Raw genomic sequence first — 130022 nt, 5'->3', positions numbered from 1 at the left:
GGGGCGTATTTTGTATGGAGCATCTTATTGGGCCCATCATGAACTGTATGGAGCATTATATGGGGCTCTTGATTCACTATGTCTATTCAAAAACATTTATCCTACTGATGTCTCAATTAATTTTACTTTTATTGGTATCTATTTTTATTTTTGAAATTTACCAGTAGCTGCTGCATTTCCCACCCTAGGCTTATACGCGAGTCAATAAGTTTTCCCAGTTTTTTGTGGCAAAATTAAGGGGGTCGGCTTATACATGAGTATATACGGTATTTACTTGTAAAGTAAGTCAGTTTTATTAAGTGATCAGCTGTTCATATATTCACATTGTGGAGTTCTGCATCATAGAAGAAAATTATGACTGATGTTCCACAAGGAAAAACTTACAACAAAGTCTATACTGGATCAGTTAATGGACACACCCTGAGAATAATATCCAAGTATCTTTTCTGCAGCTACTCAGAAGGGCACTATGACTGCAAAGGATAGACATCTATGCAAATAGTTTAAAATGGCCTATTTTTTCTTTAAGGACTAAATCTTAATTAAATCTGTACAAACAAACTCTAAATAATTAAAGATAATTCTGAAAGTCAGGGACTGAGCAGAATTTGAGACTTTTCTGCTTTCAAAAGTTACTACTCACCTGGGTAGTCAAATGCAAGAATCTCCTCTTTACACCGCTCATCATCCCTCACATATGTGTCTGTGATATTATTATGGTTCAGCTCTTCACCCTGAACTAAATACTGCAAAAGTCACAGAGAGATGAAGACGTAAGAACATGAACATGACGACCACAATGACAACAGTAATTATCACCTAGCTGCAGGTCCCCTGAATAAATCCAACCTGTCGGCTCCTAATTCTAACAAGAAGTCTCCATAACAAGAAAATTGTGAGATCCAGACATCTAATGTCTGTCATGAGTTTCAGTTTTCATGCCACAAGATACCTAACATACACTGAATGGCCTCATTATTAGAGACACCTATCTGCTGGCACGTTGTACCTCCGTTGGTATTCAGAACCTCAGAAATTAAGTGACTGAATAGTTCTGTATACAAACTTAGAGCTGGAAATAGATAAGAAACCCGAGCTGCCGAGGATCCGAAATACAATATTAGACCAGATGCGGTTTTGTCAACGTGCTTTGAGGTGATCACACCTCTTCATCAGGACAAACCACAATGATAGGGTACAGCTTGTAATAATTCGGGAATAGGCAATACATTCCAAAAAGAGGCGCGCAAAAACGGTCCTCCATGGTCATATGACACACACACCATGTTATCTTGACATAATACATGATGATATCTTTGCACAAACTTAGAAACTGACTAGAAAACTGAATAGAAAAATACACTTGAAATAGGCAAATAATATATGTGAAAAATAAGAATATTAGTGTTTAGAGATAGAAACAAAATGGAGCAGAAATGGAAGTGGATAAGGGTGTTTGTTAAGGACAAAAAAGAGAGGGACAGGATCAAACTAGCTGTTACAATTAGTATGCTGGGACTGTATGTTAGTGGTATGAACCGCTAGATATGGAGTAATAAAGTGACTAAAAATTAAATTATCTGCAAAAAAAAATGAGGAAATAAAAAGAAGGGGTTTGAGAAGCAAAGGAGAAGACGACAAAGTAGAGGGAGAAATAATATGAAAAAAGGGGGAAAAGAAGATGGAAAAAGTAAAAAAAGGAGAAAATCAAAAAGGAAGAAATATTACAAATAAAAAAGTTTTCAAATATGTGGAGTGGAGAAAAAGAAACTGATTGCTTGAATTGAAAAAAGTGATATTGTAAAGACTGAAAGCATGATGGAGTAGTGAAGAAGAAAATGTCTGATTTTACTGAAAAAACAGTATTTATTTGTGAAAACTTACAGCATAATGGAATGGTGAAAAGGATGATGCTTGCTAAACTTGAAACAGACTGTGCACGCTCCTATGGCTGTATTACCATGGAGCCTGTGATAAAAGAAAGGAGAAACCTCCTCTGACTGTGGTTACTGTGAAGCAAGAGTCATTACGCTGCATAAAATGGGAGTTCAGTGGGTCAGATTCTCTCAGACTGACAAACACTCGCTGGAGGATAGGCAAGCACTGAGGGTGAGTGGAAATTAAAAAAAGGAAGAAAAAGAAAAAAAGAAGGGTATACAGCAGCCAAAGAGGTATACTGAGGCACTTGAATAAGTGAGAGAAGAATATTGAGGCACTTGAAGAGAGAGAGGTGTACTGAGCAGGGCTGTGAAGACAGAGTCATGGAGTCGGAGCCCATTTTGGTGGAGTCGGAATAAAATGGACCGATGCCAAATCCTAAAATATATAATAAATTGGGTACAATAGTTCAATGCAGTTTGTGGGGAATAATTTTTCATAAGAATTTGGGAAAGTTATGAAATGTCTAAATGTCTGTCCTATTTCTGATCTAAGGTCTAGACTTTTAGCTGAGATGAATCTGTGCTGCACCGTTTATGGTCATGATAAGTAGTGAAGCTCTTCCTCTACAGATAAGGGGAAAAAATAACAAACACAGAGGGAAGGAATGCCTGCATTCATCTCAGAACTTCTGGAGCAAGCAGAAAAGCAAGATTAAGGTAAGTACTTCTTAAAGCATATCTAAACTTTAATAAACTGTGTATAAATCAATAGTCCAATATATGTTGTCTCTGTATGCTTGATGTTTTAGTTTGTTTTTCCTCATGTTTGCAGAAATTACCTGCTCTGATGACTTATATACACTATACATAGAATATAAGGGGAAAAACTGTTTTCTAAGGCTAGTTTCACACTAGCGCATTTTACAGGCAGCGCACGGCGCCGCTAAGCCCCACCCCGTCCGGTCATTTCCTCCTACTATCGCACACGGCTGCATGCGATCTGAGCACCCTATATTTAGCATAGAGTGCGCAGACCGTGCACTGGCCGTGCGCTAGGATTTTTGCGTGCGCTGTGCACTTTTGAAGGTGCCCCGAGCGGTACTGAAATCCCGAGATTTCATTTGTTTATTTGTTTATTCAGGTGATCCTGGTTATAGTCTGTAGCTTTTCTCTCCATGATTAACTTGAAAAAAGTCTGGCAACGCTGCCCCCCCCCCCCCTTTTAGGTCTTTGCAGGGCGGACAACCTGAGTTTGGGCCTAGTTTTCCCCCATAAAAGGACGTAATTTGGGAGTTCAAATTTGCAAATAAGGACTAGGATACCATCACGGCACTGTGTTGAAGAGAATAGCGGAGCTTAGGGAGTAATATCCTTTTGATTAAGTTAATGCGTTAGATTATACTCACCCGGGGGGGGGGGGCAGTCCGGTCCGATGGGTGTCACGGTTCGGTGCCTCCCATCTTCATTCGATGCCATCCTCTTCTTCCCTTCCTGTCATGGCTCCGGCGCAGGTGCACTGCTCTGCCCTGTTGAGGGCAGAGCAGAGTCCTGCAGGGCGCAGGCTCCGGGAGAGGTCAGAGAGGTCCGGCACCTGTGCACTGCAGTATTGTATGCTATCTGTTTTGGTGGATCTGCAGCAGCTGTCTTTATTTAATCCGAACAAAGGGGTTGTGACTTTCACAACCCCCCCAGGTAAGAAAATCCCGTTTTACTATTTTCTTTGTAATTCATATAACCCTCTAATGCGCTGCCTTTCCAGTTTTTATACAAAGACATAGTTTGCAGGAATATTGACCCACGCAGACAGGATGGCTCTTTGCAGTTGCCACACATTCGATGAAGGCACGGACACGCTCCGAACAACCTGTTCTACCTCATCCAAGAGATATTCTATATGATCAAGCGAAGGGGACTGTGAAGGTCAGGCAGGCAAGCAAAACTGTTCCTGGAACCAATCCATGAATATACGACGTTTGTGACATGGTGTCCTTCTACCATATGGTAATCAGTGGTAATGAAATGATAAACTTTGTTGACGACAATACTTAAGGCCCCTTTACATTTCACGATGCACCAGCGATCCCGACAACGATACGACCCGGTCAGGATCGCTGGTGCATCGCTAAATGGTCGCTAGTGATCTGCCACACAGGCAGATCTCACAGCGATGTAGCGACGCAGCAGCGGTCGTTACTTTCCTTTCAGATGCGGCGATCCTGACGTCCTCCTGCTCGCATCCACGTGTCGCTCGTCGACGCCAGCAGGAAGCCCAGCAGGAAGCCCAGCAGGAAGCACCCGATGAGAAATGGAGCTGCACGATCTTGCGCGATCAGCGACAGACAGCGGGGGAGCCGGTCAGAGGTATCACATGTAGCAATATCGCTAGCGATATCGCTGCTGCGTCACAAAATCGGTGACGCTTTAGTGATATCGCTATGTGTAAAGGCCCCTTTAGGTAAGCCCTAATATCCAGATATTCATCCACAGGTATCAAAGGTCTCAGTATGAGCCCAGAAAACATTCCCCATACCATTACTCCACCAGCCTAAAATATTGATACCTGACAAGAAGGATGTTCTTCCTTAATCACAACATTTCTAGTATATCTTGACACTATTACATGTAAAAACTGATTGCCATGCTTCATTTGAAGTTGCTCAGATGACTCAATTTTTCCATTCTAAAATAGATTCACACTGAAACGTATTAATTTCTGCTGCACTCTAGGGTCATGAGTCTAATTTCATTACAAGAAAACTTCAATCTTGAATGGACTGTTGTCTCTCATAAATTGCCCATTCAGTGTATAATATTTATGGATGAAACAAGACTGAACACAAGACTTTCACAGCCTTCTACACATCATATGAGAGATTCATGACACCTCTCCATCTGATACCTGATGATTTTGAGGAACATCCTGAGTTTCTTGTTTACAGTCCTGTGGAAGAAGATGGAGACATCTCTCTGGTGTTGTCCTCTTACTGGATAGAACTGGAGGAAACGAATACAGGGACTAAATTCAATCTTTACATACAGATAATTATAGGTTGTGTGTATTTAGTACTGTCTATTACCTGGTGATGTTAGAGGATGGGGTTCCTCCATCATGACATCCTTGTACAGATCTTTGTGCCGTTCTAAATACTCCCACTCTTCCATGGAGAAATAGACGGTGACATCCTGACACCTTATAGGAACCTGACACATACAATGATACCGTCATCCCCCCGATCCCTCCATAGCGTTACTGTATAATGTCCCAGCATTCCCAGCAGTGTCACCTCTCCAGTCAGCAGCTCAATCATCTTGTAGGTCAGTTCCACGATTTTCTGGTCCTTGATGTCCTGATTTATCAGGGGTCTTCCCCATCCCTCAGACACAGGAGTCTGAAAGCGCTCACTGGAGGTCCTCACTACTGTGTAATCCTGGTTATGGAGAGACACATTAATAAACCTCACTACAGACATTTCCAGAGTCCTCACCTCTCCAGTTCTGTCCATCTGTTATTCCCATAGATAAGAATGGTGTAATGTGACGTCATCAGAATCTCTCACCTCTCCAGTAAGCCGGAAGAGGATCTCTAGGGTGAGGTGTAATATCCTCTCCGCCATCTTGTCCCTGTCCCTATCCATCCTTGTAGGGTCACTCAGGAGAATTCTCTTATATAGACGATCTCCACTAAGAGGATTTGATATTTTATGAATCTAAATGGGAAGAAGATGAGACAATGTAAAATCTTAAAGATCCCATGTAAGATGATCTAATTATTGCAGATAATAAGTGGAAAACCTATGTTGAGATATAAAGTGTTGAGGCTGTTCTTATTTCCTGTAGGCAGGAGAATATCACTTAATGAGCAAATTTATTTAAAAAAATCTATATATTTTATTTGCTTTACTTACTGCCAAAGTGAAGAATTATCTATGCTCCTCCTTCTAGACCCGTCCTCCGCCTTTGACACAGTCAGCCACTCCCTCATACTACAAATTTTCTCTTCCCTTGGTGTCAAAGACCTTGCCCTCTTCTGGATCTCCTCATAACGTTCTAAAAACACATTTAGCATCTCACACTAGCACACTACCTCCTCATCCCTCCCTCTGCTGGTGTCCCTTAAGGCTCTGTCCTGAGACCCCTAATCCTCTCAATCTATACCTTTGGCCTGGGACAACTCATAAAGTCCCATGGTTCCAATAACAACTATACGCTGATGACACTCAGATTTAAATCTCTGGCCCAAACATCATCTCTCTGCTGTCCAGAATCCGAGAGTGTCTGCCAGCCATATACTTCTCCTTCTCTTCTTTCTTCCTAAAACTCAGTGTGGACAAAACTGAACTCATCATCTTCCTCCATCTCACCTAACCCCTTACAACGATCTATCATAATTAATGACACTATGCTCTACGGCAGACCTGGACAAAATGCGACTCGCGGGCCACATCCGGCCCTCTGGCTGTCTCAGTCCGGCCCGTAGACCGAGACAGCCGTAGGGCTGGAAACCTGAGGTCCGCGGGCCGCACCGTGCCCGCCCACTGTCTCACGCAGTCAGCACTGGTGGAGGAGGGGCCTCTAACTACTACCTCCACCAATCAGAGTGTGAAGCAGCTGACGCGATGACGTCATCTCATTGCGTCAGCTGTGTATCGCCGGAGAGTCAGCGCTCCGGAGGCAGAAGCAGGGCGCCTGGGAACGGGACTGAAGTGAGTATTTTCCTTCATGTGTATGAATATGGGGGTGAACATGGGGATTCTATGGGGGTGACGTACAGCACATGGGGATTCTGTGGGGTGACTTACAACACATGAGGATTCTATAGGGGTGACGTACAGCACATGGGGATTCCATGGGGGTGACGTGCAGCACATGGGGATTCCATGGGGGTGACGTGCAGCACATGGGGATTCCATGGGGATGACATACAGCACATGGGGAGGCTAAGGGAAGGCTGTATACTGTCATGCAATATATGGGAAGGCTGTGTGGGGCTCATGCAGTATATAGGGAGGTTGTGTGGGGTTCAATCAGTATATGGGGAGGCTGTGGGGCTCATGCTGTACATGGGGAGGCTGTGTGGGGCTCATGCTGTACATGGGGAGGCTGTGTGGGGCTCATGCTGTACATGGGGAGGCTGTGTGGGGCTCATGCTGTACATGGGGAGGCTGTGTGGGGCTCGTGCTGTACATGGGGAGGCTGTGTGGGGCTCGTGCTGTACATGGGGAGGCTGTGTGGGGCTCGTGCTGTACATGGGGAGGCTGTGTGGGGCTCGTGCTGTACATGGGGAGGCTGTGTGGGGCTCGTGCTGTACATGGGGAGGCTGTGTGGGGCTCGTGCTGTACATGGGGAGGCTGTGTGGGGCTCATGCGGTACATGGGGAGGCTGTGTGGGGCTCATGCGGTACATGGGGAGGCTATGAGGGGCACATGCGGTACATGGGGAGGCTGTGTGGGGCACATGCGGTACATGGGGAGGCTGTGTGGGGCTCATGCTGTACATGGGGAGGCTGTGTGGGGCTCATGCTGTACATGGGGAGGCTGTGTGGGGCTCATGCTGTACATGGGGAGGCTGTGTGGGGCTCATGCTGTACATGGGGAGGCTGTGTGGGGCTCATGCTGTACATGGGGAGGCTGTGTGGGGCTCATGCTGTACATGGGGAGGCTGTGTGGGGCTCATGCTGTACATGGGGAGGCTGTGTGGGGCTCATGCTGTACATGGGGAGGCTGTGTGGGGCTCATGCTGTACATGGGGAGGCTGTGTGGGGCTCATGCTGTACATGGGGAGGCTGTGTGGGGCTCATGCTGTACATGGGGAGGCTGTTTGGGGCTCATGCTGTACATGGGGAGGCTGTGTGGGGCTCATGCTGTACATGGGGAGGCTGTGTGGGGCTCATGCTGTACATGGGGAGGCTGTCTGGGGATCATGCTGTACATGGGGAGGCTGTCTGGGGCTCATGTCGTCCATGTGGAAGCTGTGTGGGGCTCATGCCGTACATGGGGAGGCTGTGTGGGGCTCATGCCGTACATGGGGAGGCTGTGTGGGGCTCATGCCGTACATGGGGAGGCTGTGTGGGGCTCATGCAGTACATGGGGAGGCTGTGTGGGGCTCATGCCGTACATGGGGAGGCTGTGTGGGGCTCATGCCGTACATGGGGAGGCTGTGTGGGGCTCATGCCGTACATGGGGAGGCTGTGTGGGGCTCATGCCGTACAAGGGGAGGCTGTGTGGGGCTCATGCCGTACATGGGGAGGCTGTGTGGGGCTCATGCCGTACATGGGGAGGCTGTGTGGGGCTCATGCCGTACATGGGGAGGCTGTGTGGGGCTCATGCCGTACATGGGGAGGCTGTGTGGGGCTCATGCCGTACATGGGGAGGCTGTGTGGGGCTCATGCTGTACATGGGGAGGCTGTGTGGGGATCATTCCGTACATGGTGAGGCTGTGTGGGGCTCATGCCTTACATGGGTAGGCTGCGTGGGGCTCTTGCCATACATGGCGAGGCTGTGTGGGGCTCATGCCGTACATGGGGAGGCTGTGTGGGGCTCATGCCGTACAAGGAGAGGCTGTGTGGGGCTCATGCCGTACAAGGAGAGGCTGTGTGGGGCTCATGCCGTACAAGGAGAGGCTGTGTGGGGCTCATGCCGTACAAGGAGAGGCTGTGTGGGGCTCATGCCGTACAAGGAGAGGCTGTGTGGGGCTCATGCCGTACAAGGAGAGGCTGTGTGGGGCTCATGCCGTACAAGGAGAGGCTGTGTGGGGCTCATGCCGTACAAGGAGAGGCTGTGTGGGGCTCATGCCGTACAAGGAGAGGCTGTGTGGGGCTCATGCCGTACAAGGAGAGGCTGTGTGGGACTCATGCCGTACATGGGGAGGCTGTCAGATCACGCAGACTCCTGAAGAAGCCCACGCAAAATGTGCGTCGGGGCTGCGTGATCTGACGGCACCATTGGACTTATTTGGGTATGACCTTTGTTTTCACAACTTGGTATTGATATATACTGTATATAAGAAAATTATTTTTATGCCTCTAGTTTACTTGTTAGCAAGCAATAAAATCGCTGGATGACGACATTGATGTGCACTGGCTGCTACAAGTTGTATACTGTATATATTTATATATATCATATTATCTGTTTATAACTTTTTGTGACATTTTTGGTCTTAATCTCCCCGTCTATATGTAGAATTTTTCTGGTTGTCTCAGATTTTTTTCACTGTTTGTGTCCTTTTATCTTTGTCCATATGAAATATATTTATTACATATACATAACCCTCTCCTTTCCATATCAGTGTGTCATACATTTACCATAAGTTACATTTGTATTTTGTATGTCAGTCCTTTTTGTGGACAGCATCATGGAATCAGTGGTGCTCTTAAAACAAATAATAATTCATTTTATAAATTTGCAAGTAAGCAAAAGCAAATACTTGGCCATTCGCTATGGGTATATCGTCTAAAATGGCCACCACCACTTACGCATTGCAAACCACAGACAAATGACATGACCTTGGGTGAGGTCTGGCAGGCACACCGCCTAGCCTACCATATAGGCACACGGCCCAGACCAGCGGAATGCGGACCAGTACAGAGGCACGCAGCCAAATACAACACAAAGGCACGCAACCTAAACCTCCTATTTCTTTCCTTATCACTAGCTCTGCTGGAGAGTAGTCACAGTGCAGAAAATTAAGGAAACTCCAAGAGCTTCCCCAGTACGCTCCAATCCTACCTGGGTCCATATAATGGAAGTTTAAAAGCTCTAACTTGTCCTTCTAGAAGTATCTCTCATGCAGCTGTCATCTGTAGAAACTGGAAAAACACTGCTTGTTGTGGTAGCAGTCTTTTAACGTCTCTTTTTCCTGTCCAAGAAAATGTAAAGGAGGACAACATCCTGGTGTGCGGTCATGAGTTACATCCTGGAATACAAACCCTCATATAGCTATCGAGTGAAAAATAAGAACATTATTTGTCTCAGGAAATGGCAGCACAAACTAACTTAACATTTTTAGTATCCTAGAATTCACATCATTAGAAAATGCACCCCAGACTTAGAGAGCAAAAAAATTAAATAAAAAGCTTCTTACTAATTATACCTCTGTAACCAATAGCGGTCAAACAATTGAATGGGAATGAATATACATAAAGCAACCTACAGAGAAAACTCCCATGAGTCACAAAATAATATCCAAACATATTTATTTCAACAGAGTAGCAAAAACAATTAAAAAAGGAGATCTCTTACAGAATGAAACAAATGGCAAGCACGTCAATAATACACTAGACATGAAATGTTAGAAGTATCTATATAAATAAACGCCTTATTGTGTCTGTCTGTAACCGAAATCGCGGGCCGCTGACTGGTCACGGCCGCCAGGCCGCAACCAATCAGCGGCCAGCGCAGTCTGGGACAGCGCTCAATCAGCCGCAGGGATTATTAGTAAAAAGATTTTTTTAAAAATTAGTATCACCGGCGGCCTCCAATGTCCTTTCCACCCGCCCGGCCTCGCGGTCCCAGGAAGGCTTTGCGACTTAGACCCGCGATGACGTCACTCTCGCGAGAGCGCAACGTTATCAGTGGTATAAGCCGCAAAGCATTACTGGGAATGCGAGGCCGGGAGCGTGGAAAGGACATAGGAGGCCGTCGGAAGGTGGCCATGGGTAACAAAAACACAAACATACTCACCTTCCGACGGCCTCCGGACTCTGTCCCCCCTCTCCACGCTGCCGGCATCTTCCGTTCCCAGTAATGCTTTGCGCGAAATACCGCTGATGACGTCGCACTCTCGCGAGAGTGACGTCAGCAGCGGTCTTTGGCGCAAAGCAGTACTGGGAACGGAAGATGCCGGCAGCGTGGAGAGGAGGGACAGAGTCCGGGGGGCCGTCGGATGGCAAGTATATCACATTTTTTATTTTATTCTGCCGCTGGCCATATTCTAGAGTACCCGATGCTTTAGAATCGGGCCAGCAGCTAGTAGAAAATAAATTGATCAATGAGGAGTGCAGACCCATGCATGTAAACACATAAACAACTATAATACGCCAAAAAGTCATAGTAATATAATAGTACAATAGTATTACCTAGTTGTGTTAGGGAGTATATAGAATATAGAAGCCTAGCCATGAAACGCGCGTCGGGGTATCAGGACGGGAATCACAGCTCCACATAAAGTGAATCGCTCTCCTACTTTAACCCCTTTCTGACATCAGACGTACTATCCCGTCCATGGGACCCGGGCCCCTATTCCCATGGACGGGATAGTACGTATAGCTCGATTAGCGGCACTCACACGGTGAGCGCCGGTGAGCGCGGCCGGGTGTCAGCTGATTATCACAGCTGACACCCGGCACAATGTGTCAGGGGCGGTCACGGACCGCCCTGACACGATAACCCATTGCACACCACGATCAAACACGATTGTGGTGTACCGGGGGTTAAAGGGAAGCATCGGCAGGGAGGGGGCTCCCTCCGTGCTTCCCTGAGCCCCCCCACAGCAGCGCAATGTGCAGCGCCTCCGCTGGGGGCTCCATCCCTGCAGGTCCCCGAATCCAAGATGGTGACGGGGACCTTCGGGGGCCTGCAGGGAGCTGGCTTCCTCAGTGCCTGCAAAGCGCAGGCACGAGGAAGCCAAGTGCAGCGCCTGTGACAGATCGCTGATCTGTCACAGTGATCTGTGATGTGACAGATCAGCGATCCCCCTGTGACAATGTAATAAAGTAAAAAAAAAAAAGTGTAAAAATAATTTAAAAAAATCGCTAAATAAATTAAAAAAAAAAAATATTCCCTAATAAATTCATTTTTTGGAAATAAAAAACAAAACAAAACAATAAAAGTACACATATTTGGTATCGCCGCAACCGCCGAACAAAAAGTGCAATAACGCGTGATCAAAAAGACGCATATAAATATCCATGGTACCGCGACATGGTGTCCGATCTCAATTCCAGCCAAAAAAGTCAAATGGCGCTGCTTCCCTTCCGAGCTCTGCCATGCGCCCAAATAGTGGTTTACCCCCACATGTGGGGTACCAGCGTACTCAGGACAAATTGCACAATAACTTTTAGGGTCCTGTTACCCTTGGGAAAATAAGAATTGAGGGTGAAAAGATCATTTTTGAGGAAAAAAATATGATTTTTCAATTGTACGGCTGTACGTTATTAACTTCTGTGAAGCCCTTGGGGGTTCAAAGTGCTCACCACACATCTAGATAAGTTCCTTGGGGGGTCTAGTTTCCAAAATGGTGTCATTTCTGGGGGGTTTCCACTATTTTGGTACATCAGGGGTTTTCCAATCGCGGCATGGTGTCCGATCTCAAATCCAGCCAAAAAAGTCAAATGGCGCTGCTTCCCTTCTGAGCTTTGTCATGCGCCCAAATGCCCAAATAGTGGTTTCCCCCCACATATGGGGTATCAGCGTACTCAGGACAAATTGCACAATAACTGTTAGGGTCCTGTTACCCTTGGGAAAATAAAAATTGGGGGTGAAAAAAACTTTTTTTGGAAAAAATATGATTTTTTAATTGTACCACTGTACGTTATAAACTTCTGTGAAGCCCTTGTGGGTTCAAAGTTCTCAACACATAACTAGATAAGTTCCTTGGGGGGGTCTAGTTTCCAAAATGGGGTCACTTGTGGGGGGTTTCCACTGTTTAGGTACATCAGGGGCTCTCCAAACGTGACATGGCGTCCGATCTGAATTCCAGCCAATTTTGCATTGAAAAAGTCAAACGGCGCTCCTTCCCTTCTGAGCTCAGCCATGCGCCGAAACAGTGGTTCCCCCCACATATCAGGTATCAGTGTACTCAGAACAAATTGCACAATAACTTTTGCTGTCCAATTTCTCCTGTTACCCTTGGTAAAATAAAAAAAAATTGAACCTGAAGTATTTTTTTGTGAAAAAGTTAAATGTTCATTTTTTTTTTAAAATATTCAAAAAATTCCTGTGACGCACCTGAAGGGTTAATAAACTTCTTGAATGTGGTTTTGAGTACCTTAAAGCAGTGGTCCCCAACCTTTTTTTGCACCAGGGACCGGTTTCAAGCAAGACCATTCTTCCATGGCCTGGCAGGGTGGGGATGGAGGTGTGGCAGGGGCGGGGCTTTGGTCATAAGGGGGCGGGGCTATGGACGCAGTTGTAGTTTAGCAGTGCATACTTATAATTAAATAACATTTATAATGTGACTCAACTCACCATAGGTTTTGAATGAGTGCTCCATCACCCCCATCCTTGCCTGCTCCATCACCCCATCATTGCCTTCACCCCATCACTCCCTTCTCCCCATCATTGCCTTCACCCCATCACTGCTGTCTCTCCATCACTCCCATCATTGCCTTCACCCCATCACTGCCGTCTCTCCATCACTGCCGTCTCTCCATCACCCCATCATTGCCTTCTCCCCATCACTGCCGTCTCTTTATCACCCCATCACTGCCGTCTCTCCATCACTCCCATCATTGCCTTCACCCCATCACTGCCGTCTCTCCATCACCCCATCACTGCCGTCTCTCCATCACCCCATCACTGCCGTCTCTCCTTCACCCCATCATTGCCTTCTCCCCATCACTCCCATCAATGCCTTCTCCCATTACCCCCATCATGGCCTTCTCCCATTACCCCCATCATGGCCTTCTCCCATTACCCCCATCATGGCCTTCTCCCATTACCCCCATCATGGCCTTCTCCCATTACCCCCATCATGGCCTTCTCTCCTCATCACTGTCTTCTCCTCATGTCCCCATCTCCTCCAGGGCCAGGCTAACCTACACACACACAGACACAAACACAGACACACACACATACACATACATAAATACACACAGACATACACACACATACATACACACACACACACACACACACACACACATTATACATACACACAGACAACACCTCTCACCTGTCCGCAGCATCGCCCGCGCTTCCTCGCTCTGACACAGCAGCGGCGCGTTCCTCTCTGTGTCAGTCAGAGACAGGAAGCGTAGGCGGCGGGCAGGAGGCTGGACGGGTCCTTGCAGCTCCGCTCCTGCTATTCCCTCTTGCAGGCAGCGGAGCTGCTTGGATCGCTCTCTGGCCGCCGCTACACTTGAGAGCAGTCTAAGAACTGCTGCGCGCTGCCCCAGCCCCCGCTACGCCACTGACCGCCCCTGGCTCCCCTTGTGTCCGCGGACCGGCAAGGGCACTGCAGCGGCCCGGTGCTGGGCCGCGGACCGGCGGTTGGGGACCCCTGCCTTAAAGGGTGCAGTTTTTATAATAGTGTCACTTTTGGGTATTTTCTATCATATAGATCCCTCAAAGTGGCTTCAAATGTGATGTGGTCCGTAAAAATAAAATGGTGTTGCAAAAATGAGAAATCGCTGGTCAACTTTTAACCCTTATAACTTCCTAACAAAAAAAAATTTTGGTTCCAAAATTGTGCTGATGTAAAGTAAACATGTGGGAAATGTTACTTATTAAGTTTTTGTGTGCTGTATCTCTGTGATTTAGGGGCATAAAAATTCAAAGTTGGAAAATTGCAAAATTTTCGCCAAATTTCCGGGTTTTTTTTTTTTTTTTTTTTACAAATAAACGCAAGTTATTTGAATGAAATTTTACCACTAATATGAAGTACAATATGTCACGAGAAAACAATGTCAGAATCACCGGGATCCATGGAAGCGTTTCAGAGTTATTGCCTCATAAAGGGACAGTGGTCAGAATTGTAAAAATTGGCATGAACGTGCAAACCACCCTTGGGGGTTAAGGGATTAAGGTTTATTTCCTATTAACGCTTGCTATTATCATTTTAAGTGGCATGTATTCACCATTCTAGTCTATTGTAGCATTTGCTACATTAGGAGTTGAAGCGCCATTTTGTGTATATTGATTTTTGGACACTAGATTGATGGTAAAAAAAAAAATTTGCATTAAAAAAGCGCTGAAAAACGAACGCCTAGTGTAAACATAACATTATTCTCTCCTGTAATGTGGAAGGACACTGTTTCAGTGCTCTCCTCTATCAGAGGAAGCTGCATCCAGACTATATAATTTCTTTATAAAATTTCAGAATTTATTTAAATCCATTAAAATAGTAAAAAAATACAAGTTTTTTTTGTGATGATAATAGCATTGACTTGGAGATACATGTTACCAGGGTCACTTTTACCTCAATCAACTCTTCAAAAATGAAACTCAAAAACCAAATGGTGGAATTTTATTTTTTCACCATATTTTTAGTACATTGCATGACAAACTGAAAAGTTAAAAACTACAACCCATCCCGCAATAAACAAGCCCTTACATGGTTATGTCGACGGAAAGGAAAAAGTTATGGCTGTTGGGGAAAAACTAAAAGAAGAAGAAAAAATGAAACCACAAAATAGAAAATTGGCTGCTTTATTGGGGCTAAATATTATATACAAAACCTTGCTCTTTTCAAGCACTGGTAACCGAGAGATTAAGGTCCTTAAGGGACAACACAGGAATCTCAATTTGACTTTTGCTGTAAAGCAATCTAAATATAGTGGTAAGTGGTGGACTGGAAAGACTATGGAGGTGTATTATGCTATAGGGAGGATTATGGGCTGGATATTTAAATATATAATAAAGGATAAAAATAAAGAACCTTGAATAATACAGTATCATGCCAACAAATGAGACTTCCATACACAGTGAATTCCTCCACAGTACCCAACAGATGCAAGGTATGATGCAGGGCTGTGGAGTCGGAGTCGTGGAGTCGGTGCTCATTTTGGTGGAGTCGGAGTCGGTATAAAAAGGACCGACTCCGACTCCTAAAATATATAATAAATTGGGTACAGTAATTCAATGCAGGATGTGCTGAATATTTTTTCATAGGAGTTTGGGAAAGTTATGAAATGTCCTATAAATGGCTGTTATATTCCTGATCTAAGGCTACATTCACACACAGCGTTTTTCCTGTGTTTTTTGAGGATACGTTTTTCAGCTGCAAAAGCAGATCAGCTTTTTAAAAAACGGCATCACCTGAAAGGTTTTTGAGCTCATAGATAATGTTACTCAATAGCAAAAGCAGATTAGAAATCTGCTCTATCTATCCATTTATCCATATCTGTCTATCCATATCGTATCTGTACCAAAACGAATGAAAGCTGGGTAGTACACCAATATATATTCTGTTCTATCTAAATATCTTGATTATTGGATCATAAAAATGATTAAATGTCTGAGGTTCACATTGTACTACAATACATTTTTCACTTAAATATAAGCAATATGTGTGGGAGTCGGAGTCGTGGAGTCGGAGTTGGTGTAAGGGAAATTGAGGAGTCGGAGTCGGAGTCGCAGGTTTGGCTTACCGACTCCACAGCCCTGGTATGATGACCCTGCTGCACCCAACCCCCACCCTCAATTCGTCCAGCAAAGTACGGTGACTCCATCACAGTATGATTCCCCAACTATAATCCTCACTCAGTTCTCTATACAGTACAAAAAGTGTTCCATACAGTTTAACAGGACCCTGCATTGCCTTCCATACAGTATGATGACCCCATATAGCGCTCCATACAGTATAATAGCCCCACATAGCACTCCACAGAATAATGGGCCCCACATAATGTCCCATAGAGTATAATGGGCCCCACATAGTGCTCCATAGAGTATAGTGGGCCCCACATAGCGCTCCATAGAGTATAGTGGGCCCCACATAGTGCTCCATAGAGTATAGTGGGCCCCACATAGTGCTCCATAGAGTATAGTGGGCCCCTCATAGTGCTCCATAGAGTATAATGGGCCCCTCATAGTGCTCCATAGAGTATATTGGGCCCCTCATAGTGCTCCATAGAGTATATTGGGCCCCACAGAGTGCTGCATATAGTATAATGGTCCCCACAGACTGCTCCATACAGTATAATGGCCCCACATACCACTCTATACAGTATAATTGGCCCCACAGAGAGCTCCATACAGTATAATGGCCCCACATACCACTCTATACAGTATAATGGCCCCACATAGCGCTCCATACAGTATAATGGCCCCACATAGTGCTCCTTTCAGTATAATGTGTCCCGCATAAAAAAATAAATAAAAAAAAAAAAACACTTCCCAGTTCCCCCACTGGTCCAGTCTCTTCATGGTGTCTCCTGATCCACTGCACATCTTTGGCACAGCGGGCGCTTTGAAATGATATTACTGCACCCAATGTGCTGAGACGCCAGACGCAGAGGGGGAATGATGGGAAAGGGAGAGTAAGCTGACGCTCCATCCTCCATGATTTCTTCGTCGTCACAGACAAAATATACTCACCCTGTGTAACAGATTTGACAGATATGTGATAAAATATAATGCACTCTCCATAGTCCTCCATATAGTATAATGCACCTCCTTATTAGTATAATACACAACCCATATCAAATATAATGCACAGCCCATAGTTATCAATATAGTATAATGCACAGCCCATAGTCATCCATGTAGTAGTAAGGTCACCATGTACTCTTTGATTTGAAATAAAATACTCACCTCTCATCCACTCCCACGCTACACGGCATCCTCTTCTGAAGCCAGCACCTGACTTCAGCATGCAAGCAACGGGAGCTCATGACGTCACTCCCATGCGCCCCCAGTCACATGCACGCTGACGTCAACTGCTGGCCTCTGATTGTCCGACAGCGTGTATTGCTACGCATGGACCCGAGGAGTCTCTGCTCTTCAATTCACTTAAGCTGCATGTGCGTCCGAGGACGCACATCCAGCTGATGTATTTACTGGCATCAGCGGGCCGCTTACCCGCCAGGCCCGATCACGGAGGCGACCGCAGTAGTTACATCCCTGGATATTTCTGTACACTTAGCTTGGCTGGATGGTAACTAGGATGAGTAAACTCAAACCATAAAGTTTATACTGGACATACATTTTACTGTATGTCCGGTTTCCTGTTCAGGTTCGCCAGTGTAAGGGTAGGTTCACACTGGGCGTTTTTTGCTGCTTTTTTTCTGCTTGGCAAAAAAGAGGCTGCAGCAAAAACGCAGGTTTAGGTGCGTTTTTTGGTGCGGATTTGGTGCGTTTTTTGGTGCATTTTTTGTGTCTCTTTGTCCATGCTAATGTCCATGACTTTTCTGCAGAAAAAACGCTGCAAATAATGATACCTGCGTTTTTTCAACACCCATTCAAGTCAATTGGTGAAAAACGTTGCAAAAACGCTGAAAGAAGTGACATGCTCTATGTCCAAAAAACACAGCAAAGTACAAAATCCTGATGACACAAAAAAACAAAGTGTATGCATGAGATATCTGAAATCTCATAGGCTTTGCTGGTACTGTTAAAAGTAGCTGAAAATTAGCATAAAAAAGCAGCAAAAAAAAAAAACACTGCAAAAACGCCCAATGTGAACCTACCCTAAAAGCTTGTTGAAAGGCAGCAGCTAAGCCAATAATCAATCTTTTAGACTGTGGGCACTTCTGTGGGCACCTCATGGATGTGATTGGCCGGGGCAGCACGTTAACCGGCCTGTATAAAGGCTGGATCACAAGTGCCGCGGCCATTATGTTCTCGTTGGTGTAGGGATAGGACGCATCTGGAGTGAGGGCCAGAATCTGACTGCGCACTCTGCAAACACAACACTGTGTACTCTGCAACTACTCTATATGTGATAAAAGACGCTATGTGTACTCTGAAAACCCATCTGTGAGAGTATTGTGCTAAAAACCGCTGTGTGTCCTCTGCACCCTCAGCATGTGGGAGTACTGTCCTTAAAGCCGCTGTGTGTTTTCTATTAGTCTGAGAAATAAATAATTGGCATTAGTCATCTCATTGCTATTAGTAGACCCCAAAAATAATTTTTGAGGCCTGGTATGTTTATTCTAGTAGTTTTGCAAAACAATATATCACATCAGCCATTTTGGTGCCATTTGTACGCCCCATCTCATTAATATAAAACTGAAAATAAAGATTAAGAAACATCCACAAGACAGATTTCAACAACGCGGGTATCATTTTATTCAGCATAACGGTGTCGACCTGACACTGTGTGTAGGTTACTATGCACAATCCTGCTGACAGGTTCCCTTTAAGGCCTGGTGTGTGTTTTCTAGTACTTTTGCAACTCAATAAATTGCATCAGCCATGTCGTTGCCATTTCTAGGTCACAATACTAAGAGTACGTGCACACGCTGCGGATTCTGCTGCGGATTTGGCCCAGCAGTTTCTGCTGCGTTGTACAATACCATTATAATCTATGAAAAACAAAAAACGCTGTGCACAAGCTGCAAATTTTTCCGCGCGGATTTGCTGCGGGTTCAAATCCGCAGCATGTCAATTGTTTGTGCGGAATCCGCAGCGGTTTCACACCTGCTCCATTGTAGAGGTGTGAAACCACAGGGCTAAACCGCAGGCTAATCCGCAGGTCTCTTGACCTGCGGATTTACCTGCGGATTTTGCAAAATCAGCAAGGAAAAATCCGCAGACACATCCGCAGCGTGTGCACATAGCCTAATTTTTCAGGGCTGGTGTGTTGTTTTTATGAGTCTGGGAAATAAACAATTGCCATCAGCTGTCTACTTCCAATTTTAATGCCAAATACATAAGTTTTCAGGACCACTATTTTTTTTCTAGTACTGTTGCAAATAAATAAATCCACTCTTCCGCCATCTCTTTGAGACTAGCTATTACAAAATCAACTTCCAAAAATGAGGAGAGCATCAAATAAGGCACATGGACGTGGTGGTGCTGGTGTACCTGCTGATGGTGGGGGTGTAGATGATGCAGGGAGAGGACCTGGTTGTTCTGTACCTGCTACATGCACAATTACAACACCTTCCTCTGGTGCACGTGTTGTGGACCAAGTCAAGTATACCATCAGCGGAAAGGTCCACATAAGCTCCGACACGTGGACCAGTAAGCACGGCCAGAGACATTACATCTCCCTAACTGCCCACTGGGTAAATGTAGTGGGGCAGAGGCGGAAGTCGTTCTACCTCATATCTAGCCACCACCTAGTATTGCTGGACGTTTATTTGTCCAGATTCCCTCCTCCTACTCTTCTTCCTCCACCGGCTCATCATTCAGTCATAGGAAGACATGCACCACCAACTTGAGTACATACGGGGGAAACGACAGCAAGGTGTTTCGTAAACTCCTCTGTTTTGGGAAAAATCCCACAACGTGCATGAGTTGTGGAATGGGATCAATCAGCAGACAGACGAGTGGTTGCTGCCGGCGAACCTCTTGCCAGGACTGGTGGTGTGCGATAACAGGCTAAATTTCATAGCGGCTCTTGGCCTAGCCGTTTTGATGCACATCCCTTGCCTGGCGCATGTGCTAAACTTGGTGATGCAGAGTTTCCTAAAAAAAACTACCCACACATTGGAGCTGCTGCTGAAAGTGCGGTCAGTGAGTGTGCATTTTCGGTGTTCTTACTCTGCTGCTGCTCACTTGCCTGTCCTTTATGCCTTCCCGCTCATTGGCTGATATGTGACGTACCAACGGTGGAACTCCACCTTGCATATGCTGTGCGAACAGCAGCAGACAATAGTGGAGTTTCAGCTGCAGCACGCACGGTTGAGTTGCTCTGCAGAACAACACCACTTCACCACCAATGAGTGGGCCTCCATGCGGGACGAGTGTGCCATGTTGCACTGCTTTAAATATTCCACCAATGATTGTGGATGATGAGGAGGTGGCGGGGGAGGAAGAACAACCGTTTTCACAGCAGTATGGCACTCAGAGGAGCACACGGAGCATGGCTGGGAGGATACAGAGTACCCAGACGATATACCTCCAACCAAAGACAGCTTTTCATCATTTCTGGGCAGCCTGGCACACGAACCACTACATGCTGCAGTAACTGCAGAAATACTGCTGAGTTGCCCCTATTGTTACCAGTGCAGATTACTGGGTGGCCACCCTGATGAATCCCTGCTACAAGGATAGTGTACCATCATTACTTCCATAACTGGAGAGGGATTGCAAAATGTGCGAATACAAGCACACGCTGGTAGAAAAACTACTCATCGCTTTCTCACCTGACAGCGGGGGCTCAGTGGAACAACAAGGCGGAAAAGGAAGTCGCCAACACAGATTGGGCACCACCAGCACCTCGGAAGGCAGCGTTCGCATGGCTGAAATATGGAAAACTTTATGAGCATACCCCAACATCGGCACCACCATCTGTTACGGCCTGACGCTCGTATTAAGTGGAGGCAGCGTTACAACAACATGGTGGAGCTTGCCCTTTATGCTTTGGAGGTACAGTTGTGGCCAAAAGTATTGACACCCCTGCAATTCTGGTCGCAGTTATTTTGGCTAAAGGTTGTGCAACCAAGTATTAGGCTGAGGGTGCCAATACTTTTGTCTGGCCCATTTTTGGAGTTTTGTGTGAAATGATCAATGTTTTGCTTTTTGCTTCATTCTCTTTTGTGTTTTTTCATTTAAGACAAATTAAATGAAGATAATAATACCAAAGAATTTGTGTTTGCAATCATTTTCAGGAAGAAACTGAGTATTATCTGACAGAATTGCAGGGGTGTCAATACTTTTGGCCACAACTGTACATGCCTGCCTTGCATCAAGTGTACTATAGGAATGTGTGTTTAGCACGGCGGGGGTGGTCATTACAGACAGGCGCATCCACCTGTACACATCCAACGTGGGTGACCCAACATTCATTAAAATGAACCAGTCGTGGATCCCACACTACTTGTCCATATCTTTGGATGACTAGAGAACTAAAACAACCGCTGCCAGACAATCTTCAACTCTATTTCCATTTGTTTCATATGGGGGCTTCCTCCTCAAATACAAAATACAAAAAAACTCCTCTCTTCCACCTATATTGCCATGTCGACCTCCTCCTCCACTTAGACTTGTTTCTCCTGGTTCAAGATTCTTATTTTTTTTTTTATTTCTACTCTGCTTAGCATAGGTTTTGTGTGTTCGCAGTTTTACAAAAACACTCTCTATGTGTACTCTGCACCCGTCTCTGTGATAGTGCCTTGCATACCCAAAACATTTTAGAATTTTCAACTTAGTCGGTGGGAGGGATATGTGTGAAAAAAATTTTCTACCCTTAGGCAACCATGTCTGTCATAGCACTGTGGCAGAAATGCGCTGTGTGTATTCTTGACCCCATATCTGTAGTAGTTAGCCAAAAGCCACTGTATGTACTCTGCAGCCCTGCATGTGGGGGGTACTGTGGGTTACTGTCTGTGTGTTTGTCATGAGCTTTTGCATGGAAAATTTGGAAACATGCTCTGTGGGTGCAATTTTTAACTGTACTGCCTGTAGCAAGCCTCGCAGCATACCGCCAGCTCGAAACAAGACCATACTACAAACTTTTAATCAACGGCATTTGAAACATAAGCTACAGGAGCAGACATTTTGGAGCTGTGGGGGTTCTCTGTCCCATGCTCTTTGGGTGAAATTTGTGAGCGGCTTCTGATACTCTTCAACATGATCTATGGGTGACAATTGTAAGCTGCTGCTGAGGGGGTACTCAGCCCAGGGGCGGACATACCGCACGTGCAGCCGGTGCGACTGCACCGAGGCCCGGAGGTGGAGGGGGGCCCCTGCAGGGCGGCTAACAATGAGGGCAATCTGGCCTGTTTGCCCGACCCCGAGGTTCCGGGGGACCCTTGGTTAGATTGCCCTCATGTGCGGCGGGCAGGGAGCGATCCCTGCAGCTCTGCTGCCTACAGGAGAATATGGTAGCAGAGCTGCAGGTATCCGTTCTGCTTTCTGCCAGCGCTTCCTGTCTGACACAGCAACGCGGCTGGATGACGTCAGAATCCAAAGCATGTCTGTCAGCTAAAAAGCTGCCGGCGGTGAAGGGAACATGCGGAGAGGTGAGTGGTGAGTGTGTAGGTGGTAGAGAGGGCAATGATGGGGGTGGTGGGGGGAGAAAGCAATGATAGAGGTGGTGGAAAGGGCAATGATGGAGTGTTGGGGGAGAAGGCAGTGATGGAGGTGATGGAGAGGGCAATTATGGGGATGGTGGAGGAGAAGGTAATGATGGAGGTAGTGGAAAGGGCAATGATGTGATGGTGGTGGAAAGGTCAATGATGGGGGTGGTGGGGGAGAAAGAAAAGTTAGAGGTGGTAGAAAGGGCAATGATGGGGGTGGTGGGGGAGAAGGCAATGATGGAGGTGATGGAGAGGATAATGATGGGGGTGGATGGGGTGAAAAATGGTGGAGAAAATGTTTGGGGTGGTAGAGAGGGCAATGATTGAGATGGGGAGAAGGCAATGATGGGTGTGGTGCAGAGGGCAATGGGATGTGGGGGGGAGGAGGACAATGAGGGATGTGGGGGATTGGGATGGGAGGAAGGGGGACATATAATGGACTTACGAACAGTGGGAGGAGGACGTTAGATATGGATGTAAAATGAACTGGGTAGCGGAGGAGGGTGCTAAGCCCCTGATAGCATTACAATTCTGAGACGCTATCGGGGATTTAAAATTTATTGGGGATTGGGAGAGGAGGCGATAAGGTGCATAGGACACTTTATAATGAAATGAAAGGTGTGAGACGACGCTGTCAGAGACTTGTAATGAATTGGGAAGTGGTGGAAGATGCTCAGTAACTGATAGGGTCTTCTCCCACCCCCAAATTCATTATGATGCTATCAAGGACTTATAATGAATGATGGGGATACAGGACAGGGATTATCGTTTTTTGATCCCACCATTACAGACAATGAAAAGTTGTTAATGGCTAATAAATTGCTCAGTAGCACAGATGAACCATCAGAGCACGCTAACCTACATGAGTTGATAATTTTACATAGTTATCTAATCTATTCTAGAGCTTTTGTTAAGTAGTTTTTGAAACGTCAGAATATAATGCTCGGCATTTGCTTACAACTTGCAGGACATATTGCTTTTGTTCTTCATCTTTTGTCAGAAGGTCGTTGAAGTCGGTTACTTCCTACCTCTTTTAATTTTTCTTTCCTAACTTTTGGATTTACAACCCTAGCGTGCTCTGATGGTTCATCTGTGCTACTGAGCAATTTATTAGTCATTAACAACTTTTCATTGTCTGTAATGGTGGGATCAAAAAACGATAATCCCACCAACTCTGCATTCAAATACCACAAATGGTTTGAAAATTTGGTCAGGGCTATTTCTGCAATGTTGTTGTCACATTCTTTATAGTCTAACAGACTATGCAAAATACCTAAATCTTAAAATACCTCAATTTGGATTTTTTCAAACTTTGAGCGACGAGCGGCACGGGTTAACGTCGTTTGATCGAGCTCAAATTTTGGCTCTCTCAATATCTGGAAAGGGGAATCGTTTTGTGGGGTCCAGACGAACAAGATTCTGACATTTTTTCCCCCCCCATATGAGATCCGGTCACCCTAATGTGCACACATTCATGGATTGCAGGAGAAAATTCTGCTGCATATCATAATTTGTTGGCAGGAAGAAAGCTGGGTAAAATACATTCATTTTTTTTCCACATTTCTGCCATGCTTTTGTTACGTATTTTCCCCATTAGTACGGGTGAAATAAAATGCAAGTATTGACATTAAGCAGATTTGAATTTGCTGCAAATCTGCAAGTAAAAAATAAGCAGCGTGTGCATGAGACATCAGGGATCTCATTCACTTTGCTTGTAAAACCTTGCATATATAACATGTGCACATAGCCTTACAGTTAATTGGGGAGAGTCAGTTAATTGGGGAGAATCACAGACTGAATATTTAATATTATTGGGAGTCAGAGATTTTAGTTAATGGGGGGCACAGTGCTGTTTATCACTTTATATTTTTAATGGTACGTAGCTAATAGCATATTAATGGTGGGGTACATATCTGTATTTGGGGGGAGACACATGTATGATACAATGTATGTGACCTTGCTATTTTCAGGGCTGCAACAATTATCGTGACAAGACAAGTTGTGGCTGGGAGATGTCAACATGAAGGTTTTTTTATTGGATGGCACACAGACTCAAGTTTCATGGGTCCAATCACACATACATAAAAATCACAGATCTGAGAATGAGATCCGTGAGGGTCAGAGAATGCCTTGTTCTGATCTGATTTTGAGGATCAGAAGAGGACATGCTCAATACATCTATAAAAGCAGGCAGCACACAGACACTGCACACAGATACAGGGATGCAGCCTTATTATGTATAGCACAGTCCCTTAGTATATAGTGTACTTACTTATTGTGTATAACACCGTCCTTAGTTACATAGCTTCCTCTTTTATTAGGTATATCACCGTCCCTTATTATGTGCCATCTTGTATAAGTTTTCTATGGGATTAAGGTCTAAAGACTGGATAGGTCACTCCATGACCTTAATGTGCTTCTTTTTGAGCCACTCCTTTGTTGTCTTGGCTGCATGTTTTGGGTCATTGTCTTGCTGGAAGATCCAGCCATGACCCATTTTTAATCTCCTGACAGAGGGAAGGAGGTTGTCACTCAGGATTTTACGGTACAAGGCTCCATCCATTCTCCCATTGATGTGATGAAGTAGTCCTATGCCCTTAGCAGAGAAACATCCCCAAAACATAATGTTTCCACCCCCATGCTTGACAGTGGGGACAGTGTTGCTTGGACCATAAGCAGCATTTCTCTTCCTCCAAACACGGCGAGTTGAGTTAATGCCAAAGAGCTCAATTTTTGTCTCCTCTGACCACAGCACCTTCTCCCAATCACTCACAGAATCATCAAGGTGTTCACAGACAAACTTCAGACAGGCCTGCAAATGTGCCTTCTTCAGCAGGGGGACCTTGAGGGCATTGCAGGATTTTAAACCTTTATAGTGTATTACCAATGGTTTTCTTGGTGACTATGGTCCCAGCTGCCTTGAGAACATTAACAAGTCCCCCCCAGTGCAATTTTAGGCTGATCTCTAACCTTCCTCATGAGCAAAGGTAGCCCACGAAGTGAGATTTTGCATGGTGCCCCAGATCGATGTCGATTGACAGTCATTTTGTATTTCTTCCATTTTCTTGCTATTGCACCAACAGTTGTCTCCTTCTCACCCAGCATCTTACTTATGGTTTTGTAGTCCATTCCAGCTTTGTGCAGGTCTATGATCTTGTCCCTGACATCCTTATAAAGCTCTTTGGTCTTGCCCATGTTGTAGTGGTTAGAGCCTGACTGATTAATTTAGTCTGTGGACAGGAGTCTTTTATAAAGGTGACTATGTAAGACAGCTGTCTTTAATGCAGGTAACGAGTTGCTTAGGAGCATCTAACTGCTCTGTAGGAGCCAGAACTCTTAATGATTGGAAGGGGATCAAATAGTTATTTCTCACTTCAAAATGCAAATAAATTTATATAATCTATACAATGTGATTTGCTGGATTTTATTTTTGATATTCTATCTCTCAATGTTAAAATTAATCTACCCTTAAAGGGAATCTGTCACCCCATTTTTCGAGTATCAGCTGCTGGCACCGCCATCAGGGGCTTGTCTACAACATTCTCTAATGCTGTAGATAAGCCCCCCCTGGCATTAGGTCCGGTCTTGGTCCGATGGGTGTTGCGGTCCAGCGCCTCCCATCCTCTAACGGTGACGTCCTCTTCTTTGCGGCTTGTCGTGGCTCCTGTGCAGGCACACTGCTTTGCCCTGTTGAGGGCAGAGCAGAATACTGCAGTGCGCAGGTGCCGGACCTCTCCCGGCACCTGCGCACTGCCGGACTCTGCTCTGCCCTCAACAGGGCAGAGCAGTGCACCTGCACAGGAGCCACGACAAGCAGCAAAGAAGAGGACGTCACCGTTAGAGGATGGGAGGCGCCGGACCCGGACCGCCCCTGGGTGAGTATAATATAACTTGTTTTTCTTCTCTTTAAAGTTACATCCGGGGCTTATCTACAGCATTACAGAATGATGGCGGTGCCGACAGCTGATACTCGAAAAAATGGGTGACAGATTCCCTTTAAAATTATAGACTTTTCATGTCTTTGTCAGTGGACAAGCTTACAAAATCAGGAAGGGATCAAATACTTATTTCCCCCACCGTAGCTCTGCTGTTATGTACAATGCCGTCTCTTGCATAGAGTATTGTTGTTATTTTTGTTATTCACAGCACCTTCTTTTATTACATAGTCCCCTCTCTTGTTAGATATAAAATGACTGCTGATGGAGGAGCCAGTGACCAGACGACCATTCCATCAGCTCCTCCATTAGAAAAGAAGCTTTCCCATGCTCCATCAGCCGTCATTGCATCATACATCTAACAAGACAGGACGGTATGTAATAAAGACAGGGCTTTATAAAATTCGATATGTAAGGGACGGTGATGTACATAACAAGAGAAGGCACTGTGTAATAAGGGATGGCAATATACATAATATATAGATGTAGCTTTGTCGCCATAAAAGGAGGGGGCCCAGACACATTTCTTGCACAGGGGCCCCAAGCTGTCAGTGACCGCCCCTGACTCTGCCCCATGATCTGTGTGTGAAATTTATAAACTGCTATGGTCTGTGGGTGAAATTTGTAAGCTGCATCTTAGGGCGTACTCTGCCCCTTTTGTCTGTGGGTGGAATTTGTAAGCTGCTTCTTAGGGTTAACTGTGCCCCATGCTCTGTGGGTGAAATTTCTAACTGGACTGGAAGTAGCTAGCCCGAGACTAACTTTTTACTGTATGTTTGTCGATTCCAGAGAACCCAAACATCAATGGGTTCGCTCATCTCTAATGGCAATGTCATACTGTTGGTCCAGAATGCCATAGATAGCCATAACAGGTGCTACGTGAAACAAATATATATACTGTTTATATCTCTCATCACGTGATATACGAAGGGGGGTCTACACTCAGGGGCTGCTGTGCCTGCTGAATCTGAAGCTCTTACTGTGCCACGGATGGAATAAGCAGCTGACATAAGGCTTCAACTCAGGATATAGGCAAATATGGGTAGGATACTGTTTTCAGCCAATCTAATGAAATTAACATGAATAAATGGAAAAAAAAAAATTTCTACTTCGCATATTCTTTATTTTGCTATGATATTTATTTTTTTTTTTTTTTAGGATAATCGAATAAACCACTATATTTTTTATAAGAATTATTTTGACATTTTCCGTGGAGTATCGCATCTGGTATGAGGTCCTGAATGAATATACACGAAACGTATATTTAAAAGTTTGAACGTTCCAGAGGGATATGCGATGCCCAGATTTAGCATTCCTAACGCTCTCCAAGGGCTTACTCACCCGTCAGTATATGGTCAGTGTTTAGCATCAGCGTTTATATTCCAAAACCAGGAGTGGAATAATTTACAGATTAAAACTATAACTGAAAGACTGACACCTATTCTGAGTGTTGTAGACACTCCAGGATTTGGCATACAAATACTGATGAAATACTGATCTGTGAATAAAGCCTAAAATCAGGTTTTAGGTCAGACAGAGCTGTAGGCCACATTCCCAAGTTCAGTATTTGGTCAGTATTTTACATCAGTGTTTGTAAGCCAAAATTAGGAGTGGAACAATCAGAGGAAAAGTTTAATAGAAACGCGTCACCACCCCTGCATTTTTAACCCATTGTTTGTAAGCCAACATCAGGATTGGGTTAAAAATGCAGAAGTGATGCATGTGTTTCTACTGCATCAGTCAATCCGTTGGCGCACTGGGATATGTTCAAATGAATGGACATGGTAGCTATGGGTATAACAACAACAATCCAGAATGGTTTCATTACAAATGATGACTCCTACCAAGAAACAAGCAAGAAGATAGAGCGGCATCAACAAAAAAGTTACAAAGTTTTAGGGTGTGTGCACACGCTGTGGATTCTGCTGCGGTTCCGCAGCGTTTTTGGCCCTGCGGATCCGCAGCAGTTCTGCAGACATGGTACAGTACCATGTTATCCTATGGGTTTTCAAAACCGCTGTGCCCACGCTGCGTTTTTTTCCGGGCGGTTTTGTCAATTCTTTCTGCGGATTCCGCAGCGGTTTGGCACCTGTTCCATTGTTCAGGTGCCAAACCGCAGGGGAAACCGCAGGCAAATCCGCAGGTCACTTTACCTGTGGATCCGCGCGTAAAAACCCGCAGGTGAATCCGCAGCGTGTGCACATAGCCTTAACTTCTGGAATTTTATGTATCCAACAAGCTTCTATTACAATGTCCAGCTCACAATGAAGATAACCACCCCTTGTACGTACATACATGACCCCCTACTATGCTGGGTCCAGATTAACATCCCCAGATTTGGAAACCTGACTTGGCAGGTCTGTGGTATGTCACTATTTCATCCGCATCTCCGTCCTTCATTTGTGCGCCAGTCTCAGTAATGTAGGAACAATTATGTCACCAGGGGCATGTATAGAAATCATGGCGCCCCACAGCAGAAATTCTAATTGCCAACCCGGCTTCCAAGAAATAAATATGAAGTGCAGGTTACACCCCACAGGCGCTGTCAAAAAGGGGCTTATAGCCCAAGTTTTAAAGACAGGAAGTGGGACATGTTTTGTGGCACGAAGTAATTTTGCCCCTATTGGAGCCCCTTAGTGTTTTCAACCACAATGTTTGATGCCAACAAAAGTGTCTGTGCAGCGTAGTATGACGACACCACAGTGCTCCCAACAAATTATGTTGCTCCAGAGTGCTCCCAACATAATATAGTTCCAGTATGATGCCCCAGCAGTTCCCTTCCAAACATTAAGGTTCCTATACAGGATAATTGGACTACAGCTCCCTCACACAGTATGAGACTCACAGCTCAGACGTGAATGATGGAGCAATGAGCTGACGGACCATCATTTTCGACTGCATTTGCATCCAGGATCCTAGCAATATGGAAAGATTGACCCCAGATGGAGGGCCTGCTGCCTCCCGACTCATGGGGCCCATTGCAGGTGCATTGTTTGCTGCTATTAGCGGTCTGCCACTGTAATCACTAAACTGTGTTCCAAATTATTATGCAAAAAGAGTTTAGGAGTGATAAGGATGGAATTTTTTTGTTTGTCATTTAAACTCATTGATGGTGATGTGTGTCAGGGCTCTTTATATCACTGAAAGCAATTGCAAATACCTGTGCAAATTAGTTTGGCAGGTGTGTCCAAATAAAGGCAAAGACTACTTAAGAAGGCTGTTCCACATTATTAAGCAGCCTATTTTTTGCCAAAATGGGAAAGAAAAAGGATGTGTCGGCTGCTGAGAAGCAAAAAATTGTGGAGTATTTAGGTCAAGGCATGACTACAATCAACATTGCCAAGACACTTCATCGTGATCATCGCACAATCAAGAAGTATGTAGCTGATTCCCAGCACACACGTGTGCGTGCTGATAAGGAAAAATTGAGGACTCTTTCCAACAGGCAATTGCATCAGGTTAAAAGAGCAGCTGCAAAAATGCCTTGCCATAGCAGCAGACAAGTTTTTGAAGCTGCTGGTGCCTCCAACGTCCCCAGAACAACAAGATGCAGGGTCCTTCAGAGGTTTGCAGCTGTGTGTAAGCCATCCTGTCGACCACCTCTATCCACTGCACACAAGCCGAAACGGCTCCAGTGGGCCAAACGATACATGAAGACTGACTTCCAAACTGTTTTGTTCACCGATGAGTGCCGTGCAACGCTCGATGGTCCAGATGGATGGAGTGGAGGATGGCTGGTTGATGGACACCCCATGAAAACACGGCTAAGGCGCCAACAAGGAGGAGGTGGAGTAATGTTTTGGGCTGGAATCATGGAGAGAGAGATTGTCGGCCCCTTTAGGATCCCTGAAGGGGTAAAGATGAACTCCATAATCTATGTGGAGTTTCTGAAACAGCACTTCCTGCCATGGTTCAAGAGGAAGAACCGTGCTTTCCGCATCAAGATCATTTTCAAGCATGATAATGCACCGTCTCATGCTGCAAATAACACATCTGCATCTCTGGCTGCTATGGGCATAAACGAGGACAAACTTATGGTGTGGCCACCATCTTCCCCTGACCTCAACCCCATTGAGAACCTCTGGAACATCATCAAAAGGAGTGTCTATGATGGCGGGAGGCAGTTCACATCTAAGCAACAGCTCTGGGAGGGTATTCTGTCCACATGCAAAACAATTGAAGCACAAACCATCCAAAAACTGACAAATTCGATGGACGAGAGAGTTCAGAAGCTTCTTTCGAACAAGGGGTCCTATGTGCAAATGTAACATCACCTAGAATAAAGTTTTGACTTGAAAACTGTTTGATTTCACTTTGTAATAAGCAGATAATGCTTATAATTTCACAATTGACCATTTTTTTGTTCAAAATAAAATGGTTGAAACTCTGCTGTGCATAATAATTTGGAACATGCATTTTGAGTGTTTCTTATTTTTAAAAATATACTGTTTTCATAGGCAGTTTGTTCAAAAACATTGCAATTATACTAGAATAGTAGATGACTGGAAAATAACAATGACTGCAATTCATATAGGTAATTTAGAGAAAATATGAGGAAATATTTTTTGCATAACAATTTGGAACACAGTGTAGATCACACACAGCACAGAGCAGAATGCGTAGATCTGTAGCACTCAGTGCAGGATTCTATTTATTACTCCATGTAGTATTCTGAGTAGGATGGAGAGATCATCCTTTATGGGCTGCAGCACTGTGGGGGCATCATCCTGTGTGTGGGGTGTGGCACTGTGGGGGCATCATCTTGTGTGTGGGGTGTGGCACTGTGGGGGCATCATCTTGTGTGTGGGGTGTGGCACTGTGGGGACATCATCCTGTGTGTGGGCTGCAGCACTGTGGGGACATCATCTTGTGTGTGGGTTGCGGCACTGTGGGGGCATCATCTTGTGAGTGGGGTGTGGCACTGTGGGGGCATCATCCTGTGTGTGGGCTGCAGCACTGTGGGGACATCATCTTGTGTGTGGGTTGCGGCACTGTGGGGGCATCATCTTGAGTGTGGGCTGCGGCACTGTGGGGGCATCATCTTGTGTGTTGGCTGCGGCACTGTGGGGGCATCATCTTGTGTGTGGGGTGTGGCACTGTGGGGACATCATCTTGAGTGTGGGTTGCGGCACTGTGGGGGCATCATCTTGAGTGTGGGCTGTGGCACTGTGGGGGCATCATCTTGTGTGTTGGCTGCGGCACTGTGGGGGCATCATCTTGTGTGTTGGCTGGGGCACAGTGGGGACATCATCTTGTGTGTTGGCTGCGGCACTGTGGGGGCATCATCCTGTGTGTGGAGTGCATCACTGTGGGGACATCATCTTGTGTGTGGGTGCATCACTGTGGGGACATCATCTTGTGTGTGGGGTGTGGCACTGTGGGGGCATCATCTTGTGTGTGGGGTGTGGCACTGTGGGGATATCATCTTGTGTGTGGGCTGCGGCACTGTGGGGGCATCATCCTGTGTGTGGGGTGCATCACTGTGGGGACATCATCCTGTGTGTGGGGTGCATCACTGTGGGGGCATCATCTTGTGTGTTGGCTGCGGCACTGTGGGGGGAAACATCTTGTGTGTGGGGTGTGGCACTGTGGGGCATCATCTTGTGTGTGGGGTGTGGCACTGTGGGGACATCATCTTGAGTGTGGGTTGCGGCACTGTGGGGGCATCATCTTGAGTGTGGGCTGCGGCACTGTGGGGGCATCATCTTGTGTGTTGGCTGCGGCACTGTGGGGGCATCATCTTGTGTGTTGGCTGGGGCACAGTGGGGACATCATCTTGTGTGTTGGCTGCGGCACTGTGGGGGCATCATCCTGTGTGTGGAGTGCATCACTGTGGGGACATCATCTTGTGTGTGGGTGCATCACTGTGGGGACATCATCTTGTGTGTGGGGTGTGGCACTGTGGGGGCATCATCTTGTGTGTGGGGTGTGGCACTGTGGGGATATCATCTTGTGTGTGGGCTGCGGCACTGTGGGGGCATCATCCTGTGTGTGGGGTGCATCACTGTGGGGACATCATCCTGTGTGTGGGGTGCATCACTGTGGGGGCATCATCTTGTGTGTTGGCTGCGGCACTGTGGGGGGAAACATCTTGTGTGTGGGGTGTGGCACTGTGGGGCATCATCTTGTGTGTGGGCTGCGGCACTGTGGGGGAATCATCCTGTGTGTGGGGTTCATCACTGTGAGGACATCATCCTGTGTGTGGGCTGCGGCACTGTGGGGGCTTCATCTTGTGTGTGGGGTGAAGCACTGTGGGGGATTATGCTGTTTGTGGGCTGTGGAAATGTTGGGGGCATCATCTGGCGTGTGGGCTATGGTACTGTGGAGGCATTATACTGTGAGTACTGTGTGTCCTGTCCTTCCTAGCTGGGGTGGGGAGGGGGCAGACATATCAGAGGAAAGGAAAAAAGTTATGTATCTTAGAGCACAGCAACACAAAAAAAACACCTGTTATCAGCACTGAGGGGGTTAATGTCCCCTGTGCAGCCCAGTAATGGGGAATCTCCAGCACCTACCTCCACCTGCAGAGCCACATACCACATATAAGGCTGCTCTGCGCACAGGACCTGGGATGAGGTCACAGGAGGGGAGGAGTCAGGGGTCACATGATCAGGAGCCTCAGTGTATGCAGGACTCTCCTGTGCTGGTTGTCATGGTGCTGGATGAGGGGAAGTTTCTGTGTGGGGTCAGGAGGGATTTACAGTGTGGATGTAGCAGAGCCGTGTGTGTACGAGGTGTACGGAACGGAGCCGTGTGTGTACGAGGTGTACGGAGCAGAGCCGTGTGTGTACGGAGCAGAGCCGGGTGTGTACGAGGTGTACGGAGCAGAGCCGTGTGTGTACGAGGTGTACGGAGCAGAGCCGTGTGTGTACGAGGTGTACGGAGCAGAGCCGTGTGTGTACGAGGTGTACGGAGCAGAGCCGTGTGTGTACGAGGTGTGCGGAGCCGTGTGTGTACGAGGTGTACGGAGCAGAGCCGTGTGTGTACGAGGTGTACGGAGCAGAGCCGTGTGTGTACGAGGTGTACGGAGCAGAGCCGTGTGTGTACGAGGTGTACGGAGCAGAGCCGTGTGTGTACGAGGTGTACGGAGCAGAGCCGTGTGTGTACGAGGTGTACGGAGCAGAGCCGTGTGTGTACGAGGTGTACGGAGCAGAGCCGTGTGTGTACGAGGTGTACGGAGCAGAGCCGTGTGTGTGAAGTGTACGGAGCAGAGCCGTGTGTGTACGAGGTGTATGGAGCGGAGCCGTATGTGTACAAGGTGTACAGAGCAGAGCCGTGTGTGTACGAGGTGTATGGAGCGGAGCTGTGTACGAGGTGTACGGAGCGTAGCCGTGTGTGAGAGAGGTGTAGGGAACGTAGCTGTGTGTGTGTGTACAAGGTGTACGGAGCGTAGCAGTGTGTGTGCGAGGTGTACGGAGCAGAGCTGTGTGTGTACAAGGTGTACGGAGCGTAGCCGTGTGTGTGCGAGGTGTAGGGAACGTAGCTGTGTGTGTGTACAAGGTGTACGGAGCGTAGCCGTGTATGGGTCGCCCTCCCAGGGCTGTGGGGTACTCGGTACCGGGCCGGTATCAGCGGGATGTGTCACAGCAGCAGTGACCCGGTCCGTGGCCCTGGGCGCCCAAGTATAGGGGAGATTGAATGGTGGAAATGCAATGGATTAGATCAGGGGTGGGGAACATCCGGCCTGCGGGCCGCATGCGGCCTGCAGTGGCTTTTTATGCGGCCCGTGGGTAGGTCCCTGGAGTCCTCAATGCTCGGGCGGCTGCTGTATCCTGTCAGCTGCAAGCCCTTTAACCCCCAAGTGCCCGGGCACGCAGCGTTCATTACAAAACGCTGCCCCCAGCTATGTTTCCACATGTGATCTGTGCCCCCCACCTATATACACCCCCTGTGATCTGTGCCCTCCATCTATGTGCCCCCCAGCTGTTTCCCCGTGTGATATCTATGCCCCCTGTGATCTGTGCCCTCCAGCTATGTGCCCCCCGTGATCTCTGTGCCCCCCAGCTATGTGCACCCCTGTGATATCTGTGGCTCCCAGCTTTGTGCCCCATGTTATCTATGTGCCCATCTGCTATGTATCCCCTGTGATGTTTGTGCTCCCATGTGCCCCCTGTGATCTGTCACCCAAAGCTATGTGCACCCCTGTGATCTTCGTGTCACCCCTCAGTGATCTGTCCCCCACGGTGATCTATGAACCTCCCCAACGATCCCTGTCCCCCCCGGTGCTATATATCCCCACACAGCTGCTGCATTTACCCCGAAAATGCTGTATATCCCCCCCGAGTACTGTATATCCTACCACCTGTGATATATATAGCCCCCAGTGATGGAGAAGCAGCTCCAGCCGTCACATTAAGGGTGAGTTACCGTAATTAATTGTTTGACTAAATATACCGGGGTAATTTTCAGGCTACAGTATGTACCCACGTATGCAGAAAATTTCTGCATGAAAACCTGACTCCTTCCCAGAAAAAGCTCGTTTTTTTCCGAGCGTTCCCAGTCTCATAGAAAATAGCTAGAAATGCAGATTTTTCCGTAAAATTAATGAGCATGCTGCGTTTGTTACCGCGATGCGTTTTTTTCGTGGAAAAAACGCATCAATATGCACAAAAAGTGCGGAATTCATTCAAATGAATGGGATGCTTCTTTTAAGCTTTTTTGCTGGTAAAAAAAACGCAAAAAAAACACTTACGTGGGTACACAGCCTCAAGCCTCATTTTTGTGTGGCCCTTGAATGATGGTAGAAATTTCCAAATGGCCCCCGGATGGAAAAAGGTTCCCCACCCCTGGATTAGATGAATAGTTTGTGACGCCACCTGTGGTGTTCGGCAATTGAGATGTTAAGCCGACGCTGCATGCAGATCCACTGGGACTGGTACTGTGGTGCAGCAAAGATGTTGAAGCTCCCCACAGGTGAAGCTATAGTCCCAGGGCAGTGTAGATGTGGTTGGTACGGGGATGTTGCAGTGCCGGAAGGGTAGGAAGCAGACAAAGACACAGCGGGGTGCAATTTCTGTACCTTTACTTGATAAATGCAGTCCAGGGTCCTGTGTTATGAATGAGTCACCGTAGGAGGCAAAAACAGAAATACTAGCTAAGTCCAGAAAACCAGAGAAGTTGGCAGCTATCGGATTGCAGACCCCTGAACCTATCAACAACAACTAGCAGTAGCCGTGGGGGGTTCCTACGGTGCCCTAGACCCCTCGATCACAGCCGGAGAACTACATAGCCTAAAGACAGAAAGGGAAATCTAAACTGCCCCAGAGCAGACCCCAAAGCAATAGGCAGCCCCCAACATATAATGACGGTGAAGCAAGATGAAAAAACACTCACACAGATAGAAAGATAGGCTGAGCAAATGATGGGGCCCAAGCTAACTAGATAGGACAGGATAGAAAAGCTGCTGTCTGTAATCCGCCAAAACCCTATCAAAACAAGAGCCAACAGCTGATAGGGAAAAAAGCCCTGAAGACGCTAGGCTTCAAAAAGACTTTATCAGTACTCAGGTATTTTCTGAAGACAGAGCAAAAAGGAATTCAGCTCACCCCAGCAGGGAATGGCAGAAATCAAGGAAAACAATGCAAAACAAAACCAAAACACAAATGCAAAAAGTAGAGCAGAAAACTTAGCTTTTGAGGAGCAGGAATCAGACTGGTCTCCTAAAATCCCTCAGAGAGATCACCAACAAGGCAGAAGGGCGTCAGCTGCCTTATATCCAGTCAGTAATTCCCATCACCCAGTCATCATCATCCTGCCCAGGTGCTTGGTAATCAGCCTCACTACCTTCCTTCACCAGAAGAGGGAGTTCATCAGACCTCAATGGTGAAGGGGAAAATGAACTCACAACAGTACCTCCCCCTTGAGGAGGGGTCACCGAACCCTCATCCATGCCACCAGGGCGATCAGGGTGAGGCAGATGAAAGGCACGCACCAATCTTTTGGCATGAATATCAGAGGCAGAGACCCAGAAATTATCCTCCTGACCATAACCCTTCCACTTAACCAAATACTGGAGTCTCCGTCTAGCCAGACGGGAATCCAATATCTTCTCTACCTCATATTCCATGTTACCTTCAACCAATACAGGGTCCGGAGGTGCCACCCCAGGAACTACTAGTTCAACAAACCTCTTCAACAAGGACTTATGAAACACATTATGGATTTTAAATGTAACAGGAAGAGCCAAACGAAAAGAGACCGGATTAATAATCTCCAAAATCTTGTAAGGTCCAATAAATCTAGGCTTAAACTTAGAAGCCACCTTCATAGCGATATTTTTTGATGATAACCAAACCATATCACCAACCTTAAACTGGGGACCAATGGTCCTATGTCGGTTGGAAAACCGCTGGGCCTTTTCCTGGGAGAGGGATAACTTATCCACCACTTGGTCCCAGATCAGGTGCATTCTCTCCACCACAGTGTCAACACCTGGGCAGGCATAAGGCTCCATCTGCCCTGAAGAAAATCGAGGATGAAACCCAAAGTTACAAAAAAAAGGTGACATCAAAGTGGCAGAACTAGCTCTGTTATTTAAAGCAAATTCGGCCAAGGGCAAAAATGAAACCCAATCATCCTGATCAGCGGAAATAAAACATCTCAAATACGACTCCAAGGTCTGGTTTGTTCTCTCCATCTGCCCATTGGTCTGAGGGTGAAAAGCAGAGAAGGACAACTGAATTCCCAGCTTGGAAAAGAGAGTCCTCCAAAATCTAGACACAAACTGAACTCCTCTGTCAGATACAATGTTCTCAGGAATCCCGCGCAAGCGAACCACTTGTTGCAAAAACAGGGGCACCAACTCAGAGGAAGATGGCAACTTAGGGAGTGGTACAAGATGAACCATCTTAGAGAACCTATCACAAATCACCCAAATAACAGTCATTCTCTGAGAGACAGGCATATCAGAGATGAAATCCATTGAAATATGGGTCCATGGCCTCCTGGGAACCGGCAAAGGCATCAACAACCCACTAGAGCGAGAACAAGGTTTAGACCGGGAGCAAGTCCCACAGGACTGCACAAAATTCCTGACATCACGAGACAAGGAGGGCCACCAAAAAGACCGACTCACCAGATCTCTAGTACCAAAAATACCTGGATGACCAGCCAATGCAGAGCAATGAACTTCAGACATCACTCTCTTCTTCCACTGGTCAGGAACATACAACTTTCCACTGGGACAACGCTCAGGTTTGTCCTCCTGGAACTCCTCCAGAGCACGTCTCAAATCGGGCGAGATGGCAGAAAGAACTACCCCTTCGCCTAAGATGGTAGCAGGCTTGGTCACCACAGGAGAATCAGCAAAGAAGCTCCTAGAGAGAGCGTCAGCCTTGACATTCTTAGTGCCAGGAAGAAAAGAGACCACAAAATCAAACCGTGTAAAAAACAAGGCCCACCTAGCCTGTCTAGGGTTCAAGCGTTTGGCCGACTCCAGGTAAATCAAATTCTTGTGGTCAGTGAGGACCACGACTTGATGTTTAGCTCCCTCCAACCAATGTCTCCACTCCTCAAATGCCCATTTCATGGCTAACAGTTCCCGATTCCCCACATCATAGTTACGTTCAGATGGAGAGAACTTTCGGGAAAAGAAAGCACAGGGATTCATTTTAGATGTTACAGGATCCTTTTGGGACAAAACAGCTCCTGCACCAATCTCAGAAGCGTCCACCTCTACCTGGAACGGGAGTGAGACATCAGGTTGACGCAAAACCGGGGAAGAAGTGAATCTTCGCTTCAGCTCCTGAAAGGAAGAAACAGCCTCCGGAGACCAATTCAACACATCAGCACCCTTCTTAGTCAGATCAGTCAATGGCTTGGCAATACTAGAAAATTTTGCTATAAATTTCCGATAAAAATTAGCAAAACCCAAAAACTTCTGGAGGGCCTTCAAAGAAGTGGGCTGAACCCAATCATAAATGGCCTGTACCTTGGCCGGGTCCATTTCAATAGTTGACGGAGACAAAATAAATCCCAAAAAAGAAATCCTCTGTACCCCAAAAAGGCATTTCGATCCTTTGACATACAGGGAATTCTCCCTCAAGATCTGGAACACAGTCCGAACATGTTCCACATGAGAATCCCAATCCTTGGAGAAGATCAAAATATCATCCAGATAGATAATCAAAAATTTATCCACAAAGTCTCGGAAAATATCGTTCATGAAGCACTGGAAGACAGAAGGGGCATTAGTGAGCCCAAAAGGCATCACCAGGTACTCAAAATGTCCCTCCGGAGTATTAAACGCCGTCTTCCATTCATCCCCATGCTTAATGCGGATAAGATTATATGCCCCCCTGAGGTCAAGCTTGGTAAACCAGCAAGCACCTTTAACTCTGGAGAATAGATCCGAAATCAGGTGTAACGGATACTGATATTTAATAGTAATTTTGTTGAGGGCACGATAATCAATACAAGGCCTTAATGAACCATCCTTTTTGGCCACGAAAAAAAACCCAGCACATAAGGGTGAAGAGGATGGTCTAATATGACCCTTCTCCAACGCCTCCTTAATATAGGATCGCATAGCCTCGTGCTCGGGTACAGATAAATTGAAGAGCCGACCCTTGGGAAATTTACACCCCGGGCTCAGTACAATTGCACAGTCATAACTCCTATGAGGAGGCAAAGACGCAGACTCATTCTCACTAAATACATCATAAAAATCCGCCAAATAGTCAGGAACATCATGCGACTGAGGAGAGGTGGAAAAAACCGGAGCCTCACTAAGGGCACACCGACAACCCCATCTCACCACAGACACAGATTTCCAATCCAAAACTGGATTATGAATTTGCAACCAGGGAAACCCCAGAACAATGGTATCATGCAAATTATGCAACACCAAAAATCTGCAATTTTCTTGATGGTCTGGGGCGACCCGCATTACCACCTGGGTCCAAAACTGAAGTTTATTTTTCGCCAAAGGAGTAGCATCAATCCCCCTCAAAGGGATAGGCGTCCGCAGAGGTGTCATAGGAAATCCACAACGTTTAGCAAAATCCAAGTCCATTAGGTTCAGGGCTGCTCCCGAATCCACAAAAGCCTTGGCGGAAAATGTGGACAGGGAGCAGATCAGTGTAATTGCCAGAAGAAACTTAGGTTGAACACCACCCACAGAAAACGTGTGTGCAAAACGTTTCTCTCGTTTAGGACAGACAGAAATAATATGCGAGGCATCTCCACAAAAAAAAAAACACAGCTTATTACGCCTTCTGAACTCCTGACGCTGCTCTCTGGACAAAACTCTATCACATTGCATAGGTTCAGACATTTGTTCAACAGGTGGCAACACCTCTCGTGCAGTCCTGCGTTCACGTAAACACCGATCAACCTGAATGGCTAATGACATAGAATCGTCAAGACCAGAGGGAACAGGAAATCCCACCATAGTATCTTTTATGGCTTCTGACAAACCCTTCCGAAAGAGAGCTGCCAAGGCATTATCATTCCAGGTAGTAAGGACCGCCCACTTTCGGAATTTTTGACAGTACAATTCTGCAGAATCTCGACCCTGGCTCAATGCCAACAGGGTCTTTTCAGCCTGATCAATAGCATTAGGTTCGTCATACAACAACCCCAAGGCTTGAAAAAATGCGTTCACATTAGTCAGAATAGGATCATCTGGTTTCAAAGAAAACGCCCAATCCTGGGGATCGCCACGCAGCAAAGAGATGACAATTTTAACCTGCTGCGCGGAGCTCCCTGACGAGTTAGGCTTCAAGGCAAAAAATAATTTACAATTATTTTTGAAATTCAAAAATTTAGACCAATCCCCAAAAAACACATCAGGAGTAGGGATCTTTGGTTCAGCAGCATGTGAATGAACAAGGTAGGCGGAAATTCCCCGCACTTCCGCAGCGAGCTGCTCCACACGATCAGACAATTGCTTTATCTCCATTGAGAGAAAAAAAAATTCCCCCTACGGCCTCAGAGATATAGAGGAAAAAATATACACACTTTTTTTTTTTTTTACACAATTCTTTCCTGCTATTGAGTACCCTAGGGTCTGCGGTATGGCTGGTGATTCTGTTATGAATGAGTCACCGTAGGAGGCAAAAACAGAAATACTAGCTAAGTCCAGAAAACCAGAGAAGTTGGCAGCTATCGGATTGCAGACCCCTGAACCTATCAACAACAACTAGCAGTAGCCGTGGAGGGTTCCTACGGTGCCCTAGACTCCTCGATCACAGCCAGAGAACAGAAAGGGAAATCTAAACTGCCCCAGAGCAGACCCCAAAGCAATAGGCAGCCCCCAACATATAATGACGGTGAAGCAAGATGAAAAAACACACAGATAGAAAGATAGGCTGAGCAAATGATGGGGCCCAAGCTAACTAGATAGGACAGGATAGAAAAGCTGCTGTCTGTAATCCGCCAAATCCCTATCAAAACAAGAGCCAACAGCTGATAGGGAAAAAAAGCCCTGAAGACGCTAGGCTTCAAAAAGACTATATCAGTACTCAGGTATTTTCTGAAGACAGAGCAAAAAGGAATTCAGCTCACCCCAGCAGGGAATGGCAGAAATCAAGGAAAACAATGCAAAACAAAACCAAAACACAAATGCAAAAAGTAGAGCAGAAAACTTAGCTTTTGAGGAGCAGGAATCAGACTGGTCTCCTAAAATCCCTCAGAGAGATCACCAGCAAGGCAGAAGGGTGTCGGCTGCCTTATCAGTAATTCCCGTCACCCAGTCATCATCATCCTGCCCAGGTGCTTGGTAATCAGCCTCACTACCTTCCTTCACCAGAAGAGGGAGTTCATCAGACCTCAATGGTGAAGGGGAAAATGAACTCACAACAGTCCTGATTACAGATGGTACCGGAGCAGGCTAGCCTGGAAGCAACTCAGGGATTCTCTCTCAGCAGATGGGCTGTGCAGTCTCCTTCCTAGCGCTTACTTGAGAGGGATCTCTAGTACCGAGTTGCACTGGAGTTCCTCCTGACGTATGTTCCCAAGAACTCTTCTTGTACGGCAGACAGCTGTAGCCTGCTTCGGGGACTCCTTGCTCCTAAGTCCCGGCTCGCTATCAATGTTGCTGTTGTGCCCGCAAGTCTTAGATGGGAGTAGTGCATTTACAGCCTCCTACTCCTCTGGTGTCTGTTGCAGGACCATTAGTATCCATACAACCATGGAGACCAGGCTTCAGATCATGCGCTCTCGATGGAGATGAGCTTTCCCTCGTTGCTCGATCCCCATGCTTCTTCCTCACGTCTGCACACTTCACCCTCCTCAGACTAACTCCTTGTTTTCTCCCCCTGGCCCTCAGAGAGCACTCCTCCCCTGAATTCCGGTTCAGAGTCACCCCTGCTGGCCCAGAGTGTAACTGTGTTGCATGTATAGGTTAACTGCGAGAGAGACCCTTTACTGCTTCCAAGCCTGGCATTACCCTCCCTGGAGGAAGGCAAAGCCACTGTGGTGGCCATACTCCTGGGGGAGCCACATGTATGAGGTGTACGGAGCGGAGCTGTGTGTGTACGAGGTGTACAGAGTGGAGTCGTGTGTGTACGAGGTGTACGGAGCAGAGCCGTGTGTGTATGAGGTGTACGGAGTGGAGTCATGTGTGTACGAGATGTACGGAGCCGAGTGTGTACGGGGTGTACGGAGCGGAGCCGGGTGTGTACAAGGTGTACAGAGCAGAGCTGAGTGTGTACGGAGCGGAGCCGATTGTGTACGGGGTGTACAGAGCAGCGCCGGGAGTGTACGGGGTGTGCGGAGCGGAGCCGGGTGTATACGAGGTGTACGGAGCGAAGCCGCGTGTACGAGGTGCGCGGAGCGGAGTCACGTGTGTACGAGGTGTGCAGGGTGGAGCCGTGTGTGTATGGAGCAGAGTCGTGTGTGTACGAGGTGCTGGCCGGATGCTGAAAGCAGGTCTGTGGAGTCGGTGTCCATTTTGGTGGAGTTGGTATAACATGGACTACCTACAACTCTTAAAATATATAATACATTGAGTACAGTATTTAACCCCTTTACCCCCAAGAGTGGTTTGCACGTTAATGACCGGGCCAATTTTTACAATTCTGACCACTGTCCCTTTATGAGGTAATAACTAATTGTTTTCTTGTTGTGACATATTGTACCTTCATGTTATTGGTAAAATTTAGTTGATATAACTTGCGTTTGTGAAAAAAACAAATTTGGCGAAAATTTTGCAATTTTCCAAATTTTAATTTTCATGCCCTTAAATCACATAGATATGTCACATAAAATACTTAAGTAACATTTCCCACATGTCTACTTTACATCAGCAGAATTTTGAAACCAATTTTTTTTTGTTAGGAAGTTATAAGGGTAAAAGTTGACCAGCGATTTCTCATTTTTACAACATCATTTTTTTAAGGGACCACATCACATTTGAAGCCACTTTGAGGGGTCTATATGATAGAAAATACCCAAAAGTGACACCGTTCTAAAAACTGCACCCCTCAAGGTGCTCAAAACCACATTCAAGAAGTTTGTTCACCCTTCAGGTGCTTCACAGGAATTTTTTGAATGTTTAAAAAAAATGAACATTTAACTTTTTTTCACAAAAAAATTTACTTCAGGTCCAATTTTTTTTATTTACCCAAGGGTAACAGGAGAAATTGGACTGCAAAAGTTATTGTGCAATTTGTCCTGAGTATGCTGATACCTGATATGTGGGGGGGGGGGGGAACTACTGTTTCGGCACATGGCACAGCTCAGAAGGGAAGAAGCGCTGTTTGACTTTTTCAACACAAAATTGGCTGGAATTGAGATCAGACGCCATGTCGCGTTTGGAGAGCCCCTGATGTTCCTAAACAGTGGAAACCCCCCATTTTGGAAACTATACGAGGGGCGATCCAAAAGTAATGAGAATCAATAATAAACACAATGAATATAGTAAAAAAAATTTTTATTTTTCTACATAGTCTCCTAACAAGTCTATACATTTAGTCCATCTCTTTTCTAAACTTAGAATTCCCTTCGAAAAAAATTCTTGATCTTGACCCTCAAAAAACTCCCCAACAGCGGTTATCACGTCGCTATTGTCGTCAAATTTCTTGCCCCGGAGGTGTTCCTTGAGCCGAGGAAAGAGAAAGAAGTCACTGGTGGCTAGATCTGGCGAATGGGGGGGGTGTTCCACCAGTTCAAAGCCCGCTTCTTGAATGGCAGCCATGGCAACTGCAGCTTTGTGAGCCGGTGCGTTATCTTGGTGAAACAGCACTCCAGCCCGCAGTTTGCAGCGCCTTTTCTCCTTGATAGCCTCCTGCAATCTTCTTATTTGTTCTGCGTAGTAGGAGCCCGTAATAGTGGCTCCCTTCTCCAAATAGTCCACCATAATAATTCCTTCAGCGTCCCAAAAAACGGACGTCACAACCTTCCCTGCTGAGCTTGAGACTTTGAATTTCATCGGCGTCGGTTCGTCGGCTCGTTTCCATGTCATCGATTGTTGATTAGTTTCGGGATCAAAGTGGTGGATCCAGGTCTCATCCATGGTCAAAAAACGTGACAAAAAATTCTCCTTGTCTGCTTGGAACTTATCGAGATTTGCTATTGAAATGTCAACTCGTTGTTTCTTTTGCTCGTCGGTTAACATTTTTGGCACCCAACGCGCGGAGACCTTTCTCATATGCAATTCTTTTGCAAGTATTCTTTGAATACTGCCATATGAGATCCCTGTGACCTCAGCTACATGCCTGATAGTCACTCTTCGATCTGCCAACAAAACTTCTTCAACTTTTTTCATGTTTTCTTCATTGAGGGATGTGGATGGGCGTCCTTCGCGATGTTCATCTTCTGTCGATGTTCTTCCCAGCTTAAATTCCTTGGCCCAGCGTGCAACTGTGGAATATGGAGGAGAAGAGTCCCCCAATGTTTCCACCAAGTCGCTGTGTATGTCTTGGTAGACATTTTTTTCAAGCAGAGGTATTTGATGACAGCTGAGCTCGTTTTTTTCCATTTTGATGTTCACTCCTTGGCAGTTCATATTCAAATGAATGTAGCTCCCGGGAATCATGGCCTATTTAAGTGATTTTTTTTTTCCTGGACTAGTGGGTATCTAAGAGAGAAGAAAACATGTTATTTTAATTTCTGTGTGCAATAGAAATAACCGATTATCATTACTTTTGGATCACCCCTCGTACCTCCCAAAGATATGTGGTGAGAACTTTGAACCCCCAAGGGCTTCATAGAAGTTTATAATGTACAGCTGTAAAAAAAAACAAAAAACATTTTTTCCACAAAGATTATCTTTTCACCCTCAATTTTTATTTTCCCCAAGGGAAACAGGACCACAAAAGTTATTGTTCAATTTGTCCTGAGTAAACCACTGTTTGGGCGCATGGCAATGCTCAGAAGGGAATGAGCGCCGTTTGACTTTTTCAACGCAGAATTGGCTGGATACCATGTCGCATTTGGAGAGCCCCTGATATGCCTAAACAGTGGAAACCCCCCACAAGCAGGCTCAGACTGGCCTATAGGGGAACAGGGGAATCCCCTGGTGGGCCCCGGTGCAGATCTGGGCCTTCAACCTTACTGTATGTGTAGTACTAGACATAATTCACATGATTTACTCTGTACAGAAAAAAGCATCTAATCATTCAATAACCAAACTACTCAGTTTATTACTATATAGTGATATAGGTAAATTTGTGAACCAGGGTAGTGTAATATTTGTATGCTGGTGAAAAGTGGGCCCCCAAAGTCAATGTTACTGGTGGGCCCTTGGCAACCCAGTGCAACACTGCCCACAAGTGACCACATTTTGGAGACTAGACCCCCCAAGGAACTTATCTAGATGTGTGGTGAGAACTTTTAACCCCCCAGTGCTTCACAGAAGTTTATAACGCCCAGGCATGAAAATAAAAGTATTTTTTCCACAAAACATGATCTTTTAGTCCCCAATTTTTTTATGTTCCCAAGGGTACCAGAAGAAGTTGGACCCCAAAAGTTGTTGTCCTGGGTACGCGGATACCTCATATGTGGGAGAAAACTACTGTATGGGCACATGTTGGGGCTCGGAAGGGAAGTAGTGACGTTTTGAAATGCAGACTTTGATGGAATGGTCTACGGGTGTCATGTCGCTTTTGGAGAGCCCCTGATGGGCCTAAACAGTGGAAACCCCAACAAGTGACACCATTTTGGAAACTAGACCACCCAAGGAACTTATCCAGATGTGCAGTGAGCACTTTGAACCTCCAAGTGCTTCACAGAAGTTTATAACGTAGAGCCATAAAATAAAATCATATTTTTTTTTCCACAAAAATGATGTTTTTGCCCACAATTTTTTATTTTCCCAAGGGTAACAGGAGAAATTGGACCCCAAAAGTTGTTGTGCAATTTGTCCTGTGTAGGCTGATACCCCATATGTGGGGGTAATCCAGTGCTTGGGCACATGGCAGAGCTTGGAAGGGAATGAGCACTGTCTGACTTTTTCAAGGCAGAATTGGCTGGAATTGAGATCAGACACCATGTTGCGTTTGGAGAGTCCCCTGATGTGCCTGAACAGTGGAAACCCCCCAATTCTAACTCCAACCCTAACCCCAACACACCCCTAACCCTAATGGGAAAATGGAAATAAATACTTTTTTTTATTTTATTATTTTTCCCTAACTAAGGGGGTGATAAAGGGGGGTTTGATTACTATTTATGGCGGGTTTTTATGTTTGGCAGCTGTCGCACGCTAAAAGACGCTTTTTATTGCAAAAAATGGTTTTTGCATCACCACATTTTGAGAGCTATAATTTTTTCCATAGTTTGACACACAGAGTCATGTGAGGTCTTACTTTTTGCAGGACGAGTTCACGTTTTTATTGGTACCATTTTCGGGCACATGACATTTTTTGATTGCTACTTATTCCAATTTTTGGGACGCAGAATGAACAAAAACCAGCAATTCATGAATTTCTTTTGTGGGGGGGAGCGTTAACACCGTTCCGCCTGTGGTAAAATTGATGAAGCGGTTTTATTCTTCGGGTCAGTACGATTACAGCGATGTCTCATTTATATCATTTTTTATGTTTTGGCACTTTTATACAGTAAAAACAATTTTATATAAAAAATAATTATTTTTGCATCGCTTTATTCTACGAGCTATAACTTTTTTATTTTATCGCTGTATGGTGGCTCGTTTTTTGCTGGACAAGATGACGTTTTCAGCGGTACCATGTTTATTTATATTCGTCTTTTTGATCACGTCTTATTTTACCTTTTGTTCGGCAGTATGATGATAAAGCATTGTTTTTTGCCTTGTTTTTTTTTAAGGGGTTCACTAAAGGGGTTAACTAGTGGGACAGTTTTATAGGGCAGGTAGTTACGGACACGGCGATACCAAATATGTGTACTTTTATTGTTTGGGATTTTTTTTATTTACAAAAAAAAATTTATTAGGAAATTTTTTTTTTATTTAGGAATTTTTAAAAAAATATTTTTACACATTTTTTTTTTACTTTATTACATTGTCCCAGTGGGGACATTACTTGCGTTGTTCTGAGGGTTTCAGGGAAGCACGCAGGGATCCCCCTCCCTGCGCTATTCTTCCCTATGCCCCTGGAACACTGCGATCATGTTTGATCACAGTGTACTGGGGGTTAATGTGTCGGGAGCGGTCCACTCCTGGCACATAGTGCCGGGTGTCAACTGTGATTAACAGCTGATACCCGGCCACGATCAGCTGCGCTCCCCCCGTAAGCGCAGCTAATCGCTATGACGTACTATCCCGTCCATTGGCAATAAGGCCCAGGGCACATGGACGGGATAGTAAATTAAATGTCAGGAAGGGGTTAATTGCAGTATGTGATGAATAATTTTTCATAAGAATTGGGGAAAGTTCTGAAATGTCCTATAAGTGTCTGTCCTGTTCTTGATCTAAGGATTTCACCTGTTAGTTGAGATGAATCTGTTCTTCACTTTATGTACATGCTCAGTAGTGACCAGAGCTGTGGAGTCGGAAGTCAGAACAGACTTTTATTGTGCAGCTGGTGAATAGTCGGCCATGGTCACTATAAGCTATATGTCTGTAAAAGTTTCCAGACGTATACTGTAGGCTAGGTGCACGGAAGCAGAATTCAGTATTATGGGCAACACAGTCCTCCATACAATATTATGGGCAACACTTAGTCATCCATACAGTATTATGGGCACCACATAGTCCTCCATATATTATTATGGCCTCATATATTGCTCCATACAGTATAATAGGCCCCACATACTCCTCCATACAGTATATTGAGCCCACATAATGCTCCATACAGTATTATGGGCCCCATATATTGTTCCATACAGTATAATGGGCCCCATACATCACTTCATACAGTATAATGGGCCCATATATTACTCCATACAGTATCATGGGCCACAAATATTACTTCATACAGTATAATGGGCCACAAACATTACTTCATACAGTATAATGGGCCACATATATAACTCCATACAATATAATGGGCCCCATATATTACTGCATACAGTATAATGGGCCCCATATATTAATGCATACAGTATAATGGGCCCCATATATTACTTCATACAGTATAATAGGCCCCAAATATTACTTCTCCCCGTTTCTGGTCTCCTCAGCGTATTCTGACCCTTTGCACTACTCGGCACAGAGTATGCACTGTAGTGACGTCATCGCGCCCTCTGCGCTAAGACGTCAGAGAGCTCAGACTTTGATGGGAGAGGAAGCATCAGTGGATGGCTCCCTCACTTATCATTGTTTTCAACTATGTTTTGGCTGGCACCGGGGCCCCACCACTTACGAGCCCCATAGCATGCCATGTCTACAATGGCTTGTGGACCCCAGCACTTGCCCGCTTGTTCCGGGTGGTGATGACGGCCTTGATATACGTGTAATAACTGAGCACCATCAAATATTAAGCAGTGGGTGAAATGTTTTTAGGACATACACCCTTAAATCAAAGGGATTTATAAAAACAAAATAATCAGCACAAGTAAATAAAAGAAAAGTGGAGGACTCCTTATTAGCCCATGTGGTAACATTTCAATTCCATAGCAGAGAAATGATCTGTTGTGGATCCAAAACGTCACACAGGCTAATAAAGAGTCCGCCACTTTCCACAATTAATCGGAGTGCTTCTTATTTTCATATGTACACACACACACTTAGAGCAGATACTTATACTGTATTTACGCCATGTATACAGGACAGGAGGAGTATACACAATGTACACAGCTTCACAAAATATACTGTGGTAAGGAATTTAGAATGAAGTGGTGTATATACTGTATAGTCTAGAGATGTACCAGTGTATATAGTGTGGATTCCACACTATATACACAGCACTCTACATTATAATTAAAACAGTATTATAAAATATCATGCATATATCACATAGGAGACACACATATATATCATATAGGAGACACCGCAACTACTGAATATATCACATTGAGACCACTGTATATACATTATATAGGTGATCCTGCAACAGCTTTGTATAGTCGCAGTATCACCTATATAATCTATATACAGCAGTAGCAGCATCACCTATATATTGTATATAGAACAGTCTGTATACAATATGTAGGCGATACTGCTATTGATTTATATAATTGCAGTATCACCTACAGTTGTGGCCAAAAGTATTGACACCCCTGCAATTCTGTCAGATAATACTCAGTTTCTTCCTGAAAATGATTGCAAACCCAAATTCTTTGGTATTATTATCTTCATTTAATTTGTCTTAAATGAAAAAACACAAAAGAGAATGAAGCAAAAAGCAAAACATTGATCATTTCACACAAAACTCCAAAAATGGGCCAGACAAAAGTATTGGCACCCTCAGCCTAATACTTGGTTGCACAACCTTTAGCCAATAACTGCGACCAACCGCTTCCGGTAACCATCAATGTGTCACGGTCACGTGTGTCTGGACGCAGCAAGTACCGCAAGGCAAACCCATGACACGCGTGACCCTGGATACACCGCCTCCAGTAGGGCGAATTTAAATAAAACATGCAGCTGGATACACCGCCTCCAACTGGCGAATTTAGGTAATACACGTTATATATACAGTAGTCTGGAAACCCCGCCTCCAGTAAGGCGAATTTAAATAATAAAGGGGAAACCTGGGTAACAATAACAATGGTGGGCCCTGCGACAGGGAATAGGGACGTGGAGACCTCCTATACTCCCCTGAGCCAGTGTCCCTGCACTCCTAACGTTCCCTATGCCGGTTCCGCACCGGGCGACGCACGCGTACCTCAAACCCTGACTCGCCCTGCACCTAAACCCTCACTAGGGAATTGGTTGGTGCGGAAACTAATCCCACCACTGCACTAAACACACATAAGGGAAAATGACAATACAGGGGGACACCACTTAGCTTTGCTCTGTTGCGTACGCTCCTAGCAACAGCCCACCACCTGCATGCATCTCCAACCGGATCCATCACCATAACCGGATCCATAACCCTAGTGCAGCCTTGGAGCAGAGTCCACCACCAGTTGCAGCTGCCCATTAAACAGAGTCCCAAAGATGAGTCCAGCTTATGCCAAAAAGTCCAGCATGCTTGAGTCCAACTTTTCTGCCAATAAGTCCAGCATGCTTGAGTCCAGTTTTCAGCAACCAAGTCCAGCATGCTGAGTGCAACTCTCACCATAGTCGCCACCAAGCCATGCAAACACTTCCTGGTGACACCATAAACTGCGACTCCACCATGCCATGCCAGCCCTTCTTGCAGACCACATCGTTGGATTCCACCATTCCATGCCAGCACTCCCTGCAGACTCCATAGCTGACTCAACCCCTCTGGCTGGGGTGCCCAGGACTCTCATTCAGCTCCTTCATCACCCAGGCTTGCTTCCCAAATGACAGACTATCAATATCACCAACGATCATCAAACACACCTGAAACTCTTTTATAGAGCCTCACACCTGATCTGTAGTACGTGCACATTAAAACTAAAGTGTAATACTACTCACCACCACCGGGGCAACTTAGAACAAATGACACCACGTGTAATAATTCTAATGGCCACCGGGGGCAATCAACCCACTTTGGCACCAAGCCAAAGGAAAAAAGTTCACTTTGTCCATTTATTTGTCAGATCCACCTTGGATCATGACAGTACCCCCCTCCTTAATGAGGGGCCTCTGGACCCTCAAGACCACTCATAAGGGAAACACCTACAGCGGGGACACCCAGATCCTGGGTTCACCCCACCACCACCTGAAACTTCAGGTTTATGACAAACGCACCGCTGGTGTTGGCAATACATGTTCTGGAGGCACTGCTCATCTCCACAGCGCCGACCTGGGGAACGAGTTTATGTAAGTGTATGTTTGCTATGAGCTCATCAGACTCCACAACACACTTCCACAAGATGTTATTTGGTGGCCACCCATAAATGCTCGTTCACACACAGGTCCGAACCTGAACGTTTATTGCCACACATTCGTTTGTCATATTTTGGTGAACTCATTCTGGACTCGACAACAGAGGCGTCCCTGTTATGAATGGGTCACCGAGGAGAAAAAAGCAAAACAAGCTAAGTCACAGAAAACCAGAGGGGTTGGTAACTATGCAGATTGCAGATCTCTGATCTTACCACACAACTAGCAGTAGCCGTGGAGCGTGCCTACGATGTTCCTAGACGCCTCGTCACGGCCGGAGGACTAAATAAGCCTAAAGCAAGAAAAGGGAAAACTAACTGCCCCAGAGCAGACCCCAAAGGAATAGATTTCCAACACTTCTGATAACAAAATTAACCCTGAAGTCACTAGACTTCTCCCACTATATCAGCACAGAATAGACCAACAAAATCAAAAACAAAAAGTGTGAACATTAGCAGAAAAACTTAGCTTTAGATGACTGGAACAGAGCTGAAAACCAAGAGCTGTCAAGCCAGAAGGAATCACCAGCAATTGAATAGGGCGTCGGCTGTCTTAATTCCAATCTGAAACTACTGAGATTCAATCGTCATCCTCATTCTCAGGTGGCAGATCTCCACTGATCAAATCAGCCTCACCACCTCCCGTCATCACCAGAGGTAGTCCGGAAGGAGAACTCACAACTGGTGAACCAGAGAATGAATTCACAACAGTACACCCCCCTTGAGGAGGGGTCACCGAACCCTCATCCACGCCACCAGGCCGATCGGGATGGGCCCGGTGAAAAGCACGAACCAATCTATTGGCATGAATATCGGAGGCAGAGACCCAAGAATTATCCTCCTGACCATAACCCTTCCATTTGACCAAATACTGGAGTCTCCGTCTAACTAAACAAGAATCCAATATTTTCTCTACCTCATATTCCACATTGCCTTCAACCAACACAGGGTCAGGAGGTGCTGCCATAGGAACCACTGGCTCAACAAACCTCTTCAACAGAGATTTGTGAAATACATTATAAATCTTGAACGTAACTGGAAGAGCCAATCGAAACAGGATTAAGAATTTCCAAAATCTTATAAGGACCAATAAATCTTGGCTTAAATTTAGGAGATGCAACCTTCATACGAATATTCTTAGATGACAACCAAACCATATCACCCACTTTAAACTGGAGACCAGTGGCGGATTATAATGAGGTCAATTTGGGCAGTTGCCCCGGGCCCAGTGGGGTTAAGGGGCCCACAGCCCAGGCCAGTAAATTGCCCCATTATAATCCGCCACCGCGCAGGGCTGGATTATAGGCAGGGCAGGCGGGGCTTCAGCCCCGGGGCCCCCACCACAAGAGCTTCTAAGGGGGCCCCCACCACATTCCTGCTGGCTGCTGCAATGGCACTCCATCTTCTCCCCACATAAAAGTGAGTGACCGTGGGGGCGGCATTATGTGCTCTGCTACCAGCAGCATCTACAAGTAGCGTGAACGCTGATGCTGCTGGTAGCGTGCAAAGGCTTGTGATGAGATCACAGGAGGTAAGGTGTCAGGGCCCCCGATCATGTGACCCCTGTCTCCTCCCCTCCTGTGACCTCATCACAGGTCCTGTGCGCACAGCACTGAGCACTGAGAGCAGCCATGTATGTGGAGTGCGGCTCTGCGGGTGGAGGTCGGTGCTGGAGGCCCCATTATTCTCTATGTGGAGTGCGGCTCTGCGGGTGGAGGTCGGTGCTGGAGGCTCCATTATTCTCTATGTGGAGTGCGGCTCTGCGGGTGGAGGTCGGTGCTGGAGGCCCCATTATTCTCTATGTGGAGTGCGGCTCTGCGGGTGGAGGTCGGTGCTGGAGGCTCCATTATTCTCTATGTGGAGTGCGGCTCTGCGGGTGGAGGTCGGTGCCGGAGGCTCCATTATTCTGTATGTGGAGTGGGGCTCTGCGGGTGGAGGTCGGTGCGGAGGCCCCATTATTCTCTATGTGGAGTGTGGCTCTGCGGGTGGAGGTCGGTGCTGGAGGCCCCATTATTCTCTATGTGGAGTGCGGCTCTGCGGGTGGAGGTCGGTGCTGGAGGCTCCATTATTCTCTATGTGGAGTGCGGCTCTGCGGGTGGAGGTCGGTGCTGGAGGCTCCATTATTCTCTATGTGGAGTGCGGCTCTGCGGGTGGAGGTCGGTGCTGGAGGCTCCATTATTCTCTATGTGGAGTGCGGCTCTGCGGGTGGAGGTCGGTGCGGAGGCCCCATTATTCTCTATGTGGAGTGCGGCTCTGCGGGTGGAGGTCGGTGCTGGAGGCTCCATTATTCTCTATGTGGAGTGCGGCTCTGCGGGTGGAGGTCGGTGCTGGAGGCTCCATTATTCTCTATGTGGAGTGCGGCTCTGCGGGTGGAGGTCGGTGCGGAGGCCCCATTATTCTCTATGTGGAGTGCGGCTCTGCGGGTGGAGGTCGGTGCTGGAGGCTCCATTATTCTCTATGTGGAGTGCGGCTCTGCGGGTGGAGGTCGGTGCTGGAGGCTCCATTATTCTCTATGTGGAGTGTGGCTCTGCGGGTGGAGGTCGGTGCTGGAGGCCCCATTATTCTCTATGTGGAGTGCGGCTCTGCGGGTGGAGGTCAGTGCTGGAGGCTCCATTATTCTCTATGTGGAGTGCGGCTCTGCGGGTGGAGGTTGGTGCTGGAGGCTCCATTATTCTCTATGTGGAGTGTGGCTCTGCGGGTGGAGGTCGGTGCTGGAGGCTCCATTATTCTCTATGTGGAGTGCGGGTGGAGGTCGGTGCTGGAGGCTCCATTATTCTCTATGTGGAGTGTGGCTCTGCGGGTGGAGGTCAGTGCTGGAGGCTCCATTATTCTCTATGTGGAGTGCGGCTCTGTGGATGGAGGTCGGTGCTGGAGGCCCCATTATTCTCTATGTGGAGTGTGGCTCTGCGGGTGGAGGTCGGTGCTGGAGGCCCTATTATTCTCTATGTGGAGTGCGGCTCTGTGGATGGAGGTCGGTGCTGGAGGCCCCATTATTCTCTATGTGGAGTGCGGCTCTGTGGGTGGAGGTCGGTGCTGGAGGCCCCATTATTCTCTATGTGGAGTGCGGCTCTGCGGGTGGAGGTCGGTGCTGGAGGCTCCATTATTCTCTATGTGGAGTGCGGCTCTGCGGGTGGAGGTCAGTGCTGGAGGCTCCATTATTCTCTATGTGGAGTGCGGCTCTGCGGGTGGAGGTCGGTGCTGGAGGCTCCATTATTCTCTATGTGGAGTGCGGCTTTTCGGGTGGAGGTCGGTGCTGGAGGCTCCATTATTCTCTATGTGGAGTGCGGCTCTGCGGGTGGAGGTCAGTGCTGGAGGCTCCATTATTCTCTATGTGGAGTGTGGCTCTGCGGGTGGAGGTCAGTGCTGGAGGCTCCATTATTCTCTATGTGGAGTGCGGCTCTGCGGGTGGAGGTCGGTGCTGGAGGCTCCATTATTCTCTATGTGGAGTGCGGCTCTGCGGGTGGAGGTCAGTGCTGGAGGCTCCATTATTCTCTATGTGGAGTGCGGCTCTGCGGGTGGAGGTCAGTGCTGGAGGCTCCATTATTCTCTATGTGGAGTGCGGCTCTGCGGGTGGAGGTCAGTGCTGGAGGCTCCATTATTCTCTATGTGGAGTGCGGCTCTGCGGGTGGAGGTCGGTGCTGGAGGCTCCATTATTCTCTATGTGGAGTGGGGCTCTGCAGGTGGAGGTCGGTGCTGGAGGCTCCATTATTCTCTATGTGGAGTGGGGCTCTGCAGGTGGAGGTCGGTGCTGGAGGCTCCATTATTCTCTATGTGGAGTGCGGCTCTGCAGGTGGAGGTCGGTGCTGGAGGCTCCATTATTCTCTATGTGGAGTGCGGCTCTGCGGGTGGAGGTCGGTGCTGGAGGCCCCATTATTCTCTATGTAGAGTGTGGCTCTACGATTCGTGACCCCCGTCACGTGACGAGGGGGGCCCACAGAGTCTGAACTGCCCCGGGCCCTGGCTACCCTTAATCCACCCCTGCTGGGGACCAATGGTCCCTATGCCAGTTGGAAAATCGCTGGGCCTTTTCCTGAGAGAGTGACAACTTATCCACCACTTGGTCCCATATCTGCTGCATTCTCTTAACCACAGTGTCCACACCTGGGCAGGACGAAGATTCCACTTGCCCTGAAGAGAATCGAGGATGAAACCCAAAATTACAGAAAAAGGGTGACATCAAAGTGGCAGAACTAGCTCTATTGTTCAGTGCGAATTTGGCCAAGGGCAAAAATGAGACCCAATCATCCTGATCAGCAGATATAAAACATCTAAAATAAGACTCCAAGGTCTGGTTCGTTCTCTCAGTCTGTCCATTGTTCTGGGGATGAAACGCGGAGGAGAAGGATAACTGATTCTCAGATTAGAACAAAAGGCTTTCCAGAATCTGGAAACAAACTGGACTCCTCTGTCGGACACAATGTTCTCAGGAATCCCATGTAACCGAACCACCTGTTGTAAAAACAAGGGCACCAACTCAGCGGAAGATGGCAACTTTGGGAGTGGTACAAGATGGACCATCTTCGAAAATCTATCACAAATCACCTAGATAACATTCTCTGAGACAGGAAGATCAGAAATAAAATCCATTGAGATATGGGTCCATGGCCTCTTGGGCACCGGCAAGGGCATCAGCAACCCACTAGAACGAGAACAGGGTTTAGACCGAGAACAAGTCCCACAGGACTGCACAAAATTCCTGACGTCACGAGATAAGGCAGGCCACCAAAAGGACCGATTCACCAAATCTCGGGTACCAAAAATACCTGGATGACCAGCCAATGCGGAGCAATGAATTTCAGACATCACTCTCTTTCTCCACTGGTCAGGAACATACAATTTTCCCATAGGGCAACGCTCAGGTTTATCCTCCTGAAATTCCTCCAGAGCGCGTCTCAAATCGGGCAAAATGGCAGAAAGAACTACCCCCTCACCTAGGATGGTAGTAGGCTCGGTCACACTTAGAGAATCGGCAAAGAAACTCCTAGAAAGGGCGTTTGCCTTAACATTCTTAGTGCCCAGAAGAAAAGAGACCACAAAATTAAAACGCGTGAAAAACAAGGCCCATCTAGCCTGTCTAGGATTCAAGCGTTTGGCCGACTCCAGATAAATCAAATTTTTGTGATCGGTAAGGACCACAACTTGATGTCTAGCTCCCTCCAACCAATGTCTCCACTCCTCAAATGCCCACTTCATGGCCAACAATTCCCGATTCCCCACGTCATAGTTGCGTTCAGATGGGGAAAACTTTTGAGAAAAGAAGGCACAGGGATTCATCTTAGAAGTCACAGTGTCTTTTTGGGACAAAACAGCTCCTGCGCCAATCTCAGAAGCATCTACCTCCACCTGAAATGGAAGTGAGACATCAGGTTGCCGTAAAACTGGAGCTGAAGTAAATCTCTGCTTAAGCTCCTGAAATGCTGAGATAGCCTCAGGAGACACATCAGCGCCCTTCTTGGTCAGATCAGTCAGTGGTTTGACAATCCCAGAAAAATTACCTATAAATTTACGATAGAAATTAGCAAAACCCAAAAACTTCTGGAGGGCCTTCAAAGAAGTAGGCTGAACCCAATCATAAATGGCCTGTACCTTGGCCGGGTCCATTTCAATAGTCGATGGAGATAAGATAAATCCCAAAAATGAAATCCTCTGTACACCAAAGAGGCATTTCGATCCCTTAACAAACAGGGAATTCTCCCTCAAAATCCAGAACACAGTCCGGACGTGTTCCATATGAGAATCCCAATCACTAGAAAAGATCAAAATATCATCCAGATAGATGATCAAAAACTTATCCACAAAGTCATGGAAAATATCATTCATAAAGGACTGGAAGACAGAAGGGGCATTAGTGAGCCCAAAAGGCATCACCAGGTACTCAAAATGTCCCTCCGGAGTATTAAACGCCGTCTTCCATTCATCCCCGTGCTTGATGCGAATAAGATTATACGCCCCCCTGAGGTCAAGCTTAGCAAACCAGCAGGCACTCTTAACTCTGGAGAATAAATCAGACATCAGAGGTAATGGGTACTGATATTTAACCGTCATCTTGTTAAGGGAACGATAATACACGGTCTTAATGAACCATCTTTCTTGGCCAAAAAAAAACAAACAGCACCTAAAGGTGACGAGGATGGTCTAATATGACCCTTCTCCAATGACTCCTTAATATAGGATCGCATAGCATCATGTGTTATGATGAGTCACCGCAGGAGGAAAAAACAAAATACCAGCTAAGTCCAGAAAAACCAGAGAGGTTGGCAGTTATCGGATTGCAGACCCCTGAACCTATCCACAACTAGCAGTAGCCGTGGGGGGTTCCTACGGTGCCCTAGACCCCTCGATCACAGCTGGAGAACTATATAGCCTAAAGACAGAAAGGGGAAAAACTAAACTGCCCCAGAGCAGACCCCAAAGCAATAGGCAGCCCCCAACATATAATGACAGTGAAGCAAGATGAAAACACTAACACAGATAGAAAGATAGGTTGAGCAAATGATGGGGCCCAAGCTAACTACATAGGACAGGATAGGAAAGCTGCTGTCTGCCATCCGCAAAAACCCTATCAAAATGAGCCAACCGACTGATAGGAAAAACAGGCCCTGAAGTCGCTAGGCTTCAAAAAGACTATATCAGCACTCAGGTATTATCTGAAGACAGAGCAAAATATCAACAGATCAGAGACAAAAATGGAATTCAGCTCACCCCCGGCCGGGGATAGCAGAACTCCCAAAAAACAAGGCAAAACAAGAACAAAACTGAAGAGTACAAAGCAGAGCAGAAAAACTTAGCTTTGAGATGCAGGAATCAGACTGGTCTCCAAGAATCCAGCAGGAAAGTCACCAGCCAGGAAGACGGGCGTCGGCAGCCTTATATCCAGTCCTCAATTCCAGCCACCCAGTCATCATCTAGCTGCCCAGGTGTTTGGTAATCAGTCTCACTACCTTCCTTCACTAGAGGAGGGAGTTCATCAGACCTCAATGGTGAAGGGAAAAATGAACTCACAACAATCATGTTTGGGTACTAATAAGTTGAAAAGCCGACCCTTGGGAAATGTACACTCAGGCATCAACTCAATTGCAGTCATAACTCCTATGAGGAGGCAAAGACGCAGACTTGCTCTCACTAAATACATCAGAAAAATTGGCTAGATAATCAGGAATATCATGAGACTGAGGAGAGGTGGAGAAAACAGGAGCGTCCCTAAGAACACACTTGACAACCCCAACTCACCACAGACCCTGATTTCCAATCCAAAACTGGATTATGAGTTTGCAACCAAGGAAAACCCAGAACAATAGTATCATGCAAATTATGCAGCACCAAAAATTTACAATTTTCTTGGTGGTCTGGGGCAACTCGCATTGTCACCTGGGTCCAAAACTGAGGTTTATTCTCCGCCAAAGGAGTAGCCTCAATACCCCTCAAAGGAATAGGCGTCCGCAGAGGCATCATGGAAAAACCACAACGTTTAGCAAAGTCCAAATCCATCAGATTCAACGCAGCTCCTGAATCCACAAAAGCCTTCGTGGAAAACGTGGATAAGGAGCAGATCAGAGTAATTGCCAAAAGAAACTTAGGTTGTATAATGCCCACAGCAAATGTGTGTGCAAAACATTTCTCTAATTTTGGACAGACAGAAATAATATGAGAGGCGTCTCCACAGAAACACAGCTTATTATGCCTTCTAAACTCCTGACTTTGCGCCCTAGACAAAACCCCATCACATTGCATAGGTTCAGACGTTTGTTCAAAAGGTGGCAGCGCCTCCCGTGTAGTTTTACGTTCACGTAAACGCCGATCAACTTGAATGGCTAATGACATAGAATCATCCAGACCAGAGGGAACAGGAAATCCCACCATAACATCTTTTACGGTCTCTGATAAACCCTTCCGAAAGAGAGCTGCCAATGCACTATCATTCCATGTAGTAAGGACCGCCCACTTTTGGAATTTTTGACAGTATAACGCTGCAGAATCCTGACCCTGGTTTAATGCCAACAGGGTTCTCTCAGCTTGATCAACAGCATTAGGTTCATCATACAACCCCAAGGCTTGAAAAAATGCATCCACATTAGTCAGAATAGGATCTTCAGGTGTCAGAGAAAAAGCTCAATCCTGGGGATCGCCGCGCAGCAAGGAGATGACAATTTTAACCTGCTGCACAGAGCTCCCCAATGAGTTAGGCTTCAAGGCCAGAAATAATTTGCAATTATTCTTAAAATTCAGAAATTTAGACCGATCCCCAGAATACAAATCAGGAGTAGGGATCTTAGGTTCAGCAGCATGTGACTGAATGAGGTAGGTGGAAATTCCCTGCACTTCAGCAGCCAGCTGCTCCACACGATCAGACAATTGCTTAATCTCCATTAGGAAAAAAAATCCTCCTACGGCCCCAGAGAAAAAAGAGGAAAAAATATAAAAATAAAAAAAAATTCCGACACTTTTTCTTTTTCTCCTTTTTTAAACAACTTTTTCCTGCTTTTGAGTACCCTAGAATCTGCGGTATGGCTGGTGATTCTGTTATGAATGGGTCACGGAGGAGAAAAAAGCAAAACAAGCTAAGTCACAGAAAACCAGAGGGGTTGGTAACTGCAGATTGCAGATCCCTGATCTTACCACACAACTAGCAGTAGCCATGGAGCGTGCCTACAATGTTCCTAGACGCCTCGTCACGGCCGGAGGACTAAATAAGCCTAAAGCAAGAAAAGGGAAAACTAACTGCCCCAGAGCAGATTCCAAAGGAATAGATAGCCCCCACACATGTATTGATGGTGAAACAAGATGAAGGCACAAACACAGGCAGGAAAATAGCCTGAGCAAACGATGGGGCCCAAACTAACTAGACAGGAAAGGAAACATGGATTTTTGTGAGTACTCACCGTAAAATCCTTTTCTCCGAGACGCTCATTGGGGGACACAGAGACTGTGGGTGTATGCTACTGCCGTCTGGAGGCTGACACTAGGTATACAAAAAACAAGTTAGCTCCTCCCTCGCCACATACACCCTCGCCCCGGTACCGGGCGGAAACCAGTTTAGTGCAAAAAGCAGGAGGACATAAACATAATTTTAACCTTATGCCAAACATGTCTAAAAAAGGACCACCCTACATTAAATAAGGAATTATACTAATTAAATAAACAAGAGCCAACTGGCTATCAGGGTGGGTGCTGTGTCCCCCAATGAGCATCTCGGAGAAAAGGATTTTACGGTGAGTACTCACAAAAATCCATGTTTCTCCTTCGTCTCATTGGGGGACACAGAGACTGTGGGATGTCCTAAAGCAGTCCCTGGGTGGGAAGACAACTCACCGCTCCAAGCCGCATGCCCTCCTGTCTAAAGGTGTGCCACTGCTGCCTGGAGAATTTTCCTACCCAGGCTCGCATCAGACGAAGCCTGAGTATGTACATTGTAGTGCTTACAAAAAGTGTGCAGGCTGGACCAGGTTGCTGCCTTGCATACCTGCTCTGCCGAAGCGCCCAAGAGGCGCCCACTGCCCGAGTAGAGTGCGCCCCTATTCCTGTAGGAACCGGTGTGCCTCTAAGACGGTAAGCCTCCTGAATAGTTAGGCGAATCCATCTGGCTATGGTTGACCGTGAAGCTGTGATCCCCTTCCTGCGCCCTTCGGGGATCACAAACAGCGAGTCTGTCTGTCAAAAAGGTGCTGTCCTTGACACATACCTCCTGAGAGCTCTTACCAGGTCCAACGTGTGGAGCGCTCTCTCCACTCTGTGAACTGGTGCCGGACAAAACGAAGGCAGAACAATGTCCTCATTAATATGGAAAGAAGACACGACCTTCGGCAAAAAAGGCAGCGGCGGTCTAAGGGCTACCTTATCCTTAAAAAAGGTCAAAAATGGAGCCCTACAAGACAATGCCCCCAACTCCGAGACCCGCCTAATGGAAGTTATGGCTACCAGGAATACCACCTTCCTGGAGAGATATGCCAACGAAACCTCCTGTAACGGCTCAAACGGGGCCTCCTGCAGGAAACTCAGTACCAGATTCAGGTCCCAGGCCTCCAAGGGTGCCCTAAAGGGGGGTACCAAATGAGAGACCCCTTGAATGAACGTCCTGACCTGCATGATGGTAGCGATCTTCCGCTGAAAAAGGACCGACAAGGCCGATATCTGCCTCTTAAGGGAACTCGGAGCCAACCCTGCGTCTAGGCCGGACTGGAGAAAGGCCAGGATGTTGGGGACCAAGAAGGATAATGGCGCAACTCCGCATTCACGACACCACTGAAAGAAAACCCTCCAAGTGTTATGATAGATTCTTGCCGAGGCCGGTTTCCGGGCGCTAACCATTGTAGCCACATCACGCCCAAACCCCGCCTGGGTCAGAACCCAAGATTCAACGGCCACGCCGTCAAACACAGGGCCCCTAAGTTCGGGTGGCAGATCGGCCCCTGAGACAGCAAGTCTGGACGATCTGGTAGTCGCCAGGGTACGTCTGCGAGGAGCTGCACCAGATCCACATACCATGTCCGACGGGGCCAATCTGGGGCCAGCAGGATAGCCGGAACCCCCTCGGTCTTGATCTTTCTGATGACCCTCGGGAGAAGTGGCAGCGGGGGAAACAAGTATGGGAGCCGAAACTGGTTCCATGGCAGGACCAGCGCATCTACTGCGATCGCTCGCGGGTCCCGAGACCGGGCAAAAAACACGCCCACCTTGGCGTTTTCCCTGGAGGCCATCAGGTCCACGTCCGGAGTCCCCCACCGCTGGCAAATTTGCTTAAAGACATCGGGGTACAGAGACCATTCCCCGGCCGCGATCCCCTGCCGGCTTAGGAAATCTGCTGCCCAATTTTCCACGCCTGGTATGTGAACTGCTGAGATCATCGAGTGGTTCCTTTCGGCCCAGCGGAGTACATGCTCTATCTCGCGCATGGTTGCCCTGCTGCGCGTGCCTCCCTGGTGATTCACGTATGCTACTGCCGTGGCGTTGTCTGACTGAATCCGGACCGGGCGCCCTGCCAGCAAGTGCTGAAACTGTTGCAGTGCCAACCGCACTGCTCGAATCTCCAACAAGTTGATAGGGAGACGCGCCTCTTGAGGCGACCATTGCCCCTGGGCCGTGTGGTGGCGGAAGATTGCCCCCCAACCGAAAAGACTCGCATCGGTCGTGATCACTAACCATTGATCCGGGGGAAAGGGCCTCCCCTGACGGAGAGAGGAGTCGCGTGTCCACCATTGAAGCGCCCTTCGGACCTGAGAGAACAACCTGCACTGATGATCGAGCGAGAACGGACTTTTGTCCCATGTCGCTAAGAGAGTATGTTGCAGGGGACGGAGATGAAATTGCACAAACGGAATTGCCTCCATCGCCGCCACCATCTTCCCTAGAACCCTCATCCCAAACCGGATAGTGTGGGGCCCCGGCTGTTGAAGGGTTCGAACTCCCTGCCGAAGTGCCCGAGCCTTGTCCTGGGGGAGAATCACCAACCCTCGGGAAGTAGCGAAAATCATCCCTAGAAACAGAATCCTCTGGGCTGGAGTAAGGGATGACTTCTTCCCGTTGACCAACCATCCTAGGCGAGATAGGGTATCCAGAGTGATGCTGACATTCTCCTCGCAAGCTCGAAAGGACGGACCCTTTACCAGGAGGTCGTCCAGGTACGGCAAAACCACTATGCCCCGAGAAGAGTGGCCATAACGACCGCCATCACTTTCGTGAATATCCTGGGGGCCGTGGCCAACCCGAAAGGTAGGGCCACAAACTGGAAATGTCGCCCCTCGATTGCAAACCGCAGGAATTTTTGATGCGGGGGAAAAATAGGGATGTGTAGGTAGGCATCCTGGACATCGATGGAGGCCAAATATTCTCCCTGCTCCATGGACGATATGACCGACCGGAGAGATTCCATGCGGAAATGCCTGACCCTGATGAACCTGTTCAGGAGCTTTAAGTCCAGAACCGGCCTTACTGTTCCATTCTTCTTGGGTACCGCGAACAGGTTGGAATAAAAACCCCGGGTTTTTTTCGCCCTCTGGTACAGGGAAAATGACCTTGTTGCGCTGCAGCACCTCGATGGCCTCTAGCAAAGCCTGTGCCCGAACTTCCGTCTTGGGAAGCCGAGAAAGAAAAAATCGTTTTGGCGGATCCCTGATGAATTCTATTTTGTACCCGGAAGACACTAATTCTGCCACCCATGCGTCGCGCGCCACTGCGACCCAGACGTGGCAGAACCTGAGCAGACAACCGCCTACCCTGCTGTCCCCGGGTACTGGATGTTTCGAGTCATTTTGTTGAGGTCCTCTGAGACCTGGCCCCCCTCGATCTGGGCGGCCGGCCCCGCATCCTGCCCAAGGGGTTGGCCTTGTACGTAACCTGACGCTCTTTGTCTTGGCCATGGCGAGCTGGGACGGAGGTACCGGCCGCTGCCATCCACCCTGGGGTACGAAATGCTCGAAAGCGCGCCTGCGGTTGACGAAACGGCACTTTACTCCTCTGTTGTGGAAGAAAGCTGCTTTTTCCCCCTGTGGCGTCTGAAATAAGCTTATCCAATTTCTCCCCAAATAACCGGTCCCTCTGAAAGGGCAGAGAAGTCAACGATTTTTTAGAAATTGAATCAGCCCGCCACAGCCTTAACCATAAGGCTCTCCTAATGGCGATTGCATTTGCCGCCGCTAGTGCTGCGCCATTAGCCGCATCTAAAGATGCACTAATTAAATAGTCCCCTGCCATTGCGATCTGACTTGCTATCTCGCCTACTTCTGTCGGCAATTCTCTATCCTGCAGGATCTTGTTTAAAGAATCCGACGATGACATCATGGCCTTGGCTACCCATGTCACTGCAAAAGAAGGAAAGAGTGCTGATCCTGATGCCTCATACACCGAGCGGGCTAACCCCTCTATGAGCCGATTCGTGGGGTCCTTAATGGCGGAACCACTGGGAACTGACAACAGGGATCTTGAGGCTAGGCGAGACACTGGTGGATCCACTACCGGGGATTCCGCCCATTTTTTACAGAGTTCTGATGCGAATGGATACCTTGCTTCTAGCGTTTTTTTGTCCCGAAAAACGCTTATCTGGACGTTCCCTGTGCCACTGCACAATGTCCTCGAACTCCGGATGAGTGCTAAACACTCTATGTGGTCTCCTGGCCTTTTTAAAAGACACTTTATGACCTGCAGCTGGGGAGACTTCAATAAGACTGTCTACCGTCTCCCGACACCCCGGTATATCTAGGTTGAAGGATTCTTCTACGTCATCACCTGAACTCTGCTCGCTCCCGGAAAAAGGTGACTGTGAGCGTGATGCCACATTCGCGGATGCTGACGCACCGGAGGGGCCTGGAGACACAGTATGGGTTCTTTTCCTGTGCGTCTGCCATCACGCCCGAACCCCCTTTTCCAGACATAATGCGCTTACTCCTATCACAAGTTAAAGGGGAAAGGAGGAGGGTAACCTCTAAATGTACCTGCGCAGTTCCAGGACGGGGTCGCACTTACCCTGCTTCTGCGTGCCCCCCTTCCAGCGTGACTCCCTGCCTCTGGGTAGGTCGCCCGGGCTTGTTTCCAGATGCGGCCTACCCTGCTCTGAAGCCGAGGCCTTGATTTAAATTGATTTAAACCAGCGCCCGCCCTAGGGCTGGGGGGCGGCGCCGGATATGTCACGCCGGGGGCGGCGCCGGCTGTGATGCCGCACCGGGGGCGGCGCCGGCCGTGACGTCGCGCCGGGGGCGGCGCCAGATAGTTCGCCACGCCCGAAGGCGGTGCCGACCGTGACGCCGTGCGGCGGCCAATAGGACGCCGCGTCCGGGGGCGGGACCCTTCACCAGCGCCCAGGCCGAAACCGCGGCCTACCAACCCTGCATCTAGGCCGGCTCAACACTCACCCCCGACGGCGCACAGGCCCGCGGGGACCTACTACCCCGGCTGCAGGTACTCTGAGGCGAAGGGCGAAAGGCGGGGGGGATGGTCGAGGGGATCCCTGGCTCCTACTCGCTGCCCAGAGCCCTCCCCAGCTGCATACCTACCGGGGTATTTGCTCTCTGGACGGTGCAGGCACCCTAGCTCCGTCTGCCCTGCAGGGGCGAGAGGGACCGTCCGCCGCCATGCAGCACCGCCGTCTAGCGTTGGGGGAGCAGACTAGTCTTGTGCCACTGTGCAAGCCCATGGTTTCCATACCTAGGGGTGGACAGGGCTAAGTCTGGCATAATGTCCCACGTCGCGGGAGAGGAAACGTGGAGGGACACTCGCACGTGGTCGCCCGTTGCTGGTTTGGGGAAATCGGATCCTTTCAATAGGATGCGTTGCCCCTGTCTTATCTTCATAAAGTAACAAACACGGAAAAAATAGATGTCTGGGGAAAAGTCCCAGAGATGTCCCTCAGTGCGGGAAAGGATACGCGGAGCGATGCTCAACGCGTGCTCGCCCGTTGTTGGTTTGGGGAGATCGGACCCTTTCTACAGGATCCGTCGCCCCTGTCTCCTCTTCATAGCGAGAGAACCGAAAAGGAATAATAAAAAAAAAAAAAATAGCCTGGAGAGATCCTGACTGCGTGTGCCTCCAAAGACACTAAGCAAAAAACTGGTTTCCGCCCGGTACCGGGGCGAGGGTGTATGTGGCGGGGGAGGAGCTAACTTGTTTTTTGTATACCTAGTGTCGGCCTCCAGACGGCAGTAGCATACACCCACAGTCTCTGTGTCCCCCAATGAGACGAAGGAGAAAGACACTGTCTGCAACCTGCAAAAAACCCTACAAAAATAATGTCCACTTCTGATAACAAAATTAACCCTGAAGTCACTAGACTTCTCCCACTATATCAGCACTCTGAAATATTCTGAGACAGAGCAAAAAGAGACCGAACTAGTAAGGGACGAAAAGCCAATTGGCAAAATACTGATAAATAAGAGTGGGAATTCAGCACAGCCCCCAGCCGGGGCTGGCTGACCACACAAAAAACAGAATAGACCAACAAAATCAAGTGTGAACATTAGCAGAAAAACTTAGCTTTAGATGACTGGAACAGAGCTGAAAACCAAGAGCTGACAAGCCAGAAGGAATCACCAGCAACCGAATAGGGCGTTGGTTGTCTTAAATCCAATCTGAAACTCCTGAGATCCAATCGTCATCCTCATTCTCAGGTGGCAGATCTCCACCGATCAAATCAGCCTCACCACCTCCCGTCATCACCAGAGGGAGTCCGGAAGGAGAACTCACAACTGGTGAACCAGAGAATGAATTCACAACATGTCTCCCTGTGTCACCACACTCACACCCCCGCTATTCACCAAGGAACACCACCCTCCAACCCTTTCACCATGAGGTCTGTGCCTCCCAGGGTTGGTTAATGGCGAGGGGTGAGATTTGTCCCTACTCCCCCACAGCACACCTGCCGCTCACACCTGGAGAAGGGGACAGGAATATGGAGGAAATATACACTCGCTGGTCGCTTTCCTCCAAACGACCAAGAGGGGGCAGCCTCTTCGGTGGTAAAGAAGATTTGGCGTCAGCCCCGCGGACTATAACACCAGTCTGCTCACTACAGGGACGTACCCCTTCACCTCAGGGAACCCCAGACAGCACCATGGGGATCACCAACTCCACCCACCTGTCTGCGTCCGCCAGTATGAACAAGTCCGGCTTCCCAGCAGCGACTCTAGGAGCTTTTAGCCAAACCGCAGCCACCATTTGATTTTCTAGTGAAGCCAAAGGGAAGGCTTCAGACCCTGATAACTACTGCTGCAGCGGCTCTAACACACCATGCCGCTCCTCACTCACCTCAGTGAGGCCCGGCAGCAATTACTCAGCGGTCTCCACATGGCCAAGGCTCACCAGAAAAAGTGTGACCCTGGATACACCGCCTCCAGTAGGGCAAATTTAAATAATAAAATGTGCAGCTGGATACACCGCCTCCAACTGGCGAATTTAGGTAATACACATTATATATACAGTAGTCTGGAAACCCCGCCTCCAGTAAGGCGAATTTAAATAATAAAGGGGAAACCTGGGTAACAATAACAATGGTGGGCCCTGCGATAGGGAATAGGGACGTGGAGACCTCCTATACTCCCCTGAGCCAGTGTCCCTGCACTCCTAACGTTCCCTATGCCGGTTCCGCACCGGGCGACGCACACGTACCTCAAACCCTGACTCGCCCTGCACCTAAACCCTCTATAGGGAATTGGTCGGTGCGGAAACTAATCCCACCCCTGCACTAAACACACATAAAGGAAAATGACAATACAGGGGGACACCACTTAGCTTTGCTCTGTTGCGTACGCTCCTAGCAACAGCCCACCACCTGCGTGCATCTCCAACCGGATCCATCACCATAACCGGATCCATCACCCTAGTGCAGCCTTGGAGCAGAGTCCACCACCAGTTGCAGCTGCCCAGTAAACAGAGTCCCAAAGATGAGTCCAGCTTATGCCAAAAAGTCCAGCATGCTTGAGTCCAACTTTTCTGCCAATAAGTCCAGCATCCTTGAGTCCAGTTTTCAGCAAGTCCAGCATGCTTAGTGCAACTCTCACCATAGCCGCCACTCCACCAAGCCATGCAAGCACTTCCTGCTGACATCATAAACTGCGACTCCACCACGCCATGCCAGCCCTTCTTGCAGACCACATCGTTGGACTCCACCAATCCATGCCAGCACTCCCTGCAGACTCCATAGCTGACTCAACCCCTATGGCTGGGGTGCCCAGGACTCTCATTCAGCTCCTTCATCACCCAGGCTTGCTTCCCAAATGACAGACTATCAATATCACCAACGATCAAACACACCTGAAACTCTTTTATAGAGCCTCACACCTGATTTGTAATACGTGCACATTAAAACTAAAGTGTAATACCACTCACCACCACCGTGGCAACTTAGAACAAACGACAGCACGTGTAATATTTCTAATGGCCACCGGGGGCAATCAACCCACTTTGGCACCAAGCCAAAGGAAAACAAAGTTCACTTTGTCCATTTACTTGTCAGATCCACCTTGGATCATGACACAATGAGTTTCTTACAATGCTCTGCTGGAATTTTAGACCATTCTTCTTTGGCAAACTGCTACAGGTCCATGATATTTGAAGGGTGCCTTCTCCATACTGCCATTTTTAGATCTCTCCTCAGGTGTTCTATGGGATTCAGGTCTGGACTCATTGCTGGCCACCTTAGAAGTCTCCAGTGCTTTCTCTCAAACCATTTTCTAGTGCTTTTTGAAGTGTGTTTTGGGTCATTGTCCTGCTGGAAGACCCATGACATCTGAGGTAGACCCAGCTTTCTCACACTGGGCCCTACATTATGCTGCAAAATTTGTTGGTAGTCTTCAGACTTCATAATGCCATGCACACGGTCAAGCAGTCCAGTGCCAGAGGCAGCAAAGCAACCCCAAAACATCAGGGAACCTCCGCCATGTTTTACTGTAGGGACCGCGTTCTTTTCTTTGAATGCCTCTTTTTTCTCCTGTAAACTCTATGTTGATGCCTTTGCCCAAAAAGCTCTACTTTTGTCTCATCTGACCAGAGAACATTCTTCCAAAACGTTTTAGGCTTTTTCAGGTAAGTTTTGGCAAACTCCAGCCTGGCTTTTTCATGTCTCGGGGTAAGAAGTGGGGTCTTCCTGGGTCTCCTACCATAGTTCCTTTTCATTCAGACGCCGACAGATAGTACGGGTTGACACTGTTGTACCCTCGGACTGCAGGGCAGCTTGAACTTGTTTGGATGTTAGTTGAGGTTCTTTATCCAACATCCACACAATCTTGCGTTGAAATCTGTCAATTTTTCTTTTCCGTCCACATCTAGGGAGGTTAGCCACAGTGCCATGTGCTTTAAACTTCTTGATGACACTGCGCACGGTAGACACAGGAACATTCAGGTCTTTGGAGATGGACTTGTAGCCTTGAGATTGCTCATGCTTCCTCACAATTTGGTTTCTCAAGTCCTCAGACAGTTCTTTGGTCTTTCTTTTCTCCATGCTCAATGTGGTACACACAAGGACATAGGACAGAGGTTGTGTCAACTTTAACCCATGTCAACTGGCTGCAAGTGTGATTTAGTTATTGCCAACACCTGTTAGGTGCCACAGGTAAGTTACAGGTGCTGTTAATTACACAAATTAGAGAAGCATCATATGATCTTTCGAACAGTGCCAATACTTTTGTCCACCCTCTTTTTTATGTTTGGTGTGGAATTATATCCAATTTGGCTTTAGGACAATTCTTTTTGTGTTTTTTCATTTAAGACAAATTAAATGAAGATAATACCAAAGAATTTGTGTTTGCAATCATTTTCAGGAAGAAACTGAGCATTATCTGACAGAATTGCAGGGGTGTCAATACTTTTGGCCACAACTGTAGTTTACATAAATCCTCCTGTAATATAAAATTGTCCTCCTCTGTGTTGAATACCTTGCAGAGTTTAGTGTCATCTGCAAATATTGAAATTCTACTCTATATGCCCCCTACAAGGTCATTAATAAATGTTAAAAAGAAACGGGCCCAATACTGACCCCTGTGGTACCCCACTGCTAAACGTGACAGTCTGAGTGACCCCCTGACGAAGGCAGACGCTGAAACGCGCGTCTGGGTCGGGCGCATCCTGGGGAACTTGCTCCTCGGGTATTAGGTAATTACTGGATATTTTTCTCAACGTGCATTTTGATATTCTCTATATAACATGATGTACTGATGCTCATAACAAGTGGCCACGTGGTCTGCAGCACATCGGTGTGTATTGAGGATTAGTTCATTAGTTTATTAACCCATTCTATTGGCACTGACCTGCAGCATATGTGCATATAGAGATTTCACATACCACTTCTTTCAAATTTGCATGGTATGCCTTTTTGTGTGCTTTTGCAGCACTGGAACTTTTGAGTATATTTTAAAGCCATACAATTTTGCATTGGCACTATATGTGCTCTTTTTTGCACCGATACTGTATGATTTGGTACATTTAATTATGCGTTATTCTTTTGCACTAGCATTATATAGTTTGGCATATTTAATAATTTTTATTATCTTAAAAACCCCATGATGATATATGTAATTTAAACTTTACACAGTGATCCCAACTTTGGATACTTTGCACTTGCACTTTATTGTCTAATATTGGTTGTGATCTATTATATATTTTGCACTTGGATGTAAATTGTTTTATTTCTATTTTCACACGCTGCCACTTTATTAGTAAATTTACATTTGCAGATATTTCTTACTTTTTGTACCATATGAATATTTTGGATATTTATCCATGACTATAAAAAATCATATATTTCCATGTGCAATATATAGGTGCTATACCAATTCCCAGTATTGCCCTTGCCCTTTTGGTATTTGTGTTCCCACCATTTTTGTATATGTTTTAATTATGTGAATAAAATATTTATTTTATTGCTAATATCGGACACTAGTTTGATTCGTTTTTTTCGTAGTTTGATTTGTTCTTCTTTTCTCCGAATTGTCCTTCAAATTTGTCCATTTGTGCATAAAATTTGATTATTTGGATTCATAGCTTACATGTATACTGAGTAAGGATATGCACTTTTGTCTTGAAATTTCTGAGTGTGCCTCGTTCATAACCACCCCTTGTTTCCTATCCCTGAGCCAGCTCTTAACCCACTTACACATATTTTCCCCTATCCCCATTGTTCTCATTTTATGTATTAACCTTTTGTGTGGCACCGTATCAAAAGCTTTTGAAAAGTCCATGTATACCACGTCCACTGCATTCCCTTGGTCCAGTCCGGTACTTACCTCTTCATGAAAGCTAACGGTCCCTCGTAAACCGATGTTGATATTGGGTCATGAGGTTATTCTTCTTCAAATACTCCAGTATAGTATCTCTTAGAAAACCCTCCAGGATTTTACCCACAATTGAGGTTAAACTTACTGGCCTATAATTTCCAAGTTCAGTTTTTTCCCTTTTTGAATATTGGCACATTTGCCATACGCCAGTCCTGTGGTACAGACCCTGTTAATATGGAATCTTTAAAGATTAAAAATAATGGTCTATGACTGTACTTAATTCCTGCAGTACTCGGGGGTGTATCCCATCCGGGCCTGGCGATTTGTCAATTTTAGTGATTTTTGGACGCCGCCGTACTTCCTGCTGGGTTAAGCAGGTGATATTTAATGGAGAATTTTTTTTCTATCTCTGATCATGTTTTCCGTCACGGGATTTTCTCGTGTAAATACTGTTGAAAAAGTCATTTAGCATATTGGGTTTTTCCTCATTCTCATCCACCATTTCACACAGACTATTTTTAAGGGGGCCAACACTATCATTTTTTAGTTTCTTACTATTTATGTAGTTAAAGAATATTTTGGGACTATTTTTATTTTCTCTGGCAATGAGTATCTCTGTCTCAATCTTTGCTGTCTTGATTTGCTTTTTACAGAATTTAATTTTCTGTATTTATTTAATGCCTCATCACTACCTACTTGCTTTCATTCTCTAAATGCTTTCTTTTTGTCACTTATTGCGCCCCTTACAAGCTCTGTTTAGCCATAGTGATTTCCTCCTATTTTTAGCATGTTTATTCCCATACGGTATATATTGTGCACAGGTCCTATTCAGGATGCTAATAAATGTCTCCCATTCTCTTTGTGTATTTTTATGTCTCAGGATATCGTCCCAGTTAATTGCACCACGATCATCTCTCATCCGTTGGAAATTTGCCTTCCTGAAGTTTAGTGTTCTTGTAACCCCTCTACTACACATCTTATTAAAGGATACATGAAAACTTATTTGGTGATCACGATTACCCAAGTGACCCTCAACCCTTATATTTGATATGCGGTCTGGCCTGTTGGTTAATATTAGGTCTAGCAGTACCCCCCCTCTTGTTGGGTCCTGAACCAGGTGTGAAAGGTAATGATCTCTCATAGTTGTCAAAAACCCATTACCTTTGCTGTAACTGCAGGTTTACCAATGTATTTCAGGGTAGTTTAAGTCCCCCATAATAATGACTTCTCCTTGAGTCGCAGCTTCATCTATTTGCTTTATGAGGATATTCTCTGTTGCTTCCATTATTTTTGGATACTTAGAACAAACCTTTATCAGTAATTATTTTTTCCCCCTCCCCTTATCTCCACCCACAGGGACTCTACATTTTCATTAGATTCATATATATTATCACGCAGGATGGGTTTTAAGGATGATTTTACATATAAACACACACCTCCCCCTCGCTTATTTGCACGGTCATTTCTGAACAGACTATAGCCCTGTAACCGCCCAATCATGGCTCTAGTGCACCCATGTCTCAGATATCCCCACCATGTCATAATTATGTTCCAACAAAAATAATTCTAATTCCTCCATTTTGTTGGCGAGGTTTCTGGCATTAGTATACATGCACTTTATGCATCTCTCTGTACCTCTTTTCTTTTTTAAATTATTAACTGTTCTAACCCTTCCCCCAATGCCACCCCCAATTTCATTATTTGTGCCCAGGTCTCTATCTGCACTGTCTTCCCCTCCTATAAAATGAATACCCTCCCCCGTCCCTAGTTTAAACACTCCTCCAACCTTCTAGCTATTTTCTCCCCCAGCCCAGCTGCACCCTCCCCATTGAGGTGCAGCCTGTCCTTAGTGTAGAACCTGTAGCCAACTGAGAAGTTGGCCCTGTTCTCCAGGAACCCAAACCCCTCCTTCCTACACCAATTCCTGAGCCACTTATTAACCTCCCTAATCTCCCGTTGCCTCTCTGGTGTGGCACGTGGTACAGGAAGTATTACCGAAAATACCACCTTGGAGGTCCTTGCTTTAAGCTTGCAGCCTAATTCCCTGAAATCATCTTTAAGGACCTTCCACCTACCTCTAACTTTGTCATTTGTGCCAATGTGCACCATAACCGCTGGATCCTCACCAGCTCCTCCCAGTAATCGGTCAACCCGATCGGTGATGTGTCGGACTCGAGCACCAGGTAGGCAGCACACCGTTCGACGATCCCTATCTGTTCCCCTAATAATTGAGTCCCCCACTACAAGCACCTGTCTGGCCTGCCCTGCTCTCCTATTTCCCCCTTACTGGAGCAGACACTCCAGCTTTCAGAGGGCATACCTTGCTGCAGCAGTGCTACCCCTGTACTGACACCCCCCCTCATCTGCCAACTTAGCAAACTTATTGGGGTGTGCCAGATCAGGACTATCCTCCCTGGCGCTCTTCCCTCTACCCCGCCTTCTAATTGTCACCCAGCTAGCTGCTTCACTGTCCTGCAGCTCCAACCTAGCATCCCCCCATCTATCCCATTGAGCGTCTGCTCAGTGAGCAGAAGACTCCTTTCCATATTGTCTATGGATCTCAGTGTTGCTAGCTGCACATTTAGATCCAGTATCTGGGCTTCCAAATGCACAACATGCTCACATCTCGCACAGCAGTATGCACCCTTGACCGGCTGTTTGAGGATTTCATACATGCGGCAAGATGTACACTGGATGGCATTAGCAATAGTGGAGCACATCCTAATGGGGATTTCACCAGACAGAAAAGATAAGTAAAAATAATACAGAGTAGTAATAAAATATAACAATAATTCAGTAATACCTCCCTTGGAAACTCCCTGAATCCAAAGTCACTGAATCACAAGTCACACACCACAGTTCGCACTTACTCTCAGGTCACACTCTGCTCGTTCACACTCACTCAGGCAGAAGATTTAAGAGAGATTTTTTTCCCTTTTACCAGCAAACCACCCTGCTGATCAATGCACTTCCAAAAGGCGTTAAAAGGCGTATCGGCGGTCGTTAAGGAGTTAAATAATAGGGGCAGAAAGAGTGCAGAAATTCTGCAATATCAAAACGCACCAAAAGCTCATGATGGGAATGTAGCCTTAATGTTAATTTTGCATACATTATAAATGATACACCTATACATGAACAAACTAATTGCTTTTCCATAGCAAATAATCATTAATATTTGAATACTTTTACTAAGCATAATCTATTAGTCGAAATTGTTTTCTCTGTTAGCCATGTGACTTTTCTTCAGGATAACTTGTATTTTGTCTTGCAAATCAATACAATTATAATAAGAATTTGGCTACTTCCCTGTGTGTGTTTTTAAGATGTCGAACAAGATCTAATTTCTTATGAAAACCTTTTCCACATTCTGAACATGGGTATGGCTTCTCCCCGGTGTGAATTCTCTGATGTCTAACAAGATCTGACTTGTTCATAAAATCTTTTCCACATTCTGAACATGAAAATGGATTCCCCCCTGTGTGAATCTTCAGATGTTGCACAAGATGTGATCTCTGATAAAAACATTTCCCACATTCGGAACAAGAAAATGGTTTCTCCCCTGTGTGAATTCTCAGATGTGTATCAAGATTTGATTTTTTAACAAAACTTTTCCCACACTCTGAACATGAAAATGCTGTTTTCACCGTGTGAATTATCTGATGTGTAACAAATCTGCTTTTCACATTAAAACCTATTCCACATTCTAAACATTGATATAGCTTCTCCCCTGTGTGAATTCTCTGATGACTGACAAGTTCTGATTTCTTGTTAAAACATTTACAACATTCTGAACATGAAAATGGCTTCTCCCCTGTGTGTGTTCTCTGATGTCTAATAAGATCTGAATTCGTAATAAAACATTTTCCACATTCTGAACATGAAAATCGTTTCTCCCCTGTGTGAATCTTCAGATGTTGCACAAGATGTGATTTCTGAAAAAAACATTTCCCACATTCGTAACATGAAAATGGTCTCTCCCCTGTGTGAATTCTCAGATGTGTATCAAGATTTGATTTCTTATCAAAACTTTTCCCACACTCTGAACATGAAAATGTTGTTTTCACTCTGTGAATTCTCTGATGTGTAACAAGATCCGATTTCCTGCTAAAACATTTACAACATTCTGAACATGAAAATGGCTTCTCCTCTGTGTGAATTCTCTGATGTGTAACAAGTTCTGATGGGCTGTTAAAACATTTCCAACATTCTGAACATGAAAATGGCTTCTCCCCTCTGTGTGTTCTCCGATGTCTAATAAGATCTGAATTCTTGACAAAACTTTTTCCACATTCTGAACATGAAAATGGTTTCTCTCCTGTGTGAATCTTCAGATGATGCACAAGATGTGATTTCTGAAAAAAACATTTCCCACATTCGGAGCATGAAAATGGTTTCTCCCCTTTGTGAGTCCTCAGATGTTGCGCAAGATTTGATTTCTGAGCAAAATATTTCCCACATACTGAGCAGGTTAATGGCTCTACCACTACATGAGCGTTCATATGTTCAACAGATATTCCTTGACTTTTCTTTTGCACATTGATTGTTGATGAAGCAGAAGAAAGGATCCACTGAAAAGAATCAGATGCTAAATCGTGAAGGGCTTGAGGTGTATTTAGGATAATGGAATGTTCTTGACGATTATCTGTCTTGATACTATGACCATTTGCTGCAAAATCAAAAAACATCAGATTTCCCTCTGAGCTTTTGGAATTGTTACCTGCTAAGAGTAAAAGTGAGTGTTATTTTTAAATAACAGTGCCTTGAAATTAAATTATTTATATTATACTCTTGTCAACATTGAAATTGCAACACCAAGATGGAAAAGTCCTGGAATTCTAAAAATTGTCAAATCCATAGATATGTTAATAGTATGCAATTGAGGAAAATACGAAAACAAAATTTTCAAAACAGCTTGTTTTGTTTAAGCTCGTGTATGAGGGCTATGCCCAGAAAAACACGCAGTTACTCACCTTGACTGCTATCAATGCGGATTAACCCCTTAACGACCTATGACATATAGGTACATCATAGATTGCCTCCCCCTGATGACACGTCAGCTGATTTCATCATGCCCCTAACAGCAACGAGTGGAATCTCGATCCACCCGTGGCTGTTAATATTTTAAAGAGAATCTGTCACCCCATTTTTAGAATATGAGCTGCGGCCACATTTATGGAGGGGTCTCGTACAAAATTTTACCTTAATGTGAAGCAAATTGACAACACAAAAAGCTGAAAAATCCAAACAAAATCATAACTAAATCATACTACAGTAGATGATAAATATACATTATTGGTCCAGCTAAGGTCTAAGGTTTAGGACAGTGTAGGACACTCTGCAAATCAACTAAAACAACCACAAACAAAATTCAATGCAAAAAAGTCCGAAAATTATATTTTTATAGAAAAGTGAAAAATCTTTATTTAGGACAAACAGGTAAGCAGCATAAACAGGCTAAAAAGTGACTATCTGTAAAAATAGCGGTGGAGAAGTGGGGGATGACTCCAAAGGTTTAAAATATCACAATTGTATGCAAAAAGCCTATATGCATGGCCAGCAAATGAGTTATATAGCGTACATAAAGCAATGACCCTGATCACTTGAACTAGGGCCCATATACAACATGGCGAATGCATTAAGATAAATAAATGGTGACTAGCATGCTGTTTTGTAAATTGTGGTCAAATAGACCAGCATTAAGTAACAGATGGATGTATAACTAATAACCAGACTGTCAGTCACCACAGTATATAGGTCAAACAGACCTGTCATCATAGTAGATCAATAGACCCTGTGGAAGAAAATGGCAACACAGGACCTATTCACATATTGGAAACAAGTGTTCAATGAATGGCCATGGTCACTGCTGCAAAGGAAAGATCACATACCAAGAATGGAGACTCCACACAGCCCACCGCTAACCCCAACGCGTGTTTCAGAACAATTCCTTCCTCAGGGGGTGTCCATGAATAAAGCATTGGATCTAAACATACTTCAAGAGAAACTTCTTCCAACCATCCAGGACAAGGAAACTCCCAAGATCACAATCCCATTGAAAACCTGTGGTCAATCTACTAAAGCGGGTGGACAACCAAAAACACAGAAATTGTGGTAAACACCAAGCACTGATTACATAAGAACGGGTCGTCATCAGTCAGGATTTGGCCTACAAACTGATATCTAGCTGCAAGGGAAAAATGCAGAATACTGGAAATATAAGGGTCAACACCATGAATCCTGAGCTTTTGCATAAACTTGATGTAATTATTAAAAGATTAAATAGTTAGGAAATGCTGATCCAGTGTTCTTTAGTAACCATAACAATATAAAAAAAAACACAGAAGCAGAAAACTGTTTGAAAACCAAAATTGTGCATGTTACAGGCTGGCGGAACGCACCAAATAAATAAAGATGGAATAATATATGAGGTGCGTTCGCAGCCCGGGCCCACCATGCAGAGGTGACTAACTGCAGCTAAACAATGAGGGAATGGCTTGTAGGAGAAAGCCGGACACCGGTGAATAACCACTGACCCGGTGTTAGCAGGCACGAACCCCGTTGCTTCAAGAAGCACGTACCAGCCGGCGAACAACCGCGACCTGTTAACGTCACAGGTCACGGTAGTGTGAACCACCATTTAGTACAGGTGCAATGTTCGCCCGGACGGACACCATTAACCAGCCTATCAACTGAGCTGGAAATCGCACCTAAGGCGCACAGCGTTACTTAGGCAGACGCTGCGGTAGCAGTGGTCCAGGAGGCCTGTACTGGCCAACGCGCTAGAGGAAGACGATGAGGAACACTGCGGCGCTATGTCAGAGCTACTGTGCTGACTCTAATTCCTAACTCTCACTCATGCGTAATATCCAAGGAGGGGGAATTATAATGCGTCAGTCACCAGGCTCATTCATCCATCATCACACATACACTACTATAGCCTCAGAGTCTATCATAGCGCATGGCGGGGCGGCCAAGCGAACCTTTTATAGCCGAGTCCTTCCGGGACCTTCCTGATCCTTCTGATGGTCCAATCAGAACTGGAGAAGGACCTGAGCATGCGACTCCCGATCCCCAATGGGAGATTGTCTCATGAGCATGCTCCGTGGACCGAAGGAAGGACTTAGACTCTGGAGCCTTTTGCTGCTGACCAAGCTGCATTGCCATAACTGGACCAGAGGTGGCAGCAGCAACCGAATCCGCAATGCTGGTGTGGGCAGGATATCGGGATCGAGGAGTCTGCTGAGCAGGCTCCACTGTGGCCGGAGGGGAATGGGAGACCGTCGACAGCAAGGCTCGGGATTCCCGCTGTGCAGCGTCTGGAACCCGACGCCTAACAGTGCAGATGTCAAAACTTGGCTACGACTGTACAAAATCTATACTCTTGCTCCAAAGTCATGGTTTGTACATGACCATACTGCTCATTACATGTGTCTTGCTCTTTGGTAGACTGCATGTAGCTGTCAGAGAGTGTATGAAACAGACACCACATAATAGCACTGCCATGCACTCCCCATTATGATTTTTCACTGGTCATGTAACTGAAAACAATGGCTGACAGGCGAAATGAACTTACAGAAAAGATGGCTGCAGCAGAAGTGAAAAATTGAAGGAGCGTAACCTGGCAGCCTGAGATAATCTAATAATCCCTGCTTTGTTTCTTATTGTGTTAGTGGACTGATAATTATACTGTGTTACAATTTATGGTAGATGGTAATGTCAGAAAATGTATAACATTGAAATTTCAATACCAAGAAGGAAAACTCATGCATTTCTGGAAATCGTAGCATTAATATACATGTTAATGATCTGCAAGTGATGAAAAAATGAAAACAAATTATTCAAAACATCTCGATTTATTCAGTGTCGATTACGGGTGCTACATGCAGAAATCCTTACACTTACATACCTTGTCTGCTATCAATGAGGTTAGTAATAGTTGTCTAAGGAATGTTCTACCACTCTAAATGCATTTGGGCAAATCATCAAGGTCCAGTACGTCCAGCTTCCTGTGCAATTGCCGACCAAAGGCGTTGTAGATATTCTTGATGGGAGACAACTAGAGATGAGCGGACACCTGAATGTTTGGGTCCGGTGGGTTCGGCCGAACAGTTAAAAACAGTTCGGGTACCAGAACAGTACCCGGGCCCTATTCACTTGAATAGGGGGCCCGAACATCCAGTGTTTGCCATATTGTCATGTGTATGACAGCACAGCAAACATCGCTTCTGTTCAGCTGTAAAGTCATCACCGGTGAGTCAAAAGAAAGTGTGAAAAAGTGACATTCATCCACTCAATGCCAACTTTTATTTCCCATTGACTTGCATTGGGGTCGGGTTTCGGACGAAACTCCGACTTTTTTTGCCCTAGTTGGACCAGTTTCATCTGAAACAAATTTTGTTTCATGAAACCCGATCCGACCAAAGTCGCTCAACTCTAAATGCTGCGATTTCCAGAAATACATGACTTTTCCTTCTTGGTATTGAAATTTCAATGTTATACATTTTCTGACATTACCATCTACCATAAATTGTAACACAATATAATTATCAGTCCACTAACACAATAAGCAACAAAGCAGGGATTAGTAGATTATCTCAGGCCTCCAGGTTACGCTCCTTCAATTTTTCACTTCTGCTGCGCCATCTTCTCTGTAAGTTCATTTTGCCTGTCAGCCATTGTTTTCAGTTACATGATCAGTGAAAAATCATGGCAGTGCTATTAGGTGGTGTCGGTTTCATACACTCTCTGACAGCTACATGCAGTCTACCAAAGAGCAAGACACATGTAATGAGCAGTATGGTCATGTACAAACCATGACTTTGGAGCAAGAGTATAGATTTTGTACAGTCGTAGCCAAGTTTTGACATCGGTACAATTTTGGTTTTCAAACAGTTTTCTGCTTCTGTGTTTTTTATATTGTTATGGTTACTAAAGAACACTGGATCAGCATTTCCTAACTATTTAATCTTTTAATAATTACATCAAGTTTATGCAAAAGCTCAGGATTCATGGTGTTGATCCTTATATTTCCAGTATTCTGCATTTTTCCCTGGCAGCTGGATATCAGGTTGTAGGCCAAATCCTGACTGATGACGACCCGTTCTTATGTAATCAGTGCTTGGTGTTTACCACAATTTCCTTGTTTTTGGTTGTCCACCCGCTTTTGTGGATTGACCACAGGTTTTCAATGGGATTGTGATCTTGGGAGTTTTCTTGTCCTGGATGGTTGGAAGAAGTTGCTCTTGAAGGATGTTTAGATCTAATGCTTTATTCATGGTTACATTCTAAGGTAAAATTTTGTGCGAGACCCCTCCATGAATGAAGAGCAATAACACACAAGAATGGTCTCAGGATGCGTTACCGTTGGAATGACACAGGCCTCATGGTAGTTGCTCGCCTATTCTTCTCCGAACAATCATTTTTCCAGATGTCCCAAAAAGTCTGAAGGGGGTTTCATCAGAAAAAATAATTTCACCCCATCCTCTGCAGTCCAATTTTATCTGCATAGGCTGTCCTAGTTATAGGACCGGGATATTGCGTGTAATATAAGGCAATTCTTGAACCCAATCGTGATGCAAATCTAGAGATGCACACGGATACAAACAAGTCTGCTATTTTTAATGTAAATTTTGAAATCTAACTGAAATGAATTTTCATAACCCACACTCTTAAAACGCAATGTCTCCGACAGGGGGATGTCTGAAGACGTTTGAGGAAATTTAATATAAATGTAGATAGTAGTTTTAGGCAGAAATAGGAACACACTTAAGAGCGCAGCGTGACCTTTCCCTGAGCTATTGTGTCTGTCTGCGTTCACCTCATTGCACAGAATAGACTAGTCAGGGGCACGTGTGCACACCTTTTTCATGTAACACCCAGAGAGAGAACTCAGCACACAGCACTTAAGAATGTGAACTGTTATGACTGGGTCACCGAGGAGGAAAGCAAGACCAAGCTAAGCCACAGAAAACCAGAGAGGTTGGTAACTAAGCAGATTTCAAACCCCTGATCCTATCCACACAACTAGCAGTAGCCGTGGAGCGTACCTACGATGATCCTAGATGCCTCGACACAGCCGGAGAACTAAATAAGCCTAAAGCAAGAAAGGGGAAATCTAAACTGCCCAAGAGCAGACCCCAAAGGAATAGACAGCCCCCAAACATATATTGTCGGTGAGACAAAATGAAAACACAAACGCAGGTAGGAAAATAGACTGAGCAAATGATGGGGCCCACACTAACTAGACAGGACAGGAAAGGAAAGACTGTCTGCAATCACACAAAAAAACCTGCAAAAAATGCCCAACACGTCTGATAGAAAAATACTGAAGTTACTAGACTTCGCCCACTATATCAGCACTCTGGTATATTCTGAAAGCAGAGCAAAAAGAGGCCAATCTAATAAGGAACAAAAACAAACTGGCACAAACAGTAACATAAGGATGGAAATTCAGCACAGCCCCAGCCAGGGCTGGCTGACCACACAAAACTGAAATAGACAAAACCAAATCAAATGTGAACAATAGCAAAAGAACACTTAGCTTGAGCATGCAGGGACTGAGCTGGAAACTAAAACCTCAGGAGGCAGGAAAAAAACACCAGCAGGGATAGAGGGAGTCGGCTGTCTTAAATCCAGTCAGAAACTCCAGATCTCCAGTCATCCTCCTCATTATCAGGTGGCAGGCCTCTGTTAATTAGATCAGCTCCATTACCACCAGAGGAAGCCAGGGAAGAGAACTCACGACCCCTCTATCAATACAACCAGCTCCACTACCTTCACTAGCAACCAGAGGTAGGCCAGAAAGTGAATTCACAACAGAGAAGGTAGCCGAGGCCTCAAATCAGACAGATGGGTTTTTTTTTGTCATATGTGAAAAAACGTGGGGGAGTTTTCATTATGTTGGAACAACTTTTGATCCGTGTGTCACTTTTTATAATTCATGTATTATACAAACCTTCTCATATCTGTGGTCTTCTCTTCCAACCTCCCAGTGGATGGCCATGGAACAAGGAGGTGGAATAAGATTCTGCAGGTGAACAACTGGCTACGTCGATGGTGCCGTCAGCAGCGATTTGGATTTCTGGATCACGGAGTGAACTACTTATACGATGGACTACTTGCTAGAGATGGGGTGCACCTTACGAAGACTGGTAAGCATGTATTTGGAAGTCGCCTTGCTACACTTGTAAGGAGAGCTTTAAACTAGAACAACATGGGAAGGGTAGCAAAAGACCAGAAAAAGCCATACACCTGACAAATGCTATTGAGAACTCTGCTATTAGAAGTGGAAAGGAAGAACAAAGACGAAAGAATCTAATTAATAAAAATATTGGAGAAAGAGAAACCAATCACAAACTAAAATGTTTCTATACTAATGCACAAAGCATGGGCAACAAACAAGGAGAATTGGAACTACTAACACAGGAAAAGAAATATGATGTCATTGGAATCACTGAAACTTGGTGGGACAATACACATGATTGGAATACAAGACTAGAAGGATACAACTTATTTGCAAGAAACAGACTTGATAAAACGAGGAGGGGGTGTCGCATTGTATGTTAGAAACGCGTATATCTGCACAGAGATTGAAGCTTCAGAGACTGGGAGTTCTGTGGAAACTGTTTGGGTAAGAATACAAGGACAGAACAATGGAAAGGACACCATTGTAGGCATTTACTACAGGCCGCCTGTGCAAGCTGAAGCTATGGATGAACTCTTTATGCATCAAATGGCCAAGTTCTCCAAAAAATATGACATAGTTGTCATGGGAGATTTCAACTATCCAGACATTTGTTGGGAATCTCTCTCAGGCAAAACTAACAGGTCAAGGAAATTCTTATCCTCTCTTGCTGACAACTTTATCTTCCAAAAGGTAAGGGAGAAAACAAGGGGAACTGCTACCTTGGATCTAATCCTTATAAACAGGGAGGAAATGGTTGAGGAGGTAAAAGTGGCTGGGACCCTAGGAGGTAGCGACCATGCTATTTTAGAATTTTGGATAACTAGAGGCGGAAGACCTGTGAAGACTCAGACGTCAAGGTTAGATTTCAGAAAGGCAGATTTTAAGGGATTCAGAAAGAGAATTGGAGGGATCCAATGGCTGGATATCCTTAAAGACAAAAATGTCCAGGAAGGATGGGAAATCTTGAAAAATGAAATTCTCAAAGCACAGTTGTTAACAATTCCGAAAAGAGGGAAGAATAGGAAGCAGTTAAGGAAACCAGGACGGATGAACACAGAACTTAAGCACATGCTAAAAAGGAAGAAAAAAATGTTTATAAAATGGAAAGAGGGAGGCATATCTAAAGAAGAATATAATGCTGTCTGCAGAACCTGCAGGGCACAAATCAGATTAGCTAAAGCTGAAAATGAATTGAGGCTTGCAAGAGATGTCAAAAGCAATAATAAAGGATTTTGGGGATATGTCAAAAGTAAAAGAAAAGTCAAAGATGCTATAGGATTTTTACAGGATGAAAATGATGAAATGGTAAGACAGGATGTTGAGAAGGCTGAACTTTTAAATTCCTATTTTGCATCTGTTTTCTCTCAGAAAGGAAATGTAACATCAACTGTTCTTCACTGTCCTATTAAGGGAATAGAAGAATCCAGGATATCTATAAACAGAAAGATAGTGAGGAAACACTTAGCTAGCCTAAATGAATTCAAGTCTCCAGGTCCAGATGAATTACACCCCAGAGTACTGAAGGAGATAGCAGAAGAAATTTTTGAACCCCTCTCTATAATCTTTGAAAATTCTTGGAGAACAGGAGAAGTGCCAGAAGACTGGAGAAGAGCAAATGTTGTTCCTATCTTCAAAAAGGGGAAGAAGGTGGACCCAGGCAACTATAGGCCGGTGAGTCTGACTTCTATACCAGGAAAGATCTTTGAACAAATTATTAAACAACATGAATGTCAATACCTGGATAAGAATGAAGTGATTAAACAGAGTCAGCATGGGTTTGTAACTAATAAGTCATGTCAGACTAACTTAATTTCCTTCTATGACGGTATCACTGATTGGGTGGATCAAGGAAATGCTGTAGATATAGTATATCTTGACTTCAGCAAAGCATTTGACAAAGTCTCTCATACAATCCTTATTGAAAAAATGACTAAGTATGGAATGGACAAGGCAACTGTTAGGTGGATTCATAACTGGCTTAGTGATCGGACCCAAAGAGTGGTCGTAAATGGCTGCACATCCAGTTGGAAGAATGTCTCAAGTGGGGTACCACAGGGCTCTGTCCTGGGCCCTGTATTGTTCAACATCTTTATCAACGATTTAGATGAAGGAATTGAGGGTAAACTGATTAAATTTGCTGATGACACAAAGCTAGGAGGGATAGCTAATACTAGAGAAGAGAGAGAGGATTCAAAAAGATTTAAATAAACTGGAGAAGTGGGCAGCAACTAACAGAATGGTTTTTAACAGGGAGAAATGCAAAGTACTACATCTGGGCAATAAAAATGGAAAAAGCATATATAGAATGGGAGGAATAGGGCTAAGTGACAGCACATGTGAAAAAGACTTGGGTATACTAATAGATCACAGACTGAATATGAGTCAACAGTGTGATGCAGCAGCAAAAAAGGCAAATGCAATTCTAGGATGTATTAACAGAAGCATACAGTCTAGATCACGTGAAGTCATTATTTCCCTCTACTCCTCTTTGGTCAGACCTCATCTGGAATATTGTGTCCAGTTTTGGGCACCACATTTTAAAAAAGACATCAACAAACTGGAGCAAGTTCAGAAAAGAGCGACCAGAATGGTGACCGGTCTGCAAACCCTGTCTTATGAGGAAAGGTTGCAGGATTTGGGAATGCTTAGTTTGCAAAAGAGAAGACTGAGAGGAGACTTAATAGCTGTCTACAAATATCTAAAGGGCTGTCACATTGTAGAAGGATCAACTTTATTCTCATTTGCACAAGGAAAGACTAGAAGCAATGGGATGAAGCTGAATGGGAGGAGACACAGATTAGATATTAGAAAAAACTTTTTGACAGTTAGAGTGATCAATGAGTGGAACAGGCTGCCACGAGAAGTGGTGAGTTCTCCTTCAATGGAAGTCTTCAAACAGAGGCTGGACAGACATCTGACTGGGATGATTTAGCGAATCCTGCTTTGAGCAGGGGGTTGGACCAGATGGCCCAGGAGGTCCCTTCCAACTCTACGATTCTATGATTCTATATCAACTGCTCTGGGAAGAATAGACATTGCTCAGATGACACATGGATGGCATTTGAGTGCTTTGTTTATTCACAGACCCATACACTTTAATGAGAAAATTTCATCCACAAATCAGATAAAAAATGGACATGATGCTTCTTTTTGATGGACAGACTTAGACTGTGTTCACTCTTGTATTTGGGAGTTTTGTCCATTTCATTGTAGGAACAGACAAAAAAAGAAATTCATGATCAAAACCGATCTGCTGCAAAACTGATGCAAATGGCAGGAGAGTGGCCCCATGGATTATTATGGGGACCATCGGGGGTTCCAATATGTGTCCTTTTATAAAATAGAAAAAGAAAGTTTTGCATAATTCACTTTTTTAGAGTTCTAAAAACGGACCTGGAAAACACGGATATTACTTACCGGTAATGTGTTTTTTCGTAACCCATGATGGCACCACGAGAGAGGGGATCCACCATTCAAGGACAGGAGACCTTCCAGATAAAAAGGGCGGCTCCTCTTTCCGTATCAGTTGGTTTACAGAGCACGAGAGGGAACTCCCAGGTTAGTGTACACAACTAAATCATCTATTCTATTATCTCTAAACACTGTTTATCGGTGATTCCTTTGTATCCCTGTTCATACTGCACCCACACACACAAATGATAGACCATTTGAAAGGTAAACTTGCCCCCTTCAGCAAGAAAATAGCCAAACAAACCACACATCCACGATTTGATCACAAAATACAGTTTAAACATTAAATTTCATAAACCTGCAGTAAGGAAAAATGACCTGCAGGTGGCACCACAGACCCCAAAGCACAATACCAACACATCTGTAAACATGCACTGCTTTTTCGCTGATTACTTCACTCCACACACACACACGATACACCATTTGAAAGGTAAACTTACTCCATTCAGCAAGAAAACAGCCAAACAATCCACACATTCATGATTTTATCACTAAATACAGTTTAAACATTCATTTTCATAAACCTGCAGAAAGACACAATGACCTGCAGGTGGCACCTCAACCGGAAGACATTTTTTGGCCTCTACTTATCACAACAATTTATTGTATTACTAATCTACATATATAAATATCTGTCTGTGTTCACCAGCTCATGAAATATATTTACATTTGACCAGCTTGCTTTTTCTGAAATTGCCTGCGCCCCCGACGACCAATGTGGGAAAATTTTGTACGGGCCAAGCTAGCACATCTATATTCCTATTCATCCTTAACATCCACCAACACCAAAAAAGGGTGTATGAACAAAACCAAAGATCCACCGATCAAAAAGAGAGTGATTAAACAGGGAGTGAATATGAGTGCCTTCATGGGTTACGAAAAAACACATTACCGGTAAGTAATGTCCGTGTTTTTCAGTCACCCATGACGGCACCACGACAGAATTACAGAGAATTATTTTGATCTTAGGGAGGGACCATAGCTTGTAGAACCCTTCTCCCAATTGTGAGATCAGAGGAAGCAGAGAGATACAGTCTATAGTGTTTACAGAAGGTAGACAGACGACCATGTGGCCGCCTTACAATCTAGTCGATGGAGACATCTGCCTTCTCTGACCAGGATGCCGCCACGTCTCTTGTGGAATGGGCTTTCAGATCTTCTGAAATGGCCCTAAGTGCATTGACATAAGTTAGCTTAATAGCCTCTCTGACCCATCTTGCTAAGGTCCCTTTGGACACCTTAAGGCTGTGTTCACACGTTGCGTTTTTTTTTCACGGATTTACCAAATATCCGCTTAAAAGAAGCTTCCCATTCATTTTAATGCATTTTGCACTTTTTGTGCACATTGATGCGTTTTTTCCGCGAAAAAAACGCTTTGCGGTAAAAATGCAGCATGCTCATTAATTTCGCGGAAAATTCAGAATTTCTTGCTATTTTCTGTGTGTCTGGGGACGTGCGGAAAAAAAACACAAAACGTGCATTTTTTGCGCAAAAAACGCAAAAAAAAAAAAAAGCAGAAAATGCACGTTTTCTGGGAAGGAGTCCTGTTTTTATGCAGAAATTTTCTGCATACGTGTGCACATAGCCTTTGACCTCTTCTAGAACCCTGGAAGGATACAAAAAGGGCCCTCTGTCTCCTCCGTTGTTCCATAATCTCTAAATACTGAAACAAACATCTGCTAACATCTAGGCTATGTAATTTTCCGTCCTTAGTATTGCTAGAGTTAGAACTGAAAGATGGTAATATAATCTCATGTGACCTGTGAAATTTTGCAACGACCTTTGGTAAATATATGGGATCTAACCTCAAAACCACACTGTACTCCAGAACTTGAGTGTAAGGAGGATCTGCTGACAAAGCCTGGATGTCGCTTATTATGCGGGCTGATGTAAGGGCTACTAGCAGAGATGTTTTTAGTGAGATTATCCTATCTGAGACAGAATGTAAACGCTCAAAGGGGCCTTCTGACAATGCTGTCAAAACTAAATTTATGTCCCATAGAGGGGGTCTACAGGCAGGAATTGATCTAGCTCTATCACAGGCTTTGATTAACCTGGCAATTCATCTATTACCTGCCAGGTCACAACTGTATAGCGCTCCTAGGGCTGAGACCTGCACCTTAAGGGTGCTAACCGAAAGACCAAGCTCTAGCCCTTTCTGAAGGAAGTCCAGGACAGATGTTAAAGGAATCTCTCCCACCGGATCCACCCCCGAGGAGGATAAGAATTTTTTCCAGGTCCTCTCATAGATCCTTGTGGTTACCTGGTTTCTACTACTAATAAGGGTAGAAACTAACCTAGCCAAAAAAAAACAACAAAGTAGTCAGAGGGTCAATTTCATCTTGAATGCGTCCACCATGTGAGGGTTCTCTCCTGGGTCCAGAGAGCAGAATTTCTGGACCTTCCTGTTCTTCCTGGAGGCGAAAAGATCTACTTGAGGGAGACCCCACACGTCCACAATCTGATCGAATACTGTCTTCTCTAGAGAACATTCTCTCTGGTTTAGCGGTCTGTGGCTTAGGAAGTCTGCCCTCTAATTTTCTTTTACTTTGATATGCAGGGCCGATAATGAGAGGAGATGCTGTTCTGCTAGTATAAACACCCTTCTTGCAACTGACATTATTGGACGAGGGAGTACCTCCTTGGTTTTTTACTGTATATATTCTACTTTAGTCTGGTTGTCGAAGAGCACCCTCACATGGTGACCCCGCAAAAAAGACAGCAGCTCGTTTAATGCCCTCTCCAGTGTTAGGCCTCTTTCACACTTCCGTTTTTGACCATCAGTCAAAATCCGCCAGGTTTTGAAAAAAACGGATCAGCCATTTTTTTTTGCAGATCCGTTTTTTTCCCCATTGAGTTGCATTACTGGCGGATCTTGACAGATGGCCATCCGTTGGATCCATTTTTGTGAGGATCCGCCAAATTTTTTTCGTCCGCCGGCATGCCTGGACGGACCTTGCAACGTTTTTTTTGTTGTTGGATCCGCATTTTCCATTGTGCATGCCCGGAGAAAGGAACTCAGGGAGAAAATTAACCCTGAAATCCTTTCTGGCGGAGGAAAAAAAATTCTCTCTTCTCTCTCTCCTTCACGGCCAGCGGGTTCCTTTAAAATTCTTCATTCTGAGGATCCGTCAAAAAACGGATCCTGTAGCATCCGTTCACATCAGTTAGGAACGGATCCGCTTTTCCGCCCTTTTGGCGGATTTTAACGGACACAAAAAACTGAAGTGTGAAAAAGGCCTTAGGAGCTCCCAGTTGTTCATAGAGGCTAACTTTCCCTGCTTCAACCAGGTCCCCTGCACCCAACAGTTGCCTAGGTGAGCTCCCCATTCCCTGTGAATGGCATCCATCGTAACCACGCTGGATACACTGTTTTCCCAGGGAACTTCCTTGGGTGCTAAATTTAATCCTAGCCACCATTGGAGAGAATAGATCACTGCCCCAGGAAGGATCAGCCTGCTTTCCAACTGTCCCTGCAACATCACATCGTTCTCTAGGACTCACCATTGTAACATAGTAACATATTTAGCAAGGCCAAAAAAAGACATTTGTCCATCCAATTCAGCCTATATTCCGTCTGAATAAATCCCCAGATCTACATCCTTCTAAAGAACCTAATCACTGTAAGATACAATATTGTTATGCTCCAGGAAGACATCCAGGCCTCTCTTGAAATCCTCGACTGAGTTCGCCATCACCACCTCATCAGGCAAGGAATTCCAGATTCTCACTGCCCTAACAGTAAAAAATCCTCTATGTTGGTGGACAAAACCTTTTCTCCTTCAGACGCAGAGAATGCCCCCTTGTGAGAGATATTTGTATTGTCCCCTTCTATACTTTATTATAGATTATTAGATCACCCCTCAGTCTTTTTTTCTAGACTAAATAATCCTAATTTTGCTAATCTCTCTGGGTATTGTAGTTCCCCCATCCCCTTTAATAATTTTGTTGCCCTCCTTTGTACTCGCTCTAGTTCCATTACTTCCTGAGCACCGGTGCCCAAAACTGTACACACTACTCCATGTGCGGTCTAACCAGGGATTTGTGCAGAGGCAGTATAATGCTCTCATCGTGTATCCAGACCTCTTTCAATGCACCCCATGATCCTGTTTGCCTTGGCAGCCGCTACCTGACATTGGCTACTCCAGGTAAGTTTATCATTAACTAGGATCCCCAAGTCCTTCTCCATGTCAGATCTACCAAGTGGTTTTCCACTCAGTATGTAATGTTCATATTGATTCCTTCTTCCCATGTGTATAACTTCACATTTATCAATATTAAACCGCATCTGCCACCTTTTGGCCCAAGTTCCCAACTTATCCAGATCCATCAGTAGCAGAATACTATCTTCTCTTGTATTGACTGCTTTACATAGTTTTGTATCATCTGCAAATCTCGATATTTTACTGTGTAAACTTTCTACCAGATCATTAATAAATATTTTGAAGAGAATAGGTCTTAACACCGACCCCTGCGGAACCCCACTGGTTACAGTGACCCAGTTAGGGAATATACCATTGATAACCACCCTCTGTTTTCTATCACTAAGCCAGTTATTACCCATTTACACGCATGTTTTCCCAGACCCAGCATTCTCATTTTGTGTATCAACCTCTTGTGTGGCACGGTATCAAACGCTTTGGAAAAATCAAGATATACCAAGTCCAATGACTCACCTCAAAAATGTCATTTTCTCTTTTGTGTGAGTCTAGCCAGACCTTGAACTCACACCCTTCAGCATTACAGGAGGGAGCTAAAGCTATTCATGCACAGGCTATGGTAAAATTTAGGTCCCGTGAATGGAACTGTGCAGATTTGACAGCTGGAATACAGGTGGTCAGAGAACCCAGCAAAGACATCACTTTACTGAGGGACATCTCTGGCATAGCTACTGTAGACAAGATGAGGCTTATGATATTCTCTCCTTTCTCCTCCGGGAGGCAGCATTCTTGTCTTACCAAATCTATTACTAGACCCAGGGAGACCTCTGATGTTAATGGTCATAGCCTGGATTTTTTCAGATTCAAATGCCACCCTAACCTTTCTAAAGTGCCAGGTCCGGCGCCTGCGCACTGCAGTATTCTGCTCTGCCCTCAACAGGGCAGAGCAGTGCGCCTGCGCAGGAGCCACGACAGGCAGCAAAGAAGAAGACGTCACCGTTAGAAATAGGGAGGCGCCAGACCGCAAAACCCACTGGACCAAGACCAGACCGCCCCCCGGTGAATATAATCTACCTCTTTTTTCTTATCTTTCAGGTTACATCGGGGGGGGGGGGGGGGGGGGGCTTGTCTACAGCATTACAGAATGCTGTAGATAAGCCCCTGATGTCGGTGCCGGCAGCTGATAGGCGAAAAATAGGGTGACAGATTCCCTTTAAAGGAAGCCATAAATTGTCCCTTTCTGTCTGGTCTATCCCACTCCTTAATGAAGTTCTGCACCTGTTCATTCCCTGAGAAAGTCCTGTGTTTTCTCTGCTCAAGGCTCCCGAACATTAAGTCCTGACTTCTTGGATTTCTGGTCTACCAGACCCATTGTTGATTTTATGGACTTCACCAACTTATCTGTTTCCTCTAGGGGAAAAACAATATCGACTCTCCGAGTCACTGTCAGATGAGGTGGAACCTCGATCAGATTCCCAAAGGCCCTCTTCCTCTGACCCTGCAGAATCATCCAGTGATGAAGGGGACATCCTAAATCTCTTTTTTCCCTTAAATGATCCTATCATCTGAGTGGACTAGTAAACTTACGGATTTCTGTACCTTCGTTTGAATCAAGGATCTCAGGCTGGCAGCAAAGTTAGGGGATTCTTCTGAAATAGTCTGCTCTATACATGCCTGACAAAGCTTTTTTGACCATGTTCTTGACAGCCCCTGTCCACAGAGGGGAATCTCACTATGGTTTGTCCTCTCAGTACACTTCCTAGGGACCTCCTATCTCCCACCCCAGAAAACAAAATAAAGGCCGAGAGAGATGAAAAAAAAGAGGAAAAACGGCCATTAGCTTACGGAACTTTCTTGTAGATCACTCAACACTTGGAAGATTTATACAGGGTCAGGAGACTGGACGACATCCGAAAGGTCTCCCCTGGAGACTGCAGACTCCTCAATCCTACTAGAGCTGCGAAGGCTGCTGGCTCCTGATGTACCTCGCATGCTGCCAAAATGACCCCCACTGCAGCTGCCCCATCGATCTGCACGTGGATGCTGGGACGCCTACTTCCTACTGGGATGAGATGGACGTCTCCTGTCTGGCTTTTAAGCTGCTACTGTAGTGGTGGCTTCGCAGGCTGCTCCAGGGGTTGCTGTGCCACCATCTTGCCCACATTTCTACCTGCCGGCGATCCCTTTACATACCATCTCCACATGGGAGCCGCCAAAAGACATACACAGCCATTTCTGGTACCTGCCCCAGAAGTCATATGCAAGCGCGTCATTCGGATGTGACCTCCGGGGGCCGCGCACATCCGGTTTGCGTATCCGTCACACATCAGCCTGGATCCTGCTGGTGCTCTGTGCAACGATGCTCCCATGGCACCTCCTGAGAAGCCCCCACCGAGGTGAGAGTTACTGTACGCCCGCGTCTGGCATGACGTTCTGTGGCCAGCCTCCTTATTCTCTTCTCCCCGGTGCGCTGTATGCGCTATGCCCTGGGGATGCATGGCTGATGGATACCGTCAGTAGTCTATTGGTGCCCCGCTCACACTCGCTCAAAAAAGGACACCCCAGTGGGGCCTCTGTGGTGCTTCCAGCGCTCTCTGGTGACAGCCGCAGCAAAGCCAGTGCCCTGCCAAACCACCGGCTGCCCTAGGGCCAGGAATCATTTTCTTCTTTCACCACCGATTTACTGAGCGTTCACCATCAAAGACAGGAAACCAACTGATGCAGAGAGAGGTGCCGCCCTTTTTATATTGAAGGTTTTCTGTCCTTGAAAGGCAGATCCCCTCTCTCGTGGTGCCGTCATGGTGACTGAAAAAAATAATTACCAAATTTATGCACCAGTATATTATAGATTGTAAAAAAGAATGCTACTGAGGTTATAAGGCTGATAAAATTATATTGTACAGAATAGTGCAGTCTGCGGCTCACTGGTAATGTTTCTGCCCTCCATATCAGTCCTGGGTTTGTCCCTGTGTAGTAGGGGGCCGGGCTAGGGGGGTGGACCACTGCTTACCAGACGAGGCAAAGATGAGATGAAGACAGCTTCCACTTGTAACAGTTCCGGATTTATTTGTCGTCCTCCTGACGACCACCAAACACGCACCGCAGCTTCTTTACACCACTGTATCGCCAGGCCCGGGTACCTATTCTTCAGCTCCAGTCGCAGTAACGCACCCCGCAGATCTTTCACTGGGGGCTGTCCTAGACCAATCAACCCCCAGCGCTTCAACTGCCCGAGGTCGTCTTCCAATCGGTACCCCCGGGGCCTCGTCCGTCTTGTGTTACGTCGAGTCAGGGTCTCCCCCCTGGCTGCCTCTTCTCCTTGCCTGTCCTGCAGTCCGTCGGGTCAGGGCCACCCCTGTTGTGAGTTCATTTTCCCCTTCACTACTCAGGCCCGATGAACTCCCTCTGCTGGTTAAGAAGGGTAGTGAGCCTGATTATCAAACATCTGAGACTAATGATGATGACTGGCTGAGTGGAGTCACTGACTGGATATAAGGCTGTCGATGCCATCCTGCCCTGCGGGTGATTTCTCTGTGGGATCCTTGGATACCAGTCTGAATTCCTGCTCTCCTAAAGCTAAGTTTTCTGCTCTGCCTTTTGCATTTGTGCTTTGACTCTTGTTTTGCTGGATTTCTGTCATTCCCTGCTGGGGTGAGCTGAATTCCTTTAGCTGTCTTCAGAAAATACCTGAGTGCTGATATAGTTTTTGAAGCCTAGCTGCTTCAGGGCCTTTTTCCATATCAGCCTGTTGGCTTATATATTTCATAGGGTTTTTGCAGATTGCAGACAGCAGCTCTCCTATCCTGTCCTAATTTAGTGAGTTTGGGCCCCATCGTTTGCTCAGCCTATCTTTCTGTCTGTGTGAGTGTTTTTTCATCTTGCTTCACCGTCATATGTTGGGGGCTGCCTTTTACTTTGGGGTCTGCTCTGGGGCAGTTTAGATTTCCTTTTCTGTCTTTAGGCTATTTAGCTCTCCGGCTGTGATCGAGGGGTCTAGGGCACCGTAGGAACCTCCCACGGCTACTGCTAGCTGTGTTGATAGGTTCAGGGTTCTGCAATCTGATAGATGCCAACTTCTCTGGTTTTCTGGACTTAGCTTCTATTTTTGTGTCTGCCTCCTACGGTGACTCGATCATAACAGAATCACCCGCCGAACCGCAGATCCTAGGGTACACAGTAGCAGGAAAGTATTGTTAAAAAAAAAAAAAAAAAAAAAAAAAGTGTGTATATTTTTTCCTCTATATCTCTGAGGCCGTAGGGGGAATTTTTTCTCTCAATGGAGATAAAGCAATTGTCTGATCACGTGGAGCAGCTCGCTGCGGAAGTGCGGGGAATTTCCGCCTACCTTGCTCATTCACATGCTGCTGAACCAAAGATTCCCACACCTGATGTAATTTTTGGGGATCGGTCTAAATTTTTGAATTTCAAAAATAATTGTAAATTATTTTTTGCCTTGAAGCCTAACTCGTCAGGGAGCTCCGCGCAGCAGGTTAAAATTGTCATCTCTTTGCTGCGTGGCGATCCCCAGGATTGGGCGTTTTCTTTGAAACCTGATGATCCTATTCTGACTAATGTGAACGCATTTTTTCAAGCCTTGGGGTTGTTGTATGACGAACCTAATGCCATTGATCAGGCTGAAAAGACCCTGCTGGCATTGAACCAGGGTCAAGATTCTGCAGAATCGTACTGTCAAAAATTCCGAAAGTGGGCAGTACTTACTACCTGGAATGATAATGCCCTGGCTGCTCTCATTCGGAAGGGTTTGTCAGAAGCCGTAAAAGATACTATGGTGGGATTTCCTGTTCCCTCTGGTCTTGACGATTCTATGTCATTAGCCATTCAGATTGATCGGCGTTTGCGCGAACGCAAAACTGCACGAGAAGTATTGCCACTTGTTGAACAAATGTCTGAACCTATGCAATGTGATAGAGTTTTGTCCAGAGAGCAGCGTCAGGAGTTCAGAAGGCGTAATAAGTTGTGTTTTTTCTGTGGAGATGCCTCGCATATTATTTCTGTCTGTCCTAAACGAGAGAAACGCTTTGCACACACGTTTTCTGTTGGTGGTGTTCAACCTAAGTTTCTTCTGGCAATTACACTGATCTGCTCCCTGTCCACATTTTCCGCCAAGGCTTTTGTGGATTCGGGAGCAGCTCTAAACCTAATGGACTTGGATTTTGCTAAACGTTGTGGATTTCCGATGACACCTCTGCGGACGCCTATCCCTTTGAGGGGGATTGATGCTACTCCTTTGGCAAAAAATAAACCTCAGTTTTGGACCCAGATGGTAATGCGGGTCGCCCCAGACCATCAAGAAAATTGCAGATTTTTGGTGTTGCATAATCTGCATGATAACATTGTTCTGGGGTTTCCCTGGTTGCAAATTCATAATCCAGTTTTGGATTGGAAATCTGTGTCTGTGGTGAGTTGGGGTTGTCGGTGTGCCTTTAGTGAGGCTCCGGTGTTTTCCACCTCTCCTCAGTCGCATGATGTTCCTGACTATTTGGCGGACTTTTATGATGTATTTAGTGAGAATGAGTCTGCGTCCCTGCCTCCTCATAGGAGTTATGACTGTGCAATTGAACTGAGCCCGGGGTGTAAATTCCCCAAGGGTCGGCTCTTCAATTTATCTGTACCCGAGCATGAGGCTATGCGATCCTATATTAAGGAGGCGTTGGAGAAGGGTCATATTAGACCATCCTCGTCACCTTTAGGTGCCAGTTTTTTTTTTGTAGCCAAAAAGGATGGATCATTAAGACCTTGTATTGATTATTGTGCCCTCAACAAAATTACTGTTAAATATCAGTATCCGTTACCCCTGATTTCGGATCTAATCTCCAGAGTTAAAGGTGCTTGCTGGTTTACCAAGCTTGACCTCAGGGGGGCATATAATCTTATTCGCATTAAGCATGGGGATGAATGGAAGACGGCGTTTAATACTCCAGAGGGACATTTTGAGTACCTGGTGATGCCTTTTGGGCTCACTAATGCCCCTTCTGTCTTCCAGTGCTTCATGAACGATATTTTCCGAGATTTTGTCGATAAATTTTTGATTATCTATCTGGATGATATTTTGATCTTCTCCAAGGATTGGGATTCTCATGTGGAACATATTCGGACTGTGTTCCGGATCTTGAGGGAGAATTCCCTGTATGTCAAAGGATCTAAATGCCTTTTTGGAGTACAGAGGATTTCTTTTTTGGGATTTATTTTGTCTCCGTCAACTATTGAAATGGACCGGGCCAAGGTACAGGCCATTTACGATTGGGTTCAGCTCACTTCTTTGAATGCCCTTCATAAGTTTTTGGGTTTTGCTAATTTTTATCGGAAATTTATATCAAAATTTTCTAGTATTGCCAAGCCATTGACTGATTTGACTAAGAAGGGTGCTGATGTGTTAAATTGGTCTCCTGAGGCTGTTTCTTCCTTTCAGGAGCTGAAGCGAAGATTCACCTCCGCCCCGGTTTTGCGGCAACCTGATGTCTCGCTTCCGTTTCAGGTACAGGTGGATGCTTCTGAGATTGGTGCAGGAGCTGTTTTGTCCCAAAAGGATCCTGTGACATCTAAAATGAATCCCTGTGCTTTCTTTTCCCGAAAGTTCTCTCCATCTGAACGTAACTATGATGTGGGGAATCGGGAACTGTTGGCCATGAAATGGGCATTTGAGGAGTGGAGACATTGGTTGGAGGGAGCTAAACATCAAGTCGTGGTCCTCACTGACCACAAGAATTTGATTTACCTAGAGTCGGCTAAGCGCTTGAACCCTAGACAGGCTAGGTGGGCCTTGTTTTTTTACACGTTTTGATTTTGTGGTTTCTTTTCTTCCTGGAACTAAGAATGTCAAGGCAGACGCCCTCTCTAGGAGCTTCTTTGCTGATTCTCCTGTGGTGACCAAGCCTGCTACCATCTTAGGCGAAGGGGTAGTTCTTTCTGCCATCTCGCCCGATTTGAGACGTGCTCTTGAGGAGTTCCAGGAGGACAAACCTGAGCGTTGTCCCAGTGGAAAGTTGTATGTTCCTGACCAGTGGAAGAAGAGAGTGATGTCTGAAGTTCATTGCTCTGCTTTGGCTGGTCATCCAGGTATTTTTGGTACTAGAGATCTGGTGAGTCGGTCTTTTTGGTGGCCCTCCTTGTCTCGTGATGTCAGGAATTTTGTGCAGTCCTGTGGGACTTGCTCCCGGTCAAAATCGTGTTCTCGCTCTAGTGGGTTGTTGATGCCTTTGCCTGTCCCCAAGAGGCCATGGACCCATATTTCAATGGATTTTATCTCTGATATGCCTGTCTCTCAGAGAATGATTGTTATTTGGGTGATTTGTGATAGATTCTCTAAGATGGTCCATCTTGTACCACTCCCTAAGTTGCCATCTTCCTCTGAGTTGGTGCCATTGTTTTTGCAACAGGTGGTTCGCTTGCGCGGGATTCCTGAGAACATTGTATCTGACAGAGGAGTTCAGCTTGTGTCTAGATTTTGGAAAACTTTCTGTTCCAAGCTGGGAATTCAGTTGTCCTTCTCTTCTGCTTTTCACCCTCAGACCAATGGGCAGACAGAGAGAACAAACCAGACCTTGGAGTCATATTTGAGATGTTTTATTTCCGCTGATCAGGATGATTGGGTTTCATTTTTGCCCTTGGCCGAATTTGCTTTAAATAATAGAGCTAGTTCTGCCACTTTGATGTCACCTTTTTTTTGTAACTTTGGGTTTCATCCTCGATTTTCTTCAGGGCAGGTGGAGCCCTCTGCCTGCCCAGGTGTTGACACTGTGGTAGAGAGAATGCACCAGATCTGGGACCAAGTGGTGGATAAGTTATCTCTCTCCCAGGAAAAGGCCCAGCGGTTTTCCAACCGACATAGGACCATGGGTCCCCAGTTTAAGGTTGGTGATATGGTGTGGTTATCGTCAAAAAATATTGCTATGAAGGTGGCTTCTCCTAAGTTTAAGCCTAGATTTATTGGACCTTACAAGATTTTGGAGATTATTAATCCGGTCTCTTTTCGTTTGGCTCTTCCTGTCACATTTAAAATCCATAATGTGTTCCATAAGTCTTTGTTGAAGAGGTTTGTTGAGCCTGTTGTTCCGGGGGTGGCACCTCCAGACCCTGTATTGGTGGAAGGTAACATGGAATATGAGGTAGAGAAAATACTGGATTCCCGTCTGGCTAGACGGAGACTCCAGTATTTGGTTAAGTGGAAGGGTTATGGTCAGGAGGATAATTCCTGGGTCTCTGCCTCTGATATTCATGCCAAAAGATTGGTGCGTGCCTTCCGTCGGGCTCACCCTGATCACCCTGGTGGCTTGGTTGAGGGTTCGGTGACCCCTCCTCAAGGGGGAGGTACTGTTGTGAGTTCATTTTCCCCTTCACTACTCAGGCCCGATGAACTCCCTCTGCTGGTTAAGAAGGGTAGTGAGCCTGATTATCAAACATCTGAGACTAATGATGATGACTGGCTGAGTGGAGTCACTGACTGCATATAAGGCTGTCGACGCCCTCCTGCCCTGCGGGTGATTTCTCTGTGGGATCTTTGGATACCAGTCTGAATTCCTGCTCTCCTAAAGCTAAATTTTCTGCTCTGCCTTTTGCATTTGTGCTTTGACTTTTGTTTTGCTGGATTTCTGTCATTCCCTGCTGGGGTGAGCTGAATTCCTTTAGCTCTGTCTTCAGAAAATACCTGAGTGCTGATATAGTTTTTGAAGCCTAGCTGCTTCAGGGCCTTTTTCCATATCAGCCTGTTGGCTTATATATTTCATAGGGTTTTTGCAGATTGCAGACAGCAGCTCTCCTATCCTGTCCTATTTTAGTGAGTTTGGGCCCCATCGTTTGCTCAGCCTATCTTTCTGTCTGTGTGAGTGTTTTTTCATCTTGCTTCAACGTCATTATATGTTGGGGGCTGCCTTTTACTTTGGGGTCTGCTCTGGGGCAGTTTAGATTTCCTTTTCTGTCTTTAGGCTATTTAGCTCTCCGGCTGTGATCGAGGGGTCTAGGGCACCGTAGGAACCCCCCACGGCTACTGCTAGTTGTGTTGATAGGTTCAGGGGTCTGCAATCTGATAGTTGCCAACTTCTCCGGTTTTCTGGACTTAGCTTCTATTTTTGTGTCTGCCTCCTACGGTGACTCGATCATAACACCCTCCCCTGACTGTCTCTCCTTTGTCCGTCCCCCTGACCGAGCTCTTCTCACTTTCTCCGTCTTCTTCTGAGCTCCTCCCGGGACTAAACTCTCCTGGAGCGCCCGCCTTCTTCTATTTATCCCCTCTCTCACTGGGGAATTTCCCACCCGGGCTCCTATCTCCCCGCCCTCCATGACTAAGCGGATTCCTAAGCCCTAAGCTGATGTTAAGTCCTGTACTACTCTCCCCTGCCATCTTGTGGTCATTTCACGGTACTGCACTCCCTTTTCTGTCTTTCCCTGCTGTTACCTTTCTAACCTGTCAATCTCTGTCCCTAGTGCACAAACCGTCCCCTCCTTCTACCAGTCACGTCTGTCCGTCAAGTCACCTGCCCCACACTTGGAACTGACAAACATAAATTAAGAGACATCCACTAAACAAAGTGTCCAGTGTTAAGACTATGAATATAAAAAAATCACTTCTACAGAGATCATGCAAAATAGTGTAAAATTAGTTTTCTCTTTGAGCATTTCATCTGAATCCATAAAACACACAGAAAAAATTGTGTAAACAAACCCAAAATTTGAACCCAAGATGGAAGCAGCCACTGACAGTGGAATCTGTGACTTCTCTGCATTTAGTGGTCACTACTCACCTGTGTTGTTATCTGTAGGAATCTCCTCTTTACACCGCTCATCACGCCTCACATATTTCTCTGTAGTATTAATATGGGGCAGATCTTTACCCTGAAAGAATATTGTAAAAGTCACAGACAGATGGAGAAGTTCTAAGAAATGATTTAGAAAAACAGAAAAGATCAAAAATTAACATAGCGATCACAAATGACATGACAGCAATAGTTATCACATAGCTGCAGGTCTTCTGTATAAATCCGGCCTGTTGACTCCTATTTCTAATAATAATAATAATCTTTATTTATATAGCGCCAACATATTCCGCAGCGTTTTACAGTTTAATCAGCAGTCTCCATAACCAGAAAATTGTGTAAAGATCCAGACAACATCTCATGTCTTTGATTAGCTTTATGCTGTCATCTCCACCAAGTATAAAATATACACTGAATGACCGCATTATTAGTGACATCTAGTAGAGCATTGGAGCTTCACAACCTCAGCGAATCATCCTGTCACAGATTCCACTAGATGATGAAATAGTTCTGCAGGAATATTGGTCCATGTCAAGAGGACAGCTTCTAGTAGTTACCACAAATTAGATGGAGGCACTGACATGCCCTAAACAACCAATTCTATGACCTTCCTCAGATGCTCTATTGGATTAAGACCTGGGCAATATAAAGGTCGGGGAAGTATTTCATGACTATACGACTATTGTGGCATGGTACATTGTCCCTTCTACTGTCAGCTCTAGTGTAGAACATCCAGGAATCAGAGGACAAAGAATGTGCCATTAAAACATTCTCTGCACAATCACTCCACCTCCACCAGACTCAAATGTTGACACTTGATAGGAAGAATACACAGATTCATGCTGAATGTGCTAAATTCTGATCCTCCGATCAGCAAGGTGCAGAAGAAATCTGGATTCAGCTGATCAGACAATGTGTTCCATTGTTCAGTGATATCATTTCCAGGGCCGCCATCAGGGTATTACTGCCCTTACTGCTGTATTGGGACCGGTGAACAGCTAATGTTCATTGGGCCCCATTGTGCAGTAAAGTGGTGCGGCGCACACAACAGCGCTGGGACCCGGGAGCTTTCCCGGAGCTGTGCACGGCCGTCTATCCTTGACGGCTGCGCAGCTCCTGCTCCCTCCGTCTTCTGAATATTTCCTGTCAGGTGACAGTGCGCACGTGATGACGTCATCGCGTACGCGCCGCCCGACATGTACAGGAAGGTGGAGGCAGAGCCGTGCTGCTGGGGAGTGACTGTATGGAAAGAAAAAGCCGGATTACTTACCGGTAATGCTCTTTTAATGAGTCAACGACAGCACCCACTTGGAGAGAGGGATCCGCCCATAGGAGCAGGAAACCTACAGAGATAAAAGAGGGCGGTCCGCCTCTCCTCCTCAGTTGGATTTCAGAGTACCCGGAGAACCGCCAATTATTAGGTCATTATATTAATCAATATTTTAAATTTATCAGTTTTACATCTAAGAAGGTGTATATGCATTATGTTAACTTCTAGGGAGGGTAGTGAACGGGTGCTGTCGTGGACTCATTAAAAGAGCATTACCGGTAAGTAATCCGGCTTTTTACTCTTCGCCACGACAGCACCCACTTGGAGAGACTTTCCGAGACCTTCACCTGGGAGGGACCACCTTGCTGAGGACCGCTCTACCAAAGGCTAGGTCAGATGAGCATGATAAGTCAAGCCTATAGTGGTTATAAAAAGTAGAAGGCGTCGACCAAGTTGCGGCCTTACATATAGACTCGATTGCGACATCTCCCCTCTGCGCCCACGAGGATGCCATAGCTCTGGCGGAATGTGCCCTGATACCCTCCGGAGGATCTTTATTTCTCACGGAGTTTGCCAGACAGATCGCGTCCCTGATCCACAGAGACAGGGTACCCCTTGTGACTTCATATCCCTTCTTTGGCCCTGGAAAGAAATAAACAGCCCTACTCCAGCTGTTAAGACTTCTCGATGTATTGTAACACTGCTCTTCTAACGTCTAGTGTATGGAATTTTCCTTCTTCTGGAGTAGAATGGTTACTGTAAAATGAAGGGAGGTGAATCTCTTGCGACCTATAAAATTTCCCCGCTACTTTTGGCAGAAACGAGGGGTCTGGTATTAATATCAACTGATCCTGAAATGTTTAACGGGAACGGAGGTTCTATTGAAAGTGCCTGTATGTCGTTGACCCTTCTGGCTGAAGTTAGTGCCACTAGCAGTACCGTTTTAAGAGATAAGTGTTTAAGGGATATTGAGTCTAATGGATCAAAGGGGGAGCGCGTTAGGGCATCTAGTACCAGATTCAAGTCCCAGGGAGGCACTCTGGGTATGTGTACTCGTTCGCTCTGTTCACAGCCAGAGATGAGTCTGGCTATCCATCTATTGCCTGCCATGCTATAATTATAGAGGGCCCCTAGAGCAGGCACTTGAACTTTTAGGGTGTTGACGGATAGCCCTAGATCTTTCCCCTTTTTGTAGAAATTCTAGAATGGGTGTTATCGGGATTTCTCTAGAGTCGGAAGCTGTGTGGAACGCTAGGAACTTCCTCCATACCCTGTTATAAATCTTTGTAGTAACCAATTTTCGACTCTGTAGGAGGGTATTGACTAGTCCCCTCGTGAACCCTCTTGCTCTCAACATCTCCCTTTCAAGTTTCAGCCGTCAAACGGAGATTGTCAACTTGAGGATGGAAGAATGGCCCCTGAGAGAGGAGCTTGTGGGCTGAGGGAGCACCCAAGGGTTTGTCACTGACATTGCTTGTAGGCACGAAAACCCATGGCCTCCTGCGCCAAAATGGCGCTATTAAGATTATTTTCGCCTTTTCTGCCTTGATCTTCCTGATAACCTGCGGCAGTAGTATGATTGGGGATATATCAGGCGTCTCCCATAAGGGGAGGACGCCTGATTATTGTGTGCCTACCTGCTCTAATTTTGCCGCCTATAACTTGCCTATAGGTCTTCCTTGTCTCGTGCACTTCCTAGTCTCAGTCGTGCCGTCCCTGCCACTGTCGTTGTCCTGTCTCCCTGCCCGTCCTCTGTCTTGTTTGTCCGGGTGCCTCTGCCTACGTTCCCCGGTACCCTGTCTGTTCCGTCCTCCCGTGTCTGCTCAGTTCCCTGTCCTGTACTCCTGCCACTGTCTGTCTGTCGTCCGTGCCTTCTCCTCTCTCCTCCTGCACGGAGTTCCGTCCCTCTGAAGCCTGTAGTCATTCCAGTCCTTCGAGCCGCCCCTCTTGGTTCCAGCTGTCGTGGTGTCTGATCCCCCGCGGGCCTGCCCCTAACGGTCCCTATATAGGGGTCGGCTTCACCTGGTGCGCTCGCCCCGGGGGCCTCAGTTCCGCGACCCAAAGGGTCCACTCTCGGACACAGTCCATACCCCTGAAGCATCACAGTCAATACATGTGGGGGGGATGTCTTTCCTTTGGGGTCTGCTCTGGGGCAGTTAGTTTTCCTCTTTTCCTGCTTTAGGCTTATGTAGCTCTCCAGTTGTGACGAAGCATCTAGGACCAACGTAGGAACGCTCAACGACAGCTACTAGTTGTGTGGTTAGAATCAGGGATCTGCAGTCTGCATAGTTACCAACCTCTTTGGTTTTCTGAGACTTAGCTTGTGTTGTTTTTTATTTTCTCCTCGGCCACCCGTTCATAACACTTTACCTGTGGTAGCAGACATTTTTGTAACGCATGACCTCGGACCTGTGAGCGCGGGTGGTCTCCCATTCGGGTCCTGGCCCAGGCCGCTTAGCGGCCGCCACCCGACAAACGCAATCACGCTCGGTCTAGAATGGCCGGCGGCCTAGTTGGAGACCTAGGAAGGACTGGACGGATTGTGGCTCGAATCTGGACTTCTTGAAGTTTATTATCCAACCTAGAGCCTGTAGGGATAAGATTGCGTCAGCAACTCGTCTATTACATTGTCGAGTTGAGATCCCTTTTATTAAGAAGTCGTCCAGATAGGGTACTATCAAGCTGTGTTTCTGGTGTAGGAAGGCCTTTACTTCCAGCATCACCTTTGTAAAGACCAGTGGTGCAATGGAGAGGCCGAATGGCATGGCTGTGAACTGGAGATGGTGTATGGTGCCATCGAGGGACACCACCACTCTGAGGTATTTCTGATACCTGTAATGGATGGGAAGAGGATTATAAGCATCCTTTAGATCTAGGCCCGCCATCATACAATTGGGGAAGAGAAGTTTAATTGTAGACCTAATATACTCCATCTTAAATCGTTGATTTTTGACAAATGTATTTAGCTTTTTCAGGTTGATGATTGTCCTGAAAGAGCCATCTGGCTTAGGTACCAGAAAAGAGGGGAGTAAACCCCTCTTCTCCCTTCCTGCCCTTTGGGCACATGGTCCAATACTTTTTTTATCCAACAAGCTTAGAATCTCAACTTCCAGGGCCTGCAGTTGGATTGGTGATTTGAGAGATGCTATAATAACCGAGTTATGTGGGATATGCTGGAACTCTATCTTTAGCCCAATTCTAACAATGCCCAGGACCCAAGAACTGGCTGTGATTTTTCCCCATTCTCAGAGGAAAAATTTTTAGTTTTCCTCCTACTGGAGGGACTAGCCCTTTAGTTTCTGTCTCTACGGGAGGATCTTGTCCTCCTTTATGGCCCAACTATTCTGGGATTTCCGTTGGCCTTCCTCTGCCAAATGGCCATCTCCTAAACGCCCTCCTAGAAAATGGGAGAGAGGGGTTAGGAAAGCCCTTTTTCCTCTCTTTCGCCTTGGTGAGGATCCGATCTAAGTTTTTCCCAAACCGAAACTCACCCTCACAATGACTGGCACAGAGCTTTGCCTTGGATTGGGTATCGCCTCTCCGGCTTTTAAGCCATAGACTACGCCTGGCGTTAAGTAAGCCTGCTGTCCTGGCTGCCAAACGTAACGAGCCAGCAGAAGCGTCCGCTATAAACGCAGCCGCGCCACGGATCATGGGAACAGCGGCTCGTAATCTGTTTCTGGAGGCCTTTTGGTCTATTTGCTGGTCTAGTTGATCAATCCAGATCAGCATAGAACGGGCCGTGCAAGTGCTGGCTATTGACGGCTTAAACGTGCTGGTAGCTGCCTCCCATGCCCTTTTCAGTGCGGCATCGGCCTTACGGTCGAGTGGATCTTTTAGCACGCCATGATTGTTTTGAGGTAGAGGCGACAACAGCGTCCACTTTCGGGACCTTAGACCGCGATACCAACTCCTTGTCACTGAAGGGGTACCTTCTCCTTGAAGCCGAGGGGAGGTAACCTCTCCTGGTCCTGTTTCTCCCATTCTTTCTTAACTAGGCTTTTATGACTGGTATAACAGGGAAGGCTCTCCTCTTCCTATCAGTTAGTTCTGCAAACATTATTTGTTTGCAGCTCCCTTGTGTCTTGTGCATCCCATGGTGTTTCTCACGGACTTAACTAAGTTGTCCATGTTCTCTAAGGGGAAACACGAACGCCCCTCCATACCTGAGGAGGATGACGATGTGGATGCGTTAGAGCTATCAGATCACAGCCTCGTCAGAGTCTGAGCTGGCCACAGTCGGTTTCTTAGTCTTAGTATGTGTAGGTGTACTACTAGACTGGGTTAAGGCCCGTAACTTCTGTGGCTGACGCTGATGCCCATTTCGCAGTCACATTAATGCATTTGTTACATAGCCTCTTTTTTTCTGAGGGAGGAGACGTAGCGAAGAGGAGAAGAGGGAGAGAGGAAGAGAGAGAGGTATTTGTCAGCTTGATAGGCAGAGAGTCGTCCACTCACCCAAAGAAGCTGTAGATACCGGATCAGGAGGCTTAGATGGGGGCTTGTTGGCGTGGCTTCTGTCCGAGGAACCTCTGCCAGAGTAGTCCTTGGATGCCACCGTGTCACCTGCAAGACATGTTTGCCTGCTAAACCCTCTGCAGCAGGGTTTTTTATTTTTTTTTGCTTCACCATTATTTTGCCGGAATCCTGCTGTTTCCCACCGGAACAGGAAACCGACTGAGGAGGAGAGGCGGACTGCCCTCTTTTATCTCTGTAGGTTTCCGGTTCCTATGGGCGGATCCCTCTCTCCAAGTGGGTGCTGTCGTGGCGAAGAGTAAAACAAAACTTTTTTGTTTTCTGCACAAAATGAATTAAATGGGTGAGGGGAGGAGGAATTGCACATGATGACGGCGGAAGGAGTAAGGGGGACTGCACATGATGATGTGGGGAGGGAGATTAAAGGCGGAATATGCATGATGTGGAGAGGGGGTTGAAGGGGGGCTGCCCATGGTGATGTGGGGAGGGGGGTTAAAGGCGGACTGCACATGATGATGTGGGGAGGTTAAAGGGGGACTGCACATGATGTAGAGAGAGGGGTTAAAGGAGGATGGCACATGATAATGTGGGGGGTTAAAGGGGGACTGCACATGATGATGTGGGAAGGGGGATTAAAGGGAGACTGCACATGATGATGTTGGGGGTTGAAGGGGGACTGCACATGGTGATGTGGGGAAGGGGTTAAAGGGGATGGCATTATTTGAATATGAAGGCATCTATTCATACCCGAGAACTCCCCTGATGATCTGGCTAACAGTGAAACGCTTTGGAAGAAGGGAGCTGTATCTGTATGGAGGAACCCATCACTAATAAAGATATGGGTGAGATCCTTCCTTGATATATGCCATATATGCAAACTTGAAAAAGAGAGGGTGTAGAGTTTGTTTGATATATGCCATGTGGGAAATGAATTATATATATCAAGAGTGAACCCTAGTTTGCATGGCTATGCCACCTATCTATTAATTCAGCTATTGTTTTGCTGCTATATTTGTCTATGAGACCTATGTGCCTTTCTAGTTTGTGGTAATTATAGGTAAAACATTGCACTGCTCTTATTGAGTTTGCTTTACACCATAGACTATTTACAGCATTCAATTTTCTTCTTTTTTCTTTATGGCTCAGAAATGAGAGGAATGCTGATGGCTCTAATTGCTCAAATATTGAGACAGCCTTATGTGAGAGAGAATGATGAGTGGTATCTCTGAGCATTCCCAGGTGCTGTCATATTGAATTATCCTTTGAAGGGAAGAACTTTGGTGTCTTACCTACCGCATAATTATCATCTGCGGGATTACTGGTTATTTTTTGCTGTTCTGTGTGTCTTTTTGTCTCACGTGCACTTTTATTAGGGATTGCTGTTCCTTTTTAGATGTTGAAATAAAGTAGATTAGTTTTATTTTTTCCAATATATTCTTTACTGGCTTGCTGCTACTCAAGTACTTTTTCGGCTGGTATACCACATGCTATTTCTGGGGGTTAAAGGGGGACTTGCAAAAGCAAGAATATCTGCAGACTTGCTTTATAAAAATAAAAAACATGGGGGTGCAGGACTGCCTAACATATACGCTTATTATCAAGCCTCACTCATCAAACAGAGCTGGCACTGGTTTACTGAAAACATGACGCATCCGGCTTGGTATGGCTTGGAGAGAGATGCTAGTGATAGAGGTTCCACACGAAAGCTTTTCTTTTACTTCTTTCTACAAAAGCCCAGTGCAAACTCCTCTCATCCTATATTCCGGCCGATAATCTCAGCCTGGAGGGATCTCATTAAGCCGACTAAAAATATCAAAAAAGCAGAGCAAATCTTAAAGTTGCCTCTATCTTCATTGGCACTGATGGATGATCTCCTGATACCGGAGGTTTGGGGGAAATCTGGAATTAAAAGGGTGGGGGATGTTTTTAGTGGAGTGGAGTTCCTGAAATTCGGTGAGATCAGGGTTAAATATAATTTACCGTCATCTGAGCTAGTCTTTTACACCATGTTGAAAGACAGAATTTGGAAATTCATAAAAGGGAAGACTTTAAATTATGAAATGCTAACTTCACTATTGTGCAACCTTAAAAATAAAAACCTCTGGAGTCTGCGTAATTTGTATAGATCTGTCGTCAAGGACCTAACGAGCCACAAAAACATATACATGAAGAGATGGGAGTCCGATTTTGGTGCTGATATCCGTCTCGAGAACTGGAACGATGCCATCAAAAACACTTACAATTCCAACATATCAATGAGTCTTCATGAGAGTTATTTCAAATTGTTAAATAGATGGTACTATACCCCGACAAGGTTATCACATTTTAACACAGAGCTATCTTCCTTGTGCTGGAGAGATTGTGGACACCAAGGGAACCTCTACCATATTTTCTGGGGTTGTTCAAAAATCAAAAACCTCTGGCTTCAGGTCACACAGCACATTAACCTCATTGCTAAGGACTTCACAATTACACCCGAAAGAGCACTTCTTTCATTAGACATGGAACAATTTGATAATTCGGTAAGACACATTATCGTACACATCCTCTTAGTGACCAAGACCATGTTAGCACAATGGTGGAAGAAAGCAGAGGTTCCCAAGTTTTCAGACATACTTGACAAGATATGCCAACATAGCGATTTAAAACGCAGATATACGATTAACAATCACGTCCACAAATATACAAAAAAATAGAAGACCTGGAACAACAAATTTCTTACCAAATAGACTTACCAAGAGGCATTATATTTTGAGGCTTAAAACTTGGGCGCTGTAGTATCGGCAAGCTGTATCTCCTTCCAAGAATGTTACCCCATAATAAGGATTGTCGATTTTTTTTCTTCCTTTATGTTGTTAGTCGTTATGTGTTATTTTATGCCTATTTGTGGGTTCTTTAGTTTTTAAAATTTTTTTCCATACCTGTACTAGGTTGTTTACTCCCCACTCCCTTTCCTCCCTTCCTGCCTTCCTTTCCCTACCCTGTTTATTTTTAAAAAAAAACCAATAAAATTTGAAAAAAAAAAAAAAAAAAAAGGGGGACTGCATATGATGATGTGGGGATGTTAAAGGGGGACTGCCTATGATGATGTGGGCGGATTAAAGGGGGACTGCGCATGATATGGGGGGGTTAAAGGGGGACTGCACATGATGATGTGGGGGGTTAAAGGGGGACTGCACATGATGATGTGGGTGTGTTAAAGGGGGACTGCACATGATGATGTGGGGGGTTAAAGGGGGACTGCACATGATGTGGGGAGGTTAAAGGGGGACTGCACATGATGTGAAGAGTTAACGGGAACTGCACATGAAGTGGTGGTTAAAAGGAACTGCAAAGGATGACATGGGGTAAAGGAGACTGCATATGATGAAGTAGGGGGTAAAGGAGACTGCACAAGAAGTGGAGGAAGGGGGCGGGAAACTGCAAATGAAGAATTGAGAGTGAGGGAAGAGGGAGCGCAATTGAATTGAAGGTGGGGGCGGGGAGAGCAAATGATCTGGGTAGAGAGCAAATAATAATGAATTTTGAGGGTGGGGGAGTAAATTATGTATTGAATGTGGGAGCTGTTGATAATGAGGGTGGGGGAGAAAAGACATGACAATGAATTGGGGAGGAAGGATCATGTAAATACAATGAGTCGGGGGAGAAGGAGGTACATAGTAAGGGGCAATGAGTATGCAGTGACTGGTAATGAATTGGGGGAAAGTACAGGTGCTAATTAATATTTATTAGGTGGGGAAAGTCGCTATTTATAGTTAGAGGGTGCACAGTGGCGTATTATAATTTATATTTATAATGGTGGGTTGCATAATATCCAATTATGTATTAATGGTGAGTGCATATCTGTATTCAGATGTGTAGTGTAGAGGAAAGGGAAAAAAAGGAATGTGCTCTGGAAGCCGTGCCCTAGGTAACTGTGTTATTTTATGCAGAGATGAGTCCTGGCTGGAAGAAGTGATGGTGGTCTGCGCTGCATGAAAAAAGAAGCAAAGATGAAGGACTTCAGCTAGAGACATCACTGGTGAGTCAGTGTGTTACCTGTACACTGACACTATACACTGCATAGTAGTATGGTGCTTTTTTATTATAAATGATCAATATTGTAGTATTAAGTCACTATATGGTGGTAATATGTGGTCTGAGCATGGCGTGGTAGTATTTGTTCCTTGTATGTGGAATTATAGGTCACTATGTGGTGGTAATATGTGGTCTGGTCATGGTGTGACTGTATTAGTCCCTTATATGGTGTATTAATGATCATTTTAAAAAAATGTATGTAACTCATTCCCTTAGAGAAAAATACATAAAAATATATTTATATTTAATAGGTTACAGCAGAGTAGGGTCCAGCCAAAAGAGTCTACCGTGTCGTGGTGGCGGCTTAAAAATTATTTTCGCCAGAACACAAGCTGCTGGCTATGCATGTGATCAGGTGTTTGATGGGAGCTGTTAATATCTGATTAGTGAGGACGTGGTGGAGAAGTTGAGTTTTTCCAAGAGTGGGCGGTGGGACTGTGGAAGATTTGAAGGGTGGAGGCGGAGCTGGGGTGGAGCCTGGGTGGAGTCTCAAGGGGGCCCAAAAATGTTGCCAGTATGGGGACCCGATATTCCTAGTGGCAGCCCTGATCATTTCTGTTCTCTTTTGCCCATTTAATTTTTTTTCAGTTTACCCCTGTTTCGTCTGCTGTTTTGGCCCATCTGTGCTAAGAAATGACAAGTTCATACACATTAGTTTAACATCGTCATTGTATTCAGCTGCAATTTACATCACTGTACTCTGAATGATTGTTAATATGTTGCTCGATGAGTTGTTTACATCCACAGGTTTTATTTTCAATAGATGTTTTTTCTCAGTCACAATAATCTCAGTATTCTCCAGACAGTATTGTACGTAAAAACCTCACCAGATTAGCAGTGTCTGAAATGACCTTGACTTGTTCAAAGTTACACAGATGGCTTGATTTTCCCATTCTTGTATGGATTCACACCAAAATAGATCATATCATTTTATGTCCTGCTGCACTTCAGGGTCACAAGTCAAATTTCCACCCATGAAGAGGGATGTGCCTCAAATAAATTATCCATTGAGTATAATACTGGTGGATAAAAGAGGACTAAACACAAGACCTTCACAGCCTTCTACACATAATATGGAAGATTTCATGGCACCTTGTCTTAATCTACCTGATGATGCTGAGGAACAATGGGATTTTCTTGTTTACTTTTCTGTGGAAGAAGAGGACGGGGACATCTCTCTGGTGATGTCCTCTTACTGGATAGATCTGGAGGAAACACATACAGGGACTGAATTCATTCTTTACATACAGATAATTATAGGATGTGTGTATTTAGTCCTGTCTATTACCTGGTGATGTCAGGGGCTGGGGAACCTCCATCATGACGTCCTTGTACTGATCTTTGTGTCCTTCTAAATACTCCCACTCCTCCATGGAGAAATAGACGGTGACATCCTGACACCTTATAGGAACCTGACATATACAATGATACCGTCAACCCCCCGATCCCTCCATAGCGTTACTGCATAATGTCCCAGCATTCCCAGCAGTGTCACCTCTCCAGTCAGCAGCTCAGTCATCTTGTAGGTGAGTTCTAGGATCTTCTGGTCATTGATGTCCTCATGTATCAGCGGGTGAGCTGGAGGCCCCGTGATTGGGCTCAGGGGTCTTCCCCATCCCTCAGACACAGGGGCTTGACAGCGCTCACTAGTGGTTTTGACTAATATGTAATCCTGGTTATGGAGACACATTAATAAATCTCACTACAGACATTTCCAGAGTCCTCACCTCTCCAGTTCTGTCCATCTGTTATTCCCATAGATAAGAATGATGTAATGTGACGTCATCAGAATCTCTCACCTCTCCAGTAAGCCGGAAGAGGATCTCTAGGGTGAGGTGTAATATCCTCTCCGCCATCTTGTCCCTGTCCCTATCCATCCTTGTAGGGTCAATCAGGAGAATTCTCTTATATAGAAGATCTCCACTGAGAGGATCCGATATTGTAGGGACCTGTATGGGGAGAAGATGACGATGTAACATCATAAAGATCCCATGTAAGAAATCTCCGGAGCTGTTACCGGCTTCACATGATCACTACATCCAGTCATGGCCCCGTCCTGCCCCCGATATAACACACAGTCCGATTAGAGTCACATGCAGAGATTTATCACATTATATCTCCAATTCAGCACCAAAAACAGAGAACAAATCTAAAAGGAAAATCTAAATTATCTGAAACGTTCTTAAATATCCCATAAAAACAAGACATCTAATATATAAAGCTCAATGTGGGTGTGTATATATGTATGTATGTATGTATGTATGTATGTCCGGGATTGGCATCCAAACCGTCGCAGCTACAGGCACAAAATTTTGCACAGTCACACGTCTGGACCCCGAGAGCGTCATACGCTATGTTGTGAGGCGAAATTTTATCACCGCGCGTTCCAATTCACCAAACAATTTTACCCTATCTACATAATGGGGAAAAAGTGTTGGAGGCAAATTGACAGCTGCCAGATGTGAACAAGGAGGACTTAAAGAATGAGAGCGATGGCACCAAAGAGTATATACCGTACAGTTGCTAAGGTGGGGCCCTGACATGGGATATTCACCACACACAGGGATATGAACACACACACAAAATGCGCCACACACTACAACATGCTTCAACACATATACCACCCTCAGCACACATTTCACCACACATACACCAACCTCGCCACATAAAAGGCGAAATACAAAAGTCGCCACTCAAAACTCGCCACGCTGTCCCAGAGCTGTTTAATAAATGAAAAATGAGCTGTGATTGGTTGCTATCAGCAACAGTTTTCTTTGTAGACAGTTGTGGTAACTGATGCCTATTATTCTTATCATTTCTATGGTGTTATCGTCCTTCTGTAAAGCTGGAAATAATTTATTACCGTGCCAACACTGACCACCCTCTGACACAGACTGCAGGGGGAGCCCAGTATCACACAGGATAGGATTAGATACACAGCTCAGCAGTCAGTATCACACAGGATAGGATTAGATACACAGCTCAGCAAACAGTATCACACAGGAAAGGATCAGATACACGGCTCAGCAGTCAGTATCACACAGGATAGGATTAGATTTACAGCTCAGCAGTCAGTATCACACAGGATAGGAATAGAGACACGGCTCAGCAGGCAGTATCACACAGCATAGGATTAGATACACGGCTCAGCACATTATGACAATATACATAGCATGGAACCACATGCTACCAGCAACCACACATACCAGAATGGAATGCTCATAGCCCAAGACCTGTTTGTAGAAGTGATATGTCAGAGGAAACTATTGGGAAAATCCGACGAGTGTCGCTAAGCCGTGGCTTCCTCAGGAGTCGGTAGCATAGTCTGAGTACACTCAACTAATCTTAAATGTCATCCTACCTTGATTATGTAACCCACTGCAGCTGCAACTTGGATCAGACGCCAAAGAGAACTTCGAAGAGGTACAGGCTGTGAAACCAGAAGTGAAACCTTATTCAGTCACTTCCAGATATAGAGGACGATGATACTGTCCACAAGTAAGAAGAAACTGCAAATAAAGTATTTTAAAGTTGTGAGACACAGGCTCCCCAATATCGCTGTATAACGGAAACAACGGAAAGGGTTTTGTGTACCATTACCTCTGTTGGTACACTGTATTAAAATCACCTTATAAGGACAATTTTTGTATTCCATATTTCTTGTCCCCTTCTCGTATTAGTTTAGGGTTCGGAAGCTCATCGTTTTTCGTTCCATTGGTGAGTTCAATGAACCAACACTTTATGAGCCATTTTGTGGGATCTTTTTATTTGTATTTTTGATTTAGGAAATGTGGTTGACCCATTTTGTCCTAATAACAGGTCTTAGCTGTATAAGTGTTGCCATCAGGATCCCCATACACCATCGCCAAAGTCGCAAAAGACTTGTCCATCGATCGCAAATCTGGGTTGCTCGGTAGGGAGAGGGCCCATGAATTAAAGTCTCCGTTAAGAAGGGAGACTACAATCCCCACTCGCTGTTTTTCACTCCCTGAGGAATGAGGGCAGAGTCTGAAATACAATTTACAGGCTTCCTTGAGACCCATAAATTTATTTCTCCTACAAGAAAACCTGTCAAGGAGAGATATTTTGGGTTCCAGTTGAGCCTGGGCATGAGCCGAGACCAAGAACCAAGACACCTTCTGAACATGCTGCACCACCTGAGACCGCAACTCCGTAACCTCATCCATGGGGGTCTAGATCAGGCGTGCATAAGCCTCCGCTTGAGCCATAGGGACCCCGGAATAATTTCACGATCGGACTCTGAGTCCGGCGGACGCCACACCATACAACAACAACGGGATGGAAAAGGGAGAGCAACGTCTTAGGAGTAGGGAGCGAGGGATGGGATACCTCCTGACACCAACCTATGCTTGTCCCTAAGCTCTCCTAAGGCCCTATGAGGGTACTTCCCCCCCCCCCCCCCCCCCGCCGCTATCACCTGCCTAGTCACTGATTGTCACCTCAATATAGCCTGTCTAGTGCACTGGCTGGCAAGGACTCTAGCGACACCACTGCAGATGGTAAAAACACAGGGGAAGTGACAAACACAGGACAGACAAAGGCAAAGGAACAAAATTCTCAGTTTCAGGCACTATAGCAGTAAAGAATGCAGCACCAGAAATACTACCGAAACACTTAAGCTTCCCACCCCAGGCTCGTCTTCATAGAATAACTCTATTACCGACAGTCAGCTGATGAGTCATGTGATTATTCAAAGGATGGTGGGAGTGTGCACCACCCAACACCATTTGGCCAGCCAAAGAGCAGCTGCTAGCAAGGATACTGACATTAACCCTTGCTGGAGCAAAACGAAAAAGCAACATTTAAATGAGATACCTTGAATCCAATAATCGTGAGAGGTACACAGCTGAAAAGCTCATCAGAGGAGGTGGAGGAGGAAGACAAGGAGGTTACGTTGCAGCTTCCCACATACACGAAGTGATGCAACCATGACAATCACTGCATTCTCAGCCCAAACTCTGGCTGTGGCCAGCACCAATTGCGATTGTGCAGTTTGCATTGGTGGCAAGGATTGCCTAGCCTGGTCTTTTTTTTGTAGACCAAAAAGGATGACACACATTACTATATATGTCAAATTTGCAAATAAAAAAACTCAGTAGAGGCAAAAATTGCAATAATTTGCCAACTATGTGCATGAACCGGCACATGCGCAATCAACATGCCTTAGTGTGGGAATCTCATAGCGCTAAAATGCAGACTAGCGGGCCTCGCCAACCACCGGTCGGACTATCATCCCGTTCTGCTGCTTCTTCCTCCTCCATCACCATGCCAAGTCTTCTCACACAAGTCTCCGGTCACAGAATCTACACTTATTTACCCATGTGAGGGGTTGACACACTCAGCTACTTCCCAAGGTATCACAATACTGATCCAAAATAGGGTATCCAACAATTAAATTGTCACGGTCACGTGTGTCTGGACGCAGCGAGTACCGCAAGGCGAACCCATGTGACGCACGTGAGCCTGGATACACCGCCTCAAGTGGGGCGAATTTAAATAATAAACACGTGAAGCAGGATACACTGCCTCCAACTGGCGAATTTAGACATTACACGTATATACAAGTCTGGAAACCCCGCCTCCAGTAAGGCGAATTTAAACAATAAGGGAAACCTGGGAAACATTAACAATGGTGGGCCCTGCAATAGGGAATAGGGAAGTGGAGACCTCCTGAGCTCCCCTGAGCCAGTGTCCCTGCACTCCTAACGTTCCCTATGCCGGTTCCGCACCGGGCGCGCAACAGGAACCTAATAACCCTAGCTCGTCCTGACCTAAACCCTCACTGGGGAATTGGTCGGTGCGGAAACTAATCCCACCACTGCACTAAAACACACATGAGGAAAGATGACAAAACAGGGGAAACACCACTAAGCTTTGCTCTGTTGCGTATGCTCCTAGCAACAGAGCCCACCACCTGTGTGCATCTTCTCCTCCACCCGGATCCATCACCATAACTGGATCCTTCACCATAGTGCAGCCTTGGAGCAGAGTCCATCACCAATTGCAGAAGTCCAGTAACAGAGTCCCAAAGATGAGTTCAGCTCCTGCCCAAAAAGTCAAGCATGCTTGAGTCCAGCTCTCAGCAATCAAGTCCCGCATGCTGAGTGCAACTCTCTCCATAATCGTCACTCCACCAAGCGATGCAAGCACTTCCTGCCAACACCATAAACTGTGACTCCACCACGCCATGCCAGCCCTTCTTGCAGACCACCTAGCTGCCACTCGTCTCCTCTGGCTGGGCTGCGCAGGACTCATGTTCAGCTCCTTCTTTCACCCAGGCTTCCTTGTGAATGACTAACACACACAATATCACCAACAGTGATTGAACACCCCTGGCTCCCTTTTCTAGAGCCCAAAACCTGATTTGTAATTAAGTGCACATTAAACCAAAGAAACTACAGTGCACTACCGCTCACCACCACCGGGCAACTTAGAATGAACGACACCACGTGTAATAATTCTAATGGCCACCGGGGGGTATCAACCCACTTTGGCACCTAGCCAAAGGCAAAAAAGTTCACTTATCCATTTAAATTGTCAGATCCACGCTGGATCATGACAGTACCCCCTCTTTAATGAGGGGCCTCTGGACCCTCAAGACCACTCCTCATTAGGGAAACACCTACAGCGGGGACGCCCAGATCCTGAGTTCACCCCACCACTACCTGACACTTCAGGTTAATGACAAACGCACCGCTGGTATTGGCAATATATGTTCTGGAGGCACCACTCATCTCCACAGCGAAGACCTGGGGAACGAGTTTATGTATGTGTATGTTTGCTATGAGCTGATCAGACTCCACAACACACTTCCACAAGATGTTTTTTGGTGGCCACTAGTGTTGAGCATTCCGATACCGCAAGTATCGGGTATCGGCCGATATTAGCTGTATCGGAATTCCGATACTTAGTTCCAATACTTTTTTCATATCGAATACCGGAATCGGAAGTTCCCATAATGCTAGGAGCCCGCTCGATTTGATTCAGCCAATGGGGATCCTCAGAAGTGTGGGCACATCCTGTTAGGCATGTAGGCATGCTAACTACTGGCATGGCTGTGATTGGCTGCTGAAATTATGTCATGATGCACTATAAAAACCGCAGCAGCCGCCATTCTGGTCACTCTGCTGTGAATTCAGTTAGGGACAGGCTGCTGTTGAAGACTGTGAGGGACAGTTAGAAATAGCGATCATCTAAAATATCTATTGCTCTACCCAGGCTACATAATCCACCACTGTAGCATTTTTGTAGCCCAGCAGCGCTGTTTTAATAGCTGTCTGCAAGGGCTGTGTGAGTGCAGACCCACGCTGTGTAGTGTGTCCTGCAGGCACGTCTGCTTGTAGGCCGCCCAGCGTGTGTCTCTGCCTCATACACATTTTTCTTTTATTGCTGCTTTTTTTTTCTCCTGTATATAGTGTGCTTCCATACGTATCCATATACTTTGGTTGCGAACACTAAAGGAGTGGACAGCGGAGCCTTTCAGCAGCCTTTCAGTGCTATAGCCCATTTCTCTGCACTGTTAGGTCTCTCTGTGTGTCTGATAGGTCTCTCTGTGTGTCAGTGCAGCTCACGTTGCAGTGTGTTCTACAGCCACAGCTCGTTGTAGTCCGCTCAGCGTGCGTCACTGCCTCATACATAGTCCTTTTTTTGCAGCAAATTTAGCCAGATTTTTGCTCCTATATTAGTGTGCTTCCATCCACATCCATTGTCATTGGTTGGTTGCAAACACTATATAGGATTAGATAGAGTAGCCTTTTTGCTGGCTTGTGCCCTTCAGGGCCAGCCAGACTAGCATCACCCTATTTTTTGGAGCCTCATCAATTGCATTGTAGGTTAGCTTCCTGCATTGTAATCGCTCCAAAAAGTTTGTGATACTATAGCTTTCAAACTTTTGGCCACACCTGTGCTCATATCTGGCCTAACGTCAACAGGCCATCCTTAAATTAATTTCTTTGGGGAATCGGAGCCACACAGCACAGGAGCTCTGGAATGCCATCAAGCAGGAGAGCGATGTGTGGTTTGTGCCAGGGAATCTCCAGCCAGGTTTGGTAGTGAGTGACAATGGCCGAAATCTAGTGGCAGTTCTGGGCATAGGCAACCTCCCTCACATACAATGTCTGGCACACGTGCTCAATTTGGTCGTGCAGAGCTTTCTGAGGGACTATCCGGATCTTGATGCACTGCTGCACAAGGTTCGCCTAGAGTGTGCTCACTTGCGGCGTTCCAGCATGGCAAGATCGCGCATTGCATCTCTGCAAGTTGCAACGCCAATTCCGCCTGCCAGAACATCGCATAATGTGTGACCTCCCCACCAGGTGGAATTCAACGTTACATATGTTGGAGCGGTTGTGTGAGCAGCAGGCAGCAGTAATGGAATACCAGCTGCATCAGGTGCAAACAAGTCGCACTGTGCGCCGGACACACTTCACCACCACTGAGTGGGCCACTATGAGGGACATCTTCCAAGTTTTGCGCGCCTTCGATGACTCCACGCGGATGGCCAGTGCAGATGATGCACTAGTCAGCATGACTGTCCCCCTTATCTGTCTGCTTCAAAAAACCTTACAAGTGAGGAGGTTTTTGAAAAGGTCGAGGATGAGGAGTCAGAAATGCCATCTGCTTCTGGCAAGTCTGCGCAACGTGCCTCCACACAAAGGCCCAGGCAGGGGACACTTAGTGAGGAGGATGACGAGGAGTCAATGGAGGAGGAGGAACACATCTCTCCAGAGGAGGGAGGTACACAAGGCTCTAGTAGTCAGTGTGTACAGCGAGGGTGGGGTGATGCTGAGCAGGCTGAGATGTTGCCTCAAGCTGGGGACAGCGTTTCCGGTCCAGTTGGCAGTCTGCAGCACATGGCTGATTGCATGCTGCAGTGCTTGTTAAATGACCGCCGCATCGCCAACATTCTCCACACGGCTGATTATTGGGTGTACACCCTCCCAGATCCTCGCTACCGGGACAACTTACAAAACCTCATACCACAGTTGAACCGGGAGTGAAACATGCGGGAGTACCAAGAAACACTTGTGCAGGCCATCATGTTCTCCATTCCCCCCGCAAGTGTTGCTGGTAGTGCTTTTCAAAGCAGCCATGTGGGTAGAGGCAGTGGAGGAAGCTCTGCACAAAGAGGTAGCAGAGGCAGTGCCGCAGGACAAGGCAAGGCCAGTATGGCCCAAATGTGGAAAAGTTTTGTGGGACCGCCACAAATGGCTACACCATCACAGACAGCTCCAGTCAGCAGGAGGCAACGTTTCCATCAGATGGTGACAGACTACTTGTCTTGCCCTGTTAGTGTACTCCCAGACGGCTCTTCCCCGTTCAAGTATTGGGTCTCTAAGCTGGATACATGGCCAGAGCTTAGCCAGTATGCATTGGAGGTGCTGGCTTGCCCTGCTGCCAGTGTATTATCGGAACGTGTCTTTAGTGCTGCAGGTGGTGTGGTAACAGACCGTCGCACGCGACTATCCGCCGATAATGTTGACCGGCTTACTTTTCTGAAAATGAACAAGGCCTGGATCTCACCTGAATTTGCCAGTCCTCTTCCAGAATAAATAATTGGCTGGCAACAGGATCCAGGTCTCCTGTTGTGTTTATGTTTCTATGACCTGAACTTTATTTCCTGGGCTACAGCAACGCCCGTTATTGCTCAGAAGTGCTGTCCGCACAGACAAAACACTCGCTCATGTGTAAGTGGGGTTCGGTAACGTCAGCTGATCCCCTGCTGTGTGTATGGCAAAGTGTCCTGCTCCCTCCACAGTCAAACAACCTCAGATTTACACCTGGCTCCAAGTAGGCCTCGGCCTACTACCCGATTTTCCCTGGGCTCCGACACCGCCAGTTGTTGCTCAGAAGTGCTGTCCGCACAGACAAAACACTCGCTCATGTGTAAGTGGGGTTCGGTAACGTCAGCTGATCCCCTGCTGTGTGTATGGCAAAGTGTCCTGCTCCCTCCACAGTCAAACAACCTCAGATTTACACCTGGCTCCAAGTAGGCCTCGGCCTACTACCCGATTTTCCCTGGGCTCCGACACCGCCAGTTGTTGCTCAGAAGTGCTGTCCGCACAGACAAAACACTCGCTCATGTGTAAGTGGGGTTCGGTAACGTCAGCTGATCCCCTGCTGTGTGTACGGCAAACTCTCCTGCTGCCTCCAAATTCAAACAATGTCTTATCTTAAACTGCCTCCAAGTATGCCTCAGCCTACAAAATGACTATCCCTGGGCTCCAACATCGTCAGTTGGTGCTCGGAAGTGCTGTCCACACAGAAAAAAAACACTCGTTCATGTGAAAGTGGGGTTCGGTAACGTCAGCTGATCCCCTGCTGTGTGTATGGCAAAGTGTCCTGCTCCCTCCACAGTCAAACAACCTCAGATTTACACCTGGCTCCAAGTAGGCCTCGGCCTACTACCCGATTTTCCCTGGGCTCCGACACCGCCAGTTGTTGCTCAGAAGTGCTGTCCGCACAGACAAAACACTCGCTCATGTGTAAGTGGGGTTCGGTAACGTCAGCTGATCCCCTGCTGTGTGTACGGCAAACTCTCCTGCTGCCTCCAAATTCAAACAATGTCTTATCTTAAACTGCCTCCAAGTATGCCTCAGCCTACAAAATGACTATCCCTGGGCTCCAACATCGTCAGTTGGTGCTCGGAAGTGCTGTCCACACAGAAAAAAAACACTCGTTCATGTGAAAGTGGGGTTCGGTAACGTCAGCTGATCCCTGCTGTGTGGAGGGCAAAGTGCTGCTGCCTCCAAATTTTAACTACTTCAGATTTAAACATTCTCTGATTTGGCCTCTGTCTCAAGTATTTCCCCTGACCTCCAGCACCGCCAGTTCCTGCTCACAGTTGCCGTCCGCGCATTCCACACTTGTTCCTGTGTTCCTGGTGTTCTGTTACGTGAGCAGATCCCCCAATGTGTGTTCGCTAGAGTTGAGCGACTTTAGTCGGATCGGGTTTCATGAAACAAAATTTGTTTCAGATGAAACTGGTCCGACTAGGGCAAAAAAAGTCGGAGTTTCGCCCGAAACCCGACCCCAATGCAAGTCAATGGGGAATAAAAGTCGGCATTGAGCGAATGAAATTCATCCACTCAATGCCGACTTTTATTTCCCATTGACTTGCATTGGGGTCGGGTTTCGGGCGAAACTCCGACTTTTTTTGCCCTAGTCGGACCAGTTTCATCTGAAACAAATTTTGTTTCATGAAACCCGATCCGACTAAAGTCGCTCAACTCTAGTGTCCGCCACTGTCTCCTGCGCTGTCCACCTTCCCACTGCAAGCGGTGGAAATGTGGACAGAGCAGGAGACAGTGGCACACACATCAGGGGATCTGCTGACATTACAGAACCCCAGTAACACAGGAACACGTGTGGATTGGGCAGACGGCTGCTGTACGCATAAACTGGCGGTGTTGGTGGTCACGTGAAATCCTGGAAACAGAGTGGAGACAGATGCCTAATTGGAGCACGTTGACAGTCTGTTGTAGCCTACAAAAAAATCTAAAACTGCCACCAAGTAGGCCTCGGCCTGCACCCTGATTGTCCCTGGGCTCCAACAACGCTAGTTGGTGCTCGGAAGTGTTGTCCACACAGAAAAATACACTTGTTCATGTGAAAGTGGGGGTCAGTAACGTCAGCTGACCCCCTGCTGTGTGGAGGGCAAAGTGTCCTGCTCCCTCCAAAGTCAAAATACCTCAGATTTACACCTGGCTCCTAGTAGGCCTCGGCCTGCACCCTGATTGTCCCTGGGCTCCAACAACGCCAGTTGGTGCTCGGAAGTGCTGTCCACACAGAAAAAAAAAAAAACACTCGTTCATGTGAAAGTGGGGTTCGGTAACGTCAGCTGATCCCCTGCTGTGTGGAGGGAAAACTGCTGCTGCCTCCAAATTGTAACTACTTCAGATTTAAACATTCTCTGATTTGGCCTCTGTCTCCACTCTGTCTCTAATATTTCCCCTGACCTCCAGCACCGCCAGTTCCTGCTCACAGTTGCCGTCCGCGCATTCCACACTTGTTCCTGTGTTCCTGGTGTTCTGTTACGTGAGCAGATCCCCCAATGTGTGTCCGCCACTGTCTCCTGCGCTGTCCACCTTCCCACTGCAAGCGGTGGAAATGTGGACAGAGCAAGAGACCGTGGCAGACACACATCAGGGGATCTGCTGACATTACAGAACCCCAGTAACACAGGAACACGTGTGGATTGGGCAGACGGCTACTGTACGCATAAACTGGTGGTGTTGGTGGTCACGTGAAATCCTGGAAACAGAGTGGAGACAGATGCCTAATTGGAGCACGTTGACAGTCTGTTGTAGCCTACAAACAATCTAAAACTACCACCAAGTAGGCCTCGGCCTTCACCATGATTGTCCCTGGGTTCCAACAACGCCAGTTGGTGCTCGGCAGTGTCTTTGGGACGGGTACTCCCTGTTGCCCAGCCTGGTTCCAGCACGCCAGCTGTTTCCGGGTAGTGTCAAGGTCACTATGCCACCAATCCGTTGTCCTGTCGTCTTGCGGCCGGGTTAGCCGACTCTACAGTGCCTGCAGTTTAGGTGACTCCTATGTGGGCTGCGGGAACTGGCACTGAAGGCTGGTTCCGTAGTGCCAATGGGACATGGACCCCCATGTAGGACTGTGGGTTTCGGTAACTGCAGCCGGCTTGCGGCCTGGCTACTTTGCTTTGGATGGGTACCTTCTGCTACCCACCCGAGTGCCAGCACTGTCAGCTGGTCCTCGCCAGAGCCTTTGGCCTAGGTGCCTCCATCTCGGTATCCGAAGGTCCAGCACCGTCAGCTGGTCCTTGGTAGTGCTTTCTAGCACAGGTACCTCCTGCCTAGTAACCGTGGTCCAGCAACGTCAGCTGTTACTCGGTAGTGCCATTGGCTCTTGTTCCTTCTGCTACCCATCCGGGTTCCAGCACTGTCTGCTGCTTCTCGCCAGAGCCTTTGGCCTAGGTGCCTCCATCTCGGTATCCGAGGTCCAGCACCGTCAGCTGGTCCTTGGTAGTGCTTTTTAGCACAGGTACCTTCTGCTTAGTAACTGTGGACCAGCACCTTCAGTTGGTCCTCGGTAGTGCCATTGGCTCTTGTTCCTTCTGCTACCCATCCGGGTTCAGCACTGTCTCTGGTTCTCGCCAGAGCCTTTGGCCTAGGTGCCTCCATCTCGGTATCCGAGGTCCAGCAACGTCAGCTGGTCCTTGGTAGTGGTTTCTAGCACAGATACCTCCTGCATAGTAATCGGGGTCCAGCACCGTCAGCTTTTCCTCAGTAGTGCCATTGGCTATTGTTCCTTCTGCTGCCACTACGGGTTCCAGTACTGTCAGCTGGTTCTCACCAGTTTCTCAGCCTTCTTGTACCTTCTGCTACATTTCCAAGATCAAGCTCTTTGAAATTGTCTTTGGTAATCCTTATTGATCTCCATGATGACGACCCTGATGACGACGACAATGAAGACCACACCAAAGAAGACCAGAAATATGACCCTAAATAATAAGACCAAGAGGAGAAAGAACATGAAGACAACCACCAAGATACAGAACAAAAGACAGAAGAACAAGAAGCAGAAGCAAAAGCAGAAGAACAGAAAGCATAAGACTAAAAATCAGCATAGAAGAAATCAAAATTATAAGCAGAAGAATACTAAGCAGTAAATGGGGGTGAGTCCGTTCCTCCTCGTGGTGCCCCTGGAAAATGCCTGCTGCTGCAGGCCAAACTGAAAGCGGACAAATCCTGTTGTAAATCTTTTGTGACAGGCAGAACGTAAGGTGTAATCTTATAACTTTTATAGATAAGTACTACAGGAATGCCTGTCACCATAAGAAAATGAAGAAAAAGAAGAATAGGAAGAAGATGAAGAAATAGCATATGAAAATTAATAATAGCTGAATAAGAATAATATGAAGAATGGAAAAAAAAAATTAATGGGAAAAAGGTGAAGAAGAAGATGAATAAGGTGAAGAAAAAGTTGATGAAAAAAATGCTACTGCTGCGGATCATGAAGGAGAAAGTGTGGGAGAAGTACAAAAGAAGGTGAAGAGCATGGAAGTTGTGAAACATACATATCTGACTAAATATAAAAAAGTTAACATAGTCAATATCTTTTCAACTCCGAACGTCTTGAAAAAAAAAAATTGGAATTAATGCTATGCCATGTGATTTGAATAAACCACTATGCCTTTAATGTCTCCTCCACCTCCCACAATACATTATACATGATTCTTATTTGTTTTCAATTATGTAGAATTAGCCAACAAGGAAATAAAGGGCTTTTTTAAATTCCGATACTGGAAGTCCCATTGACTTGAATGGGACTTCCGGTATCGGAATCGGCGATACCCGATATTTTTTTCGTATCGGGCGATACCATCCGATACGATATTTTTGGTTAACGAACGGTATCGCTCAACACTAGTGGCCACCCATACATGCTCGTTCATACACAGGTCCGGACCTGAATGTTTATTGCACACATTCGTTTGTCATATATTTGGTGAACTCCTTCTGGACACGACAACAGAGGAGTCCCCCTGCTGTTACCACACTCACTCTCCCGCTATTTACCAAGGGACACCACCCTCCAACCCTTTCACCATGAGGTCTGCGCCTCCCAGGGTTGGTTAATGGCGAGAGTTGAGATTTGTCCCTACTCCCCCGCAGCGCACCTGCTGCACACACCTGGAGGAGAAGGGGACCGGAATATGGAGGAAATATACACACGCTGGTCGCCTTCCTCCAAACGACCAGGAGGGGGCGGCCTCTTCGGTGGTATAGAAGATTTGGCGTGAGCCCCGCGGACTATCACCAGTCTGCTCACTACAGGGACGTACCCCTTCACCTCGGGGAATCCCAGATAGCACCATGGGGATCACAAACTCCACCCACCTGTCTGGTTACGTCCGCCTGTATGAACAAGTCCCGCTCCCCAGCAGCGACTCCAGGGGGCTTTTACCAAAGCCGCAGGGACATGGAGGAAAAATACACTCGCTGGTCGCCTTCCTCCACACGACCAGGAGGGGGCGGCTTCTTCGGTGGTACTGAAGATTTGGCGTGGGCCCCGCGGACTATCACCAGTCTGCTCACTACAGGGACGTACCCCTTCACCTCGGGGAACCCCAGACAGCACCATGGGGATCACCAACTCAACCCACCTGTCTGGTTACCTCCACCTGTATGAACAAGTCCTGCTCCCCAGCAGCGACTCAAGGGGGCTTTTGCCAGACCCACAATTTCCCAAAGCCGCCATTTTGATTTCCTGGTTGCCTGAGCAGAGGCCCCACACCCTGATAACTGCTGCTGCAGCGGCTCTAACACACCTTGCCACTCCCCACTCACTTCAGTGAGGCCCGGCAGCAATTACTCACAGGTCTCCACATGGCCAAAGCTCACCAGAAAAAAAAAAAAATGTAGGGTTGGTGATAATGTCACGGTCACGTGTGTCTGGACGCAGCGAGTACCGCAAGGCGAAACCATGTGACACACGTGACCCTGGATACACCACCTCCAGTGGGGCGAATTTAAATAATAAACATGTGCGGCAGGATACACCGCCTCCAACTGGCGAATTTAGACATTACACGTATATACAAGTCTGGAAACCCCGCCTCCAGTAAGGCGAATTTAAACAATAAGGGAAACCTGGGAAACATTAACAATGGTGGGCCCTGCGATAGGGAATAGGGAAGTGGAGACCTCCTGAGCTCCCCTGAGCCAGTGTCCCTGCACTCCTAACGTTCCCTATGCCGGTTCCGCACCGGGCGCGCAACAGGAACCTAAAAACCCTAGCTCGCCCTGACCTAAACCCTCACAAGGGAATTGGTCGGTGCGGAAACTAATCCCACCACTGCACTAAAACACACATGAGGAAAGATGACAAAACAGGGGAAACACCACTTAGCTTTGCTCTGTTGCGTATGCTCCTAGCAACAGAGCCCACCACCTGTGTGCATCTTCTCCTCCACACGGATCCATCACCATAACTGGATCCTTCACCATAGTGTAGCCTTGGAGCAGAGTCCACCACCAATTGCAGAAGTCCAGTAACAGAGTCCCAAAGATGAGTTCAGCTCCTGCCCAAGTCCAGCATGCTTGAGTCCAGCTCTCAGCAACCAAGTCCCGCATGCGGAGTGCAACTCTCTCTATAGTAGTCACTCCACCAAGCGATGCAAGCACTTCCTGCCAACACCATAAACTGTGACTCCACCACGCCATGCCAGCCCTTCTTACAGACCACCTAGCTGCCACTCGTCCCCTCTGGCTGGGCTTCGCAGGACTCATGTTTAGCTCCTTCTTTCACCCAGGCTTCCTTGTGAATGACTAACACACACAATATCACCAACAGTGATTGAACACCCCTGGCTCCCTTTTTCTAGAGCCTAACACCTGATTTGTAATTAAGTGCACATTAAACCAAAGAAACTACAGTGCACTACCGCTCACCACCACCGGGCAACTTAGAATGAACGACACCACGTGTAATAATTCTAATGGCTACCGGGGGCAATCAACCCACTTTGGCACCTAGCCAAAGGAAAAAAAAAGTTCACTTATCCATTTAAACTGTCAGATCCACGCTGGATCATGACATAAATCATAAATAACCCCTACAAAATACCTTCATTTATTCATAGTTAAAATGACCATAATCCATGGTCCACACCAAAACGTACACCAACAAACAAAACATAAGTGTTCAAAGATTACCAATAAAAACAGGGAAATCTAGAAGTCCCTTTTATGCACTAGGCTATCACCTTCCTGGCTGCGGAGGTTGGCACCCTAGGGGGGGAACGTTGTGGCGCCCCCGCTCCATGATGGCTGACCCTAGGAGGCCTGCTATTCCCTACAGCCACTAGGGAAACCCTTCTACCCAGTGTGCTAAAGGAACCCCTAACAATAGACATAGATCGATCCTATATCTGGATGAGGACCCTAGACCCCAATATTAAAATCAAAAAGGAACCCACATGGCAATTGGTGACAGATATCAAGATTTTCTGAGCCAATCCACAATATGATCAAAAGATAATGCAGGACAGGGGATTAACCCCAAAAAATCCCAGTTCTAAGTGGAAGTGGTTTCTAAGCATGCAGATTCAATTCCCAAGTAGACATATTTTGCTGCAAACCATGGAATTTGTTGTTTTAAACCAATATAATTTTGGCACAGATGAAAATATTGATTAAATTAAACTTATCGGTCACTCCATAAATCAATGTACCACAAAGGCCCAGGCCCACGCACGTTTAGTTACCCGCTGTTTACCTTGAATACCAGCTCCCAGCGTCTGCTTACAGTGCTGGGAGCTTGCTGATCGATGGTCTCCCGCTACCACATGCAGCGATGCGTGCTGGCCAGCGGGAGAACAACGATCAAAAAAATTTCCAGAGCACGATCAGCGATACCCGGCAGGGGGGCCGGTTGCTGATCCGTGTCACACACAGCGAGATTGCTGGTGAGATCGCTGTTGCGTCACAAAACTCATGACTCAGCAGCTTTCTCGCTTAGTGTGACGGGGGCTTTACCCAACAAACAGTGATACTTATCTTTTCAGTTGCCACTTGCCATAGATTATTATGCGCCTTGACGCGTTTCACCCATTAAGGCTCATCAGGAGGCCAGATAGAACAAAGACATGTGTCCTGATTCGGTGTGATAAAGCAAGCAAGATACCAGATCTATCCCATTTTAAATATAACGCCAAGATCACAGTACATGCCCATCTCCATGCTTACCCCAGAAGTGTTCACGGCACAATCTTTACTGTGCATACTCAAGTTGAACCGCAAGTGTCACATTCCACTGTGCCGACAGTCCTTTCATTTCAACTTCCGGGTACGGTCACAGTCCATTCCCATCTGTACATAGCTTAACGCGCATGCCCCTGTTGGAGCGCAAGTGAACCGCATCCACTGCGCTATCAAAAAGAATACTTCCTGTAGAAAGCGCTCCTCCTGAACCATATGCCATTGCCTTATCAGAACAGAGGAAAAACAAGTTGTATCGCGCATGCTCAGAGACAAAATATAACAGACACAGCTCTCGGATTATGCGATAAGGGGACCCACCAACCAGATGTCCCCCAATTACACACAGGCGTTAGGCGCAGCAGGGTGCTTTATATATAGACCTCTCCTAGGATATTAAAGTGGCATTTATAGAGATAATAATAATTCAAGGAGGTCTATTCTTATCCAGAAAAAAACGCATCTCTTAATATAGATAGTAATCTCAATCATAGAACATATAGTCAGACCTAGTCCAGTCTAAAACATTTTAACTGGAAGCAGATTATTGCATTATGTACCCAATAAAAAAAATGAGGAGAACATGATAACACCAATCCATTGCAGTAATCTGTAGGGTATATCACAGGGGCCATTTGGAGGAGGTTAAGTTTAGGGTCACTGAAGTAGTTATCAACCCAAGGGGTGGCAATAATGATAAAGCCATTCGGAGAGGAGGATGTGAGCGGATCTTTAGGATGGAGTCTCCGGAGCCCAAAGCAACAAATGAGCAGCTGTCCTTTGCATGCTTCTTACAGATCGGATATGTTGCAGTATTGGTGAGCCTCTTTGGACGCTAACATTTCATTTTTTCTTAAAGATTTCATGGAAATTTACTGATTACTGGAATGGATTTTTGTTATCATGTTCTCATTTAAAAAAAAAAAAAAAAAGGGTCCTACTGTCCCCCCCACCCACGAAGGTGTTGTCTATGTGTTTGGTTTGGCCTCCCACTGAATTCCAGTGAGACTTGTTACTTTCGCCAAATCCGACCCGATCCTGATAAGATTCTCTCATCTCTAGTCAGTAACAGATAATGATAGAACATTAATATCTCCTGACAGTGACAACATGGAGCGGGCGACGGCCATAATGGAGACTGTACAGTAACAGAGCAGCGAGCGCCGTCGGGAGGGAAGTGATCCAATGTAATCCAATACAGACAGAGACCCTGATAGAGCGACACAGACGGGAACACGTTCTGTCTCCTGGAATGGGAGCACAGCACTGAGGGGGTTAATGCCCCCTGTGCCCAGTAATGGGGAATCTCCAGCACCTACCTCCACCTGCAGGGGGCGCTATCTCCGGGAATGGCCCAGTAATGGGGAATCTCCAGCACCTACCTCCACCTGCAGAGCCGCACACCACATATATGGCTGCTCTGTGCGCACAGGACCTGGGATGAGGTCACAGGAGGGGAGGAGCCATTCTAAGGGTTTGCAGGAAATGATGTGTAACATGTGACCCCTGACTCCTCCCCTCCTGTGACCTCATCCCAGGTCCTGTGCGCACAGAGCAGCCATATATGTGGTGTAGTGTCTCCCCCTCACTATACAGCCAGCACAGCTGTAATCGCTCCCAGGCACACTGATGGAATGCTGTGCAGTGTATGTGGGCGGAACCGGCTGCCAATCAATGTGGCGGGGAGGGATTACAGCCCATTCACTGTATAGAGAGCGGTGACGGCAGGGCTGGATTGGCAATGCTGGCAAGTGCCAGAAGGGCCTGTCTGGTAATGGGCCGCTTTGGCTGCTACCTTGTTAACAGAATTGGTGTTCCCAAGACACCCATACTGTTAAGAGTTGTGACGGAGCACAAAGTCACCAAAAATCCATCACTTACCCCAGCAGGTCACGGGAATCATTAATATTGGTAAGGCCTGTCTCACACATCCGTAGTCGGCGGTCAGCTGAAATCCGCCAAAGGGGGGAAAAACTGATCCGCCCCTTTGAGTGAAGTACGGATGACCGCGGACTACGGATCCGTAAGCGGCTTCAATTTAAGGGACCACGGGTTGTGGAAAGTGCTATCGCGCGATGGGCCGAGATCGCGAGAGGAATGGAGGAGGCGGACAAGATCACGCGATGGCCTGGCCGAGGTCGGGGAGGCAGACAAGATCGCACTATGGCCCGGCCGAGATCGGGGAGGCGGTCAAGATTGCGCGATGGCCCGGCCGAGATCGGGGAGGCGGTCAAGATCGCGCGATGGCCCGGCCGAGATCGGGGAGGCGGTCAAGATTGCGCGATGGCCCGGCCGAGATCGGGGAGGCGGTCAAGATCGCACGATGGCCCGGCCGAGATCGGGGAGGCGGTCAAGATCGCGCGATGGCCCGGCCAAGATCGGGGAGGCGGTCAAGATTGCGCGATGGCCCGGCCAAGATCGGGGAGGCGGTCAAGATCGCACGATGGCCCGGCCGAGATCGGGGAGGCGGACAAGATCGCGCGATGGCCCGGCCGAGATCGGGGAGGCGGACAATATCGCGCGATGGCCCGGCCGAGATCGGGGAGGCGGTCAAGATCGCGCGATGGCCCGGCCGAGATCGGGGAGGCGGTCAAGATCGCGCGATGGCCCGGCCGAGATCGGGGAGGCGGTCAAGATCGTGCGATGGCCCGGCCGAAATCGGGGAGGCGGACAAGATCGCGCAATGGTCCGGCCGAGATCGGGGAGGCGGACAAGATCGCGCGATGGCCCGGCCGAGATCGGGGAGGCGGACAAGATCGCGCGATGGCCCGGCCGACATCGGGGAGGCGGACAAGATCGCGCGATGGCCCGGCCGAGATCGGGGAGGTGGTCAAGATCGTGCGATGGCCCGGCCGAGATCGGGGAGGCGGACAAGATCGCGAGAGAGATTTTCAGCCAGCAGCCAGAAAGGATTGGGGTTACAAACACGAAATAGCGGATCCGGGCACTGAAAAAACGTTGCAGGGTCCGTCCGGACATGTCAGCGGACGCCAAAATCTCTGCGGATCCTCTGACATGCGGATGCAACGGATCACCATCAGACAAAATCGGTCGATAATGCAAGTCAATGGGGAAAAAAACGGATCCGCCAAGAAAAATGGCGGATCCGTTTTTTTTTGCAAAACAGCGGATTTTGACTGATGGTGACAAACCGATGTGTGAAACAGGCCTAATGTAGTAAATCTTGCTTT

At 46.4% G+C, this 130022-nt stretch overlaps 2 protein-coding genes across 12 annotated transcripts in view; both read right to left on the bottom strand.

Moving 5' to 3' along the window:
- The window catches only part of LOC141050981 (uncharacterized), a 30191-nt gene extending 24608 nt beyond the window's left edge, over positions 1–5583 (bottom strand). Inside the window, exons 1-5 of the mRNA XM_073547748.1 lie at positions 5438–5583; positions 5165–5308; positions 4958–5081; positions 4780–4874; positions 644–746 (exon numbers count right to left, since the gene is read on the bottom strand). Coding sequence (XP_073403849.1) covers positions 644–746; positions 4780–4874; positions 4958–5081; positions 5165–5308; positions 5438–5515 — 544 coding nt within the window. The 5' untranslated portion in view covers positions 5516–5583. The remainder of the gene's footprint in view (positions 1–643; positions 747–4779; positions 4875–4957; positions 5082–5164; positions 5309–5437) is intronic.
- Positions 5584–73736: 68153 nt separating this feature from the next.
- On the bottom strand, positions 73737–128314 carry LOC141050963 (uncharacterized). Of its 11 annotated transcripts, none has more exons than XM_073547716.1 (9): positions 128214–128259; positions 126820–127057; positions 112437–112505; positions 110875–111024; positions 110571–110747; positions 110364–110487; positions 110183–110280; positions 99241–99331; positions 73737–75386 (listed from the first exon to the last, which is right to left on the bottom strand). In XM_073547716.1, the coding sequence occupies exons 2-9, from the start codon at positions 126853–126855 to the stop codon at positions 73948–73950; spliced, it is 2184 nt and encodes a 727-aa protein (XP_073403817.1). In that variant the 5' UTR covers positions 126856–127057; positions 128214–128259; the 3' UTR covers positions 73737–73947. The 11 variants fall into 11 exon arrangements, with proteins under 11 accessions (XP_073403817.1, XP_073403816.1, XP_073403821.1 ...); XM_073547715.1 differs by having other exon boundaries at positions 128151–128257; XM_073547720.1 differs by having other exon boundaries at positions 112437–112584; positions 128151–128255.
- Between the last annotated feature and the right edge of the window lie 1708 nt (positions 128315–130022).

Source organism: Dendrobates tinctorius, unplaced genomic scaffold (genome assembly GCF_039654945.1).
Source record: "Dendrobates tinctorius isolate UK_male_01 unplaced genomic scaffold, ASM3965494v1 ptg000155l, whole genome shotgun sequence".
Classification (NCBI taxonomy): domain Eukaryota; kingdom Metazoa; phylum Chordata; class Amphibia; order Anura; family Dendrobatidae; genus Dendrobates; species Dendrobates tinctorius.
This window is presented reverse-complemented; position numbering and strand designations above follow the sequence as displayed.

Bases quoted from the DNA above. Each gene is read 5' to 3' on its own strand.
- LOC141050963 (XM_073547716.1), bottom strand. From the start codon at position 126,855: ATGCACAGTAAAGATTGTGCCGTGAACACTTCTGGG. The intron at 111,025-112,436 runs GTAGGATGACAT...CTCCCCATACAG, and splicing joins CAGTGGGTTACATAATCAAG to GTCCCTACAATATCGGATCC. The intron at 110,488-110,570 runs GTGACACTGCTG...TGTATATGTCAG, and splicing joins CTGAGCTGCTGACTGGAGAG to GTTCCTATAAGGTGTCAGGA.